At 45.7% G+C, this 139,885-nt stretch overlaps 6 protein-coding genes and 1 long non-coding RNA gene across 15 annotated transcripts; 2 read left to right on the plus strand and 5 right to left on the minus strand.

The window, feature by feature from the left end:
• Nucleotides 1–1,893: 1,893 nt before the first annotated feature.
• CORT (cortistatin) lies at nt 1,894–5,552 on the minus strand. Its single transcript, XM_068158414.1, has 2 exons — nt 5,273–5,552; nt 1,894–2,229 (listed from the first exon to the last, which is right to left on the minus strand). The coding sequence occupies exons 1-2, from the start codon at nt 5,372–5,374 to the stop codon at nt 2,014–2,016; spliced, it is 318 nt and encodes a 105-aa protein (XP_068014515.1). The 5' UTR covers nt 5,375–5,552; the 3' UTR covers nt 1,894–2,013.
• Nucleotides 5,553–7,025: 1,473 nt separating this feature from the next.
• On the minus strand, nt 7,026–8,557 carry LOC137451153 (uncharacterized). The gene is made up of 3 exons (XR_010989735.1): nt 8,478–8,557; nt 8,248–8,339; nt 7,026–7,522 (listed from the first exon to the last, which is right to left on the minus strand). It is a non-coding gene; the product is annotated as an uncharacterized lncRNA (long non-coding RNA).
• Nucleotides 8,558–12,643: 4,086 nt separating this feature from the next.
• Nucleotides 12,644–18,843, minus strand: SRM (spermidine synthase). Its single transcript, XM_068158416.1, has 8 exons — nt 18,655–18,843; nt 18,368–18,488; nt 17,965–18,057; nt 16,660–16,813; nt 15,815–15,898; nt 15,364–15,509; nt 14,348–14,470; nt 12,644–13,795 (listed from the first exon to the last, which is right to left on the minus strand). Exons 1-8 carry the CDS (start codon nt 18,798–18,800, stop codon nt 13,778–13,780), a joined length of 885 nt encoding a protein of 294 aa, XP_068014517.1. The 5' UTR covers nt 18,801–18,843; the 3' UTR covers nt 12,644–13,777.
• Nucleotides 18,844–20,954: 2,111 nt separating this feature from the next.
• EXOSC10 (exosome component 10) lies at nt 20,955–36,608 on the minus strand. 2 transcript variants are annotated; one of them, XM_068158418.1, is made up of 25 exons: nt 36,441–36,608; nt 35,551–35,687; nt 34,928–35,051; nt 33,963–34,067; nt 33,393–33,558; nt 32,541–32,652; nt 32,172–32,247; nt 31,922–32,032; nt 31,375–31,518; nt 30,864–31,054; nt 30,009–30,165; nt 29,274–29,422; nt 28,908–28,958; nt 28,058–28,169; nt 27,404–27,454; nt 26,777–26,855; nt 26,492–26,613; nt 25,814–25,909; nt 25,129–25,203; nt 24,556–24,643; nt 24,241–24,314; nt 23,534–23,699; nt 23,042–23,103; nt 21,702–21,781; nt 20,955–21,134 (listed from the first exon to the last, which is right to left on the minus strand). In XM_068158418.1, the coding sequence occupies exons 1-25, from the start codon at nt 36,591–36,593 to the stop codon at nt 21,104–21,106; spliced, it is 2,712 nt and encodes a 903-aa protein (XP_068014519.1). In that variant the 5' UTR covers nt 36,594–36,608; the 3' UTR covers nt 20,955–21,103. The 2 variants fall into 2 exon arrangements, with proteins under 2 accessions (XP_068014519.1, XP_068014518.1); XM_068158417.1 differs by having other exon boundaries at nt 23,534–23,702.
• Nucleotides 36,609–37,260: 652 nt separating this feature from the next.
• On the minus strand, nt 37,261–102,278 carry MTOR (mechanistic target of rapamycin kinase). 4 transcript variants are annotated; one of them, XM_068158422.1, is made up of 59 exons: nt 102,231–102,278; nt 100,720–100,883; nt 100,262–100,370; nt 98,736–98,968; nt 98,206–98,406; nt 97,343–97,477; nt 96,613–96,888; nt 96,204–96,312; nt 95,170–95,356; nt 94,851–94,979; nt 93,880–94,124; nt 93,493–93,708; nt 92,648–92,853; nt 91,992–92,114; nt 91,570–91,659; nt 91,394–91,486; nt 90,770–90,904; nt 90,298–90,427; nt 89,535–89,785; nt 88,628–88,669; nt 87,524–87,610; nt 86,421–86,588; nt 86,044–86,156; nt 85,261–85,423; nt 84,701–84,793; nt 83,884–84,030; nt 82,938–83,080; nt 81,698–81,860; nt 81,430–81,575; nt 66,131–66,206; nt 64,700–64,839; nt 62,111–62,211; nt 61,148–61,263; nt 59,739–59,816; nt 59,242–59,349; nt 57,307–57,432; nt 56,530–56,661; nt 54,363–54,478; nt 52,559–52,676; nt 51,599–51,805; nt 50,881–50,981; nt 50,520–50,616; nt 49,784–49,882; nt 49,075–49,197; nt 48,285–48,467; nt 47,497–47,631; nt 47,050–47,224; nt 46,678–46,813; nt 45,761–45,908; nt 44,889–45,011; nt 44,372–44,454; nt 42,807–42,879; nt 42,218–42,292; nt 41,546–41,681; nt 40,825–40,890; nt 40,399–40,479; nt 40,020–40,100; nt 39,294–39,399; nt 37,261–38,245 (listed from the first exon to the last, which is right to left on the minus strand). In XM_068158422.1, exons 2-59 carry the CDS (start codon nt 100,837–100,839, stop codon nt 38,230–38,232), a joined length of 7,608 nt encoding a protein of 2,535 aa, XP_068014523.1. In that variant the 5' UTR covers nt 100,840–100,883; nt 102,231–102,278; the 3' UTR covers nt 37,261–38,229. The 4 variants fall into 4 exon arrangements, with proteins under 4 accessions (XP_068014523.1, XP_068014522.1, XP_068014524.1 ...); XM_068158421.1 differs by lacking the exon at nt 102,231–102,278 and adding an exon at nt 102,106–102,135; XM_068158423.1 differs by lacking the exon at nt 102,231–102,278 and adding an exon at nt 101,493–101,510.
• Nucleotides 73,142–80,620, plus strand: ANGPTL7 (angiopoietin like 7). 2 transcript variants are annotated; one of them, XM_068158419.1, is made up of 5 exons: nt 73,142–73,924; nt 75,586–75,689; nt 76,008–76,202; nt 77,269–77,467; nt 79,097–80,620. In XM_068158419.1, exons 1-5 carry the CDS (start codon nt 73,546–73,548, stop codon nt 79,264–79,266), a joined length of 1,047 nt encoding a protein of 348 aa, XP_068014520.1. In that variant the 5' UTR covers nt 73,142–73,545; the 3' UTR covers nt 79,267–80,620. The 2 variants fall into 2 exon arrangements, with proteins under 2 accessions (XP_068014520.1, XP_068014521.1); XM_068158420.1 differs by having other exon boundaries at nt 73,143–73,924; nt 75,589–75,689.
• On the plus strand, nt 101,824–108,953 carry UBIAD1 (UbiA prenyltransferase domain containing 1). Of its 4 annotated transcripts, none has more exons than XM_068158430.1 (3): nt 101,824–101,840; nt 102,913–103,470; nt 104,873–108,953. In XM_068158430.1, the coding sequence occupies exons 2-3, from the start codon at nt 102,948–102,950 to the stop codon at nt 105,358–105,360; spliced, it is 1,011 nt and encodes a 336-aa protein (XP_068014531.1). In that variant the 5' UTR covers nt 101,824–101,840; nt 102,913–102,947; the 3' UTR covers nt 105,361–108,953. The 4 variants fall into 4 exon arrangements, with proteins under 4 accessions (XP_068014531.1, XP_068014530.1, XP_068014528.1 ...); XM_068158429.1 differs by lacking the exon at nt 101,824–101,840 and adding an exon at nt 102,530–102,689; XM_068158427.1 differs by lacking the exon at nt 101,824–101,840 and adding an exon at nt 102,530–102,670.
• The last annotated feature ends 30,932 nt before the right edge of the window (nt 108,954–139,885 follow it).

Genomic DNA, 139,885 nt, shown 5'->3' on the forward strand with positions numbered 1-139,885 from the left:
AGTAGCCTCTGTTAGGGGTGATCCAGGTGCATTATTAGCACAGACAAGATTTAATTGTGGATGATAAGGCAATTTTTATGAGAACACTTCTAAGGCACTAGCATCCTGGTTGGTCTCATTGTGCTAGGCAGGTCTTAATAACAATAATGGCTATAATCAGCTCTTATATAGCACTTGTCATCCACTTATCTTAAGGAAACAAGAGCTATTACCCAATTTTAAAGACAAGGAAATTGAGGTTTTTGAAAGGGAAACTGAGGTATTGAAAAAGAAGTAATGATAAAATGCAAACACCAGCAGCAAAGGGAGGCATAAAACCAGGTCTCTGGCATCCTGGCTGGGTGCTCCAGGCAACACAGTTGGAAAGCTCCATATCCCATTACCAATATACTGAGATGCTGAGTTCCCCCAGCAAAGATCTTATTTTTCATTATGGAGTGAAAAATAAAACAAGCCACAGGGCTCTACTCCTCCTGCAAGCCAGAGACACACAGCCAGAAATTTCTATGGCAAATGATGCAGTGAAAATGCAGTTTGACAAGGAGCAAAGTGGTGGTGGTAAGCCAGCCCATGGAGGTGCTGCAGTGCTTGCACCCCTTGTTGTTCAGGGGCAGCAGAGGAGACGGAAGAGTTTCTTTCACTGCAAGGAAACAGGCTGGCTGCTGATAAATCTAAAATGCTGCTGCCCAGATGAGTGACCTCATGGACACTGGCCTTAAAACAGCAAAATGTAAAGCTCCAAAAGCAAGACACAAGACACAATGACCTTCTGGCTGTCACCAGCGACCAGCCACACCTGAGAAACAAGCTCAGCACCACCGCTGCAGTCTGCTCTTGTGTGTGGTCACTCCCAGAGATGTACTACAGCTCCAACTCTCACCTTGTTAATAGGAAGAATTAAACTGAATAGAGCCAGATTATTTATTTATTCACTTTGTTTCCAGCCTGTGAGACCAGAGCCCCAGCAAACTCCTTTAGAGAGATGTGCTGAATTCAAATGTGCCTGCTTTTCATCTCCCCGTACTACTTGTCAGTGCTAAACATACGGTTCAAAAAGCTTCTCAGCAAGCCGAAAGATTGAAGCCAGCAGGCCCCTACCACCCTCCAGACAGCAAATGGCACCCAACAAGATGAGAAACTGAGTGTTTAGTTTGTTTGTGGGTTTTTTTTTCAAGCAAGATAACAAGATACCAAAAAAACCAAACCAATTTAAGCTGCTGGCCCAGGGATGACTCTCTGTTCTGATCGCTGTCGGTTTGTTCTCATCACTTTCAGAGGCAGAGCCTAACACTTCGATGAACACACAGCCCCAGAGCACCTCCAAACTGCTCTGGAGGTAACTGTGGGCAGAGTGGGGCAGGGCCAGGCTGAGTGTCTCCCCCTCCCACAGCCCCACACCCTGCCCCGGCCTGGGGGCTTCACTCGGCCACACCGCGGGCAGACTGGAGAACAGGAGCGCACGGGGACTGCTCTTGCACGTGCCCTGGACCAAACCACCCTCTGCAACTCCGGAGGCGTCTCCTCATCCCGGCGGCTGGCTAACGCGGAGAGGCCTCCCCACAGGCACAATCCCGGCTGCCCAGCACCTGGGTCTCACTTCCCCAGCCCACTGCGGCACAGAAGGGGCACACACACACACACACACCTTGACTCTCAAAGGCTGAAGGGGCAGCTGCCTCAAGGGTGCTCCCTCCCTACTCGCACTGCAGGGCTCCTCCCGGTGGGGCAGGGAGCCTCGCCGCTGCGAAGCCCCTTTCCAAAATGGCCGCACCCCCCCGCCCACCCCTCAAGATGGCCGCCGCCTCCTCCGACGGGACCTGCGAGGCCAGGCGCGCCCCGCACCGCCCCGGCCTGGCCCTGCGGGGGGAGAGACGCAGAGACGAGTCCCCGAGGCGCCATGCTTTATTCTCAGGGGTGCAGAACGACAGGAAGGGAGCTCGGGGGACAGTGCAGCTGAGGGGAGAGGAGGGTGTTTGCAGGTGTGCAGCCCAGCGGGGCCAGGCTGGGGCAGCACTAGCAGGAGGTGAAGGTTTTCCAGAAGAAGTTCTTGCAGGGAGCCTTGCGGTCCCGCTGCGATAGCTGGGCGAGCCGCCCCAGCACTGCCCGCTCCTCCTCCAGCTTGTTCTCCTCTTCCATGTCTGGGGAGGCCACCTCACGCCCTGTGTCCACAGTGTCCAGCAGGCCTGCCAGCATCTTCAGGATGGCATCTTTCCGGACTGTGTTCTGCTCCTGCGGGCAGAGAGCAGGGGAGAGTAACAGACAAAGGCCCTGGCCCCAGTGGCCATCGAGGCAGGGAGTCCCTTCTGGTTTCCCTTGCCTCTCCTACTGCTCTGTCCTCAAGAGTTGATGCCTTTCCCATTGGCAGACCTGTGTTGGAGCTGAGCAATCTGTGCCTGCAGATTCCTCCTCTCCCTTGGCCCGTCCAGCTCAGCTGGCACGTGCCATGTTCTAGCTGGAAAAGAGCTGCTAACAAATCGGCACGGGCTGGCCGTAAAGTCCCTTGCTGCCTGCACTAATTAAATTGCAGTGAATGCCAAGCTGCCTTCTCTCTTTGCAAGCCCTGCTCCCCCCACAGCTCTGACTGCCCAGTGGCTGCCGTGGGAAGGTCAGGCAAGAGGCAGAGTCCTGAGAAATGCAGCAGGGGCAGCAGCCCACTCTAAAATGCTGGGAACAGAATCTTAACAGGGGAGAGGACTGAGACATCCTAAGTATCTGCAAAATATTTAATCAGTGGCAAGTGGCTTGTATTTCAAGAACAAGACCCCATGTTTCAATAGCCTGACCTTGGGGAAAGGGAGCAAAAGTGGAGTTGCCAAGCTCCATCCCTTTGCCACAGCAGGATACAAAAGAGCAGAGCCTGTGGTTTGGGGCTTCAGGGATTTCCATCGGTAACAAAGCTGTGAGTTTATCTTCTTTCTCTTAATTTTACATCCAACAAACCTGAGGAATTACCTCTTGCCTGAGCATTCCTGGTCTCAGTGACTCATTAGCAGAGACAGCTGGTACTGGACAAGCTGGAATAGATGGTTTGACAGGAACAGATCCTGTTTCCCATGTGGATGGGAATCTTAGGAGCACATTTCTCCATCACTTTTTACAAATGCCATGTTTACTTCTGGGACTGCGGTATCTATCCTGCTGTCAGCACCAGCATTTGCCAAGGACCACTTGGTGAGCAGCTCAAAAGATGGATAAATAAAAGGCAGCAACAATTCAGTTTACATTACAGAATGTTTATGGATATTTTCAATCCCTTTCTCAGCTCTAGTAACTAACCCTGCTTCCAGGAGATACTGAGGCATAAAAAAACCCAGAAAGGTAAAAGCCACTTTGTTCCCATCCTGATTCTTGTGCTACAAGTACAGAAATGTCTTGAGTCTTTGGGAGATAGACTGGGACTGGTGAACCCACCTAAATGTGTGTCCTGGGTCATGTCTTCCTTGTAAGCTCCTTTCCTAGCTTAAATGCTACGTTTTGAACTGATCTGCTCCAAGTAGAGCCAGCAGCTCCAGCCTCAGGGCTGGGGAAGGCAAAACTCCTCCTGCTGTTAGGGGATATTCCTTCTGCATGATCGGCTGTGGCTGTTAGCAAAACTAGACAGCTCTTCCCCTGCACTGATCCATTGCTAACATCCTTTCTGCTTTTAGCTGTAAGACTGCAAGACTCTTGGCCAGCAGCTAGAGACTGGAGCAGAGGTGGGTTGCAGTACACCTTTGGGTAGCTGCTTAGTTCCCTGTACTGCATCCAGCACCACATCAGAATGTGCAGATTTGTCCTTTGCTGTTGAGCATTTTATGTGAAGCCAGATATCCTTCAGATATGTATGAGTTACAGCAGTGGTGGCTGGCTTTAGGGATTGCTTCGTCACTATCAACAGTTTTTCAGTTTGTTGAATGCTCTAAAGAGAATTATGATATCAATTATAATTAGATCATTATTTTGTAAGCAATGGTGTAGAAAAGACTGAGAGTCATTACTCTTGAATTAATTTTTACTAAAACCTTATTTACTGATTTATTCCCTGCAACTCCTTTCTTTTTTACCCCCCAGCAACTAGCATTTGCACCAGAAAGAGCACTGGATTTGTTACTGTAAGAACATACAGCTGAAAGTTCACAGTTATCCCCACAAGGGTTAATCCCAGCCAGCTGCAGAAGCCTTGATCTCTAGCAGAATGCTAGCCCTAGCACCTCACACTGTGTACGTTTCTTCCTTGCAGGCAGTTTTGTTGTTAATGGGATGTGAGCCCACTCCTGAAGCAGCAAGACACTGATGGATGAGCTGGAGCCAACACTAGGACAGAAAAAACAATGTGGATACGCACAAAAGAGAAGTTAGTGCCTCTGAAACCAACACTGGGATCCTTCCCTTCTCTAGGCAGCTCCTCTGCAGGACTGGAATAACAGCAGCAGCCTTAGGGATACAGCTGTGACCAGGACTGGCAGAGCAGCGGAAGATCAGGGATGGCAAGGAGCACGCAGGTGAGAGAACTGCGGGGTGAGGGCAAGCAGAACAGAGCACTTGCTTGTGATGATGTTATGCTACTGCTTCCTACCTCTTTGGCCTCTTGGGGAAACAGTCCAGCAAAACAAAGTTATTACAGTGCTATAGCCATTATAATATTAGAGTTTTGCCAGTTGGTAGGATAATTATATTGCTATAATAAGTTCTGCCACTGCATTGAGCTGTGCTGGTTCAGAGTGTAATTATTCTAGCAGAACTATGTCAGTATAACCCCCCTTGTGAATACTACTCTGGAAAAAGCAATTTTATTCTGATATAATTACTTCATTTATTATTCCTCTGTTACTTTCCTACTGAACCCATCTTTTAAACATTTGTCCTTCCCAGGAGTCCTATTTAAAATATCATCTCCCTTGATCATTTTACCAATTACAGATCTTTTCTCTCCCTCCCTAGTACTCTGTTTTATTCTCTTGCTGTAGTCTTTCAGCAATATCATTTTCCCCTTTTCCCTGTCCTCTCTGCTCTGCTCTTTTTGCCAGTTTTTTTTTTGCTTAGCTCAGACTTCACTTTTGCAGTCCTTTGGCATCTGCCCTGGTACCTTTCCTAAATAAAGTGGCTGTTAAGCTGTAGTAATAGCCTGTGCTTCAGCAGTGCATGAGGTGAAGTGCCTTGGAATATATAGGAGTGGAAGAGTTGTCAGCATCAGGTAAAGCCCAGTTGTCCTTTCTACCTTATGCCCTGGCTCCAGCTTGTTTCTGCATGCTCCCACCTCACCCAGCTCCTGCACAGGCTGCATGATACTCACCCTTGTGCTCTGTATTGCGAGCCTCTCTTCCCCGGGCAGCGCCGTGGCTCTCACGCTCCACACCAGCAGCAGAATGGACACCAGGCTGGCCACCAGCTGCATGATGTGCAGGCAGTGACTACTGTGCTGAATGAGGAAGACTGGGAGAGGGAGCTCTTTCTGGGCTCTCTTCTGCCTCAGACAATGGCTGCAGCCCCTTTTATAGCCCTCCCCCTAGCCCAGTGGGTGACGCAAACAATTAAGTCTATATCAAAGGCAAATTAGACTTTGGAGAGGTTGTTAACACTTGGCTGCTTGAGTGGGATACTTCAGTGCCTCTGGGCTTTCCATGTGCCAGACCTGCAGAGACTGAGGGAGCAAAGGTTTGGGACTCTCCAGTAATATGCTGTTTCTTCACCCCGACAAATTGTAGGCACTGGCTGTGCCTCTCCTGCTTGGCTGAATTCTGCTTGGGAACACAATGTTGGATAGAACAGGCCACCAGCTTGCACAAACCCATGGCCAATGCTGGATGAATCAGAGGGAAGAGGTAAAACTTCTGGCCATCAGTACTTCGATATGGGCTTGGACCCTCAGCCTGTGTGTCCAAACAGCTCCAGACTCTAGGGGTATTTGGATCTGCATCCAGTGATGCATCTCACTGTGGAATGCCAATCTGGCAATGCCACATATCCCCTTTATGGTAACATGGGGACATAGGTTACAGCTATGCAGTAACATAATCTGTCTGGCACATGAAACTAACACCACCTGGAAGCCAGTTGGAGGTTACTGGGTTTTGTTCCTAGTATTGTTTGAATACATCTTGAACCTATCCCAGAAACATGGGTCACCACAAAGAATCCTGACTTGGAGATGTTTGCTTTAAATGTGTTAAAGGGGAGGCAGAATACTGAAAGGCTGGTCAGAGCTGGGGCTGCAGGAAAAGGCTCATGGTATGCTGGCTACTGCAAGCTGCTTGGAGTTAAGTTCCTACCGTTTCTGATCTCTTGGCTGGCAACTGTAAACGCTGCTTCTCCCTCTGCCCAAAATGCTGTCCTACCAGTGAGATCGGTTTGTGGGCCAGTGGAAGGTGCTACTAAGCACTGGTATCTGCTTTGCATTGTCCTAGTCAGGCAGGAATGGCATTCAGTGCCACATGCCTGTGAGAGATGCAGAGATAAAGCTAAGATCCCATCTCACCACTAGCCCTTTCTCCAGAAGCACTGCCTCAGGGCAAGTCCTCTTCTGACCCCAAGTACAAAAGGTAAATTGTTACCCTAATGTAGCAGATACAAAAGCCCCCCAGGGAGGTGACTTAGCCAAGGGGATGCTGTGGCAGAACTCAGAACAGAAGGCAGAAACCCCCACTCCCTGCTTTTACCACTTACCAGCATTAGAGTGCCTGGAAACAGGGTGATGGAGCTGTGCCTGCAAATGATCCAGCTCCTAAGCCATCCCCTGGATGCTCTGAGGGGAAAGATCCCATCACTTCCTCGTGGGTTTGAAAAGAAAGGCTGGATTCCTCCGCTGAAAGACAACGAAAAAGCTGTCTCTGAGTGAGGCAGACTCCTGGGGACAGGTGACAACGTCACAATTTCTAGAAATGAGTGTTCCTCTGGAAACTTTGTCACCTCATTGTGCTTCTCCCCCCTTGTGAGGGCTGGGAGCCTTATCTGTTTCCTTCTGAACTATCTTGCTAGTTAATCGGAATTGCCTTAGCCCTTGTAATGGATTCTGTCAAACCCTTCCCAGCCAGGCTGAGGCTCCAGACAGAGCACCGAAGTTCCAGGATCCAGCAAGCAGACAAATCACAGGGACTTGCCAAACAACCCAAAGCAGATGTGCTCCAGGAGAGGTGAAAGTGGGAGGATAGCAAATGGAGAATGCACACTTGGTTGTTCAAGAGGAACACAGGGCAGGTACCTGTGAGTGTGAGATGTGCCTGGGCTGACAGGCGGGCAGGTGAATCCTGTGATGGTGGTTGTGAGGCAGGGCTAAACCTCACGGGCCCAGCACCCCAAAGGCTAGACAGAGAGCAGCAGCAGTGCAGCCAGGTCTCCATGCTGGGGGCCATCTGGTCCAACCAAACTGCTTGCTCTAATGAATGTGGTTTGTTTGCAGGTTCCTCTCCTGAACGTGCTGCTTTCTGTAACTCCTTGTTGAACGAAGGGGGCCACAAGTGTGACGATGCTCTTCTGCCCAACAGGGGATGATGTGCTGAGCCAGAAATGAGCTTCTAGGCAGTGACCAGACTGCTGTGGATCTGTCCTGGGATTAAGAGCAGTAATAAAACAGTTATGTCTTGAGGGGGCTGGCTTTGGTGGTTCTGCCCAAATATGCCAGCACCAAGCCAGTGGCCCTGCTGACAAGCAGAGCACAGCCACAACCTGCACTTCTGTCCTGGACAGGGCTGGGAGGAGTCTGCCCAGCTGGGAAAGAGGGCAATAGTGACACAAAGCACTTACATTCTGGTACCCACAGTATGACTGCATCTCTAAATCCAGACCAGTCCCCTCCAGGCTCTGCTACAGCATCCCTCAGTATCAGATGCCCCTCTTGCAAATTCCTTCACCTTCCCTAGTGCACTCTGTTCATATTCCCTCTGCTGCTTCCCCTACATTTGTCTGTCCTCCCCAAACCCTGGTTTTCTGTCCCCCTTGCAGAGACCCTGCTGCTTCTGCCACCAGCAGACTGCTGACCACCTCCCCATCACAGGCTGCAGCACCACCTCCTTTTCCAAAGGAAGTAAAATAACTCTGTGGTGACAAAACTTGCTCCTTTTAGTAAATGAACAACATGAAGCACCAGGATTGTTCTGCATCCCTACTGTTCCCTATTCCATGTGGCATTAGCTGTCTGACCTTTAAGAAATCCCCATTTGTTTTTTTGCTTATCACTCTGTACAGGAAAGGTTAAAGGTCTTCCCTTAGATGAATAAACATTTCTGCTAATTCTTTTCTTAATTTCCTCTTAACACTTATTATCTGACTCACCCCTTTAGAAGACTTCTTCCCTGATGTTGCACATGGCCTGGGTGGGTTTCTACCAGCTTACAGGGAGGCAGATCTGTCTGAAATCAGCATGCCTGTGAACACATTCATGGGGGCCTGGTGAGGGTCTGACTGCTCCAGCAGGTGGTTCAGCACACAGGTCTGGTTGTGCAAGGCCTTTGGCTGTAGCAGACGTGCAGAGGGGGGTCAGAAGTACAGCAGAATGTACTTACACAGGAAGACAACCTCCATCTTCTTGTGACTACAGGTGCACAAGCAGTATGTAATGGGAGAGGTTTTTATCTTTTGACAAAGAGGTCTCTGACCTCTCCTCAGTGCAGGCACTGCTGGAACACAGAAGTTAAGGAATGAGAGAATTTCTCACTTGCTTGCCTCTATGGCCTGGGTATTTGCCATCTAATGCCCATGTGTTGCCTGGTCTGGGTTCTGATCACCCATGTCTTGAAGCATATAGTAGTATATCAGGCTGCCACAACCAAGTCTGGTTCCCAAAGGTGAGGCACTCAGCTCCAGCTGAAGGAATGGTTCAAATGATTCTGCTTTCCTGTTTCTGGAACCCCTTTTCTCTGCCCTCAAGAGTCCCTAGCTGCAAAGGCCAGTGCAATAAATAAAGCAATAGTCAGCTGATGGTTATGTGCCTGCCTGGAAGGGGAAACCAATTTGTTCATGGGCCTGAAATCACAGCTCATTTATCAGGCCAAGCCTGCAGAATTCCCTGGCACTGTGCTCCCCAGGGGCTTCCAAGGAGCATGCAGGTGGTGGCTCCAGCCATGGCTTTTCATTGGCATCGATGTGACAGACCCGAGGAAGAGGCTGCAGGAGTGTGGGCTGGAGCCTGCTGCTCTCCCTCAGCTCTGGTAGGAGCTGCAGAGCAGGTGCAGGGAGGAGGAGGGAGTACCGCAGGGAGGCTGCTGTCAGAGCATGCACGACTACAAAGCTGTTACAGCTCTCTGGGGGGATGGAGGGGGGGAGCTGGGCTGCCTTCTCTGTCTGTCAGCCCCAGAGGGGCTGCAGGAGGCTGAAGGGCAGGTGAGCATAACGCTGCAGTGCTGTGTTCAAAGCCTTTTGTTACTCCCAGATGCAAAGTTAAACAGTTCAGTGATTCCACCAAAAATCATCTTCAAAAATAGCTGCTTGCTCTGGAACACTTCTACTGCATCATACCTCTGCTTTCCACCCAAAATGTTTTGTCTGGCTCCAATTAGGAGGCACTTCTGGTGGGAAGCTGGCTGAGGAGCTGGGGTTACCAGCTACTGACATCTCAGCTGACCTCTGCTCACACCACTCGCCCCCTTGGTGGCAAAGTGGGCTGGAGAAAACTTGGGACAGAATGTTTCTTTACCCTGTGGATATCCTGAGGGATTGCCCACACACTGTGCCTCGTGGGAATTCAGTCAAAGTGCTCTCCAGGGATGTTAACAGCAGGGCTGCCAGCAGCACAGGGAGAGCTCTACACAGGAACTCAGGCACTCCATAGCACAGTTCTGGATCTTCCTCTGCTGCAGATGGAGGGGGATGAAACACACACAGGGTCATCACAGACCTCAGCTTGCCCTTATCCCTGGCACACAATTCACTGTTAAGCACATTCCTTCCCAGAGAAGCCTGGCTGCAAGCAGCCTTCAGAACCAAGGAGAGGGCAGTCCCCCTCTGCAGGGTCCCCCCACCCCAGCTCTCTGTGGTTCCTTCCCACCAGCAGCAGCACTTCAAACCCCATTAGCCATGGAGTTGGTGTCCTCAAAAGGCCTTCTACTGGAATCCCTAACATTTGTAATAATCCTCCCCACCTTTATCTGCTTCACACATCGCTGTGCTGTAATAGAGATTCCCTGGCTCTAACTCACCACCTTTTGCATATTTTAAAGGCACTTATTTCAGCCTCCACATGGAGCACCAACTCAGCTTGTCAGTATTTAACTTGGCTGCATTTCCCATCTTACTTTTTTAACATTTTGTCTGACCCTTCTCCTAGAAGTGCACTTTCACACTGGCATCCACTTTCCCCTCTTCTTCCCCCACCATTTCATCACAGGAACTTTCCTCTCTCCCAGCTTCGTGGCACTTGTTACTTGTTTGGACTGCTTGCTTACTGAAGCTGCTGTTGTCTGGTGAAAGATGACTTTTCTCCTTTCAGCAGCCTCTTTCTCCAGCCAAGCTCCATCAATAATTCAGCCAGGCCTTGCTACCATCAGCTCTGGATGAGTAAGACACTCATGCCAATGAACTGGCTGAAAGGGCTCAGGAGACCCAGGCAAGTGATTTCTCTTAATCTTTTGAAGCTCTTTTCTGAACTCCTAAAAATTGAGTTAGTTCAGCGAGTAAAGCACAGAGCAGGGAGTCTGACACAGTTCAGAAGGTGCCAAGATGCTTAAGCAATTGATGTGCTAAAGCCCATCAGGCTCTGTTCCCTCGCTTGTCTCCACCTGCTCTGGTAGCACCTTGTACGTTACTGGGGACAGAGCCCATCCCTGTTCACATGCTCCTGGTTTAGCAAGATGCTGCAACATGACTGCAGCATGTTGAGACAAACATAGGCTTTATGGATCTTTGCTTATGAACAGCCTTGCTTGACTAGCCTTGGGCAAAAGCCAGCAGCTCCAAAAAGGTTACTCAAGTCTTTCACTTGCCCACCTAAAGACTGCAGATTGCTTTCCAGTGTTCACTGCTCAGTTCTTCTGTATGGGCATTACCCAAATGTCCAGCCTCTCTTCAGTCCCTGGTGTCCTTGGCCACAGCAGCCTGCAGCATAATAGCTCAGACCCCATAGTTTTGTGGGAGGGACAATCTGTAGACAGAACTGCCTGAGAAATTACTGCTATGCCAGACACCATTCTAGCAGCTTAAACAGCACATGGAGTCTGTGGCAGCTCCAGCACGGGGGTGACCAAGGCATAAAGCTGCTCAGATGGAACCAGCTATAGATGCACAAACTCTTGGTGCATTAACAAGTGCTTGATTCAGGCACTGATCTCTGCAGCTAGTGCCAGGCACCAGAGCGTTGAAGCTTCCTGTCGAGAGCAGCCATTTGGAGGGACTGGGAAGCTATAGGTAGGACCCTGTGGACAGAGGCATGTGTGACTTCCATGGCAAACAGCCTTGTCTTCCTGCTCTCCTTGCTGGCTACTCACTAAACTTACACATTTGGAGAGAGCTCAGAGAAACAGAAGGAATAATTAGCTGTGTGCAGGGTAGTAACAGGTTTGAGGAAGCTCTTTCCCTTCTGGGCATTGTTGTACTCACCGAGGGTGGGTGGAAGGCTTGAACTTGTTACTAGTTGGCAGCTGCTCTAAGGCTTTCCTGGACTACAGTCATTGTCTTGATTCCCATTCCAAGGGAGAGAAAGTGCCAGAGGTAGTTTTGTGTCAAGGATGAAGAGCTGACTAGGGTTCAGGTCCTACAGCAATTTGAACTGGAGTAGCTAGAACCAGCCTTCATTATTGGTCTGCTCTTTACAGTATAAATACAAGAGTTGAGCAATGAAAATGCCTCCATAGCCCTAACTCATCAGTAGCTGTGGGAGAAGGGAGACAGCTACTCAATTAAGAAACAAAAGGGTGCAATATTGTCAATGTGAGAACACAAAGGAGATCCAGACTCAGCTCTGCAGCTTAGCAGTGCTGAGCAAACCCTTACAACCACAAAGCTCTACTGATACTGGCAGCAGAAAGGGGCACTGGGAAAGAAGTGGCAAATCTCAGCAGAAAGAGGAGGAAGGGGGACTGGCACTGACACCAACGAAGTGCCTTTCTGTAGGCACACAGTGGCTGCACCAGCCATGCTGTTTGTAGGGTCACAATTACGATGAAAGTCCAACCCCAACATCTGCAACAGCCTGATCCTTCTAGTTTCCTCTTTTCAAGCCAAAAAGCCTCCTTCAGGAGGAACATTTTTGTCTTCTCTGGATGCCACCTAGTGACCGCTCCCAGCCTGTTCAGCTAGAGCTCAGCACTTGGGTCAGGCTGGGAGCAACCCCAACTGTAGAAGAGGGAAGGATGATGCAGCTTTGTGGGGCTAGCGATTGACAGGGATCCCATGATGCTAGCACAGAGATGGCAGCTAGGAAACAGCTTGGAAAGCTGTTCAGGGGCAGCATTTGGAGTAGAGAACAGCTTAGACTTAAGGTTCTGACATCTGCAGCACAGAGGACAAGAGAAGCTGGAGCTATTTTGCAGTCAGGTTACAACACAAACCAGGCAATGGAATCACTCTTCAGAGCTCATTTTTGATAGTAACTTGTCCTCCCTAGAGACAAGGGAGGGAGGAGGTCAGACCAGCTATGGAGCACCTCTAGCTGGCTTCTGACAAGCACAGCAAACTTTCAGGGCCTCTGTTTCCACCCCAACACTCTCCCCAAAGAAGGACACTGACCCAGCTGATGTCACCTTAACCAGAGCCGAGTGTTTAATGGATTGCAAGGGAGTGAGGCCGTGCAGGGGTTGTGCTGGGAAGATCCCCACTGCACAGTGGTGCCACGGAGCCTTTCAAACAGAAGTCAGGAGGTGGAGGCAGATCCATCTCACAACAGAGTACAACAAAAACAGCTTCAGCATCTGGGGGCAGCATTAGAAATAATGATGCCTCCTAAGGACTAACAAATACCCAGGCCTGAGGCATCTCAGCACGACTGAGATCAGAGAAATGTCAGCACAAGTGACTCCCCAGTATCAGGACTTAACAGCAGGCAATGATTGAAGGTTTGTTTTATATATATATATTTATATTTATATATATAAAGCGCCTATCACCATAAACATTCTTTGGAACCACTCTGCAGCAGAGGTAAGAGCAGGGCTCAACCTGTCCCTACCTCAGCAATTCTGCTTCCAACTGATTTAAAAAACAAACAAACAACAAAAAAAAAAGCCACAAGACTTTGCTGCCAGCCTGCCTGGCTGGTGTTTAATACTGCTACTCCATCAGGGTTGGAGAGAGACCTATTGTGAATGGCAACAGTTTGCACCGTGACTTCTCCAGCTGTGCTGCAGAAGAGCGTAGGTGTGGCAGGAGGGCAGTGGGACAGGAAGGCTCAGACCCATTACCAGCAGCAGGGAGCTCCCAGTAGGAGAGAGCAAAGCTAACTGTGCACAAAGCTCTTGCTCTCTGTGCTTAAGGCTGAGTCAGTGACCCCTCTGGACTCTTCCCAGGTGTCAGAAGATCAGCAGACAGAAATAAGTGTCAGTTATAAATACATCATGTCAGTTGGGAGAGGGCTGGAGGTGGGAGGGGAGAATTTAGAATGGGTGCAGGGAGGAGAGAAAGGAAAAAGACATCTTACGTTTCCAGCACTGGAAAGAACAGTTTTGACCTCACGCAATAAGTCACTGGACCTTTTCAATAGTCTTAGCTGGCTTATGCCCCATCATCTTTAACACATCAAAGGGAATGTTGGCTGGCAAAGGGTTAAACAATCCCACACAGTGGAGAGCAAATCTGCAGTCTGCTGGGAAGGTCCCAACCACATCACTGATGATCTCAGGGTCCAGCTTGAAGGAAGGAAGCAGCTTCTCAAGTCTCACACATCGCTCAGGGCCTGGAGACAGCCAAAGGCAAAATAAGTGTCAAGACAGACCTGCTGCAGCTCTGCCAGGCTCTGAAACACAACCATGGCATTGGCCTTCATCCCTAGGATGCTCTAAGGAGGTTTCTTCTGGAACCTGCAGTTGCAGCTCAGTTAGGAGATGATGGAATGATACAGAAATACAGACTAGCCTTCAAGGCACACTGAACCACGCCAGAGCATCCCTTCTTTACCCTCTGTTTGCACTAGAAACCACAACCATATCCTATCTAAGACCTGTAGGGCTTTCCAATGGCAAACACCAGTTCTGCAGGCTCTTAGACTTCATATTGGTAGGTAAAGTAAAAGTAATCTGCCATCAAGGCATGGGACATCAATCTAAAGAACAATTCCAAACTGAACTCCAGACTTCCCAGGCTGATTCACACTCCTTTGTCATACAGAATGCTGTCCTGCCCTGACTTGCTCACAGCAGCCGTTAGGGCTGCAGTCCTATATGCTCCTACTGCTGCTGAAAATACTCATCTCACTCTTGCTGGGGCAGCAGCACACAGCCTTGCTTACCTTCCGTGCAAACTCTGGTAGAATGAAAGCTGCCCTGTGAATGTCAGAGTTGTAGTACTTCAGATTCCTCTCCTCCACCTGCTGCTGAGAGAGTTGCTGCACAGGCTCCCGGAAATTCGTGTTCTGCAACAACAAAGGCAGGTGGCTCTGGAGCATTGGGTAAGGAGCGACAAAGGCTGTGTGACAGACATCCTGATGCGTGGCAGAGAACCAAGAGGGCTCTTATAGGGACACAGATGACCTTCTGTTCTAGTATGAGGTCAAAGGTTCTGCAGAGCTGCAGCCCCAAGAGCTGGGGTTTGCACTCCGTACCTCGTGTGCCTAGCCCTTATTCACAGATGCCAGCACATGAGGTCAGGCTTACTGTGAGCCACGTGCCAGATGAAGCTGTCAGACTGGGCCTGAACAACTGAGAAGCAAGGCTTTTGCTCTTCAGAGCAGCATCCACATCTGCATTAAGTCAGGCACAGTGCATGATGGCAGTGCCCCAGATAAATCACACAGAGCAGCAGAAGTGCTGCTGGCTCCCTAAGCCAATGTGATGGTTGCATTACAGGCTGTAGACAGCAGATTGGGGAGGGAGCAGACCCCACATCCTAACACTGACTCCCATATGGAGGCCTCTGCATGAACACAGTACCCATTGCAAGCTGATTCTTGTCATCAGATGTCCACTTTATATCTGCTGGTATCAATAAAACAACGCCTTAACAGGCTCTGGAAACTGGTAGTGGCTTCCTCCCTTTCAAGCCATTGTACCAGATAAAGAGCCATGCTCTTTCCTAAGGCAACTGGTTACATCACTGGTCAGTTTTGCACTTCATTCAGCACTGAGCAAGCTGCACTGCAGCTCTGGGGCCCTGAGCTGGCAGAACTGGAGCCCAGCATGACTCCAGGAGCCCCAGAACTGTGGGAGCTCAGTGCCACAGCTCAGGTTCTGTAAGGGACAGCCTGAGATAGGCTCTAAGGGTGCTTTCAGGGAGTGGAGAAGGGCACTTCGGGTGCCTGAAGCTCACCGGGTTCTTGCTGCAGAGCATGAAGCCAATCTGCCCGCTGGGGTACGTGGGGATGGTGCAGTAGGCGTATTCCACCACGGGGAACAGAGACTTGCAGAACTGACGCATCTCCTTAATGAGATCCAGGTGCAGCCACTGGCACTCACCTACAGGGAGAAGGAAGACAAGATGCAAGGTGAGAGCTGCCCCTCTGCTCTGTGCCAGCTCGACAGGGGTTCCAAGTCCCAACCTGCTCCCCTCCACACAGCTCGGGCGGTTTTAGAGGCAAGGTAAGACCCTTGCGCCAGGCTTAGCAAGCGCGGTGCAGCAGGTAACGAGGTGATGCACACAGATCAAAGCTGCTTCTGTGGCTGGGAGCTGGAATCATGACTCCCCAAGAAGACAGTGCCCTTTGTGCCTCATGCTTTGCATGCCAAGATCTGGCACCAGCCTCTGCCCAGAGCATCCTCACCTTGGCAGCAAAGAATCCCATCCTCTCGCAGGGCTGTCTTCATCAGCTGGTAGTACGATTCTTTGAATAAGCTTTCTGCAGGACCTGCAAGAAAAGTGAGTAGGGAAAGACTAAGACAGTGAGCTTCTGAGTTTTCTGAATACCCAAGCTGCACAGAGAGATTACAAATGGCTTTTTAGTGATCACAAATACTGGAGATAACCTGGGAGCAAAAAGTTTTGACCCTGGGAGAAGCCCAGGACCAGTGCCAAATAAAGTCCCAGCAGCTGCCTCTTGCTGCTGTGAGCACTTGTTAACCTGAACTCCAGCTCCAAAGTGCCTTTTAGGGATGACTCTCTCTGTGTTGATGACACCAAGAATGAATGTGAGTCAGGCACTCACCTGCAGGTCCCTAAAATGAGGCTGTATAACATTTGGTCACTCTCACCATCAGTTTTCCCTTTCAGAATGACAGGAACCTCACTACAGCCATCTCTAGGGTAGGCAGCTACACCAACAGCATGTGAGCTGCTGCTTCATTAGCAGGCACATGTGCTAAGCTGTCTTTGCCAGCATAGGGCTGTGTCCCTCATGGGATTACTGGACTCAAGGATCAGCTCTCTGCCAGAAGCAATAGCTGCTGGAGTTGAATTTTGAGGAGGGAAATATGACAGCTGGCTTGAAGCCTTGCTAATACAATTTTCTGGTCTTTGTTCTTCCTTTTCTCTACCAAAAGAACCAACCCAGTGATGGTCTTTTCACTTGAAAGGAGCCTGAGAAGGTTGGCATTGCTTCCAAGAGGAAGGCAGAAGAGAAAAGGACGAGGAATGTGGAAAACAACACCCTTTTACAGCCCAAGTTCTTACCCATGGGGTCAGACGAGTCTGTGATAATCACATCAAAGGCTTCTTGATTCTGTTTCATGAACTCAAAACCATCTCCCACGTGCAAGGTCAACTTAGCACTGGAATACCCCACTGCCATCCCTGGGAGGTACTTCTTAGATACCTGGATCACATCCTGCAACACAGAAAGCACAAGTAGGTCAGTAGGGGCTACAAGGAGCTGCTTCTGAGGCTACTGTACAGCTGCAGCTGCAAGAGCAGCACAATGAGCTGTTTCCTTCCACGTCTTCAGCACAAATCCAGATTGCTACCCAGATTCTCAAGAGCTGTCAGCATCTTTGGCCAAGAAGCTACACTCAGCCCTTTCCTACGGCCCCAGGGTTCAGCGACACTGTTGGTCTGCCCTTGCCAAACTCAACAAGAACAGCTTGGAGCTTCAAAAGCTCCCTGGGGAACCAAGACAATACAATTACAGGTCTAACTACTCTGTGCTCCTTTTCCCTGCAGACATCACTTGCAGAGATGATCTCAGCTAAAGCCTTTTTAAATTCTCCCTCAATCAAACCATGCCAGCAGGTTTCTGGATGCAAGGTGAGAAATATTTCCACCTCTGATCTATGCTCGTATCAATCATCCCAGAAGACACAGTATTCTCTAAGTGGTTACACAGCCACTGCCCTAGGCCCAACAATTGCACTGAACATTACCAGCTTCTCACAGCTGGTAGAAACAAAAATACACTGGTGTCAGGCTGTGCTTGTTCAAAACCAGGCACACATGCCTATTAGCGGGGCACTGAGAGGGCACAGCCTCATCAGCCTCTCACAGCAAACTTTCTAAGAGAGCAAAATATCAGAACAAAGTCAATGAGAGGAGAAGGAGCAGCTCATCTCTCACAGAAACAAATCCCCCCTGCTTATTTCCTACTTCCAGTTGCAAGAGACTGCTTAACAAAGTGACCATCCTGCTCCATGAGGAGCGGACTCTGCTCTACATGGGGGAAGAGGGGAAAGCAGCACCTTGCCAAAGCCAGAGCTCTGCTTCTCCAGACCCCGTGCTTGGCCCACACTGGCCTGGAAGGGCCTGTACCGTACGTGTGTGAAAGAAAGCACATGGAAGAGGCAGCCAGCTGCCACGTAGATCACTCGCAAGGCAAAGAGGTGGCGCTGTCAGTGTCACGCCAGCAGAACCACCACCGAAGGCGCTTGCTGCTGACAAGGGGCAGCAGGTGAAGCCGCAGCTCCCGGGGATGCTGTAAAGGAGGGCTGCCTGCCCGTCTAGACGGAGCCCCCGGGGCACCTCCGCACAGCCGGCAGCCCAACGCACCTCATCGATTTCGCACTGCACCACGGACTCCACGGTCGGGTGTTTCACCACCTCCCGCAGCACTCCCCCATCGCCGCCACCGATGATCAGCACCTGGGAGGGAACGAAGAAGGCAGAAAAACGGCCATCAGCGGGGACGGCTCACTCGCGAATGTTCACGGCACGGCCTAAAGAGGACGCCTTAAAACCCCGCGATCCCCCGGGCAGGTCCTGCCCAGGAGATGCGCTCCGGGAGCCCACGAGAGCTGCCTACCCAGCTCTGTCAAGCACCGGGCGTAGATGCGCCCGAAAAGCCTGCCCTCACCGGCCTCTTGCCGCCGTAGTCCTAAAGGGCAGGTTGGGAGGCCGGGGGCCGGTCCGCAGGCTAGGGGAGACCCCGCAGAGGAGGCCGGGGTCAACTCACCTTGCGGGGGTTGGGGTGGCTGCAGAGGGGCAGGTTGGCGATCATTTCCTGGTAGGAGAATTCGTCCCGCTCTGTGCACTGGATCACCCCGTCCAGGACCAGGACGTTGCCGTAGGTGGTGCTGGGCAGAGCGGGGAAGCGCGGTTGGAGCCGGCCCGCGCCCCGGGCCGCGCTCCCCTGCATCTTCCCAGCGCCGCCAGGCCCCACCGCATGGCGCTGGGCGCCGCTTTTCCCCCCTCCACCCCCCACCGCCGCCTCCCGTGGACGCCCTGCGGGCCTCGCCGCACCTGCGGAAGACGAGTATCTCCTGGTAGCGAGAGCGCTGGTGGTGGAGGAGTTCCTCCACCTGCAGCGACATGGCCTGCCCCGGCCACAGCCGGCACGTCTCCCGGAACCAGCCCTCCTGGATCAGCGCCGCCGCTCCGCGCTCCATCCCGGCCCGGCCGCCGCCGCCGCCTGACCCCGCCGGCGCGGGAGCCGAGCTGAGGGGCCCACGCGCCGCCCTGCCCCACCCGCCAGCGCGCGGCGCCGCGGAGCTCCCATTGGCGGTCCGGGCGCCGCAGCGCTCCCATTGGCCCGCGGCAGCGGCGACGTCGGCGCTAGCAGGGTAGGGCGGCCCGAGCCCCGGGGCCACGCGAGGCGGCGCGGCAGCAGCGGAGCCGCCCCCGCGCCGGCGGGGAAAGGGCGCGTCCGTATCCCCCGGGGCGCCGGGCCGCCACGGCACGGTACGGCCGGCTTCCCGCGCCACAAAGGCGGAGCCTGGGTGCAAGGCACGGCGCTGCCACAGCGCCCGGCTGCGCTCCGCCGGCTGCAGAAACGCGAGGGACCAAGCGCGCTCGGAAACAAAGTCTCGTCTGCGCGTCTTAAGGGCTAGAGACTGGAAAAGCAGCCTCCGGTCTAGTGTTCGTGCCCCTCTATGTGCAAGAGCTGACTTCAGCAGAAACAAACACACCGAGGTTGCCTGAAGCAGGTGGTTTCCCCACTGGGTTCTGCACAGATCTTCAACAGCCACTGCACCACAGTTAAACAGTCCCAGATGATGGGATCCTACTGCTACAACCCCATCTGACTCACAGATGTAATCAGGTGAATAAAGGACATGTGGACGTACTAGTCATCTCCATCAAACATTTTGAGACCCTGTGGCAGTAAGCCACAAGTCGTAAGGGAGAAGAGGGACTAAAATGAAGCTCATTCCTGAACCATCCCCTTGCTTGCAACCAAGTAGCAGAGTTAAAGAAACTATAGACATGACACTATCTCTGCAGCCAGCAGGACTTTTTGTAAGCACTGTTCTTTCCTCAAGTCAGAACCAGTGGCAGTGGGGAAGCTGGCAATAATGGGCTGCTCCTGAAACTGCACTTAGAGGCAACTCCTACTTAACTGCTTCTTTTCAAACCCTTCTCCAACATCCAGCCCTGCAAGCAGGTTTTACAAGCAGAAAGGAGCTCTCTTTTGCATCACAACGCTGCTCAGTTAGGACTGCTCACACCAAAACACTCAAGGAGGAAAAACCCTGTCCTATTCCCTCCAGTCCTCAGATACATAGGAAAAGACTGAAACAACCCCCCCAGATCTCCTCCGTCTGTAGAATAAAGCTCTTAGGTTAGGAAGGAGAAAGAAGTTTTGGCTGCTACCCACTCAGTCCCTGCACCTGGCCTAGTGGTCAGAGAAGTAAATCCTGTCATTGCCAAAACAAGTCAGTATGGAATGGAAAATCCTGAGTTAGAAAAGGAAAACATGGATTAAAGACAAGGCTTTTAGGAAAGGAGCAAGGTCTAGTGCTCAGAACACCAACCAGTAACCCAGGAAGCAGCTCTGCCATTGATTTAACCTGGCTTCAAGCAAAGCCTCACCAGCCCTACCTTTCAGTCCTCCTGACTGGTAACTGCAGTAGCTTTGCCAGCCTTCAGCTGTCAGCATTTAGAACAAGCTCTTTCACCCACCCATCCATCCATCCATGCAAGTACAGGCTGACACTCTTTCTACAAAGACTTCAGGATAACTCACTGTAGGTATTTAACTCTTGGATGTGTTAGTACAGCTGTGCTGAGACTCAGCTGCAGCACAGAACTTCACTGGCTTGCCCTAAACCAAACACTGCACTGTTTCTCATTTCTACCTAATGGCTTTTACTCTATGACTTTACAGTCAAACCACTGGTGTCTGATCAAGAAAGCAGCCTAAGCCTTTTTCTCCCTTAAAACCTTTGCTTAAAAATACAAACACTGCCAGGTAAACACACTCACTTTTCACATTACCTTGTCTTGTGCAAGATGAGCTGTGCAGTTCAGTCTGTAAGCAAGATCTATCACAAAAGAGTTTGACTTTATTTCCTCCTCAGGAGTGCTGGGGTTTGAGTCACATGTGCTCAATCTATTACTTTTGTGCTGGCTTTAGACACCAGGAGGTTGCTCTTATACTCCACTGACACGCTAGACTTGAAGCAGCTGCAAGCAGTGAAAAGTTTCACCTAACTGTGTTTGAGGACACAGGATAAACTTTCAACATTAGAAACAAAGCAACACTCTGAGTGTCATTAGGAACCCCCCCAATATGAACAGAATAAGTGACATGAATTTAGATGTTTCCCCTTCTGAAATAAAAGGATTTTAATGGCTTAAAAAAACATTTCTGTACAAAAACTGTTCAGTGACCAGTGTTTTGCTTTCCTGTGGTGACAATACTTCTGACTATTGTTCTGTTCAGCAACTCCCTCAGGTCCTGCAACGGGAACTATCTCTTTGGCCAGTGGTGCTTGGAACCCCTGCAAAAGACAGTGACAGAAAGATGTTAACTCATGCTCTGAGTTCATTCAAGGCTGAACACCTGTCCTAGATTACAGTGATCCTTCTGAGAAAGGCTGATGATGCAGACAGCACCTTTCTCCCTCCAGTGCTGCCCTTATGCAGAGTAGCTCTTTTAGGATAATTCACAAGGATCACACCTCATAAGCCACACTAAGTGTCTATTCAGACCAGGAATGTTAGCATTTAGCAGTACTGATATTTATCTTCCTCCCAAGCTAGGCAAATGTTTTTCCCACCTCTACTTATCTTTGTGGCCAAAGAAAGCAACTCCCACATCTATTAGCACAAACGTTTTCCTCAGCATTTCAAACCTTCCACCCAGACATGTCCTTGATTGCATTAAGCCTGACTAGGCTTTTTTTTTCTTTTTTTCTTTAAACTGACGTCAAGCCCTGATGCAACCTCTTCCCATTAAACATGTGCTTAAGCTCCCAAAGCAATTGAGGACAATAGCTGTGCTCTGCCCATGGCTGCAGGGCACAGGTGTGACAACACTTCAGCAGAGCATCAGGCCGACAACCCACCGATCAGCTTTCCCCACCAGGTACGACATGCTTCGGTTTCCAGACTGTTGAAGTTTGTTTGCTCCAGCTCCAGCAAATTTCTGCACAGAAAAAAAAAACACCAAAACCCCAATATAGGCACACTGAGGTACATGCCAAAGACAGTATATTCCATGAGAGTCAACTGCTCTCACGTCTCTCTACCTTCCAGGACCACGGAGCGCTTACACCAGAAGCTTTCTGGTTTAGGACTTCTTCGTATGCACATGGACCGAATGCTTCTCACCAAGTGCTCTACCACTGGTCTAATCTTTAGGCACCTCTCACTGATGACAGACCTTACCCATCTATTCAGAAAGATCTGTTCAGGTTGTCCCCAATTCACCCATCGGTTTCTTTTTTACCTTCTGAAACGAGTTTGAGGCGACACAGCAAAGGGATTGCACAGGAAGCTGCTTCCTGCACTATCAGGCATAAACTTGCTCAGCTTCTGAAAGCTGGCTTGAAATGAGTATCCAAGATGGTCCCTGGGACCATTTGCCCTCCAGTGAAATATACAGGAAGGCAGCACACAGGGGAGGCTGAAATGCAAGAAATGAGCTTCAGAACTTAAAATTAACGCTCAAGTTTCCAATGAGCTCCTGCATGGACACACCAAACACTCCATGCATGAGCACTCTGCATGGTATACATAGAAAGGTTTGGGTTGGAAGGGACCTTAAAGATCATCCCCTTCCAACTCTCCTGCCATGGACAGCGACACCTCCTGCTAGACCAGGCAGCCCAAAGCCCCAGCCAACCTGGCTCTGAACAGCTTCCACAACTTCTCTGGGCAACCTGTTCCAGTGCCTCACCACCCTCATGGGGAAGAATTTCATCCTCATATCTGATCTAAATCCAGTTTCTTTCAGTTTGAAGCCATCACCCCTTGTGCAGTCACTACATGCCTTTGTAAATATTTAGTCCCTCTCCAGCTCTCCTGTAGCCCACTTCAAATCCTGGAAGGATGCTCTAAGGTCTCCCTGGAGCTTTCTCTTCTTTGGGTTAAACAACCCCAACTCTCTCAGCCTGTTTTCATAGGAGAGGTCCTCCAGCCTACTGATAACCTTCACAGCCTCCTCTGGACCCACTCTAAAAGTTCCATGTAGGAGGGGAACCTGAGGGGATTTAGAATCTGAGGTAGTCCAAGAAAGCTTTTCCTGAATGAAATCCAAAGTATGAGCTTGTGATTGGAAGCTGCACTTCAGCACCAAGTGCTGTTAGGGAACATTCTGCAGAGCCCAGAAGTCATTTGCCTTCATCCCCAGCTGGATACCTGGTATCATAACACTTCTGTTCCTTCTTTCATGCCATGTCCCTACCTTGCCTGTGTGAGCTTGCTTGGCAGGATCAAATTGTGAAGACTGCTTCGGTTTGCTGCTTCCTAAGGGAGAGAGAGAAGCTGTCACTAATTTTTTCCATAAAGTACATTGCACAGTGTTTCTGTGTCTCCCACACTCTAGTAAACACAACAGGCTCTTAAGGGCAGGAGATACTTCTGAATAGAAACTTTTTACAGAAGAGTCAAATCTCCTTTGCCTCCTAGTTCCTGGGGTCCAACTAAACAGATGACTTTCTCCACAGAGAAAAGAAGCAGAATCCAAATCCACAATTCCCCTGGGGGAAAGTTGTCAGGATTTTGTTTCTGAAGCAGGAAAGAGATCCCCCAAGTTAACTTCTTTTAGTATTACCCCACTGTGAATTAAGTGCTTTGTAACAGTTTGCACTGCCTTGGCACCTCCATTCACACACAGGGCTCAGCTGGCAACATTTTCCACAGCCTGCAGCACTCCAGCAAGAGATGCAGATCTTACCTGCAAACACTTTGAAGTTGGACTTGCTGTAATCAAAGGGGGTGAACTGCTTCGGTGCTTCCAGCTCCTCTGCTTGCTGGGAGGCTTTTGGCCGTTTCTTCTCTTGTCTTGGCAACTCTGTTTCTGTTTCACTCGTGACTCTCTCCCTCTTCTTATTAGCTTGTTCCTGCTGTGAAAGCAATCCATAAGACAGGAACATGGGCAAATTCAGCAGAAGAGAATGAAACATTCTCCTGTGCAGGAAGGAACACCAGCATGCAGACCAACTGCCTGATGGACCTAGGCCCCCAGGACAGCTGTTGTCTGTGGTGGTAAGAGCACAGGGAGAAATCACTCCAGCCCAAACTGTTTGTTTCCTCCTCACAGCAGGGCCTTCTCAGATGAAAAGCCAAGCTGTCATTTCACAGGATGCTACAGGCTGAGATCTGCTGTAGCCCCACAGGTGGATTTGGGGGACCCTAAGCAAGTGAGGAACAGAAGAGCAGCAGTGGAAAACATTCTCTACTGAAGACAGGGAGGGATGTGAAGACTTGAGCAGCACAGTCGCTGGGGCCTGCCGCTACACATAGGGCAGAGCCACAGGAAAGCTGCTAGCAGAAGACTGACATTTGGGTATTTCAGAGTTACAGGGCTCATGGGCTCATTCTGAACTATGCTACAAGGGTCAAAAGGGGCAAAGGCTGGAAGTGGGGAACTCGGTGACGTACCATAGCTTGCTGACGAACAGACACAATGTTTTCTGTTGCCTCTTTATGCACCTTCTGTGCCTGGTCACGAGCAGCTATGCAAACAAACAAGCATTACTGTAAAAGCAGGAGTAAGTTGGCCAAAAGCTTAGAACAAACAAGCAAACCAGCCTGAAGCAAGTCTGAAACTAAACAAAGTACAATCAGTCTTAAGTCAAACAATCTCATCTGTCAGGAAATCCATCATCTAAGGTTTCCTTCTAACTGGGAAACAACTGGTGTGTACTGGGAGAGGCAGACTGGCCAGTGCATTGAGGAAGGGAAGAACAGATGTACCTGACTGCTGGGCTGCTTTCTTTTTGGCTTCATCCTTGGACTCCTTCTGTACCTGTGTCTGACTCATCAACTTCCATCGATTGCTGATCTGCAATGATAAAAACAATTACCTGGGATCACTTTCTTTGAAGTTTTATGGCAAAAGGGAGTTTGTAAACTTGCTACCACATGCTGGTCTTAACAGTACAAAAAGATCAAACTGGATTGTAAAAGAGATTAAGATCTGCTGCACAGGTAGAGTAAACCCATGCACTTTAGAAGTTCTGAGCTACAAACAAGCCATAAGAACAAAGGCAGATACAGACTTCAGTAGCAGTCTGTAGCTTTGACAGACAGGGAATAGGCACTGGAATGGCTCCAATCCCTGCATCTTCCAGGAATATGAATGCTACAGAAACAATGACCTACAGATCCAGAAACATGTCAGGCTTCTCGAGGCTTACATTGTTTTTCTAAGAATAATCCAAGGAGAAAAAGAAATGCATTCTACATTGCTGAGGCTCCCCAAGGACAATAATCCACTTATTTGCTTCTTTGGTACAAGCTGGCAGGAAATTTTAGCATGAGTCTTACTTCATAGATTTTTGATGATGGGTCAAACTTTGCAGACTGTGAGACGTAGGCAGGATTCTGTTCTGAGGGCAGGTACTGTGGAGAGGATAAAAACCCATGTTGCTTTAAACACAGCACATGACATTCACCTCACTGCTCAAATGCTACTTTTAAACACTCCAAATCAGAAAGTTTCTATTTAAGAAACATTCTACAGCCAGAATGAAAGGAGGAAGTTACCACAGCTATGGCCAGGAGAAATGTTTGAGGGAAAAAACCCAACTAAAAGCCCAAGAAACCAAGCCCCAGCCACACATCAGAAAAAGTGGTTCCTAGTAATTTGCCACTCCAAATCTATGACAAAGTATTCTATTGTTCTGCTGATTCATTAGGAGAGTAAAATCAGCTCACTAAACTCTAGCCATAGAGATGAAAATAGGATGCAAATTACAAAACCCTCAAAGCTGATTACAAACAAGCAATGAAAGCTCTGTTTACTATGTAGAAAAATATCCAAGAGGCATTTCAGTAAGTTTTGAAAACAAGTCCACACGTGTGTGCTTTGCGAGGACAGTCTCTGTTCCAGTAAGCAAGCAGCAGCTGGTGCTGTACCAAGCTCTTTTGGATGTGCCTGGAGAACCATCTCAGAGCACTGCACTAGGGCAGTTTCTGAGTCCCACCAGGAATGTCTTTTGGGAGCTTTTACCATTCTGAATGGATTTTCAAAGGACTCCATTATGCGCTGCGCTTTCTGCTGGGCAGTGGTTAGAGGCTTCTCACTTCCTTCATCTTCATCACATTCCTAAAAAAGATAAAAAGGAAGAAATAATAACATGAATAATTTGGGGGTTTGGCTACTGCTGTTTCATGCAGGATATTTCTCACTCTATCCAAAAGTCCACTGATGGCAGAAACCCCTCAGAGAGAAGTAATTAGCTGCTGGTTTCTTAAAGCTACTTGACTTGGTTATGCTTGGCCATCTGCTTGACAGGACGCCAGGATCATTACCATGCAAGTGGATGAGAGGAAATGGTCTCAAGTTGGACCAGGGGACGTTTAGGTCAGACATTAGAAGAAACTTCTTCACTGGAAGGGTTCTCAAACACTGGAACAGGCTTCCCCAAGAAAGGGCTTGAATCCCTATCCCTGGAGGGGTTTAAAAGCCACCGAGATGTGGTGCTAAAGGACATGGTTTAGCAGCAGGCTTGGTAAGAGTCAGAGAATGGTTGGACTTAATGATCTTGTAAGTCTTTTCCAACCAAAATGATTCTATATGTCTGTCTCCCACCTTCCTATTACTTGCACTATCACAAGTTGTTATCAGACTATTAAATCATGTTTTCTAACACGTAAATACTGACACCATCACAAACAGGTTGCTTACACTGAATATGCTCACAGTGGTGGTAGCAACAAGACATAGGGACTCTGGCTGAACATCCTGAACATCCATTGTCCTCTCACTGTCCGAAAAGAGACAACCATGTTCCAGAACTGGGGCAGGCTCTACATGAAAAGGAGACAACATTTTTATTAGACACTTGTATATTTTACTGCTCTTTTATGTAGTAAGATTTCACTGAAAGTTTCCTCAGGGCTGTTTTAGTTCTCCATGCCAATGACATGATGTGGCTTTATTAGCAGAGTTTTCAGGTCATGTCCAAATTACCCAAGGCAGAGCTGTTCTGGATGCCATCCACAGGAACGCGGGAACTGTCATGCGGTCCAAAGAAGGTATTCTCCAGCTTCTGCAGAGATGCAGATGACAAACACCATCAGCACACTACTCTGAGTCTCTGTAAGTTTTCACATACTGCAGAGACACATTAATGAAAATTCCAACAAAAAGGTGAAACTGAGACACTGAATACTCTTAACCCAGCTCACCTGCCAGAGCATGTTGCATCTAACAGCCAAAGGCTCTCTGTACAGCACCCACTGGCTAACAGAGATGCTTTACTTCATACACAAGGAGAGTAAATGAGCCAACCTTAAACACTCATCTGAAACTTCTCTTCTTACAGATCAGTCAATACAGACCAATACACACAACACTGCCCAGCAGCCAGACTGTTTGCTGATGACACCTTAAGTGCTGCTATATAGTGGTCTCTGAAGTACCAATTTACAGCTGGTAATGTTGTGAGTCTAGCACAGAAAAATAATGTTAAGCTAAAGTGGAGAGAGCTGTAAAGTGGATGAGAGGAAATAACCTACTAGAAGCTAGAATTCTGCAGCATGTGTTTCTGAGTTTAAGGCTTATGTCATTAGGCAACAAGTATTAAGCAGCCAGTACCTCAGGGCTGGTTAGAGGTGCTTTCTTCCTGACTCCTGAAGCGATCTCCGACTAGAAGGGAGAGAGAGGTTAAGTCACTCAAATTCACTTGCCCTATGCCTTCTGTCAGTGCTTGCAACACACTTATTACAAGCTAGCAGACTAATTATATTTTCTTCTCCTGGAGTGCTTGCATATGGACACACTTTAACACCACACACAGAAAGGACACATTTGTGCTCACAAAGGGGTTTGTTCCTCTATAGGAGGAAGACTGCATTAACACCAACATGCTGACAATATATTTTAACTAATGAACCTCTCACACCTAGAGGCATTTTTGCTTCACCATAGCTGTAAAAGATTTATGAATTCATTTACATGGCCAAAAAATTCCACAAGGTCCAGTTCTTCCTCACACACTGAAATATGATGTGCCTGCTCTCTCACTGTTCCCTTCTCCAGGAAACTACGACGTCTGTCAGCCAGTAGACAACAGACAGGCAATTATAGACAGTTGCAATATATCTCTCTGATCTCATATAGAACACTATATTCACAGTCTTCAAAAAGCAAACTTCAGCACACACATCACCACAGGTCACCATTTAGCTCCAGTCCCTGGCTTATGGAAAGCAAGTGATGAGTCTCTTGTGTGGTACAAGCTACTCCTACCTTGAGAAGAGGCATCTCCCGGGCCTGCTGAATGAGAAGATGCAATTCATTAATCTGCTGGCGAACTAGTGGTGGGATGGGATTACAGCAGGCAATGATGCCCTGGGGTTCTCTAAAGAGAGAGGAGAGAAATGCAGTGTGCTGTATTTATGGCCAGGTTAGGCATTTGCATTCAAAGGATGTGCAACCAGATATAACCATGGTCCTAGCTGTGACAGAGAAAGGCAAGGCAGATTCATCTGTCAGACTTCAATGAAAAATTCTGTACCAAGCCTGTGCAGAGAAGGAGAAACCATTAACTTAACTCTCCTCTCACTTACCTTCTCTGTGGTCTGTCTGTCCCCACCCTCGTTTCATTCCTTGTTCAGTATTCGTCTATGGAAACCAAGCCCAGCAGTGGACTTGTGTGTAAAAATGCATTCTGATTACTCTCAAATACAGATGTTAGATGGTGAGTGCCAAGTGTCACATAGAATTGGGTGTTCTAAGGGATCTGCCCCTTCCCCCTGCCTCCCAGTTCCTTTAGGAACTGAAAATAGTCCAAATAAAGGCTATGAGGGAACTCATCCCTCTCCTGCTCTCTAATACCATAGGAATCTCAGTGGGACATGTGATATACAGCAATGCAAAGGAATGTGTTGAGTAGTGGAATAAAATCAGAGAGATGTGTCCCAGAAGAAGCCTTCTGAAGGACTGTTGCTATTTATTTCTCTTCCAAAGTGAACAACTATAGAGAAAAGCAGTACTGACAACTGGAAGGAGGGGACCAACTGCAGAAGTAATTACACACTAGGAAACAACTCATGGGATAAAATCAAATAAGACTCCTCAAAGGGTGAACACAACTTACTTGGGCAGCTCCTCTGCTATCTTCAGTAGCATGTGATTTGGTAGCACATATCTACAACACAAAAGAGTGGGGTGAATGTAACAATGTTAAAAACTCTTACAAATACCTTCCAAGTGCTCAAGTCTGGCCCAGCAACAAGGTCTGAAAAGTTAAAAGGAAATTACGTAGGGCTGATCTAGATACTGGTAAGAATTTACTGGTAGCATAACAGGATTTCTGTGTAAAAAGTAGCCTGAGGTTGTACATGATTAGTTTGTGCACAATTTCTACAGGTAACAAAGTGGTTCCACCTCAGGGCTGGGAGGGACACAACCCAAGAGACTCACTGAAGTATTAAGCCAGTGTCTGTCAGGAAAGACTTCCTACCCTGTGCTCTCATCCTCTTGACGTGCCATCTTGTCTCTCCATGCAAACAGCAACCTAAATGCTGCTAGCTGCTGTGTGTTGAGATGCTTTTTCTGCCTCCTGTAGAGCTCAAGGTAGGATTCATCTGAAAAGAGGGGCTTGACATATTTCTGGGCAGGAAAAAACAGAAACACTCATGATTGGTATCAGATTTGTGCTTTCTAGTACACCTTGCTTCACAGAGACAAAGTCTCACCTTGACAAATTAATTCAGGTATTACTTTCTTTTACCCTAAAGTAGTAGCCTATTCCTGAAGAACACACATCTCATACATCCTTAGGGGAACAGATTTCCAGGAGCAGCTTTAGACATACAGTATCTTCAAGCTTCAGTACATTAGACAAGGCCTACTTTCAGTGACAATATGTTCCACAAACACAATAGAATTATTTCATAACACAATTGCAGCTAGGCTTTGAACTTCTAGGAACATGCAGCAGAACTGGAAAGGTAACAGCTCTCTTGGAAAAGATATACCTGAAAGCACTAGGAGGGTGAGGAGTGCTAACATTCAAAGAGCAGGAAGACAGCCTCTGAATCTGAGGAAAAAGTAACTGCACACAACTGAGTCAGAGCTGATACACCTGCTTTCAGACAACCCTGTGTCTATGCAACAGAGGCAGAACAGGCAAAGGGCTTCTTGTTCTACTAAGCCCATCCTTTGATTCAGGTAATCCAACCAGGTGAAACTTTACCTTCAGGCAGATGTCCCTGCTGCGCTGCCACACCACCTGCAACTGCGTGGGCTGCTCGTTGCCTCTCTCCCACAGGGCCTCTTTCACTTTATCATAGATGTAGAGCAAGTAGTGGGTGTCATCACGGGCATAGCGAATCATCTCTGCTGGCAAAGGGCTAGAGAAAGAGACAGAATGAGATGTTCTAGCTGTTCCACCAGACTGTCACTTGCCTCTTGCATGGCCTATTAGGGCAAACTGCACATAAACCATCCCAAGAACTAATATGACAACTTTTCTGTTTCCTCACTGAAGGCTCTTGGGTTGAGCAGCAGTAATGTGCTGTGCCCTCTGCAGCTTGGTTGGCACCATGTTCTTGTGCTGCAGAGCAGGGCAGCTGTGGAACTAAGTCAGGTGGCAGAACTGCTTGCTATGATTTTTTGTCAGAACTCTCCTCCCTGCAGAGCCTACATAAGTAGACCTGGGATCTCTGTGGTGTGCAGAGTCCATCTGCACAGCCAAGCTCACTGCTCCAAGGCCACACTGCTCTACCAGCTGCAGTGGGGGCTCCAGATGAGCAAATACTGACTTTCTCCATAATACTGCAGTGGTTAAACTCTGCTCCTAAGAAATGAGCTTCCAGGAGCTCATCACCTCTTCATTACTTAATCTTCCCTGACCTTCCTAAAGAAACACAGGAAAAATATGACACTCACAAAAGAGCTTAAAGCACAGCCAGGTAAATGCTGTGCTTGTTCACTCTGAGACTAAGCTACAACTGTGGGGCTTGCAACTAGAAGGATGCTCCTCTCTAAGAATACAGATAAGGATAAGTGCTACCTGCAGCTCCAGCCCATTAATGGGGTCAGTTTTTACCGTATCCTCCAGTCAGCCAGCTGGTACTGCTTGTCAGCATCAATATTGCAATACAGCTTTAGTAGGTGCTCCAAGGAATGCCTGCCAAGATTGAGGAGACGAGCGGCTTGGTGAGTATCAAACATGTTCACCAAGTACAGACCAAAGTCTTTTTGCAGCCACTCCACATCTGAATCAGCACCATGAAGAACCTTGAAAAGCAAAACAAATTGAGAAAGGCATGAAGAATATTTCTTCTCCAGGCTGGCAGTGCTGTGGTTTCATATTCATGTGTCTAGGACCAGATTTGTGTTATCTCTGTCCTTCACTCTTAAGTGCAGAACTACTGCATGAGTGCACTTGGAAAGTAACTCCCCACTTAGATGGAGGAAACAGGCACATGAACAAATTACAATGAAAGCAGAGCCAAGTGACCAGGACAGAGCACACAGCGTGCTTTTAACTATGATAAAGCTGTAACTAAGACAAGAGAATGGAATTCTGCTGCTGAAGTGGTGAGCTGGCAGCTGACCTTCACAATTGCAGGGTCTGTGAAGGTCTCGTTGAGAATGTTCATCTCACTGCGCAGCTCCAGTGTGTCGATGATGAAGTCTTCTGTTCGGGTAGAAATCTGCATCAGGCAGGTCAAGCCCAGGAAGCTCCTGTAGGAATGGTGCTGAAAAACAGGAAGGAGAGGTGTAAGCTAGGATCCATTACAGAAGTAATGCTATTAACCAAATAACACTCCAAATGAAGAGAGAAAAGTAAAAGAGGACTTCTTCAAGAAAAAGACAAGTGGATAAGCAGGGTTGGGTTTTACAGCCACTGACATAGCATAAAAACCCAAGGGTGAACAGAAAGAAGATCAAAATCAGTACTACCACTGGAATCCTGCAATATTGACACAGGTTAATTCAGCCTGCTAGATACTATCTGACAGGTCAGTGGCATGAACTGCCTTTACACACCAGAAAGCACAATGAGCAGGAGAAAGAAGCCTACAAACAGCCTAGAAGAATACAATAGTCTCCCAGGTACTGACAGTACACATGTGACTTTTGAACAGAAAATGTCATTACCTCCAAGTCCAGGGCAAATTCTTTACAGCTCATGAGCTTTTCATTTAGCTCTACCAGCTCATCCAGCGTGGTGACAAAATGACAGGGCGTTTCCTCCATGGGCCTGTACATCTGGAAGAGCAAATATCAGGCATGGAATGTTCTCTGTCAGTTCCCACCCCTGACTTCCACTCTCAACTCTGAGATTCAACAAGTACAGGGGTCTGTAAAGTTACTGCATCTGCAGATTTCAATTAACATGGACACCAACCTGGGGTTCTGGTTTCTTCAGAACTCCATCTGGTGGAGAAAAATGCTCCAGTTCGTACTGGTAAGGGTGAGCAAACCTGCCGAAATTAGGAAGACAGGCACAGACTAAATTTCAGTCATCTTCACGAAGCCAGGGCACGGAGACTTTTGAGAGCTATGGCAGCTCCCCTACTGAGCAAAAATGTTGTCTCTTAGCAAGCAGAGGTTTAAAACAACTGCAGATGTCTACAGCAAATCACACACAAAGTAGTGTGCAGACACAAACACATGCAGAGCTGTTACATGTGAATAGCATCAGCACAATGGGACCACACAAGTGCGTGTCTACCAACGGTACTCAAAGCACCTGGCTGTCAGTTTAATTTCTTACATGTCTTGCTCAGTTTGCTGCGTCCTCTGCTGGTGTATGAAGTCTGCCAAAGCAGCTGGCACATCCAAGTCCTCAGGGCGCTCCTTTCGTTCCCGTCCGCTTTTTGTGAGGGCTGAACAACCAATATGGAACAACCTGGCTGAGCCCCACACATAACATGTTCTCAGCCTACTCCTCTCTCCCCTCCACCCACCACAAGATCCTATTAGAATCATAAAGTATCAAAAAAGTCTCAACAATTCAGACTTGCAGCTTTTGCTGTCAGTGACAACTCGGTTACTAGGTTTTACCAGGCTGCTGTTAAGCAAGACACAAGGTGGTTTTGCTCAAGAGCTTGGAAGGACATTGAAAAACCTTCCAAAAAAAGTTTCAATCATTTCCAGTTACTGAAAGCACAACCACATCAGTGCAGACTAAAGATGAATCACCAGCAGAATGACATGTTGTTGAGACAAGATGTTATGCTGGTGGCTTTGATAAAGCCCCCAAAGCAAAGGCAGGTCTGACCAGAACGCTGCTGCTCTCAGCTGAGGAGGCAGAAGTATCTGTAAAGCCAATTAGACTAGTCCAGACCACTTCTGGTGTCAGAGTGACTCTCATCATGGATGTTCAATGTTGGTAAGGGGAATCTGTTTGGAACAGATTATCTACTGTACACCAACAGCAAGATGCTGTCTGCTGACCTACCCTTGTGTTACATGCATGTCAACAACAGTCACAGAGCTTACTACACCTCCATGGTCAACACCTCCTGCTGGTGCTCATTCTTGGTCACCCATTTTTTTCTGGACTTTGAGGAGAGATTTGAGTCAGACTCTCAAGAGGTTACCCAAGAAAACATAAACCCCTTACCTTGAGGCAAAGGTTTCAAAGCATTTGGCTTGATAAAAAGTTTAGGTACAAAGGGAGTGTTGGAATTGTCAATCTTCTCCCGAAACTTAAGCTGTGGCCGAAGGATGTTCTTGGCGTGAAGCAGTCGGAAGGTTTCAGACTGAGTTTTCTTGTGGGAATCTCCTGCCTATTTCAAATAAGGGCAAACTACAGGTAAGACTCAGCTTTCTTAACAGACATTCAGAACTTCTTTTAACTCAGCCTGACCCAACATTCAGAGAGATAAAGCAATACTCCAATCTCAAGACTAAGCCACCCTTTGCACTAAGTCCAGCACCTGAGACAGAACATTTTCTGAATCAGGATCCCCTATGAGTAAGACAAAGCAAGGCTGTTGTGTGTGAAACTGAAATGACAGCTGAAAGCACACAGACTCCAGAGGGAAGTCTGAATAAACAGGGAAAGGAATAAAAAAAGAGGGAAGAGGTTATGCTGTGTACAAAACCTGACAGAGTATTTCATTACTCCCTTGGCAAATCAGGAGTGCCATTGCTCTAAGGAAACCCAGCAAACTGAGCTCCAAGGCCTCACCTTGCGGTTCCAGCTGGAAATGATGGTCTGTGGGGGCTGTAACCCAGCAGGGAGGATTGGTTGCTGGTTTTTGTTCACTCCTGCTGCTTCATCCAATAAAATACCCTAAATTGCAGAAAAGTGAGGTGAAAACCAAGCACCTGTTAAATTACTTTGGTCACCCACTCTAGCTAGACTGAATAAAGTCACACAGGTAGATACCTCCACTGTCACTACCCCAAATTCTGTGGGAGTCCAACAATTCTCTAAGTCTACCAAGTCTGGTGCTAAATCATGTCCCTCAGCACCACACTTCTGTGTCTTGTAAACACAGAATCATAGAAAGCACTGATTGGAAGGGACCTCTAAAGGTCTTCTAGACCAACACCCCTGCAGTAAGCAGGGATGCCTCCAACTAGATTAGGTTGCTCAGAGCCCCATCAAGCCTGACATAATCAATGTCTCCAGGGACTGAATCTCCACCAACTCTGTAGGAAATCTGCTTCAGTGTTCCACCACCCTCATAGGAAAGAGCTTATTCCTAATGTCCAATCTAAATCTGCCCTTCTCTAGTTTAAAACCATTGAGCCTTGTCCTATTGATTCCAGGGATGGGGATTCAGCCACCTCTCTGGGGAGTCTGTTCCAGTGAGAATCCTTTCATTGAAGAAGTTTCTTCTAAGATCAAATCTGAGCCTCCTCTGGTAAAACTTGAGGCTACTTCCTCATGTTTGTGAGGCTTGTGTACCAAAGTGTATTTGGTTTCCTCACAAGTCATATATTACCCTCCCTCCCCTTCAGACCATAATCCATCTACCTTAGCTTCTCTACTCCCTGCCCCAGTGCATGACAGTATTTTTTAAATAAAAAGGAAAACCATCAGAGTGCAGAAACACTAAATGTAACTGTGAAAACATTACTGATTAAATTCTTGCAATAGAAAGTAATTTGTGGCAACTAAACGGCATCCAGAACTAATCTGCTTACCACTCTTTCAAGAATGACATCATTGGAGTCAACCAGCATATCAAATTTATCTTCCAGCTCTGTCACCTTGCTGCGATCTTTCAGGTGGCTGCGACAGCCATGGTATTGCATCACCTTGCTCATGCTTGCAAGAGAGCAGAAGAGCTATTAGCAGTTTAAAGCAGGCATGCTGAATACTAAGCCATCCAATTTCCTTCAACTTTCTAAGTCTTCAATGTTCCAATCAAATGCAATACCTATAGATGACAGTACAGGAGAAGCAAACAGCAGAAACACCTCTACAGCATTAAATGTTAAACCTACTTTCTTACCAGCCATGTGACTTTTACAATAGATAGCCTAATGTGTTTTTTATCAGCCTGTGCTCTGCACAGCTCTTTCTCCAAAGCCTTATACAAACCTCTCTTCTAAAATTGTTACTTAAACTGTCAAGTGCTAGGAAAGTAGCTCAAGTTAGGTATGTGAAATAAGACAGCTAATCCACAGCAATTTTAGAGGCCCTAAAGAAGTAGCTCAAATTAGGTATGTGAAATAAAACAGGTAATCCACAGCAATTTTAGAGGCCCTTCTGGTTTGGATTGGAAGCCATTGGCAAGGGCCCAGAGCTGCAAGAGGATCCTTACCAGTGAAGGAGGTGATCACCCTGCGTTTCACAGTACGCCCGGAAGCCAGGGAAGCTTCGGTAGAAGTCATACTCATCACCAGGCTGAGGGATCCCATTAGATGCCTTTGTTGCAGCTACCACCGTGCCAAGAGCATACTGTGCAAGGATACCACGTTATTACCATTTGTTCACTCTTTTGTTCCTCTGTTTACCCAGGATACCATTTGGTAGAAATGCATTTTGCCTTGTGTGTTTAACCTGCGTGGTTCTACCGTCATGGAGCTTTCAAACATGAGTAAGGATACAGTCGTTTAGTTCACACCATTTAGAAACCTTTCAAACGATGGTGAGCTAATAAGGCTTAACAATCAGTCTAGTGCTCAAGGTCCAAAAGAAAGATTGTTAAAACAGCAGTATTACTTTATTCTGTTAACAAAACCCATCCCTGCCATGCTCCCTGCTCGAGAAGCGGTGTGCGTTCCCTTTCCTGGAAGCAGCGCTGCGCACAGGTGAAACACAGCGCTGGTGCTGTTGGAACAGGGGCCATGCCCACCGCCACGCGTCCGGCAATGGCACTCGTTTTAAGGACTCGGGCCGGAGCGGCGCCAAGCCCCCACCCAGGGACGATGCCCTCACGAACCCGCGGCAGGAGGCCGGAGTGCCAGGCAACTACGGGAGCTTAGGAGCTGCTGCTCTGCCCCCCGGCCCTCGTGGCAGCGGCCCGAACTCTCCCCGCCATCCCCTTCCATGAGGGGTTCCTCTCCAGGGGTACCTTCTCACGGGGGATCCCCTCAGGCACCCCCATAGACTAGAACTACAGCTCCCGGCATGCCCCGGGCCGCCCACGGCCCGCCGGGAGCGGTAGTGCACAACGCCCGCCCCGCTCCCTCAGGCCCCGCCGCCGCGCACCTTGACGAAGGCGTCAGCATCGTCGAAGCCAGGCAGCACCGCCGCCACGCTACCGCCCTCCGCGGGTCGCCCCGCCGCTCCGCAGCCCCCATCCTGCCCCGCGGTGCTCTCCGCCGCCGTGTTGCCGCTCTCCCCACCGGCGGTGGCCGCCATCTTATCCCCGCAGCCACGCGACACTCAGACGATACCGCGAGAACGAGACAGGCGAGGGGCGGGAGAACCCCGCCAGGGCTACCATCTGGCGCCCCCAGGCGGCGTGGCGGTACAAGTCCCTGGGTGAGCAGGACCGAGGGAGGGGATGCTGAGGCACACCCCTCGAGGTTTAAACGTTCCACTTCCCACACAGCACTCACCAGCGTGGCCCAGGGATTGCCCATTGAGTACTCTCCATGACAGTCACACCAGTGCCTGGAAAGAGGCCAAAGCCCCTGACTGCCATTGCCAGTTCCCATTTTCAGGGTGCAGTACAGGGACAAATTGCTGGGGGAGCCCATAGAACCCCGGGGGGGACAGCGGCACACCCAACGCTATCCCTTGAGCTGTGGCTGTGCACCTGAGACCAACAAAATTGATGTTCTTACCGTGTGGATGACATCACATCTGCTGGAAACTAAAATGTAGGGGCTGACTTCAGTCAGTCCTGGTTAATTTTGCCTCCAGCTCCTATCAGAAGAGAAATAGAGCCAACCACCTGAACTGATGTGGAAAAAGACAAGTCAAATCCATGCCAGCTGCACACTGCAACAAATAAAATTCTTAATCTGCTTCCCTGTCTCTTCCCAGGAAATACTTAAGAATAAACAAAACCACAGGCAAAATGTTAACATTTTTGGTGTGATTTATTGGCACAAAAATATTCAAATACAACATGGCATCTAAACATGGCTACTCTGTTGTATTTTGTGCATTGTTTTTAATATGTTTTAATTCATATATCATGACTGTCTCTTCACACTCACGTTTAACAGCCATTCTTTCCCATTTCAAGTTGTGACCAGTTCTACCTCCACCTGCCTCCTATGCCAAGCACTAACTTCCCCTAGTTATTTCCCAGTACAGCTTTTTAATCCAGACACAGGAAAAGTTCCCAAGTGGTATTTCATTTGTATCCTGCATCCAGTTTGCCACCAATCAGTCTGCACAGAGGCACCTGACTTTGCTCAAGAACTTCAGTTCGGGGTCTGCTCCCATATCCTGAGCCAGTTTGGAGCACAACTCCTGCACAGCTATAATGAGCAGATATCCAGCCTCCAGTTTTGGGGCAAGAATCGAGTTTGAAAACAAGGTAACAGGATGAAACGATGGTAAAATCCTGCCTCACTTCTCTTTCTTTCCCATTATCCAGCTCACCTCCTAACTGAAGCCTCCTGCACAAGTGCACTGAGCTCACTGCAGCCACACCAACAGGACTGACCAGGGCAATAATTAATCTGCAAATGACTTAGTTACATTGCAAAGGAAGTCAAAACCCGTATATTGTTATTTTCATGGATCACCAGCTCCCCAAAGACCAAGTGGAACCGTAGACATCTGTGGTACAATCAGTCTTCACTGTCCTGGAAACCCACATCAAGTGTTGTGTTTCAGACAGCTTTGTGTTTTTTCCAACAGCAGCTATACATTGGCTTACACCAACTTTTAATATACAATAACTCTTTTCATTTACATTGCAAAATATTTGACAAGGGCTGTATTTCAGTCCAATGTTCAGTTTGTGTTTGTAGAAGAGCAAGTTTGGAGTGCAAAAGCCTCCAGAATAAAAGACTTGCGGATACTTTGGAATCTTCTGTTACCAGAAAGGACACCTAAAGAAAACAAAGACATTGTAGTAATGCTGACTTGCACAGAGTTTCACAAAAGCAACACTGAGAAGGCCTGAGCTTCCCTACTAACTAGGTACCCTTTCAGTGCAGGAGAAGTTGACAGGTGATCTCACTGAATCACAGAATATTAGGGGTTGGAAGGGACCTCAAAAGATTGAGTCCAATCCCCTGCCACAGCAGGATCACCTAGAGTAGGTCACACAGGAACGCATCCAGGTGGATTTTGAATTCTCAATTGAAGGAGACTCCACAACCTCTCTGGGCAGCCTGATCCAGGACTCTGTCACCCTCACATCACTGAGCAGAGCCTGGCTCCGTCCTTCCAACACTGCCCCACATCTTTACCAACATGAATAAGGTCACCCCTCAGGCTCCTCTGCTCCAAGCTAAAGCTCCAAGCTCCCTCAGCCTTTCCTCACAAGGAAGATTCTTCCACTCCATCATCTTTGAGGCACTTTCAAGCAGTTCCCCGAGGTCCTTCTTGAACTGAGGGGCCCAGAACTGGACACGACTCCAGATGTGCCCTCAGCAGGGCAGAGCAGAGGGGGAGGGAAACCTCTCTAGACCTACTAGTGACAGCCCTTCTAATACACCTCAGGATGCATGGGCCTTCTTGGCCACAAGGTCACATTGCTGGCTCATGAAGGACAATTTCTACCTTTTTTTTCCAGCTAACTAATGTTTAAAAGTACTAAAAAGATCCCTTTTCTTAAGCACAGTCCAAAGTTAGCTAACTCTCCATGTGACAGTAAATTGTTCAGTTTAAAACATGTGGGGCTTCACTTACTGCAAACACTCAAGATGTTGAAGCTGATTGTGGTTTAAGTGCTCTAAAGTCCCTGACACTACTTAGCACAACTTTCCTCCAGAGGACTGTCTACAGAATCTGTCACAGGCTTGCCAGGGCAGATGCAACACGTGGTAGTGCTCCTACACATCCCTAACCACACAAGTACCATTTTCCTTGGCTGTTCTCTGCTCAGATTATTCAGAGAAGAATTTTACAAGGTTATGTGAATGACAAACTCACCATCCAATGTAGCACTGGCACAGATTCTCATGAGAAGTAGCTTGCTTAATCAGCAGTTCTACTTGAGTGGGTACATCAAGAGTTTCATCATGAGAGAAGTCTCGACCTTTGAAATGAAAGGGGGGGGGGGGGGGGGGGGGGAATCCATAAATGGAAGTCAGAAATCATAGAACATAACTTGTTCTGGGTGACAAGTTAAGGACTGAGAGGACTTTAAACTACCCTTCCTTTTTCCAAACACAGGGAACCTCTAAAGGCTTCCATAGCCCAGAACTTGGTTTTGCCTATTTTTATGGCTTCTTCCTTTTACATTCTCCAAATAACAGATAAACCAACAACAGACAAATTTCTAGTGGCTGGAATCTTGGTCCTAATCCCTTCAAATATGCTATTTGGCAGGTGGAAGATAGTTCCTTATTAAAGTTTAAGAGCAGACATTTTCATAACTAAAGGCTGCAATTGTAAAGCATTAACATAGAAATTCAACTTCCACTAACAAGCTAAAAAATGCAAAAAAAAGAAGCCTGATTAGTTACACACACTTCTGTACTTCATAAACCAGGCTCCTTTGTCTCTAACTTGCAGGCACCAGCGCCTGGGTGGTAGACAAAACCTTGTCCACTTAATCAGAACGTATTAAGTTCAAGGATTAACACAAAACACAAACACTAGAAGCAGTGCTGAGCCATCTCACCAGGTCTTCATCTTACATCAAAACATACTCACCAGTGAGCTTGTCTCGAACCCTGTTGATGATTTGAATTGCCTTCTTGTTTAGAGCTTCTGGCTTCACCAGACCATCTCCTACTACAAGGCAGAAGGAAGAAAGAGAATTAGAACTTCATCTGAACAATAAAAGCATTTGTACTGCTGTTACATTTGCCCTTCCCAAATACCACAAACACCATTTTTAGAGCAAATCCAGTTACCAGTACATCTTCTGTCACTTTGTTTGGAGTTGAAAGCACAGATTAATTATACTCCTCGTTTATGCTGACAAAGAAGTGCATCTGTCCCATCTCAGGTAATTGTATCTGGGTGCCAATGAAATTGTCTGATTGAAGAATCATTTCTCCATCAGTATAGAAACAACAATGAAACTTACTGAAGGAATGGATAGATTCAGGCACTGTGGTCCCAGTTTTCTTATGGGCTGTCTCACCCAACTCCACACTGTCCAACATTTCTGTTGAAAAAAGCATGAAAATGGAAAAGCTGAAAATGTGAAGCTGAAAAGCAGATAAAGCCAACAACTGCTAAGATTCAACACAAAGCTCTCAGTGTTCAGATGAATCCTTGCAGGTTTTGCACACTAATATTTGGTAGTTAACTAAATAGTTGTAATTTACCAATTGTACCTTGGACTACCTCAGTTCTTATGTGCTCCACTTCCAGCCCTAAAGCTAATGACAATGAGCTGTTTATCAGCCTACTTTTGAGAAGGGGACTGCAAATATCTACCCAGTCTTGTGCACTGCTAGAAAAACCCCATTCCAAACAGTCCATGGCATACACCATCTTTTCTACTCACCTACTGACTGACTAGCTGAGTAGGAGTCTGTTCTCGTTCGTGAGCGCTTATTGCCCTTTGTATTTGCTGCAAGAAAACAAGGAGTTGAAAAGCATGAACTGGAGTTTCAGTGTTTCACAGCAAGTGTCCACAAACAACACAGATTTGACTGCCTTTCTCCAGATTTTATGTCACCTGAAAATAGCTTTCAATCTCCTGATGACAATGAATACAAAAGCAAGCCAAGTAATTATGCTTGTAGCTTAGTTCTGTGTCTGAAGGCAAAAGGGTTTTAACCACAGATTCACAGGTTGCATTGGGTTGGAAGAGACCCTCAAAGGTCATCTTGCCCAATGTCCCTGCAGTCAGCAGGGACACCTCTAACTGGATCAGGTTGCCCAGGACCACGTCAAGTCTGATCTTGAATTTCCCCAGTGACAGGGCCTCTACCACATCCCTGGGAAACCTGTTCCAGTATTTACCACCCTCCTGATGTCCAGCCTAAATCTACCCTGCTCCCGTTTCAAACCATTGCCCTCAGTCCTACTGCTACAAACCCTTCTAAACCACTGTTGTAAACTCAGATTACAATCCCTAAAGCAGTGTGCATGCAGAAATAGCATCTGCAAATGAATGGTTTCACCAGGTTGTCTTCCAACACACACTGGATTTCAGGCTTCTGCATTTCTGGTATGAAGTCAAAGTGATTAGTCTCTAACTGTCACTGCTCAGAATCACTTACTGTCCATCAACCTCCAGTTCAGTAAGGGATCATACACAAAGGCTTCAAGCACAGCCATGACGCTGTCCTTATGCTCACGCAGGACTTCCATCACAGTGTGACAGGTGATTCGGTAATTGCCATCGAGGCCTGTCACCTTCAGAAGAGAAAGGAGTGAATCAACCACACTGCTTTGCTCACTGTGCAACTCCAACCCTAACATTCAGGGAGCAGGATGTGGCTTGTGCTCTGAACTGGAATGCTCAATGCTTTGTTCAGTTACAGAACAAGATTGATGTCCGTTAAGAGCCAAGAAGCTTTCTTCTGATGTTAAGATGATCTTGTGAAGTCCTAGGCCATTGTCTGTGTCTGCTTGATGCAAACACCTATTTGAAATGAGGAAACTAAGGAAGGCCCTAAGAAACTAGAGGAATTTCATGATGTTTTAAATCAGAGTTGCTCTTGACTGTACCATATTGTAAAGATCACAGGAGATATTTTAAAGTACAGGAAACACAGCTACAATATTAACACCTTTGTTTCTTACAGGAGTGGTTATGTTTAGTCATTAACACCTTGGTTTCTTACAGGAGTGGTTATGTTTAGTCACAACAGAAAATACAGGAAAATCTGAGAAATTGGTGCTGTTTTCCCTAGGAACAATCCCCTTCATGTAAAAGAGGGGATGCTTACCTCCATAGCATTTGTCAGCATTCTTGTTAACCTAAAAGGAATCTTCTCAGGGAACTTTTCTCTTGTCATTGCCACCTAAACACATGAGGATGGAAAATAAGTAAATTAATAGCTGATTTATTACTTAAGAGTTAAAAAGTGTTGGCCTTTTATTTTTTGGCTACCACCTTGAAGGCTGTATTCAGAAATAATATAGGAAAACCAGGAAATAAAATCCCAACTTTATGTTCCTCAGTTACCACAAATTGGTGAGAAAACCCAGATAGTTAACATGATAACAGAGGAAAACTCCAAGTGTGTGCCCAATTGCTAGTGTCAAGTAACAGGTTGCCTGTCAGCAGTTAAATTGTCCCAAGAAATTTTAGTGGCTTGTTGCAGTGGTTAACTGATGCTCAAAAACATGCTGCTGAGATAAAACATCTATTATTTTCATCTTGCCTGTAGGTAAAAGGAAGCCCAAAACAGAGCCAAAAGGCTTGGCCAGGATCACACTCCAAGGACAGTTTGTCCTGGTTTATAGATTAATTCCTGTTCTAGTTGAAAATGTGAACTATTACAGGAAATTCAATGTCCAAATACAAAGATTTACCTCAAAACAGTCCCCAAAGTCGATATGCAGGATCTTTCCACTCAGCCTGTCTAACATCAGATTGGATGGGTGTCTTTGAGAGAGAACAGTGACAGATCATTATAAAAACCCAAAGCAAATCACAGCAGCTCCAGTCTGATATTTATCTTCATGAACAAGAAGAGCCAGCGACAGCTTGTCTGAGATCTTCAATCTCAGGGTGAACAGAATAGCTTCCTGAGGGTGCATCTATCACATTATTTTTGTAATTACCTCTCAGGAGTTAGAGATCTGCTCACCTTGGAAGACAAACAACCTTTTGGAGAAGAGCCATCAGTAATTTCTGGGATATGAACATTTACTTTTCAGTTAGGATAAATCCTTCTACTTGCTTTATGCTTTTTCTTTTTTCTTTCTTTCTTTTTTTTCCTTTCAGTATAGAAAAAGGCAATGATTCATAAATCACTACAGGTGAAGTAATGCAAAATGGATTTACCACCAGAAGGGAAGAGAATCAATCCAGACTAGCAAACCCATGATGCTGCTGTTTGTGCAGACCTGTTCCAGTTTTGGTTTAATTCAATTTTCATAAGTTTATAATTTCATTATAAAGACCTTTAAGTTCAGGAATAAAAGCTTTCCTTATGGAAAGGGTTTAGCTGTTCTTGCCTTACAAGCCTTAAATCTAAAATATGTTGTCTCCAGAAGGAGTTTGGAAGATATGATGTCCCCTTTTGACATTAAGCCATAGATTAAATCAGACATTAGCTCATTCTATTTCTTTTTTCCCCTCATTATTTACCCAATCCATTTGGATTGTACATATTTCCCTCCAGAGCATGTCTGCACTGCAGACCAGAAGCAGTAGCACATCAAGTAATAGTTAAACCAACATTAACTTTCATGTGTTTCTAGTCCAGTGCAGTCTTTGGGGAGTATTTATGGGGACTTCAAGTGTCTCTGCCAACTGCTCTGAGCATGCATAGCACTGGAGGTTCCTGCTTCACAGAATAAACATCCATCAGGTGAAAAAGTCTGCAAAATAAGTTACTGAACCCATTGGGAGGAAGAATCAGAAGATCTCTGCCACTAAGTACTTCCTAAATTTCTTTTTGCCACTTTAGGGAACAAAAGCTGATGCTTGACCATGGTGCTTCTTTCCTCCCTACCCAAAGAGCTGGATGTGTGTGTAGAGCCCTAACAGACTTTGCAAAAAAACCTGCCACCTCATATGCATGAAGCACACAAAACCACATAGATTGGTGGCCAAAGCCAACAATATTTCTGTTTTATGGAATGGATGGAGAAAGATTTCCCATTCTGCTGAGTGAAAGGAAAGGACAAAATTAGAACTCTGACATAATTCTGTGAGCATTCCTCTCAAAATGGAAGAAACTCTTATTTGTACTTGATACACAAACCCTGCAGCTCATGCTTACAGTGCACAATTATGTCCTGAAAGATGCCATCATTACAAGTCAGCAATAACAATGAAGGATGTGATCAGAAGAACAGATCCAAGGAGTTAATAGACAGACCTAGAGAGTGTGTTTTCATTGAAAAGGAACCTTTGCAATTTCATTTACCTGTCCCCAAGGCCCAAAATGTAGCCAACCATTGACATCACAGCTAGTGAACGAGTGTAGTTTGTTCTTCTGTCAAACCAGACCTACAAATGAGACAAACCAGCAGCAGTCAGGCAGGCATGCTGCACATTTCAGCTTATGTTTTAATTTATACACCAGCACTTGCAAAACTGTGATCTGCTTAGGTTTAACACACTCTATAGCCTGAGGGGGTTCAGACATCCTCTGGTCTTGAATTAGATGTTTAAGGCATTAAGAGAGCATAATGAGGCTCCTGCTTTTTTCTCTCCATGCACAGTATATGGAGCACAGTCTGCAGTCTTGGGCTTTGCATTGCACTTCAGCAGTCATTGTGACCTGAGCCCTTTAATGCCCCTTGTGAGGGGACACACTCGTTCTGCAGTGATCCATCTGGAGTCTATGATGAGTAAACACCATCTCCCTCCTCCTCTGCAGAGAAGGCAATTCCACATTTTGCTGCCTGCCAAACACAAGCCATTATATGAGCTGAATTCACCTCTGAGCTTGGGCTTTTCAACCACAGCAGTTTGGCAAGGTCATCCCCAGCTGTGTTGTTGACAGCGTGTTCAAATACTTCTACTTTCTGCATCAGAGTCAGGTGGTCATAATCTGGAGCCATCTGCAATGGAGAAGTGACAGTCAGAAATTGAACAAAGCCTCCAGGAATCCCTACTGGTACCATGAGAAACAGCAATCACAGAAAATTTCCTATCAACTTTAGAATGAAGCTATTAGTAGGCTGACCAGTATGTTCCCAAATACAGTGAGATGACCATCCAAAAGTGACAAAAGTAGTCATTTTAAATGGTTAGCAAATGATTTAGCAACCACAAAGTACTCCATAGCCATATTTAATTAGAATAGTGTGAAGTAAATATGTTTCAAACCCCATTATCCAAGCAAGTCTTCATGGTTGGCACACACTTTCCTTTTTGGTAGCCAGCTCCAATTTTTCTAGTAACGTTCAGTTTCTCCAGCCTGTCTAATTTTGGCCCTGTTGCTTAGGCACAATATTTGTAGATGCCAGCAGCATGGCACCTTGTGCAAGGCACATCATAGGCACACAAAATCCCAAACACATTTTAGTCACCAGATGGTAACAACTTGTGGCTGCTGCTAAAAGAGGAAATGAGAAACAAATAAATGTGTGGCCAATTTTGCTTCTTGGTAGCACTTTCTAACTCCTATCTGATATCTTTGCACCTATTACTGGTACCAATAACAACCAGAGAACAGGCAGTTTGTTGCTGGTACCAATAACAACCAGAGAACAGGCAGTTTGTTGCTGTGCACATTATTCTTCATTAAGACACTAGAGTTCAAATAGAATGTACCCCAAAGTGGCAGCTTTAAAGCTCTGTCCTTTACCCTCAGCATGATGCGATGCTCAATGTTGAGCAGGATCTTTTTCTTCTCCCTGTAATCTCTGATGAGTGCATGCAGGGTGTCACAGTGGGGCACCCACCCAATCAAGCCTGAATTTGTAGAGAGGGGAATGACAGCGTATCTCTGGATGCTATGGAAAAACAAACCAAGAGAAGGAGAATCAGAGCTTAAGTTGTATGTTGTGAATAATTACATCTTGAGATGCTTAAAACAGCTACTACTAAATCTAATTCTGACCCCAAATTCTCTCTTCAGTAGCTGCCCTGCTTTTCTTCTTTTCAAACAGATCTGAAGCATCCACTTGGATAGGCTACTGCCAGATAACCTACAGACACTGTCAGAGCTTACATGGCTTCCACTGCTTTCAGAAGGTACAAGTTATGTCACCCACGATGATCTATTATTTGCACACGACATTTGATATGTTCATGCTTGAAAGACTGCACAGAACTGCAGTCAGTGACTATTCACCAACCTATTTAGTGAGTACAGTAAAAAACCATGGACGTAAAAATCTGCTCTCAGACTCCTAAGACGGTGCTCAAGCTATCCTGAAAAAGGAGTTGCCTCAAAGACCATAATTACCAGGTGGAACTTCAATTAAATAAAACAAGTGATCCTCTCAAGATCCCTTTCCATCAAGTTTGAATGCTAAAAATGGGGGCTTTTGTTTCTTTTTGGTTTTGTAGGTGGTGGGGTTTTGGATTGGTTGATGCTGTGAGGGCTTTTTCTGGGGGGTGGTGGGTGGGATGTGGTGATGGTGTTTGCTTTTGTTTTTAAATGAGCCCAGTTCTATCTCCTCACAAACCAGCTGCTTGTGCCAAGAGTAACTTGGCAACTGCACCTGTGTAGGGAGTCACTGTGCACAAGGACTTTCAGTGATTACTCCCAAGAGGTACCTGAGGTTTTTCCGAAGAGAAGTTGGGTCATTTGCTAGCAGAGTGTTGACCAACCCAAAAAGCTGCATCACTCTTTCGTCTTGGCGAAGGTCTTCATGACCTTTCAGAAGGAACACAAACTCATGCCCATTGCTACCTGTGAAAGAATTAACATGCAGAAATTTACTCTTGCTGAACAAACAGATGAGAACAAACACACATGGCATCCAATACTGAAAAGTGTTGCAGTCAAACTGATAGAGACCTCTAAGAAACACCTCACTTGAAAGGAGATGTTAAAGAGGTTTTACTACTTGCTAAATATGCAGTTTGACCTAAAAGCAACAATTGTTTAAATGGTAGAATAGCTGAGTGCAAACTGCTGTCTCTTACCCATTAATGTTAACTTCCTGGGCCGCTGTTTAGAGGTGATGACCTGCAGCGAGGGAGCGATGGACTGGATGCGTATGATGGGCTGGTTGGGATCGTAGGTTCCGGGCACTGCCAGTTCCAGGTCCCGACACATTAAGAGTTTTGGAGACACATACTGTAGTTCCAAAGAAGTCAGCTACCAAAGCCAAAAGAAACACAACCCTCAGTTAAATCTCACTGAAACACTGGAAATGTTCATGTTGTTGAGGGACCTGGAACAGTTCAGTTGTCAATACTTCAGATGCGTGCACAAAGTGCTGCACCAGCAGAAAACTTGCAGCAAATCATATGCAGGTGTTTCTAGAATATCAAATTTGAATGTTTTGAATAGCCCCAAAACATGAAACAAGACTGGTGTTGACCCCTTGCACTGTAAGACCCACAACAGAACTGTCAGTGTCCCCTCACCTGAGGCAGCTGCTTTGAGATACGCCGGAACACGTGGTAATAGAGATCCCATGCCTGAGTTAGGTCTTTGACATTCCCTGATTTCATGTACTTCCTGCACCATTCCTGAGCTTCCATTAGATCTCTGCCATAGGCCTAGAGAGGAAGTGAAAACCAACAGAAGAAAAACATTTCTACAGATGGAAGTGGAACAGCTGGAGATGTCTTAACACAAAGAATATCACAATCTATCTTCAAATTGCATTACAAATTCTTGATCTTACATTCTTGTTGCATAACAGAAATGAAGACCCAGAAATTCCTGGATCCAAGAGATACACCCAGTTTATTAGACAACATTGCTCAGAGTCTTCATGATAGGAGGCAACAGAAGGAAAGGTGCCACCCTTTATGGTAGGCTCACAAGCTCAAATTAATTCCTTGTGCTGGTGTGAGAGAGGTCACCTGTACTACCTGTGCTGGTGGTTACTGTGAAGCCAAGCAGGCTAGATTTGGAAGAGTTCACTACAGAGGTGTTGTATGTTTTCCAAACCCTATCAGATACCCAGCCAGTATAAGACTCCAGGGCAATGTATACCACCACGGCCCCAGTGGTACTGTGGTCACCAACAGTGGCACAGAGATGAAGACGAATGTCAGTAATAAAGTCTGCAATTAACATAATGAGTCCCAAGAGATTCATTGTGTATTAGACTGCAAAGGTCCTCGTAACACATCTGGGGCAGGTGGCTATCCTGCCTGGTTTTGAGGGCCTGCAGGAGATGATGCTCCTGGCTGTTTGCTGATACCTGATTGAAGGATGTCTCTTTCAAAGTCTGAGGCCCACGCTCCATCATTGCATGAAGTGGTTCCAGCACCTCAAACATTCCCTTCACATTCCTTTCTCCAAAGTACAGACGAGATGCTTCTTCCAGCCCTTCATGCCACATCTCATGCCACAGGATGGCTACACGGATTAGCTCTTCACTCACCTGGTTTAGGACAGGAAGAAAAATCAAACGCCTACAGAAAATGCTCTGCCTGTATACTGACTTACAAATTAAACCTTTCTTCAGTCATTCCTTGGTTACCAAAGAGTTGTTGCTGGCAGCTAGAGGGAGCTACAAGAACTCCTTTTCTATCTGCAAGAAGCTCGCCAGGCTTTTCTCACCTCATCTGTTGCCTTTGAAAACGTCTGTGTATTTATGTAGCTTGGCCTTAAAGCATTTCATTTATCCATGAAAATCTTCAGCAAATGAATGAAACTACTCTTGCCGTGCTATGCTCAGAAAGTTTTCTTTCCGCTTTTCATTAAACCAAAAATACCTCTTTATGGAAGAAAAATGTTTCATTTCCTCTCTAAATTTATTCATAAGGAGACAAAATAACCCAGTGTTATGGTCCTTTTTAAATTAAAATATCATTCTCTTTGAATTATCTCACTACTGTGTTATCTACCAATTGCACAGAAAACCCAAACAAGCCACAGATTAATTCTATTTGAACAAAGCTAACAACTGATAGCAACTTTGTGTTATTATACTTGTGGTACATCCACCCCTGAAACACAGAACACTTGATGGCCCCCCAAGAACTCACCATCATTGCCTGCTGCACCAGGGTGTTGCTGTGCTCACACATGTTTTTCAAGATCTTATTTGCAGCGTTGTGGCGAGCAGTGGTTGTAGATTTAGAGGCCACAGTCAAAGGATAGATTAAAGCCTACAAAGGAGATCAACCCAAGAGCATTTTAGAACCACACAGAAGAGCTACATAAATGGGAGGATTAGCAAAGCATTAATAAGTGGCAGCCTTAGGGCTAGACAAGAGAAAGCACAACTACTTCTGGGAAGAGGTGACAGTAATTTGCTATTCAACGTCTTCCAATCTGAAAGCTGACAAGACTCTAATTTACTGGGGAGCAGAATGACTTTGAAAGCCTGTATCAGACTGGAAACCCTATTTTCAGCATTTCATGAGTTTCCACAATGTATGAAGCAATTCAGAGAAAACATCTGTGAGGCAGCCTCTTAACAGTCATTTAATGAGGTTTAAGAAGGTGATTTGCACTACCCAGTGTTCTGTCAGATGCAGACAGCTTCCCCTTCTGCATGGCTCATCCACCTCTTGTTTGCATTTTTATGTCAACAACACTGAGGTGGAAGCAGCAGCAGAAATAGTTCCCATCCTCACTATCCTCATTGCTGTGATTTCCAGAGCAGGCATCTAGCCTAGGCGAAACGGAACAGAAGGAATGCTCCAACTGGCTACCAGTCTGTGGAAATTCCTCCTCCAAGCCAAAGCTCACCTGGGGATGGTAGCGTCCAATGTCTGTGAGGAGCTGGTGAATGAGGCGTCCTACCAACGGCCGAGGGGTGTCAATTCTTGCAATGAGCTGAGGGATAACCTAGCAGTAAGGGTAAGAAAAAGAAACATCCCTATCATCACATGTTTAGTTCACAAGCTCTTCTGCCCTCTGCTAGAGACCTCAAAATCTCCAATGGAGACAGAGAGGCCCACCACTCATGTTTCAGATGATCAGAGGACAGACGGCCCAGAGTCCCAAATGGTGCCAGAAACACAGAAGAACTCAGTGAGCTCACAACTGCTCTGTGGAACACTGTTAGAGGATCCTCTTATGGAAAGAGGAAGATGTGTTTTGAACTGTAGTACTCAAATAAGAAATATTTACAAGTCATTCTACAGGATAACCCTGAAACAGACTGACTGTGAATTACATCAAAGCAGCACAGCAGGGGTTTATACTTGATCACTGCTGAATGCATATCATCTTCAGAGCAAAAATTTTCATTCTTTCCAATTCATATGCACTAATCTGCAGATAAATACCCAAATGCATGCAAGAGAGTTTCTCATGTCCCTGTTCAAGATGTGTGTTAAATCCTCTACAAATTGTACTGCTCACTGCTCTCACCACTCAGCTACAGAGGTTGTTTAACAAAGGACCTCATCAGGAATCTCATGTAACAAAGCCCCAACCACCTCCATCACTGAGATTTGTCTTAGTCCCTTGGGTTCCTTACCTGCAGCCAAGTGTCTATTTGGATTGCCTTGACTCCTTCTACCAAAGCTTCATTCACATCAGGCCAGTGGCCATAGTCAAACCACAGAGTAAGGACTCTGAAAGTGAGGAACACATTCCTTAGGAATGAAACACACACACAAAAAAACACCCCCAACATTCCAAACATCTTCAGACCCATTCACGAGTGACTCGTCTTCCCAGAATCTACAGCTAGTAGGATAAGGGCTAATCCACCTTGCAAATTAGCTTGGACTGAAGCATTCACTTAGTTAAACCATAATGAAAAGCAGACAGGTTCTACCTAGCCTTAAACCACGTGCCCTTCTCAGCTGGATTTCATTTACCAACTGCTTTATTACCTTAGAGTATCTTGCAGGTTGTTTCCTCGAGACAAAGATATGGAGCGGAAGAAACCCTGGACAGCAGGGACTGTGTACATCAGGAGGGTCTTGGATAAATCCTTTTGGAATGAAAATTGCTGCATTAGTGCTACACAAGCACATCAGTCCACAAGAATCCTAACTTAGCAGAGGAAAAGGAGAAATAGGTAGAAACCCAGATCTGATCCAAGTTATAGTTGACTTCTGCTCATAATCCTCACAAGACATACTGCTCCTGGAATTCATATTTTGCTGGACTAAACCTAGGTCTTTCAGCCTGGAAGAAGCACACTGTGAAGTGTTTTCATACTTCATTTTGTTGGCAAAGCTATGGACAGCAAAGCAGCCTAAAAGCTATGACCCTGCTGTAGCTGGGAAGCAACAGAGATTCCTCACAGTGTTCCATGGAAGGCTTCAGCAGCAGAATTTGTCAATGGACACAGTGCACACAATGACAGCCATCCATGCTTTTGCTTGAGCTCACAGCTAACTTGGGATCTTCTGCATTAATTCCTTTAAGCCTAAACTAACCTGAACCTCCTCACTTCTGCTATTAAAGTGTATGTGTGTGCATACTATATACATACAGAGAGCTTCCACAAGCCAGCTGCACACAGCAGCTTGCTCCCCACCATAGCATCTTCCTGCATCTAACCAGTAGGCACCAATCTCCCATTACAAACAAGGAAGAAGGCACCTCAGTGACTTTCTTCTGCACTGGAGAAGGGATGGGACTGTTCTCTGCACTCTCTGCATCACTCTCACTGTTGCTGCCCTCCGTGTTGGCACTCGTGATGCTGGCTCCACTGGCATGACGTAGTTTCTTCTTCTCATCTCTGGCCTGGTTTTGATGTTTGTAGTGAAGCACTGCTTCAAAGTTCATCACTGCCCAGGCATGCCAGGCCTGCCAACAAGTGAGAACAAAAGTCAGGAGGATGAATCCCTTCTGCAACCTGTACTTTCTAATTATTAGAGATAATAATCCATCCATTAAACCATCACATCCAACCTGAGTCTGTAATACCCTGCAGACAACACAATGCTTTGCTTTCTCTAGTTGTAGTTTCAACTGTCTTATGATTTTAACATCATGGGAAGCTCTCAGCCAGGAGCTCCCTGTTTTATATTCAGGCAAAGGAGCTGTGTAGCAAAAAAAAACAATAAAAAATCCCATTCCACATACACCTTCATTTTTCAAATCTTAATATGAAGATGAATGTGTTAGGACTAGGAGCAGCACAAGAGGCAGAAATGCAGGAGATGGAGCCTCAGAGAAGAGCTGGCACCAAATATTAATTGAAATTTTACAACCCTGGAATTAAAGGCTCTTCAGAGAATTAGCAACCAGGCTATTTTCCTAGTTCAAATACACTGAGTGAGAACAAGTTTCATTTCCCATCCTTTCTCCTTCTCTGTTAACTGACAGGAGAGCAAGAACAGAAACTGAATTGTGGCCTTGTTCTGCAAGTCAGAGAAAACTAAAGGACAATCTCACAGTTGCCTTGGGATGCTTTCTCTTGTTTTGTTTTTTTTTATTCCTACAAGGCAGGTAGTTTTAAAAGATCTTCCTATGAACATCTTCCTTTCCTGTAGCATAGGCTATGATCAGATTTACTGATCTCCCTGCAACGCTGCCTGGAACCTTTCCCTTACTGACCTTGTACCAGTTGCGATCATGCTCTGTTGCAGCACTGTAGTATTGCAGGACTTTGGGGATTGTGCTCTCATTGATGCCTTGCAGGTTCAGCTGCCACTCACCCAATTTCAGGAAACACCTGGTTAAGCAAAGGGATTATTGACTCAGAAGCTAAAATGACAATGAAGCCTGCTGGATTAAGAGGCAGACTTCTTATCTGAAGTCTGAAAACCCTTCCATGTAGTAAAGGCATTCAGCATGCCTATTCAGATTGGGAGTGTATGTGTTAAGAGGTAAGGTACAAAACACCTATATCCTGCTTCCAAGCGTGGAACCAACTAGTTAATGGTTTAATTTTTTAGGGGAAAGGAAGGTGAGGGTCACACTTTGTTCCTCAGTTGTATCAGTTATAAAATAAACATAAGTAGCTAACAGTAGCATGAAGAGAGTTCATCAGTGTTACCAAAATGCACACAGGATATGTGCTGGCTAACTGGAGTTATCAGCACACAAACCAACCTTCTGGAGAGAACAGACAAACAGTGGAAAGAGAGCAACTGCTCTTCCTCCAAGCCAGAACTCCACTAAGTCATCCCCTCCCAGTGGAAAGGAAAAACAGCATGGTTTTACTGCAGCAGGGTGGAGCTGTGAAGGCTTGTGCAAAGCTCAAGACTTTGCTTTAAATACCACAGTTACACCACTCTCCTTTCTGTAGTTTCAGTCTTCCAGAAAGCACTGTGCAAGAAAAATGTTGTGGGCAACTCCTGACTTTCCTCTTAGCCCCTCTGAAAAACACAGGATGGTGTTATCAAGTTGCCATTCTCATAAAAACAAATTAAGTGTCTGCCTCCCTTTAGTAAGCACTATGCAATTTCTTCTCTGAATTGGAAACGACAGATCTGGCACCTCCAGATCCACAGAGGAAAATGGAGATTATCAGATGTGTTTTCATTGCAACAGTATTTTAAGAGCCCATCACATGCTGGGCATCTATTGCCCAAAGCACACACACTGCCAAGCACAGATGTGTTTCTTTCCTGCTGACTGGATCTCCTGAAAACCAAAGGAATAGCCATGCTGGGAGCTCTGCCTTCTGCCAGTGAGCCACAGGGATGGAAAAACACAACCAGCCACAATCACAGGCTTGTTTACACTGATGTGTCCCAATAGCATTTACTGTGGCTGATAAGATAGGTAAGGATGTAACATAAATGGGGCTCTACCAGCTAGATGAGAAATCCCTTGTTCATTTTAACAAAGCATGGTTCATGTCTGAAACATGTCACCTGCATGTGTTCAGTTTTGGGCCTCTCACTCCAATGAAGACATTGAGGTGCTGGAATGTGTCCAGAGAAGGGCAACAAAGCTGGTGAAGGGTCTGGGGAACAGGGCTGGTGTTGAGCACCTGAGGGACCTGGGGTTGTTTAGCCTGGAGAAAAGGAGGCTGAAGAGAGACCTCATTGGTCTCTATAGCACCCTGAAAGGATTTTGGAGCCAAGTGGGAGTTGGTCTCTTCTCCCTAGAACCAGGTGACAGAAGGTGAGGAAATGGCCTGAAATTGTGCCAGGGAAGGTTTAGATTGGATATTAACAAAAATTCCTCTACTGAATGAGTGTTCAGGAATTGGAACAGGCTGCCCAGGGAGGTGGTGGAGCCATGATCCCTGGAGGCGTTCACAAAACACACAGACATGGCACTTTGCAACCGGATTTAGTGGGCATGATGGTGTTGGGCTGAAGGTTGGTCTTGATGATGACCCTGCAACCTCAGGAAAGAAACTGGTTGCCCTGTAAGCTAAAAGGTGTCCAAGGACCAGGGTGCTGACCGTGCCATGAGCTTGTGGAGCTCCTGCTTGTGCTGCTGGTCCTCAGTTGCAATGGCATGCTGTGCCTGCTGCTGCATTGTCTGCACGAAGTGCTGCATGTGCTGGAACGCATCGATCTGTAATGGGATGATAGTTACAGGAAGGAGCACAGGGGTCAAACACAACTTCACAAGAGAGGAAAACAGTGTGGAAGTAATTTTTCACTGAAAGCAAAATCCTCAGTTTTGTTTTTTTTTTTCAAACCTTTTGAGCCCTTTGTATCCTTCTAAAATATTTTTTTTTTTCTCTACATATGCAGCACCAAATAAATGAAGAGGTTAGAAATTCTTGATGGGTCAGAAACCTAGCCACTGAATTGCTACACTGAGGAACAGGTAACTGTATCCTTCTGATGCTAAGCACACCTTCAGGTCACATATACAGCCCAAAAGTCTGAGAGACCATAACACAAGCTAACACCGTGCTCTGATGTGCAAGAACTCTCCTCTGGCAAAGTGTGATGGCCACCTGTACAAAAAACTTCAGCAGCAGAGAATGTCCTGCTACTGCTCATGCAGTGACGCTCTAGTAAGGATAGAGATGTCTCATTTGCAATTAACCATGCACATGAAAGAAACCAGGTCACAACAGACAGGAGGAGCCTGTTCAGAATTTTCTGTGCCCTGAACAAAAATCTCACCAATATGAAAAACAAAGCCTGAAGGAAATATTGCAGCTTCCTGTTCTTCCAACTCCTCACCTTTGCTAGGCTCACATTACATATTATGGGATGTGAACTTTGACCTGTTTTATTAAGTGTACATTTATCCTAAGGTTGTTTAAGAAGTACAAAAGCAGAGCATGCATGGCAGCAGTGCTAAAGTAACCTGCACAAACAAATTCTGAGGGAAGACTTTGTCCAGAGAGGTTGTGGAGTCTCCTTCACTGGAGACTTTCAAAACCCACCTGGATGTGCTCCTGTGTGACCTACTCTGGGTGATCCTGCTCTGGCAGGGGGGTCAGACTTGATGATCTCTGGAGGTCCTTTCCAACCCCTAACACTCTGTGATCCTGTGCGTGTGACTTGCACGTCCTCACATACAGGCTCCCCAAACTCTTGCATCAGTTTATTTTAGGTACATTCTCTCCCCCCATTCTTTTATTCTTTGTACCTTTTACATTCTGTTTTCTACAGCTGCACTGGCTTCCTGCATCTTGTCTATTTCTTTATCCCAGCTCAAACTCAGAAAAGTCCACTTCCACTCAAAGAGGGAGGCAGAGAAGGCCCATATACTTCTTAGGTCATTTAAGAGACCATTAGACTGTTTCAGAGAGCCAGCTGAACAGAGCCTCAGCAGCAGCTCCTTCTGGATTTTAAATTCAAATAAAGCAGAGTTAGGTCATGGCAATGTTCTCATAGCAATGGCTTTACTCCAGTGCTGGCAATCCCAAAGACAGGAAAAATGAAAAAGATGTGGCAGAATGAGAGAATAAATTGAGGCTTTAATGTATATTAAAAAAAAAAAAGATAAGTTATCCAGTCTGGAGTTTATTGGCTATGATTATGTAAATTTTCCCTGTGTTGCAATGTCAAAAACATTCACCCTAGGCTCTTTGGAGCCAAATTGTCCCCATGACAAAACCCCGTGTGCTTTTCAGCTGCTTTGCAGTTAGAAATTTTCAATAATGTCCTTAATAAAAGTCAGCTCTGCTCAACAACTAAGTACAGACTGTTCAGGATATATTTTTTAAACTGGTAATAAAACCTCCTTACTCTTTCAGCATTTCACTCTGGTTGAGTGTGGGGAGCTGGCAATTACAACAGGGGATGAAAAGTCCAGTAAAATCCTTGTGAGGACAGAAGAGCTGCTATTCACCACCACTCATCTTGGCTGCATCCCTTGGACACCTGACACTGGTTTAGAAAAATAATCTTTCCACCTAGGACACAAAAGCAGGGCCAGGCCTTCCCTGTGCTCCAGAGTTGTACAGGGAAATTTCACAGGCTTATCCTCTGAATAGCAATAAGAAAAGTTGCTCTAATAAGGACTGGTTACGCTTTTGCAGGTGAGCAAAAAGAAAACCATCAGCCTTGACTTGGTTCTGGGGGGATTATGAAGAGCTAATGTGCATGTCACTGCCCAAAACCTGAGCAATGACAGGTAGAGAGCCCTCTGTTCTCCTGTACCTTGCGGGCGCTCTTCCACATGTGCTTCATGTAGGCGTAAGTCACTTGGGGATGTACTGTGGGCAGGGGGTGATCCAGCTGTCGAGATGGATCTACACCCAAGAGCAGGACAAGTGTCTTATGGGCCAAAGCCTGCAAAAAAGTTGCAAAGAGAAAAAGCAGGTTAAACCAAGCTCATTCTTACTTCATTTCATAATGACTGCAGAATTACTGGCCACTGAAAAATAGCTCTGACCCTCCAGATAAAACACAGACCTAGCAGCCTTATTACCACTCCCTTGACTTGCAAGAATACCACATGATAAATCATATGTCTTCATTGAGATTAGAGGGTTAGATTCTGTTTTCAGAAGCCAGTAGAGAGTGTGAAGTCTCTTGTTTCAATTGCTTTTGGTAATAAACCTTGGGGTGAATGTCCAAATAGGGTTGTGATGTTCAGTGATAACATCACATTCTAGATGAGACAGAGTGCTTCAGCAGACAGAGCTATCACCCCTAACTATCACTACTGCATAAGAACTTTCAGGTATAGCATGCCACAAAAAATTGTCTCTGAGGCAGAATACAAATCCCACAAAACTAGCCTTGGCTACAAGCATGAACTCTATACTGATTAGAGTTCTAGTATTTCAACAATTTCTGACCAGTCTTCTCCTCAGAGGAGAGCTCATCCCACTGGGGCAATGAAAGTATTTCGCAACGCTCAAGGTTGAAGCAGCGTGACGAAGCCAATTGTCTAAAATCCTGCTGTAGGAGGTAGAGCTTGACCATGCTCACCAGTCTCCCACTCTTGCCACACAAGCTGGCATACTTCAGCCAAGTTCTCATGTCCTCATGAGGGTTCACAACAAGAGATCGGACCATCAATATCCTTTGCCAGTCTTCCACAATTCGTTGACAGCCCTGCAAGAAAAATAAAGAGAGAACTTGTTAGTGGCCTATCTCCAATTTACTCCACAGAGCCTTAATTCAGGATCTGAAGGGACTTCTCTTAAGATGAAGAGCCTTCAGCACCTGTAACTCACAGCAGGCCAAGGCTATGAAGCAGATGGCTACTTCTTTAACACTTCAAGAAGGTTAAGTCCTTGACACTCTGCAGCCAGCTCAGTTTGCAGTCTAACAATATCCTCTAAGGAAAAGGGAGACAAGCTTCTGAAGCAGAAATGCACCCAAACCCAGAAGAGCTCTTTGTGCAATTCCAAAATGAGTCAAGAGTTTTATAATCCCTCTCAACCTAGTTTTGAAGTTATTTTGGGCTTAAACAGTGACAAATCTCAATATGGAGATGGTACAAAACCAAATGGTTGCAGAGATATTTTTATTATTGCCCTTTTTCTTCTCCTTGCATGTGTTGCTTTTAGAGGCTGGCATGACTGAACTGACAATTCTGCCAGAATCTGCAGTTCCAACTGCTGTGTTGCTTGTGCAAGCATTGTCTGGTTCTTGTCTGTCTGAAGGGAGAGGCACAACATGGTCAGTGAGAGCAGGATGTGAGGCTGTATTTCAGATGTTCAAGGAGGCTACAGAGAAGTACAAGTCTGTGAGAGTAACAAACAAATACATGGTGCTTGCTGTAGTGGCCAAGTGCTTAAAGGCAACAGTGATACTCTGAAGTGTGTATTGATCCAGAGGCAACTTAGACTTAGTTTGAGGTAAACTAAGGAATTTCCAATGGCAGCAAGCACCTTAGCACAGATTTGTCTATTTCTTTGCCCAGAATGGAAGGCTGGGAAGTTAGGCAAAGCTTGTTCCCTGGCACCCAAATACAGCTCATCCAACAGACATTTACAAATTACTAAAAAGCAGCTCTAAAATGTGCAAGAACTGTATGTGCTGCTCCCAGCACTATTAACAGCTGCATTCTCATCACTCTCAGTTTCTCCACCCCAGTGGAATGGTCCTGAGCTTTTCCAGAGAGGAATGCAGAGGAGAGACTAAAAGCTTTGTAACAGTTTCCCAAACAGCAAAAATATCTGCAGCAGCAACAGCCTTTCTAAGGAGGCAGATATAGCAGTCACAGGAACCACCCTGCAGAGGGAGAAACTCTTCCCTCAGGCACCATATCAAAATTTGTAATAATGAGGGCATTTACCAGGGGCACCTCTGATACTGCATCCAGTTTAAAAAGGTTTAAAGGTTCAAAAGGTTCAAAAAGACTTAAAGACCATGGAGTCCAACAATAAACATAATGTCAAGTTCACCTCTAAGCCATGTTCTTAAGTGCCACCAATCAACTGGAAATGTTCCTGTAAGAGGTCAGAAAGGGACTGGACAATTTTCAACAATTATGTGAATTCTCTGTCCAGCTCTGTAGCATCTTGAGAGAATTCAATTCTCCTGAAAATGCAGCTAGCCAGGTAAAAAGTTCAAACTAGTCATATCCAAACCAGTGTTTCCAGGTGGGATCCAACTCTGACATAAGCAGCTTTGGAGATGTTACTACTGTCTCCATTCTGTACACACCTATTTTAAGGTTTAAATCACCCTACTACAGCATCACATTAGTAGAGACCTCAGGAACACTAACAGAAAACTCAAACCCAAACCAACCCGGACAAAGGGAGACAGAAAGCTTGCAGCCACGCAAGCAGATGCACTGTTGGGATAGAAGGAGGTATGGCAAGACCTGCTGAGCCATCACACTGACTTGGAAGGGGAGCTGTGCATGCCAACACATCAGCATCTCCATCCTTGGTCCTTACTCAGACATACCTGCAGCCTTTCCCACCAGATCTGGCGGATGATCTCACGGCGTTCTGGTACAAGTTTGTACTGGATAACCTCTTCCAGCTCTGACAGCATCTGGCAGGATACCATAGCCTGAAGGAAACAATCACATTCCATCCCAATCACTACAGCACAAATCTATAATTAAGGAACAGTATTTTGGCATCAAAATCTGAAGTACATGTGCTGCCCAACAGGTAAAGAACTGACTGCTAGATACTGGGATCTAGACCATCTGCTGGTTCAAACTTTCTAAATGTCAATTCTTACTTCTTTTGAGGGGGAGGAGCTCACTTCACTGCTTAATTTATCCCAAAGCTGCTCCTACAAAGTTATATTTCTTACCTGACTAGAGCCATTTAGCTTGTGGGCCTACACAGGTCTTATGTTTGACACTAGAGCTGCTCAGAAAGCAAATGCAGCTTCTAGAGACAGTCTGAAGCAGCAACAAGGACAAGGAAGGCTGAGAGTTAGACACTCACCCCATAGGCTCGACTGTAGCTCTCTCCTGCCATGGCAGTCAGCTCAGCATCTAGCAGATCTCTGGCTTTGTCAATGCACTGAAATAAAACAAGATATGTGGGGTAAAGGTCGTATGTTTTACCTGGAATCAACTCCTGGAACTGCCATATGTCTGTTTCATCTCATGAAGCAAGCTGGCACTGCTCTCATTTTTCCACCAAGAACCAGGAAAGGATGTTATCAGCAGAAAGAGTTGACAGAGCAGGTATAGGGGAAGTCAAGGGGGATTCATTTATTACCTACAGCCTGAAGTTTGTCTCTCTACCAAAGTTTGCACTATTTCTAATCCTGTTTGACAGCAGAGATCATTTAGAGAGAAGAAATAGTTAGAGAGAAAAAAAGAAGTTGACATTTTAGTGCAAGAGAGTCTGTTACAAAAAGCCTCAAGAGATGTATCTTGATAACCCAGAATGACAGCAAATAGCTTGTGCTGCTTTACATAACCCAACAGGTTTTTACCTCTTTTACAGGACAGCAAATTCCATTTCTCTTACTCCAACTAAGAAATACTCTTCAGGCAAGAAACAAATCCTGCTCTGGTTCCAGTCTTTATATAATGTCTCATCTATATTTTTCTCCTGTTCCAAATGTTAAAGGTTAAGCACCAAAGCTCTACTCCTTTGAATGCCTGGCTAATTTTACTGTGCACATCACCCCAAATCCTATGTATGGGATGTGACAGAACAGACTGAATTAGTTCTTTATCTAAGCTGGCAAGGCAGCACAGAATTCTGAGAAATGGTACTTGAGCTTCCTTGGGAAGTAAACAACAGACTTTGCATCTAAGAGGGGAAAAAGTCACTCTGCAAATCTCTGCGACAAACAAGCAGACCAACACAGTTCAATAGACTCATTCCTTGTCTGAGATGAGATTTCAGCTTAAGATTTATCACTGCAACCAGAGAAATCAGAGGGAAGGCTCTGGTACATGATATATAAGCACTACACTGAAAAAGCTGCAACAGGCAGAAGCGCACAGAACACCAATGAAGAACCTTAGGTGTGTGACTTTGGCCATGAATGCCTTTTTCCACACAGTCCTCTGTAGGGTGGAACCTCTGCTGAAATAATCCTTCTGCACTGTCTGTCTAGAAAACAGACATGAAAGTAAAGCAGCCAAATAATGACTAAGGCTTTCTTGCACTCCACAGCACTGTACCACTACTCTTTGTACATAGATTCACTGCTGTGTGTCTGGAAATACAAAGAAAAGCTCAGTCACTGAGGTCTAATCTATCAATGGAAAAAAGTTATTGGGTAATTCACAGGTAACAGCCAACTGCTTTAAACCAGGACATCTTTCCATGCAGCAGTATAGCCTAGTTCATCTTAAATCAGGTATTGGGAAGGCAGCAAAGAAGATAACTACCTGCTGAGCCAGTGAGAAAAGGTCCTGATGAAGAGCCAGTACAGCCCTGTAGAAAGCACCATCATGGGTGTCCCTTGGGATCATGCAGGTATATTCTTCCATGCTATCCCACTGACCTGCAGAGAAACAGATATCCTTAGTACCACAACAGCTCTCCCTGCAAGATGAGAACAGAACCATGCTATAGTGCTTTGGCATAAGCAACTAGGCCTGAATGTTGTGTGGTGCTTCCAGTCAGCTCTCCAGCAGCTCCCTTTTGGCAGGGACAGTCTGTTATACACTGAAACTCCCTGTGTGCATGCACACAGGTAGAGAAAGGAAAACCAGAGGTTTCTTTTTTCTAGACAAACTGTTATCCCCCTGTAAAAGGTTCTTGCATTCCCTGTGATGAAAAGTTGAAATGCTGAGATTTCCAGAACACTTCAATGATTTAGTGTCCTACACAGCAAAGCATGAATTTTCCCTCAGCAAAGGCTGGCAGACAGCAGGTGATTTATAAGCTTCTATAGTAAAATTCTGACTACCAGCACAATGGATATTTACACCATTTATGGATTCATTCTACTTAAAGACTGTCTACTCAGCAGAAACAACTTACCAAAATGCTCAATAGATATGGTTCTGGCTTGTAAATAAGAGTCTGCCAACAAACCTGAGAAATCCTGTTAATTTCATCTGGAGCCTGAGCTCTGTTAAATGTAAAGCTAGGCAAAAGGGACCGGTTAAAGTAACTGATGATCTGCTCAGAGCAGTAAGGCAGTCTGTTACTTGAGATCACACTGGGAGATCTTATGTAAATGAAGATTTTTCCAAAGGGCTTCAGTGCTGAACAACTCTTACTTTGCTTCCCAAAAGAACTAATTTTGTTCCTGATTTTGCCACTTCTTGGATCTTGCAGTTCTGAAGTTAAAGTAATCTGTGCTTCCACGCTGAGGGCTGTCACACCAGACCAGGATACATTACCTAGACCCCAGGCAGCAGCAGCAGCCATCCTAGCCATCTTAGCTTGAGTTTCATCATTGACCTGGGTCCACTTTTCACAGCATTGCTGGTGAAGCTGCCCCCTAAGAAGAATCCACAAATTCTGATCAGCAAAAAGCCTCTTCTAAGAATTTTGCCTTGTTAAACAACCACTTTGTGGTCCACAGACAAGATGACAACCAGCCCCATCATTCCTTTTATAGAGTGCTTAAAAGGATTCCTCTCCTCTCAACCCTGACAGGTTAAGTCTGATGATAAGTATCCCATCATCAGAAAATCATTTAAAGTCAAATTATGCCTTGAAAACACAAATGCAGACAGGTTTGCATTTGTTCCTCAGCAGTTAGAGATGCCTGTTGACAGAACTGAAAAGGCAACTCCAGACCACAAATACAGAAAACCTCAAACCATCACCAAACAAGGGATGATGAACACTTTTTGCAAGTACCAATGCAAGAAACATATGATCTGGAGAGCTCATGCAAGGCTCCTGCTATCAAACACTTTGGATAACACATCATGACAGACACCAGACAATCAATGCTGCTCTAACCTAGGAATAAGACTTGTCAGGGCAAGATCTTATAGGGGATCTGAATCTTTCATCTCCACTGGAGAGGAAGAATCAGGGTTTTTTATATTCTTTCCTTTAAATCAACTGTGAATGCTCCATTAATCAAACCAATTACTGTGGGTGTTGCAGTTCCAGAATTTCTCAGGCTGGATACTCTGTAGCAGTGGAAGAGCTGCCTGCTGTGAGGAAGGCCAAGTGGCCTTCTCTGCTGTCATACCCTCCCAAAAAGGAAGGTGATTAGTCAAACAGAACCACAGGCAGGATAGTCATTCTGACAGCTTAATGGCCCAGGAGAAACAAAAATAAACCCAAACCAAATGAAAACCCAAGCCAAACCCAGCAACAGCAGTAAATCAGGACCTCACAGATGCTAATCAAGTAGTATGGCTCTTGCAGACAGAACTGCATCAGGAGACAGATGGCTAGGAATATTTTGGCTGTACTTTCAACACCTCACTGGACAGAGCACTGAAATCATGATGCTGCAGTGTACCAGTTCTAGATTAACTTTCATACTCTGCCAAGAAGACTACAGCAGCACAGCCAGGCAAGCTGAACCCTGCTGAAGTGTACCAACAGCCAAAGTGTGGAATTTCCAGTCTCTGGATGAGGATGCCTCTGCAGTCAGCTGCAAGGTAGCACGTATCACCTTGCAAAGGCACTTCTGAATTGTGACAAACGCCTGCTCAGGGATGGAGTGCAGTTCCACATGAGCAAGCACATGGATCTTTGTGAGGCTGTGACTGCTCTCATCACTACAGACTATCAATAGATGCATCATATCTAGCTCCCACAAAAGGGAAATATCATTTTGCAATGTATTTGTTCCTGATGTGAAGAAGCAAGAGGCTCAGAGAGGGCACTTCACACAAACAGACATCCTGCAGAGGGGAGAAATTCTATAAATCCCTGGAAAAGATGACTGAGAAATGCTCAGCAAGAGGGTCTGTTCTTCCTACTATGTGGTGGTTTGTGGGTATGCCAAATATGCCCCAATCCTCTTCTAGAAAAGGGCAGACAACTGCTGTCAGAATGAGGTTCCTCAAACAGCTCTGGTTCTCTACCAGTGACTTCAGTGAAGCAGAATCTCCTTACTCTGTGCCATCTCCTGGGTTCATGTCAGGACCCATCAGGAGAGTGCTCTGGTGACAGGAAAAGTTCAGCAGCAAGGCAGAACTTGGAGCAAATCAGAGCTGCCCCTGGGCACGACTGCATGCTGCAGCGCACAGGATGCCTTCTCCAATTAGCTTCTTCCAGTTGAACACAGAGGAAAACAGCAGCCCACAGCTAACCGGCAAGCTCTAAGTCATTACCAGCTCACCCTCTAACCAACACTGCCTCTGATCAGTTACATGTTGACAACACACATATAACACAGGGTTTGAAACACCACATGTCCAGAAAGACAGTATTTAATGAATGCTAAGAGAGAGCAATAACAACAAACTCAGCTTAGGGGGGATCTTATGAATGTCTGTATGTATCTGAGGGTGGGTGTCAAGAAGAAGGTGCCAGCTCCTTTTCAATGGTGCCCAGTAATAACACAAGGAACAACAGGTATAAAGTGGAAGCCAGGAGGTTTCACCTCAACATGAGGAGAAACTTCTTTACTGTGAGGGTGCTGGAGCCCTGGAGCAGGCTGCCCAGAGAGGTCGTGAATTCTCCTTTTTGACAAGTGCTGCCCAGTCAATGTTTCCTGAGAGGTCTCCTCTATTTCCAGTTCCTTTCTCAGTTACAAATGAGGTTGATCTGGCCATAAGACTGAAGATTCTCTTTCAGAGGGACCTGAACTCATCAGATGGCCCATCCCATAGGCTTAGAGACTACTAACTCTGACTACAACGAAAAACGTGAGAATTTGCTGAAAATACTCAAACCATTAAGTAATAGGAATTCAGGCAACAAGAAAAGTCACCTGAATGCCAGGACCCAGAGAAGAGATAAGCACTAGTTTTAAAGACACTACTTTCCTCAGTCTTTAGTCATCCTCCTCTTACCATTCGCCAAGTGCTTCCAAGCAACGCATCCGTCCCAGCATCAGCTCAGGATCATCTTTGTTTGTGTCCATCTTCTTGTCATAGGCCACCAGAGCATCTTCCCATTCATGAAGCTTTTCATACCAGGTAGCTTGAATTTCCTAAGGGAAGGGGAAAAAAAAAAAAATCAGAATTAATGGAAGGATTAGCATTAATCATTCTGTATTAACTACCACAGCTGTCCCTGCAAAGTTCTGTCTGTGGTGACCTCCTCAACCTTCTTTCATTCTAAGTATCCTCAGGGACTTCTGGGGTACAGAGAAAAGCCCTGAGCTAGATCAAAACAGGAATCCTGAGCACTGCTCAACCTGCACAGGAATGAATTAATATTACCAGAAGGATCAATCCATCACCATTCCCTTCTTCAGTACCACTGAAATACCAGCTCTGTGGCTGGTGCTTTTCTTCCCAGAGAAGGGGACTGAGTGGAACAGGACAAAGGGTAAAGCTATAAAACATTCCACTTCCTATTGCTGCATATGCTTGCATTTAAACAAGGACCACAGTGCTATGCTCAGGAATGGAGTGACTAACTGGAATAAACTCAAACCCCCAAAGCACACTGTGTGCCTGGCTACTACTAGGCCATTTCTGAACACAGCAGGTAGCTGATGTTGGGGTCTAATCACAGCCCTCACAAGGAAAGGCTGTGGTTTGTAACCAAGACTTTACAAGAAAGCCAAGCACTGATCCTTATCAGCTGCACAAACTTCTCCTCAGTCTTGGTTTCAAGATTTTGTTTCTAATTTTCAAGAAATAAAATGCTTTAATGTTTTTTCCATACTTCTCTCTGCCAATTTCTTCCTGCTCAACCCTTGGCAGCTCAAGCCTTGACATAGGCTGCAGAATATTCCTTTCCTCACCCTGTGGGCAGGGTCAGTATAAACCATGCTCTACATGCCAGCTCTTCCACTTAGGACATTTATACACCAGCACAATCACAGTATTTCAGTCAAGTTCCTGAAAGCAGAACTCACAGCTCCTCTTAATTTCTTTTCACTGCCCATTCTGGCAGATTCTGTGTTTTGAACTCCATTTACTGCTAGAGCTACATTCCTGGTAACAAGTGAGGTCAGGATTAGGTAACAGATCTTTACTCAATCCACCCAAGGAATCATAAGAAGCTGTGAGGACTTTTCCAGTCTAAGTCAAACCCACACATCATCCTGCACCAGAGGAATTCCATCATTTTGTGTTTATACATGTTCCCACTATTTAGTGGTTCCTTACTCTGCTTCCAGGGCTGCCTTCCTTTCCCAAACCACCTTAAGGCACTGCAGAATCATCTTTTTAACAGAGCAGAATTGGTAGGAGACCCAAAAAAAACCCCCACACCCTAGAAAAAGAGCAAAACATAAGACATGAAGAAGGGAGTTATCCAGCAGGACTCACCAGCTCCCCAAAGTGCTTCATGGCATATTCCAGTACTCCAGCAGCTGCTTCTGGCTGTTGCAGTTTATTGTTAATGCTGAAAAGGTAAGAAGAGAAAGACCATTGAACACAGTTGGCAATTATCAGAAGCTGGTATGAGCCTCTGCTTGCTGATAGCAGGCTCTGTCACTTAGAAATAGCTGTGGATTGTCCTCCTTTTTGTTTAAAGCCTCCAAGTGAATGGCTGGGCTACATAAGGCACAGAGTACACATTCTCTGCAGGTATTCTCAAGACCTGTGACACAAACCAGTGATTGCTTGTGATTAACAGCTCTTTTGCTAAACCCAAATTTAAGGGGGAAATGAACTTTTTATGAAGCCCCTGCTAATTTGTAATGGTTATTTATAAACAGCCTCTGGCTTATGGCTCTCCTCTTTCCCTTGGGGTGCTGGTAAACGAGAAGTGCAAGTTGCTCAAAGCAATGTCACAATACCTGAGCATGATACAACACACTCTGGTTCAATATGAATGAGAGTTAACATCTGCAGTGGAAAAAGCACAACCTAAACCAAAACACATCAGCTGAAAGCAATGCAAAGAGACTTTCAGTGCCCTTTGAATTTGCTGCTGTAGTTATGGGCAGCTTTCAGGAATGTTCCTTCCTACCAGCTAGCATCAGCATGACTGCATATTTTTCTCCCCTATAACAAGTTTGCTGATCAGTAGGAGACAAGGAAATCTATTATAGTATTAGAGGGAATAGTCTGAAAAGACAAAAAAGGAAACATTTTCAAATGAGTGCTAGATTTCTGCCTGTGGAAGTTTCCCTCCCTGACAGCTAAAGAACCAAGCTCCTAGACATTCTGGATATCTGGGAAGGTGAAGTCTCTTGGAAACAGGACCTCAGAATGGCCTGAGCTCAATTCAGATTCAGTCAGGCTAAGAATGCAGCACAATCATGGTTCAAGAAGCCAGGCACCCAAAAATGGGAAGCACTTGAAATACATCCATGCCTTTTTTTAGCAAGATAGTCAAAGAACAAACTACCTCCACACTTCCCAAGGGAAAGCTAGGCAGCAGTGCCTCATAAAAGTGATAAATGGCTGCCACATTTCATATCCTGATGATTTAAAGAGCCATTGGCAGACATCACTTCCAGCATGTCAGACAGTTAATAACTTCAACTTATCTTCCTTGTCAACGCTTCCTGACAACATTGGCTGTTAGCTTTTACTCTTCAACAATTATCAGTGCTCTTTTGCTGATGCTCCCTGCTGCACTCAATTACTCTTTCTGTTGCTGTTATTTCACACTTTCTTGGCTATCCAAAATAAAACTGAATGTTTTAAAGCTGCCTATGGTTTAAGCACAGGGAGGGGAAAGAAGAGAAGGGGAAGGAGAAGTACTTTGATTAAAAGGAATACACAGTAGTAGCAAATATGTTGTGTTGTCATTAGTAACCCTAAATTACTCTGTTGTAACATTTGAGGAAGACACACAGTGAGTAAAGATAGATAGTTCTATGGACTTTAATAAGCCACTGACTGGAAAACCTCCTCTGCTTCCCCACCCTTTCACCTTCCTACCATTAAGGCATTGCCCCTCTTGCTGCAGATCTGAGGAGCTGTGCGTTCAGGCAGAGCCTTCTCAACTTTTCTAATACTCAAAGCATTGCAGAGCTGTTTTCTAGCTGTGCTGGAGACTGGACAGAATGAGCAATGCCACAGAAAAACATCCAGGCACCCAGAAGAGGCCCTGAAGGGCTGATATTCCAGGCAGGCAGAGTTGCCAGGGGGTTTTAGTCACAGTGTTGCTACTGGAGATCAGGGCAGTTTACTGGATTACAATCAGGAGGATAGATTTCTCCTTGTATTGGGAAAAAAAATAACTATAAAATCTTTCAGGATTAAAGGAGAAGGTGGGAAAACATCTCTCAAGACAAAAACAATGCTGCTGGCTAACTCAGCAGACAGTCAAGTCTTTGTTTACAGGGTGATGTCCCTGCAGTTGTTCCTAACTCAGGATAATATGAAGTTTAATAGTAAGGAGAAGATCAATTATTCCTCATTTCACTGAGGGTACAACACATGCATGTTTATTTTGTGTAGAAACTGGAAAAGAAGCCACCACTACCACTTGTTTTACTTGAAGGCTTGGCAGCAGGCCACAAGAGATGACTTCTCTATCTCCTCCCCAGAAAGTTTTTAGGCCACAGGTTAAACACATCACCTTTCAGGAAAGGCCCAAGTACTCAGCTGTGCTGCCCAGTATAGACTGGCAGAATCTTCCAGCATTAATGCACCTAAATCTCCTCTTGTCTAATGTCAAACCATTGCCCCTTGTCCTATCACTGCAGGCCTTTGCAAACAGTCCCTCTGCAGCCTTCTTGTAGGCCCTTTCAGGTACTGGCAAGCTGCTATTAGGTCTCCCTGGAGCCGCCGCCTTCTCCAGGCTGAACAACCACAGCTCCCTCAGCCTGTCCTTGTAGGAGGTGCTTCAGCCACCTGATCATTGTCACAGCCTCCTCTAGATCCTCTCCATCAGGTCCATGTCCTCACGTTGAGGGCACTAGAGGTGGACACAGAACTCTAGTTGAGGCCTCACCAAACAGAAACCAGGTATGAACTAGGAATGAAAGACAACTTTGCTGTCTTCATCAGGAAGACAATTAAAATGATGGAGTTTTCTCTTCCACAAACCCCAGGCATAAATATCTAATGTTTACTAGAAATACTGTCTTTTATACAGTCCTGGGAGCTTTCCAGTCTTCCATTGTCTCTGAGGGTCTCTAACATCCTTCTCTGCCACTCAAAATGCATTTAGAATTTTCAAGAACTCAGAAGTAAGGGAGAGAACCCTTCCCTATCTTCCCATAAACCATGAAAAACTCTCTTTTAACAGAGTCTTTTCAGGAGGCCCCAAGCCTCTCTGTGAGGGAACACACATTCCTGTTGCTAGAAACCTTTATTTTTTGCACTAAAGCAGCTTGTGTGCAAAGTCCAGACAAGAAGCCAAGTCTTCTTAAGTTTGTTTAAAAAGCTCCTCTTGTGTGGCAGATAAATCAAGCTTGGTTTTCCTTCTGAAGCACTGAGATCTTGCTTCTGGGATTAGAAATGGAAGGCACTGCTACTTTGTAGATACTTTGGGGAACAGATAATCCTCTGGCACAAGGAATTGGTTTTGTTGGCCAGTGTGCCCAATTCTACAGTTTATTTGTGTTCAGGCATCCTTCACTCCTAGATTCAACAAAGCTCAGAGAACAATCAATTGCCCCTCAAACAGCTCCAAACCCCAAAGCACTTCCATCATGCCACTGAAAATTATTCCCATGCTGGGAACAAATATGTTTGAGAAACCAACAGTGGCAAAGGACTGCTCTCAATCAGCAGTTGCGACGGTTGACTGCTGCCTGGTCAGAGTAGCAGCCCCTGCAGCTTTGCACAGTAAGGGCACACCACATTGCCCACAGGCATTAAAACTGTCCAAATTCCCTATTTTTATATAAATGTTCACAAAGTAAATGGAAAAACTTCATGAGTTTTGAAAGGCAAAGCAGTGAAAACTACTACAATAGTGAGAGGGTGAAGGGCAATGGTTTTGAGCTGGAAAAGGGAGATTGAGACTGGAGATTAGGAAAAAATTCTTTACAGTGAGGGTGCTGAGACACTGGAACAGGTTGTCCAGGGAGGTTGTGGATGCCCCCTCCCTGGAGGTGTTCAAGGCCAGGTTGGATGAGGCCTTGAGCAACCTGGGCTAGAGGAAGGTGTCCCTGCCCATGGCAGGGGAGTTGGAATTGGATGATCTTTAAGGTCCCTTCCAACCAAGACCATTCTGCGATTCTATGAATCTCAGGCTGCAAAAGGTCTTCTGTCACCCAAGTCTGTAATAACCAGATTCACTGTCTCCCAAGTCTGTAATAACCAGATTCACTGTCTCCCAAGTCTGTAATAACCAGATTCACTGTCTCCCAAGTCTTTAATAACCAGATTCACTGAGGGCAGAGAAGGGAAAAAAGTCAGTAAAAAAAAATAGCAAAAAAAGGTAAAGCAGAGCAGCTCCAAAGCCAGAGGTGAAGTTTCACATACCGTGGGAGGGGAAAGCAGTACTTCCAGAGCTCTGACACAGTATGGACTGCTGTGACCTGCCAGCAGAGAACTGAAGAGCCTTTGCCACCTCAGCAAGCACCAGGAATGCTGAATTCTAAGCATTTGCCGGATGCCTGTTGAGGGTTTTGCAAAGACTGCCTACCAAATAAATAGCCACAGGGTACTGAGCTTTTCTTCTTGTCTCAGCTTCACATACACCTGCCAGAACAGCTTCCCAGACCTCTGATTTAATCTGGCCCTCCAGGGACATGAGATCTCTGGTTCTAATCACATAATACTAACACACTTGTATTTGTAACATCACCCAAGACTGTAAGCAGAGGGTACACACTAACTGCAGCCATGGTTAGGCTCAATTCTCCCAACCACTTCTACATCATTCACAAAATCAGAAAGGATTTGCCTCATGCTCTTCACATTAGGGTCTTATCTTTTCAGCTACCAGGTAACAGGATATTTCCATACACAAAATACAGTAGAGGAAAAATATGGTGATGGATTTCAGATAAAGTGATACTGGATTTCTCTATCAGTACTGGGGGAAAGGGAAAAAAACAGGACTAGGATGCACTCAGTAATCACAGAACTAGTTGCTCCCTAGATTCCCAAAGTGTACCAGGACCTGAATTGTCAATACACAATTACATAACAGTGGAATTGCTTCCAACAGCCTGCCAGCTTCAACAGCTGATCTGATCTGGCAGAGACCAGCATCAGTAGCTGCTGGTGCCTGAGAACCTACATTCAGTTCTTCATGAAACAGGAGGAGATTCATCTTTCAAATACTCAGAAGCCCAATTCCATAAGGGTAAGGTCTCTGCCAAGAGAGACCTGTCTGCCCAAAGCTCTCTCAATGCTTCATCAAAAATAATGATAGAAGATTTGTGCTCTTTTCTATTCCTGCATAATTTGTCTGTTGCCACCCCCAGAATGAAGAAGCATTATGCCTGCTTTAAATCAAGTAAGTATGCAAAAGAAAGATGGCTTGCATTAGGATACACACACCAGAGGCTGAACCCAAAAGAAAACCCTGGCTGCCTCATTTCCAATTAAATACTCCACTTTAAAGAGGGCATTTGGAGGCTTTTCTGCACTGTTTCATAACATCTGTGTGCAACAGTTTGGCTGAATTTTGGATCCTTCCAAAATCTGTATCAAGAGAGAATGCATGGACCTACAAGTGGCTTCACTCTTCCATATCTGCCTCTCTTGATGTGTGTGAAATTCAAACTGTACAAGACAGAAGAGTTTGAGTGAGAGCAGCAGCAGAATGAAGTCCTGTGTAACATGATGGGGGTGTTAGCAGGGTGGCTTTTTGGGGTGGAGAAGCCAAAGTCTGGCCTGTCCTGTTCTTTGTTCCAACTTTGACAAAAACATGTTTCTCATCACAGGAAGCCTGAGAAGAATTTGCCCCTGGGAATGACAGAAGCTCCAGCTGGAAGAGGGCTCAGACAGGATTAGAGGCAGAACAAAAAGGTCAGGCTTTCATCTGGGTGCAGTGACACTTTCTGGTCTGAAGTATAAAAAGCAATTTTGCTATGGAAGGTTTCTGGAATGCCCATGACAAAAATGTGGCTGAAGCCCACAGTCTGCTCTGGAGGTAACCTCAATGCTTTCATCAAATTGTACTTGCATATCTTGGGCAGCATCTCCACACAGCAGCCTCACCAGCTGATACTCCAGGCTGCAGCCATACCTGAAGTACAGCACACAGGCAGGTGCCCACAACAACTCAAAATGCTCAATGCTGCTTCTTTGATCTCCAACTCTGACCTCCTCCCAAAGATCATCTCTTCCTCCTCTAAGAAAAATCAGATTTATGAAACATTTCCATTCATATTCTGCTCCTCCAGTGCTTCCTAAATCTTTACAGCCTGGGAAGTCTTTCCTTACTGTTCTGCAAAAAACCTTCTAGCCAGCTGTAGTGCATGTCAGGTGTAAATGGAGCAAGATTTGCTTTGTTCTCTTGGACACCAAGAAGCTTTCATGGCATTTACCCCAGGAGCATTTACCTGAGCCATTTAGTTCATTTCCACCTTACCTCTGCCAGTTATCACAATCAGCAACTCTGCAGAAGATGCAAGAAGCCACATGTTGGGCAATTACAGAGCAGCTGCAACAAATTCTCTGTAAGGATCTAGAACAGAAGTTGCAAACCACCTGCAAAAGGCTGTACCATTGGTGAAATGGTTCAACTTTGGGATCAAACAGCCATAATCAGCTGTTGAACTGTTAAAAGATAGCAATTTCCAGTCTCCTCTTATATCTCAGGCAGCCAATACTTGACCTATACTCTGAATGCCTAAAGATTTAAAAGTAAATCTTAAATCTGCACTTTATGTAGCTGGACATTTTAGTTAGCCATAGATTTTCTCTTCAAAGGCTGTTGTTAAACTGGTCACCATAATCCTGCTGTGTGACAGATCATACTGCCTGTAAAAACTCTTGTCAGTTTTAAATAGACTGTCCTTCAGCATGATATAATGTCCCTTTGCTTCTCCACTCTGAACAAACAGAGGCATGGGTACTGACTCACATATTTTGCAGAGTTCTCTCCATTCCAGCCTCAGATATCCCATCTCTAAAGAGGACAGCACTGAATTCCACAAAACCAACAGTGCAGAAGCATCAGTGTGCAGAGAGAGGAGGATTAGGTGTTGAACTGATGAATTTGCTACAATATTCTCTAAATTAAGAAACACTGCAATTGCAGAGTTCCCCCTACACCTTCTGGGGAATGTATTAGTAGGACTCGTTGCACCCAGGGCTACTTGATAGGGAGTTACCTTCCTTGAACTTCTATAAACATACTCTCTTTGGAACAGTCTTTTCACATCCTGGACCTCTAATATTACTGGAGTGCCAGAACTAGTCACCAAGAGGGCTACAATCCAACAGGCAATAATTGTTGGAAATTCTCCTCACTGCCCAGTCCTCTCCCACACCCCTTTCAAGACAGAACTGAGTGAATTCTCTCCTGCTCTCCCAAACCCTTCTTGGCTGAAACCTCTTCCAGTTTCACTCTGTAAACACCTGATATGAGCAGATGAACTGGGAGGGGCTAGAAAGCTCTTCCTAGCTTCAGGGGGGTGGAGGTAAACAGAAAAACTGTATATAGGGTGCTTTGAGACAGACTTCCAAAGTGCAGAGACTGACAGGAGAGGGCCGAAAAAAAGCTACTTCTTCAGGCTCCACCTTCAGAGACTGACTTCATTGGAAGGAAGTTAGGTACCAGTCTGCTGGAGGACTTGCTGAAAGTTTCATAGCTACCCCAGCTGCATTCAGACTACTCACAGGCAGCTGGAAGTTTTCTGTTGCTGTAAGCAAAAATGCCAGCAAGATCCAGTGCCCAGCTGGCATGGCTCTGCTTTGTCACTGTGTCTGTGGCAATCTACCCTGCAATGCTGCAGAAGCCTCCTAAAAGGAGAACAATCAATGGGAATGCACAGTCCAAGATGACAGCCTGCTGCGATGAGATCAAGGAGCTGAAGCTGCAAGTAGCCAACCTCAGCAGAATGCTGCAAGAGCTGAGCAAGAAGCAGGAAGGTGACTGGGTGAACGTGGTGATGCAGGTGATGGAGCTGGAAGGGAGCACCAAGCAGATGGAGTCTCGCCTCATTGATGCTGAGAGCAAATACTCCGAAATGAACAACCAAATAGACATCATGCAGCTGCAGGCGGCTCAGACCGTCACACAGACTTCAGCTGGTAAGCAGGGAGTCACCAAGCTCCCCACACACCTCTTAATGCACAACTTGAACTAACAAATAGGTCTTGATGCTAGCATGCCCCACTAATGTGAATAGCAAGTATGCAGACTGGATGTGTATGCAGCACTGCTGTTGGCAGGCAATCCTGAGAGAACCAGGTGTGAATTCATCTGCCAAAGCCCAAAGAGGCAGCTGTATTTTAGTATCTGTGTGTCTGTTATCAAGGAGGAGAAAAACTGAACAGGTGCTGTATGTGTACAGTGAGGAACCTGGCCTAGTCTTTCATTTTCTGACAGTACAGAAAGAACAGGATCTGGCTGTGTCAGGGAATGGCTCTGGCAGTAACATCCTCCAAGTTCTCAGTGCTGACAGGAGACTTGAAATTGGCAAAACATTTAAAAGCGCTCTCCAAGCACTACTGAAGATTTCTAATTGTATCTTTATGACTTCCTCTGAACCAGAGTGAAAGAGTGACCCATTATTTGAATGGGCATTCTCAAAACCTCAAGGCTTTAGGTGAGGCATGATGCAAACTGTTGTATAAGCCCAGGCAGAACATAGTTAAATTGTTCCAAATTCTCTTCCCCGAGGGAAAATTTCACTGCGCAGTAATTGCACAGGCCTGGACTAACCGTGGAATGCAGGTGCAGTTTGTAGGTCAGCTCCTCTAAAACTGCATCTAGAAGGAACTGTCCTTTTTGTTGACTCCTCTCCTCAAATGAAACCACTGCAACAAGCTTAAAACTTGCTTAAAAAGAAACTGCTGCTGGCTGGGATAATTGGGTTTGCTTGGGTTTGCCAGAAGGCTGTTTTAGATGCCAAGGAAAAACTTCTAAGTCTATTTAACTAAATTCTTCCTACAAAATAAAAATAAAACCCAAAAAACCACTTGGCTGTAGTTTTGACACACTACTGTTTAGAGTGTGTCTTAAACAATTGGGGTTTTTTATTATAATGAATCTCTTTGGAGGTTTGGAAAAAAAAAAAACAGCACACAGAAGAAGGTGGCCCTGAAGGGTATTTAAAGCAGACACATCTCACCTCAGCAGGTAAGAGATGTTCAGGTTGTATTACAGTGAGAACTGTCAGAATGGATAAAGCCTTGCTTCAGCTGCTTTATCTTCCTCAGAAGAAGATGGTAACATGCACAGCAATTCAAGTCAGCTCCTGCATTGACAGGAAAGGAGGCTTGCAGAAGCTAACAGACTGACTGCAGCTAAAAGCCATCACCTCTGTCACAGGCTCTGGTGTAAAACGTGTTAAGCAAGCATGTCTCAACCCCAAACTCAGCTAGCCTGCTCAGGCACACAAACCAAAACATCTGGCAGCAGACAGCCATTCTAGAGATATGCCTTTGTTATCTGGGAGGGGAAGGAGACATGCACTTTTTAACCTCCTAGCAGACACGCAGCAACGATGTGAAGAGAAAACAGAGAGATACCTCTTGGGATAGGGAAGGTTAACAAGACAAGGTCCCAGTGCCCCACTCTCTTTGCCTAACACATGCATTGATCAAAACAAACACATTTCAGGGAAACACAACACTTGTGGGAATCTTCTTCACTTAATTACTCCTTGTATTACAGAAAGCTTTGCAGAAATCACTCATACAGGGCAGTTGTTGCTGTTCAGATTCTTACTTTCTGGTTCTGATTCAAGTAGATGCTGTCTATGACTGCTCATCGCTCTACCAGAGGAACTACAGAATTTCTGGTGTTTACAAGCTGCCTCCTGATGAATTTCTGGGGAGTCCAGATCTGGAGGTAAGGATGTTAAGTACAAAATGGAAGCTATAAGTACTTTTCAAATATAACCAAGAAATAATTGTCTATCACAGAAATGAAAAGAGCATATACTGAGTTATGACACTGCACTTGGAATCATCATCTTTATGCAGTCAAACTTCAAGGAAGGGAAGAGTGAACATTTAAGAGGGAAAATAGAAAAAGGGTTAAGGATTTTTTTCCCCCCCATTACTTTTAAACAGAACAGGAATTTCTTCAAGTAGTGAGAGAGTGTTAAGAGCAACAAACCTTCCTAAGTCTACTGAGAAGTGAACACTGCCTTTTGTCCTCTCCTAGGTGTTTTGTGACATGGAGACAGATGGAGGAGGCTGGACTATCATCCAGAGGCGTAAAGTTGGTTTGATATCTTTCAACAGGGACTGGAAACAATACAGGGATGGATTTGGCAACATTAGGGGAGATTTTTGGCTGGGAAATGAAAATATCTACAGACTCTCAAGACGCCCCACTGTTCTGAGAGTGGAGTTGGAGGTAATTAATAAGCTCTAAATTTCAGCAGCAAAAGGGTTTTTGTACAAAGTGATCCCCTAAAAGCAGAAGACCAAAAGAATTTGTGTGTTTTAATTACAGGAGAATGAGGTAGGAATCATCATAAAGTTCATCCAAGGATTAGACAGAATTGTGTCCTCCACTGTGCAAAGTCAGTAGGACAACATTCTGTCTGCACAGAGATTGTATCTTAGGGAACATGTGGGACTCTAGAGAATCTTGCAGAACTCACTGCAGGCAGACAGCAAACTGCTGACTACCTCAGATTTCAAGACTCACAGAGTCTTTGGCCCTGTGAAGTTTAAGGCTCTGGGTGTTTTCCTTTTGCATCACTTCCTTCCAGCCTGTGTACAAAAGAGTTTGCCTTGTATTACCCCAAAACAACTTCTACAGTCTGCTAAAGGCTTGGGTTTATCTTAGACTTGTTTATAGTTGGTCAGTACCTTTGAGGGGTGGGATATATAGAATGGAAAGAGTGAGCTGAATGGGGCTTGGGTTTATCTTAGACTCGTTTATAGTTGGTCAATACCTTTGAGGGGTGGGATATATACAATGGAAAGAGTGAGTTGAAAGGCTTTGGATGTAAAAGCCACTGTTTCAGAGAGGGAAGAAAATCACTTGTGGCAGTGCTTTGAGATAAGGATGTTGAATACCAGAGCTGCACACCAGGTTTCCATATGCATTGTTTACTACCAGTGCAGGCAAGACCTGGAAATATGATGCCTTGCTGTGGGAATTTTGGGCTGCCCAGGGAGGTGGTGGAGTCACCATCCATGAAGGTGTTCAAAAAATATGCAGACATGGCATTTTGGGACATAGTATAATGGCCATGGTGATGTTAGGTCAGTGGCTGGACTTGATCTTGGAGATCTTTGCCAACCAAAACAATTCTAAGTTTCTGCAGCCTGCGTCCGAGACAGCAAATAACTTGTGAAAAATCTACAGCTGAGCAAAGACACACAACATGCACTGTATGGAACCACGGATGGTGGGATCTTCTCCTAAGTGTTCTCACAGGGCCTGTTTCTTCTTCCCTGTTGCGTGGCAGGACTGGGAAGGTAACGTCCGCTACGCCCAGTACCAGCAGTTCACCCTGAGCAACGAACTCAACAGCTATCGGCTCTTCGTGGGCAACTACAGCGGCAACACAGGGCGCGACTCCCTGCGCTACCACAACAACACAGCCTTCAGCACGAAGGACAAGGACAACGACAAGTGTGTGGATGACTGCGCCCGGTTCCGTAAAGGTAAAGCACACACAAACACCGTCCTGGCCCCGCAGAGCTGCCTGGGTCATACAGTCATAGCATTTCTTTGGTTGGAAAAGACCTCTAAGATCACCGAGTCCAACCTTTGACCTAAGACTACTATTTAACCATGTCCCACAGTGCGGTGTCCACAGGTTTCTTGAACACCGCCAGGGATGGGGACTCCATCACCTCCCTGGGCAGCCTGTCCCAATGCCTGACCACTCTAGCAGGAAAGACATTTCTCATAATCTCCAAGCCAAACCTCCCTGGCACAATTTCAGGCCATTTCCTCTTGTCCTATCCTTGCTCCTCTTGTCCTGATACTAGGGAGAAGAGAATGCTCCAACCTCCTTTCAGGGAGTTGTAGAGAGCGATGAGGTACCCCCTCAGCCTCCTTTCCTCTAGAACAAATCATCCCAGATCCCTCAGGTGCTCAACACCAGCCCTGTTCTCCAGACCCCTCAGCAGCTTTGTTGCCCTTCTTGAGACATGCTCCAGAACCTCAACATCCTTCTTGGAGTGAGGGGCCCAAAACTGAACACAGTACTTGAAATGCAGCCTTGCCAGTGCCGAGTACAGAGACATGAGTCCTTTGTAGGGAGCCCAAGGCTCTCTCTTTCCAAGTGACAATGGCAAAGCAAGGGAGAGGTGACCAACTCTGGAATACACACTTCTGGGTTGTGTGGGAAATCTGGCAGTTAAGACTGATTTACAGAGAGCCAGGCTGCATCAGTACTTGCCAAATGATTTACTGTCTGTTCTCACCTACACACATTTATCCAGCCCACTCTGTGCACCTGACAATATGCCAGACTATCCCAGACACTGATGTAACCCAGAGATGCAGAAAACTATTTCTCTGAAAGGTCTTTCTTTTTTCTTCTATTTTTATGAAGTTTCAAGCTCTAAAGATTTGTAATTATTCTCCTATATTATCCTACATACACCTCAAGATTCAACCTGAATTCTAATCTTTTATTCCTAGTTTATATCAAGAGCTTCTAATGAGGTTACTCTCTTCACCCAATTTATCATCTTTATATGAGGTCTGTCAGAAATAACTGTCTTCATTGTGTCTTGACCTTTAGTGTTAATTTCCTCACTGTGCCCCCACATGGCATGCAAACAAAATTGCTGTCAGTCTCAATAAAACAGTGCAGCCTCCTTGCAGAGTCCAGAAACCTTTTAGACACTGTAAGATGCCCACACTAAGAACCAAAACTGTTCTCCATGCTCATTTTGAGTCAGAGACAGAAACATGTCAAGGAGCAACCTGGTCTAGTGGGAGGTGTCCCAGCCAATGCCTGGGGGATTGGAACTAGATGATCTTTAAGGTCCCTTCTAACCCAGACTATGCCATGAATCTATGAAATACCCTAAGAGGAATGAGCAACTAGATGCAAAGCTACTGGACTAATTTGACTATGGAACTGTAAAGCCTTTGTGTGTTCAGTATCTGTCTGAAGTTCTGAATTTATCTGCAATCCCAGCTAGCAGGACCATAGGGTCCAAGGATTAAATGCTGCATCCTGGTCTCTCTCCCCCAGAAAAAGCAGTCATTCTTAACACAAAGCATGCCTGTTTGAAGTAATTGGCTCACCAGGAATCTATTCATTCTCTGACAAGGTGGCTACTGGTACAACTGCTGCACGGATTCCAACCTGAATGGGGTTTACTACCGCAAGGGAGAGCACACCAAGAACATGGATGGCATCACCTGGTATGGGTGGCATGGATCAACCTACTCATTGAAGAGAGTTGAGATGAAGATCCGGCCAGAGGACTTCAAACCATAGAGGGAACCAGTATTTGTTTGTACAGCTACGTGATGCCACTGGTGAAGGGGGGCAATGGAGAGCTCCAACTCACCCAGATAAATGCTCATTTCCTCTAATATGTGCAACAGCTACACACTGGCTATGGACACAGAGGCACACTAAGCACCTGCCACAGCCACTAGTGTCATCAAGGCTCAAAATTATTTCCTCCTCTTATGACTCTTTCCAAAGGGAAAAATGCTGTATTAGAATAGGTTAGGAGAGAATGCACCTACAGCACCTTCAGAACACCCACTGCTGTGTTAACACTAGCACTGTGACTGGTGAGTTGCCTTAGCATTAACCAGCCAGGCAGGGACTGAAAAAAGAAGGCCTTTTTGTCACCTTTACTTTAGTGTCTAAAAAGAAGCATCCCTCCTTCCAAGAGGGACTCACATCACAGAAATACTCATTTCATACCAGAGGAATCAATCAGAAGTGCCCCTGATGCACCTTTCTTTAGTGTACAGTAAGTGGCTTACATTTCCACACAGGAAAAAAGCAAAGCTGAAAAGTTTTAGATCAATTAGGAATGCCCAGGTTCCCTCCTGAAGTTTTACTGCCATCTCCTACTGCTGCCTCAAGTAGGCCCCCACAGAAGTCTGCACCCAGAAGACAGTAACCCTGGAGGAAGCGTTTCTCCTGTATGCTCTGTGATGCTTATTCCTACCCACAGATCACAGTTACAAAGCAACTTACTGGGCTGTGACAAAATTGTGTTCAGGTTAGAACATAAATGTGCCACACGTCAGTAAAACTAAGAGAGAACAGCAGGTCAGCAAAAAAAATATCCAGAGCCAGCCACATAGCCAAAAAACTCCACAATTAAAACCACTGCATCCATGAGCAAAACGCTAACACACACTAGAGAATCCATTAAGTGGCAGAAGTTATTCCAACCTAAGGGTATATGTGCTAGCATACTATGCTGAGGAACATTAACATCTGTTCTGAAGATCACTCACTTACAAGCTACCTAGAGATGTTCTGTCACCTATCTGTATCCTTACATAACACAGTGTTAAAAAGAACAGTTACAAAAGAGAGAGACTCCTCCTGTAGCCATATCACTCTGAGTGTGCTGGAAAAAATAGTCACAGTTAATATATCTATTTTTATTCATCTTAAAGAGAGTATGAATCTAATTTAAATTGTTCAGTCTTGTGTGAAATGGGAGATTAAGGTGTCTTGGGAATTGCCTTAAATATGTTTGATTACTCATGCTGTAGATTTCATCTGTGTGGAACTACAGCTGGAACTATTTTAACTGTGGTCTGTCAAATGAATTTTTAAAGGTTTCTTAACTTTTTCATTTCTAATAAATTGCCTTTCATTTTTAGTCCTGCTTGACTTTGAGTCTTTGCTCTTTAGTGTGCTTTTTTTGATACACAAACAGCTGCAAAGTGATTTGGGCCAAGAAAGGGAATACACTGAATTCTAGATTTTCCTCAGAAAACCAAGAGAATGAAAACAAGGTATGAAAGAATAAAAGAGAGGGGGGAAAAAAACCCAACCAACCAAACCAAAAAAGGAAAGCACAACTCCAAGGAATTGCAAAGCCTGAAACAAAGCTAAGGTTTTGCTCAACCAAAATCAATTTGTCTAGCTTAGATAGCAGAGTTAGCATTTCTGTGATATGAAACAGATTCACCTTTTAAAACAGTTTAGCTTGGTACCTAAGGTGTTTCAGGGTAACATCTGTCTTGTTGACAAAGCTCAGGAAACAATCCACTCTTGTTCTATCTTCTATTTGATATATGAAGAATGAACTCTTCCTGAGCTAGATGAGCCAATTTTGATGAGAATTTTTCACCCAGAACTTTTCTTTCTTATTTACATGTAGGTGTAGAAATCTCTCATCTAGCTTACAGCCACTCCACAACATTCCATATTGAACTTGACAGGTGAGAGGCAGAAAGCAGAAGGCTCTGCTTTTTCCTGTACATCTTTCCATGGCTTCTATCATAATTTTAAGCACGTAACAGAAGGACAGAAGTCAGCATCTAGGGGAGTGCAAGCTATTTAGCCTACAGCAGTCTTGTGGTCGAGAGTGGAATCTTAAGAATTGTCTGGATTCATCCTAATGCTGTCCTAAATCTGGCAGTGATGTAAGAGCAGAAATCTCATCAGTTGTGGTCCTACCTGATAAGAGACTCCAGAATGGCTGGGGTGGGGCCCTTCTGAAATTCCAGCTCCTTGTAGTGAAGGGCCTTGGCATATGCTCGACACTTGGCAGCACGTTCCCCCAGGAGCACAATGCCATTGTCATCTCTCAGAGGCAGCGGGCCCTGGGCAGAAGCACATGCATCAAAATCAGGATGAGTATAAAAAAGAACAAAGTAGACATGAACCCTTCACACCCATTCCATAAACTAGGCACTGGGAAAGAGCTGCTTCATAGCACCTCTACCTTGTCACTGTGTTCCATGAATTCTGCCAAGTTCAGCAGTGTCTGAGTGACTTCTGCAATGTCCTGAGAAGTCAGGGCCAATTCAATGCTTCGGATCAGCTCATCCTGCTGGTCTTCATTCAGTTCAGACCAGCATGAAACAAAAGCAGCATTGAAGAGATCACTGAGGAGGAAAACAGAAGAGAGTGAGAGGTGGGAATTCATTATTCATGAGAAAAGTCTATTTGACAGTGTACTTGCCCTTGCATTCAGAGAAAGAGAGCTACAAAATGCATTTATATGTCTGCCTGCACTAGAGAGGGATTAGCTTGTACAGTTAGTGAAACTTGCATCTTAAAAATACCCATAATAGGATGCTACAATAGTAGAAATACTGTGCCATCATATGCCAGCAAGAACAAACTCTTCACAGCAGCAAGGATGCTCTTTTCTGCCTGGTCTGTCTTATATCACAAATTAATGCAGTAAGAAAGGTGATTGTGCATTTCTCTGGACAGAGGCTACAACACTTGTGCCTTCTCTGCTCACCACAGAAGTGCACTACCTGGAGCTTGCAATGGTGGCAAAGCTTGAGGAGAATAGGCAATGAAAACCAGAGAGCGACAGCCCTAGTCACTGCCAGTACTGTGACAAAATACCGTGAGAGGGCTTTGAGATGCACAAAGCACACATGGAGGACACCAGCATCACCTCTGCCCACCTAGGAACTGCTGACTTTCCATCATGCTGTTTGCCCTTCGACAATGGTAACATTCACATTAAGACAAAACTAAACCAGGAATGAATTGCTTCTCCAACAGCAACAGTCAATTTTGCAAGCACTGTCAAGAAGAGGAAAATGGGCAACCGCTTCCAGAAACTCAAAGTCTCTCCAGACATACTGGTTACAAAAAAACCCAAACCACTGCAGTTTATTCCACTGAGAGGCATTTTTATGCATCCACAGTAGATCCTCAAAACTATTTCATACTCTGCTGTTTTTCCAGCTTCCCTTTCATGTGCTATATGTTATTTGTAGACCAATATGCAGAATTCTACTGAAAGATTTTGTGTACATCATGGAGCAGCCAACTGGGAAGGGTGGAAACAAAATCAAGTTGCCAGCTATTTGATTTGTCCCATAACAGGAACCATCTCTATTTATGGGATCTAAGAGCTTTTAAGTAACTTACTTTCTCCTTGTAGTATCTGGCTTGCAGCTGCAATTTTAAGTGATGTGAAAAAAACAGAATCAGCCTACCGAGCCATGGGATTATAGGCCTGAGCCAGGGCCCAGCACGAGCGCAAGGATGGTGAGGAGGAATCTTTCAGCAGCTCCAAACTCAGTCTTCTTAACCATTCCAACCAGTCATCTTTGGAAACTCTTCTAGCCGCTCCCCAGGCCTGCAGTACAAAAGAAGACAATTCAAGTACCAAAGGCAGCACTACCCCAAAGCAGAAGAATCCATCAGCAGGCAGCATTATGGCTTTGCAGCTCCCAATCACATTGTTGAGATTCCCTTTTCAATTCCCTGAAATCCGTTAACTTCACCAGAAAAATTGCAGCACTTCAGTCTCATTTCTAAGAAACCTTCCCTAAATGTATTCCTGTCATGACCTGCCAAGTATTTAACATGAATAATTCTTCCTCTACAAAAATACATCAAGAGATAAAGCCACTGTTGAAACATCAGCTTAAAAATACTTTATGCATTTAGAATTACATTTTAAGTCCAGCATTTTTGAACTAATCCATCCCACCACTGAACTGAATGCCACATGCATTTACTGTTCAGATTAGTCACTGCTTAGCTGTTAAGTTCTATACTCCCTTCAGGACATTATAGCAGTAAGATAGCAGAGAAGTGGCTGACAAATAAGGCAGAAACTCTGAGGAACGTGTCTCTAGAAACTACAGATGATTCTTTGTGATCTAGGAAGTCTTGTTCACACTTCACATAACAAGAAAGTGTCAAGATGACTTCATGGCCATCAACAGCCTAATAATCCAGCTGTTCCTCTCTTAAGTTGCCTACCACCTTCTAATTTTAAAGAGTCTCAGACACTACTTTGACCTCAGTTTTGTACAGAACTTGCAACAGAAAAGAGAAGAAAATAAATGCAGTTTAGATGCACTGGACAAACTCCACAGATGTGACACAACAGCTCCTCCCTTCAGCAGCAAACTCATGCTGCTCCATTCTTACCTTCTGCAGGTTGATGGTGCTAACATGCAATTTCTTCATGGGACCTGTTTCCACGGGACCACTGGCCAAAGTTTCTCCCTGGTTGCTTCTCAACATTCGATGTTGATAAATCAGGGGATCCTCCTCTTCATCAGCAAGAGTATAGCCCTACCAAAAAATGGCTTAAAATGAAGATCACACACACACAAGAGCCAAACAGATGATAAGGTCATGCAGACAGTTTGTGAAGCAGTTGTGTCTCATTATACTAATTACAACCTTATAAAACAGACAACCCAAATGATATCCCATTTCTATTCCATGTAACTGGTAGAAAATCTTAGCTCCTAGTTACAAAAGTCAAAATAACAGCCCTTAAAACAAGTGCTCTTTCCTCTTTGACTCACTAGTAAGCTAGAACAGCAGTGTGCTACTAGTTCCAAGCTAATCAAACTGCAAAGCAGTTACTGACTTTTTGAAACGTGGAACATGCTGCAGAAAATAAGGGGACCTTGTTATCTCAGTCTTGGTACTGTGGGAAAAATAAGGTAAATCCACATTTAAGAAGTACTGAGAAAAAAAAAGGCACTGGCTACAAGTCTAAGTCCTTGCCTAAAAACTTGCAGTGATGTTTCTACAGGAAATAATTGCAACCAGTTGACAATTTCCCAATGCAATCTCAAAATCTCCTTATAAAGCTGCACTTCATACACAACACAGCAACAACTCTTCTTCATTTTATGAGTAGCTCAACATGAAGTTCACAGCTACACCTGCTTCAACAAGAAAGCATGCCCAAAGTGCCCCTCTGCATAGAGCTAGATACTTGCCAACCCACCTTTACAATCCTGCAGATGAGAACATCATAGCGTTGATGGTTGATTCTGTGTCGCACCAGAACTTTGTTCACCATCGGGATAAAAATCTGGTACTGTACAGGGGAAGGCATCAAAAGCTAGTTACTCGGTGTCACCAAGAGCAGCTAAGTACCACCTTTCTTTGTACTCAGTGTCACCAAGAGCAGCTAAGTACCACCTTTCTTTGTACTCAGTGTCACCAAGAGCAGCTAAGTACCACCTTTGTTTGTACTCAGTGTCACCAAGAATAGCTAAATTCCACCTTTGTTTCTACTCAGTGTCACCAAGAATAGCTAAATTCCACCTTTGTTTCTACTCAGTGTCCCCAAAAGCAGTTAAATTCCACCTTTGTTTTATTGACCTCACAAGAAATCAATTCTGAAATGTTGATTTCAGTAATTCCTGATTCAAGAAACAACTAAGAGAAGAACAAGAAAAATTAAGTTCTTTGAAATACAGAATGCAAATATTCAACTTCAAAACCTCAATCTCTGGTACAGTCCCTCCTTCTGTGAGCTCTCAAGCCTAAGGAGGCTATTACCTTCTTTCCTAGCTGGAATACCAGAGAGGAGAGGGTGTCCATTGCAGTTGTCCGTAGCTCAGGGCTCTGATCTAGCGTCCGCACGATGGGATGGATAATCCGTGAAGCGTAATCGGTGAAATCCAGGGACTCGGTCAGGCGGTCGACTGTTTCCAGAGCAGCTCTAAAGTCAGAGCAGAAAGAAGGGAGGACTAAGCTCTCATGAGAGAACACAGCAGAAATGAGATGTAAGAATACATGTGTGATTCGTGCTCAGGCCTCTTAGGCATTAATAGTAATAGAAGAAAAGGTGGTGAGGCACTGGAACAGATTACTCAGAGAAGTTGTGGAGTGGAAGTGTTCAAAGGCAGGTTGGACGGAGCCTATAAGCAACCTGGTCCAGTAGGAAATATCCCTGCCCATGGCAAAGAATTGGAATTAGATGACCTTTAAGGTCCCTTCCAACCCAAATCACCATTCTATGGTGATTCTATGAAAAAGGTCTCCAGAACTCTGTTAATGCAGCTAGTACCTGCAGGGCAGCTTGCAAGCTGCAGTGACTAAAATTCTGGAAGGTGAGAAGCAGAAATAGTCTGTGCCCAAGGAAATCTAGTAACAGCCTTGTGACATCCAAGCAAAGCCAGCCTTCTGCAGTGATTTCACAGAGAAAAACCACAGGAGGTATTTCATTCCAGTGGTATTCAAGTGGTATTTCATTCTATATGTGGCCAGGGCAGGTACTGCAGAACTTGGATATCAAAAGGCAAAAAAGAAAAGAGGACAGACTGCAAAGCCAACACTTACTTGCGAGCCACCACTGGGACATCTGGGGCATCAAATAGCTTCACAATAGGAGGTAGTAACAAATGAAGGTAGTCATCCAGGTTAGCTCCAAAGAGCTGGATCGCATTCAATAGCTAGAGGGAAAAGTGACCCAGTGTGACTCAGTCATTGAAGAGATGAACTTTAGGTAAGGCAGCATCTAGTGAAAAGCTGCTTCCACCTTGCATTTTCAGCAAAGCACTGTCTGCAACATTTCACACCAAGCCACTGCTGAACTGCACCTATCCCATCTGCTTGCAGCACACAAGCAAGAAGCTCTGCTGGAGCCCAGCACATTGAGCATTTACCCAACTCAACACTGAACCCAGCCCAGGAAGTGCAGCCTCCCACTCACTCACCTTGACGGAGACAACACGACTCTGACTGTTGTCATGCATGAAGACCCGTAACATGTGAGGAATGAGCTGAGGCAGATAAAGTTTGAATTCACCTCCCAGAGCTACCACAATTTGCTCAATAAGTAGGATAATGGTGCTCTGTATGGAGTTGTTCATGACCCAAAAGTCCTATAGAAGAAAAAAAAAAGGGAAAAAAAGCCTCAGTTCTTCAAGTGAGCTGTACCAGTTACAAGAAAAGCTGTAGAAGACAATCTCCAGATAAATCCCAGATCACAAGGAGGGGCTATACTAGACTAACGTAAATTGGAAGTTTTGGTCTGTTTTCAAAACACCCTGTGCCTTCAGGATATTTATAGCTGTCATAAACAACCCTTAGGCAACTGATTTTTCCTATTCCTTCTAAGTCTTTGCAAACAGTAAGTGAAAATGAAGTGAAATATCACCTACCCATGAAATCCAAACACCTCTTACTAAAACTGTTTCTGAAAGTAGTAAGTGCACAAAGTCCAAGCACTGAAAAGAACTCAAGGACTAGCAGAACCCAGGAGCTGATGATATTGCCATTACTAGTATCATAGAATGGCTTAGGTTAGAAGGGACTTAGGACATCATCTACTCCAACCTCCCCACCATGGGCAGGGACCCCTCTCAACTAGACTGGTTGCCCAAGGCCTCATCCAGCCTGGCCTTGAACACCCCCAGGGAAGAGACATCCACAACCTCCTAGGGGAACCTGTTCCAGAGTCTCACCACACTCATGATGAAGAGCTTCTAAGATCCAGTCTAACCCTGCTCTCCCTCAGCTTAAAACCATTCCCCTTAGTCCTATTGCTGCACACCCTTATGAAAAGCTCCTCTGCAGCCTTCCTTCCTGTAGGATCCTTTCAGGTATTGGAAGTTCTAAGTCCCTCCTGGAGTCTTCTCTTCTCTAGTAATAACAGATATTACTGTTTCAAATAGGTATTTCAAAATCCAATTAGTACTTCAAATGTATGGAATTCTGCACTTCACATGAATCTATGAAGTAACTAATACACTGATAATGACAGAAATTCTGTCCACCTGTGCTGGCAGCAAAATGCTGGCTTAAAGTTTACACTCACTCTCATCAGGGTGACAATTTCATCCATATAGGGCCGAATATGACTTCTCACAAAGGACACCAACATCCCCAGCTGCTGGAAGAGGAACTGGAAAGAAGAAATGAGCAGTGCTCAATGCAGCTTACTCAAACATCAAAGCCATGATGGGTAAACAACGTTTCACAGGCCAACTGCAAGCTCATTTACCATACAAACAGCATGCATAGCTCCTGTACGCTCAAAATCTGGGGCTACATTCTTGGCAGCTTCAGCTCAGTGGTTTGGGGTTTTATGGGTGAGGAGTAAGAGTAATTTGGGGTTTTTATGGTTGGCTTTCCCCTCCTCAACTTGCATCAAAAGTTTTATAAGCTCAAAGCCTTAGAGAGTAAAGCATACAATTAGGGGTTTAGAATGTGTCAATAGACTTGCAAGTACAAGCCACTACAGAGTGTGGTAATTTAGCTTTGAAGGATGCTGCCAAAAAACATTAGCCCCACATCTTTTCCCCCTGCCTGTAAACGTATGCACATTTTAAGATATTCTTTCTGTACTCTTTCTCATCCCCACCAAGATACATTGGTGAAAAGTTACTGGGGAAGAGAGTTTGGTCCTTGCCAGAAATATCCTGGTTGTTGAAAGATGGTTGATCGTAGCACAGAAGAATTGTGACTGGAACAATTTTATTTGCACCTGTGATGTCAGTTCTGCAATGCCTTTTGTCCCAATACAATCTTATGCCCTCACTCATGCTGATGAATTTGCTTTTGAGGTTGGTATGAAATAAGAAGAGTTAAATTAGCTTTGTCCACAAACTGAATGCATGTAGCTTTTTTTCCCTCTAGGAAAATGCAAGTTACCATATGTTAATTTAATTTCTTCATGCAGTATTTGAAGACTGTAGTGACAAATACAAAGTGGAGCTCAGGCAGAGAGATAATTGAGTTTTGTGAAAATTAATTGAGAAAGAAATAACATCAACTTCTTCAGTGAGAGCAGTGCACCCACATGTACCAGAAAAAAGAACCATGAGCTCCTCTCTTGTGCCTCGTTTTGGTGTTGTGAGAGGATGCTTACAGACAGGACAAGGACCAGCCTCCTTTAAGCTTTAGTGTCATGTGTACCCACCTCAGCTCTTCTCCCCAGTACACTTTCACCATCTTCTTTTACCTGAAAATTTTTAAACAGAGTGTGCACAACTGCATAGCTTTCAAGCAACTTAGATCAGTCAGGTCTAGGAGTTCGGCCAACCCAGGCGTGTGAGATGTTTTCCTTCCAATCTGAGTAGTAGTTCAGGCTGGGAGAAAACAGGGGTTCTATAGCAGGGTTGGGATTCTGCTAAGGGAGCACCCATCCCACCTACAAAACACAGCACCAATAAGAGTATAAATTGCCCTTCCCACCCCAGAGATTATTTTCAGCTGCCTGAGGAAAAGGCTTGGCAAACAGCAGCCATCTCTGGTTAGGTGAACCTTAAGCCTCTTGTTATCTTCACACAATTCTCATTTCCTTCTAAAACTGTAACTTCAGTGGGAAGGAAGAGAAAATGCTGCTGTAGAATCACCACCCACGCTGCTCTGAATGTTAGCAGACTGTGGCAAATTGAATTTTCCTTCTCTTGGATGAGCCAAAGTACATGGTTCCATCAGAAATTTAAAGAATCCCCCTCTATTATTTAATAATACTGTTTGCAACAGCACATGAATGCAGGGATCACTGAAAGCTCTGGAAGCTGCACAGCCTGTTTTCCTGAACAAGACCAGCTTGATAATAAAAACAGAATCAAATATTGGCCTTCCAGGGATTGTGCTCAGAAGCAGCTGATTTAATAAGAAGCAGAAAAATTGTTTCCACTGGATATTCTACCAAATGCTCACAAGAGAGAAATAGCAAAGCTGAACCTCACTTCTGCAGCATGCTTGGCAGCAGCACATAGCACAGCAATACCTAAAGCCAGTCACATTCTCTTTTCAGTATGGATTCTCATTTCAGGGCAGAGGTACAGGAGGGAAGAATTGGTCCCTTGCACACTCACCTCTCGGATGGCACCATCACAAACCCGGATTACATTAAGGAAAGTTGGCATGACCTGGGGCAGGAACTGCACACACTTCAGCCCAAGGGATTTGAAAATGAAAGTGATGGCCTGGACTACCATTGTGTGGTGCTGGGACAAGGACTGGTCTCGGAAAATTCTCATCAGTGCCACCATAGAGACAGCTGGGTAGAACTCATCCAGAGGGAGGTTTCCCATGTTCACCAACATCTCACTGGTGCTGTAGTCCGCTAGGAGAAAGAAAGTAGCGTCACAAGCTGCAAATTGTTTGTAGATCATGGAATCAATAAGGTTGGAAAAGACCTTTAAGATTGAGTCCAGCCACAACCTAGCTACCATGACCACTAATCCATATCCTGAAGAACCACATCTCCACACTTCTTGAACACCTCCAGAGACGGAGACTCCATCACCTCCCTGGGTAGCCGGTCCCAGCGCCTCACCACTCTCTCAGTAAAGAAATTCTTTCTAATGTTCAACCTAAAACTCCCATGGCACAACTTAAACCCATTTCCTCTCATCCTATTACTAGTTTCTTGGAAGAAGAGACCAACATCACTTCAGGTAGCTGTAGTCAGCCTCCTCCAGACTAAACTCCACCAGTTTCCTCAGCTGTTCCTCATATGACACCCTCCAAACACCTCACCAGCCTCATTGCTCTTTTCTGGACAGGCTCCAGGACCTCAATGTCTTTCTTATACATCATTAATCTAGTCACTTGAAAATAAATTCAGGTGCTTACAAGAATCCTGGCTGGATTTGGACTCTGAGAGGCTGACAGCTGAAGCATCTCGTGACTGATCAATCATGCCAATGTTCACTTTGTGTTTGTAAGGGTCCAAAGCACCCAGCAACCCCAGCACACGAATGGCCTGGTAAGACAGAAACAAAGGGAAAATTCATCAGAGCTTCATCATCACTTGGACAGAAGTCAATGCATGAACTCATGTGATTGGGAAGGTTCTGAAGATTAAAGAGAGAAGATGTGGAACTGAACAGACTGCCTGGAGAAACTATGAATGCTTTCCATTCAACTGCTGCAGGACCCAAAACTTTCATCCTTGGGAATCTGTTTACTATACACTTCTAATCGGCCACACCAGTGCTCTATCACCTCCCTTCCCACCGCCCCAGCTCTATGAAGATACATTGATTTGATAACTCTCTCTCCCCCAAATCTTTCAGTAATGGTTGTGTTAGCTTCCTGTTCATACCTCTCTACGGGTGCCCTGGTTCTGCTCAGTCTTCAGGAAGTTCAGAAGCACCTCCAGCAAAGTTGGGTACTTCCTGTATGGTTCCACCACATAACCAGTGCTGGCCACTAGCTGTCCCAGTGTCCAAAGTGCCACCTGGAAAGATCAAGTCAAGGGAATATTAGGTTTGACCAGGAAATTTATGTCACCTCATTCACCAGTCAAGTTTCTTTGAGCATTTCAGCATCACACTGTAACCCACAGTCCCTGGTTTGAAAGCCTCTATAAAGAGTGTTTTAAAATAAGTAATGGTAAAGCAACTGATAATCAACAATTGCTTAGACTGACAGCCATAACTGCTCTCACTCAGAGACATAATTCAAATAGGTTTTCAGTTCAGTGAGTCCAAGCCTGCAATAAAAACTGCTTCCTTTTTTTTTCCTCTCTACTTCTTTTCCTTTAACAACTCTGTACTGTGTCACAGCAGACAGGCACTGCAGTCCCTCACCTGTGTGCTACAAGCATGACCATATGCTCCACAAGACAGACTTGTGGAACCTTTAAATCAATGATCCACACAAGGATATCTCACTACAGCTTTGGTCACAGTGGATAGCAAGTTCAGTGCAGCGGTCAAACACTTACTTGTCTTTTAGCCAGCAGAGAGGAATCCTGTAGCATGTCCATAATTATAATGAAGAGCTCATCCACCCATTTCCTCATTTCCAGCCCACTGACCTATTGAAAGACAAAAATCTTTCATCTAGCACTGCCAAAACCAACTGACTAGCAGGGCAAAGAGGTATCTGCAGCATGCCTACCTGTGCAAGCTCTCCTATAGTAGCCAGGACATTGTTAATTACCCCTGGATTTGGATCTGGATCAGGATCTTTCAGTTTCACAATCAGCGCCTGGTTGGTGACAGAGGAACAAATTAGAATGTGCTCAGAAGACTCCTTGCTGTACAGTACTCAAAATTATCTTTTCTTTATGTCTGAAATTGATTCCACAGGGGCTCAACTTGCATCATGGTGAGCATTCCAACAGTGAATGAAACTTCAGTTTCACAAACTTCATGCAAATCCAGAATCAAGGTTGGCTACATTGTCACCTACAGCCGTCACTGTGGGTAACATCCACAGCAATCTTTTTCCTGCTATGAAGAAGTAAAAGGACTGCAGCTCCTGGGGGCCAAGTACCTACTTGCTGTACCATCTCACTCCAAAGTCACCAGGAACTGTACCTTAAGGATAGGCTCCATGTATGGACGAATGAGGCGTGGAGCATTGGAAACAAGGTGACCCAACATCCTGGCACTTTGCTCTTTAATCCTGCCAACACCACTGTGCTCCAGCTCTGTCAGAATCTGCAGAAAAGACAGTGGAAGTGTGAGAGCAGGGGAAATTAAGGTGGGCAAAAATTCTTTGGATTTCCTTCTTCCCTGTCCAATGACAACAAATCTCAGCACTCGTAAAGGATGTTCTAGATTTATACACCATCCAGCCATTCATGTCTAAATGAAGCTAAAATGAATGAGCTTAAGCTGAACAGATGGCTCCAAACCCATGTAGGTTTATAAAGTGGTGCTATTCATTCAATTAAAAAAGCACAGATCATCCTTCCTCAACACAGCACTGCAGCATGATGAACGTGGGGTGAAGTCAGGACTGCTATCCTTATCCTTTCCTTTGTAGTACATCCTTAGAGCCTCAGTTGAAACATCTATCACTGGAAAGAGCTCCTGAAACCTGCTAAGCTGGGCAATAAGTATTTTCCAAAAGGGAGATATTACCCCACTTTCCCACACATCAACTACAGCTAGACAGCCCAGCTCTTTAACACCATCTTAGTCTCAATACCAACTATTCTCTTTCCAGTGCAGGCATCCCTCTTTGCTACCTGGATTAACATCTTGCGCAGGAAGGGCATGACGAAGGCAGGGTTCATGCTGCTCAGGCGACCCACGGTGCAGATGGCCAGCTCTCGGATTTCAAACACTTGATCATTCAAGGCCACAAAAAGAGCTTGCAAATTTTCAGCCTGAGCCAGGTGAGCATCGAATCGCTCATCCAGAGAAGCCAGCACACAGAAACGTATGTCAGGGTCTGGAAGAACACATTTGTTTCTCTTTAGATGCAGTACACTCCTGGGATTTATTGCCTTTATTTACAAACTGGCCTCAAAAACTCACAACCTCAGGGAAATGCTAAGAGCTCCCCCACCATGAGATGCTACATCAGTGTTTTACAATGAGAAGCAGGGCAGGTCAGCCCAGCAGATTTAGTGCTGCTCAGAACTGCCCCTATAGCCAGATCAGCACAAAGCTGACCTCCTGCACCTAGAGGCACATTTAGAGGCAGCATGAAGAAAATTAAAGCTCATTTCAGGCTGCCATATTGCAACTGAAAGAATTAAAAAAAACTCATCAATTAGGAAGATTCAACAGAAAGGACCAATTCCTTCCCAACCTACAAAGCTTAAGGCCACAACAACAAAAGACATCTCAGCCTCCACCTAGTTCAAAGGATTACCAAGGGCACAGTTTGAGCATTTTATACTAGTGTCCTACTAATACATCAAAAATACCTGGGAAGAAAAATTAGGAGCCCTTTTTAATTTGTTAAGAATGACAGCATCAGTTGGTAGCAGATATGTGCAAATTCTACCACAGCCTTAATATCCTGACTTGCTCACACGCCAACAACTAACGTGGTAGAACTCTTTCCTCTGTACCCCACACTGACCTGGATCAGTTATTCCAACCACAAGCAGTTTGCTGAGAACATCAGCCACAACCTGCACTGCTGTCTGACTGACCACGTGGGCATGGCCACTGATCAGGTGGATGGAAGGCGTAAGCAGGCGAGAGCAGGTGCGGGCTGCCTCCATCCGGATCTCCTTGTGCTCGCTGTTCAGGAAGTGGTCTGCACAGTGCCGGACAAACTGGGTCAGAGAGTGGCCTAGAAAGAAGATGAGGAGTTTTACACCTCAATATTGGACTTACCAGAGAACAGAAGTTTGACTAAAGCTCTCAGAGTTCTTCTGCTACTTGGACTCTCCTCCAATGCACTAGTGCTTACATCCCACATACCCCACATCCCTTTGCCCCTTGCTGCTTTACTTCCTCTTACCTTCAAACTCAAAGCTACCCAGTGTACGAAGGGCTAGGGTGATGCTACCCACATCACTGGCCTCTGGGATGTTGGTGAGGCTAGGGGAAGCAAGCTGGTGGGCCAGGCCCTTTGGCATGCCTGGATGTCGTAGAGGCTTGTGCATTAACACAAGGGAGAGCATTTTCAGCAGCCCATCCTGGATATCCTTCTTCAGCTGGGGGATCTGGCGACTCAAGTCATACAGCACAGCTGTCAGAGCAGGGCTGTGGGCGAGAAGCAGACAGAGAGTCATAAAAACACAAACACAAAAGGTGCATATTTCACCCTTTTGTTTATGCTTTTGCTCATCAGACAATTGTGGGCATTCACCTATCACAGCAACACCTGCCAGCACAGCACAGGGGTCCCAGTGTGAGCTCAGGAATGTGAGGTGACCTTCTTGGATGACCTTGGTGAGCAAACTGCTGGGACTGCAGCACACATGGCTACATTAGGCAATATTGGTAGAATACTGTTACAAGTCACTGTGAATCCTTCTACTTGTGCTTTTTAGACACAAATTCATTTCCTAATGGTAACATTAATCTAAACAGCTTCCTGCCTCCTGGATACTTTCTCTGTACCCTCTCATACTAACAGCTAATGAGCCAGGGAATTCCCAATAGGAACTGATAGCTCCAAAGGTGAAAGAAAATAGGAGCAATTCTCCTTCCCTGCCAGCTGGATAGTGAAAAGTAAAAGAGATTGCTTTTGAATTCACTAGTTGTTCTACAAAATGATTTCTTCACACAGAAACCAATACACTTAAGTGCTAATGGCTGTTGAGTTACTTCTTATTCTTCTGGAAGAGCCATATTGATCTTCTGAAGGGTCATTTAAAAGTAATAATCTTCCTTCTCACTGTGAAGACTGTCAAAGGCTCATTCTGTATGGCCAACAATGCCATCCAGTGGCTAACAGTAAAATATGCTCCTACGCCTTGTGCTTACCTTAAACCCACAGCCAGCATAGGTTCCAAAAGCTCTTTGATGTCCTGCTGGATGCTGGGTCCCATGGCTCGTGCCAGCATACTAATGCAGGTGAAGACTGTGGCATCAACCTGTACAGACTTCTGCCTCCTGAAAAGGGACCATACAAAAGTTCATTAGCAGGAGTGGCTCTTTTTCAAACATCTTTTTTCACCCCACTTCTGTGTTACCAGTCCCACAGAAACACCTCTGATTTTAATACAATAACTTGCTCCCACATCACAAAAATTATACAAAGAGCAAGTTTTTCAGTGTCTTCCCCTAACTTTCACATACTTACTTGTGGGCAAAGTCCTTTGGTGGAAGAGCTGCTTTAATGATTTCAAGAACTTTTGGCAGGTAAGCTTGAAACTCAGACCTCACAGCCACGGAAAGCAAACCCAAAGCCTGGAAGGCTGCTGTTCGCTCCTTCTCCTTCTTCACACAGCTCAGAACATGATTCATGGTGTCTGGAAGATACTGATCAGCTGCCCAAAAGAAAGAACACCACAGGTGTTGGAACTCATTCAGGTTTATACAGTTGCTTCCCATTTGCAAATAAACCTTTACAAGCATAAAACTAAGGAACAGACACAACCACGTAAAATTTGCTGGCACAGGCAGTGGCAAACACATCACCATACAATGAAGCTTAGGAAGCTTTCTTTTTTGTGAAAAAAAAGGAAAGAAAAAAAATCACTAAAATAAGCTATGAAAAAACCCCCCACAAACAAACAAAACACATCACTGCATTGGATTCCACACACAGGTAAGATCGAAGCACCTTGATTGGAAATTGGGAATGATAAAGCTTGTTCCAACCTGTTTAGAGAAACTTGGTGACTTGCCTGCAGCTCTGATGCTCTACTAAGCTTGCTTGAGAAATCAACTGACCTGCTTTAAAGCTAGCAAGTATTTCCCAGCACATGGAACAGGGGGAAAAGGAAGACAACTCTGCTGATAATATTGGGATACACAGACTGGAAACAAAAGAGCAGAGTTCAACCCCAACTCTGTCATACTGTGCAAAAAAAAACCCAACAAAAACCAACATCACCAAAAAACCCAAAAAGGTTCAGGCTCTTATAGTATTGATCAGGGAATTCAGATAATGGTTTGCAATCCATTTTCTTCATCAGAGCAACATTCTGCCATCAGGTATCAAGTCACATTTACCCAGAAAAAAAACCCAAGACAGTCCTCCTACAGAGGAATTTGTTCATCTTACAAGCACCATACTTGTGCTGCTGCATTGCCTGCACAAGCTCATCTGGACCAAAGAGAGCTGGATAGCTTCCAGCCACACTTCTAACATCCAACCATCTGTCTCATCACCTGTGAACGCTGAAGGACGGAAAGCTGCCAGCCGTGGTAGCAGATTGAGAACTGTCATCTGGATCAAAGAGTTTTTGCTGGTTCTGCACTTGAGAACCCACTGGCACACCTGAAAGGAAATAGATTGGGCTTTGAAGGATGACCACTGCCAGTATTACCTGGGTGCTATAAGGCATTCTACTGACATTTGGCTTCAGAGCCCCTTAGAAAGATGGATGATAAACACTGCTTCAAAGAAAGTAAATCACTTGCTCTGAGTGACAAAGACAGGATAGTTGTAATTACTGAGTTTGATGTCTCTCTTCAATGCTAGGCAGCATTATCTGCTAAATAAGGACACAGAGGACAACTGCTCTACAAAAATCAGTGCTGTGAATGTTGATAGACAACTTGAAGACCAAACACTTACTTGATCAAATTTCTCTTCCATTAGATCCCTGCAGCATCGACTTTCTACCAAGGTAGACTTTGCTGGGACTGGGGAGGTTGCAAAACCCATGATTCCTTGGTGGGCACTGTAGCCCAGAAGACCAGCCAAAGCATTTGACTGAGAGGGCTGAAGAGACTGGAAGCTAGTGAAGGGAGTGATGTGGCGAGGCTTGGTACTGAAGCCCATCAGGTCTTTGCAGTACTTGTCATGCACAAGCTGCTGCTGAGTGATCTCTTCCATCTCCTCTCTAAGGCGCTGGACAAAGAAGAAAATCATAGACTTTAAGGAAAAGCTGAATAAGAGATTCCCAGCACAGTGCTACTCAAATCTCCTGAGCAGTAGCCTGTATAACTGATATCCAAATGGCTGTAAAACAGCAGCTAAGCAAAACCCAGCAAAAATATCTGGGTTTTTAACGTGCAATAAAGAGTCCTCATTTGGTGTAAAAATCTTTATCATTGTAATGAATCCAGATCATAGCACTTGCCATCAAAGCTCACAACCTGCTCAGCCCAGACCTGCTGCTGTTTTTATTCTGCCACGCTGCAATTTGTAATAATCAATGCTCTGACAACACTTTCAGGTGACTTCTCAAGCCAACAACTCCATTTCACACACAATGGGATATTTCCAGGTTGATGAGTGGTTACACACTGTCAATCAATGTTGCAACCAAAAGCCATAATCCCCAGTTTGTGCATTTGCTCACCTCTCCTTCCATACTGCTGATTCTCACTAGCTCATTGAGAATCAGTAAGGCACCGTGGATTCGGTCATCGCGGTTCATTCCTTTCTCTTTGGCCAAAGTCTCATCAAAACCCTTCTCAGCCTCTTCATATGTATGCTTGGAGGGAAAATAAAAAAGCAATTCAGTGATGATGCAGAAACAAAACTTCTGGAAACAAAGTAGTCCTGCCAGTCTAGAGCTACTATGTCCTGCAGCTTTCAAGGGCAGTCACAGAGTGCAAGACTACAAAATTCAGATTCACACAGAAGCTGTGGACTTTCCTGTAGAGCATTTTCAACAGCATTAATCAAACAGCTAGTCAGCCATACCATGGTAAAGATTCATCACTATTTGCATCGCATATTCGACTGTGAGGAATCAAAGTTCCCCACATCTGCCTGCACTGTCCAAGCCTTATTTGGTATTATGAAGCTTGAATTCATGTGAAAATGGCAACAAAGCTAAGGTTCAGTGCGCTTACTTTTATCACTCATGGTTTATCAACATTAACAAAACCATCTGCTAGTAAGAGGAGACAATAGAGAGATGATTGCATGGCTATAAAACTAGGTCAGGCTCAACAGCTGACAATGAGCTGCAGCTAGAGCAATGGATTCTTGGTAAAGTTAAGTCTCTTCCTTATTTTTACAGTGGAATAAAGGTACTACTCATTTTGTAAGCCATTATATTCCAACCCTTTCAAGGGAGGCAGTTTTCTACTGACTCTGAGACATACTGACAATGGTGACACAGGTTCTTGGCTTAGACAGCTCTTCTAAGAACTGGCACTTGATCATTTGCATTGCATTATGAGGAGCTGCTTCCAAGCACAGTTCTGTTCTTACTCTGTACCACTGGGGCTTCTGCATCTCTTTTGGCTCCCGCTGCGTGGTGAGGATAAGGCAGGCTCTTAAGGCAGAAACAGCTCCCTCTCGGATGGCCTGTTTGGGATCCCACACAGCCACAAAGATATTGTCAAAGAAGGGCTGCACTTGCTGGAAGAAGAAGGTAGGCACGCTGATTGCCAGCTCACGCAGGACAAGAACCTGGAGGTGGGGAGAGAAGAGGCAACAGTCTGTTAAAATGAGCACCCACAGAAAAACCCCAGAATTTCTAGACCATAGTATCAGTCATTTAGACTGCCAGTGTCTGTGAGCAGAGCTATTTCCACCTCCATACTTTTATAGTTCCTGGCACAACGGTGTTTCAATTCCTTTAGTCACTGGGCTAAGCAATGAAGAAGCATTAGAGCATCACAGCCTCACATGTGGACTGGCACATCTGATCCTGACCAGAGCTTTCTGTGCCCACTGTTAACTAATCCCAACCATCCCATTCCATGAAAGATGAAAACAAACAAGAAGAGATCACTTACAGCTGCATGTCTTCGACCTTCATTCCTGTCAGCTCCCAACCATTCCAGAGCTCTTTTCACCTCAAACTCCACGTACTCAGCTGTGAAGGTGTCGCCAGCCATCGCCAGCCGCCCGATAGCCTTGGAGGCCATCTCCATTACAACAGGGTCATTGGACGGCAAGAGGTTCCTCAGGTAGTTGGCAAACCGGCCGATACGGGTGGCGTTCCCTCCTTCAACACCGATAAGGCTCGCTGCAGAGAAAAGGGAGCAATGCTGTAGGTTCTCCTTAACAGTCAGTGAGGCAGACAGTAGGTAGTCCCTGGATGAGTTACTATTCCCTGTCCATTCCTTAAAGATTCCCATTAGCTCCTCCTAAACTGCAAATCCACAGAACAAAAAATAAAAATCAAGCAACAGGAAAGGGCCACCGTTCTTTCCAGCCTGAACCTGCTAAGTGGGCAGGAAAATACATCCAGCAGCTTCACAGCTGTTCCCCAGCTGTAGTGTAAAATGAGAGGAAAAAAAGAAAAAATCCACCCTGGGATGACAGACCCATTCCCAACAGAAAGGCATCCATCCACATGCAACTACTACAGCTGGGCCACCTCAGTAGAGAAGTCAAAGACTGAATGAACCAAGGAAATTGCTCTCCCCATCAGCTCTAGGGATGTTGTCACCAGGCCAGAGTGGAGGCACCTTGGCAGGCAGTAGCACGGCAGAAGCTTTCACTGCCAGTGCCTGGGTTGTACCTGCTCTGTAGATAAAGAGGCCATCAGTGTCCAGGGTTGACAAGCCGGCACCTTTCAACAGCACTAAATTCACAGAAACAATTTTAAAGTGATACTGTCAGCTTAAAAATCAGATGTTTGACAACAAAAATTCCTCTAGCTAGGGGACCTTCAAACATCTTGGGAGTGGAGGATTATGTCTGTGAGCCAAAACCACCTCCTATTTGATTACTAAAGAAAGGATTGCTACAACTCAGGCTATTTGCTTGGAAGGTGAAGTATTTAAGTGAGCTGATTTCACTAAGAGTCAAACTGGGGGCAGCTCTGCCACGACACAGCAAAAGCACAACCAAAGCAACTGATGGAGCAGCCGAGCAGAATCAAAGCAGATGCTATGTGAGCCCCTACAATGGATGGAAGCTGCTGTTATTGAGCCAGTTACAATTAAAACAAGGATTAACCTCCTTGGACAGAAGAGAGTTAAGCAAGTCAGCCTACCCTGGTACATACAAATGAACAGCACAAACTTCACAGCTGAGCTCAAGATCAGAATTTTCACGTGCTCAGCACTCACATTTGATGCTTAGCTCCCAGAAGAGCTCAGGGCCCATTAAGCACCAGGTTTTCAGCCACTCTCAGCAGCTCCCATGCTGACACTCACAGATTTTTAGAGCCCAGCAGCTAGCAGGCACCCAGCATATTGAGCAGTCAGAAAGAAGGCTGCAATGACAAAAGCTCATTCCTTTTAAAGATCCGCCCCTGAAGATGGATGCATGAAGAGAAAACTCATCAGAGGCACAAAGCACTTTCACTCACCTATAGCCAGAATGCCACCCTTCCTTTCATTTGCATCAGAGCTAGAGACCAGCTCAAATATGTGATGGTTCAGCTGATCGTAAAACCTGGTAGACTCTTCCTGACTCATCTGTAACAGCAAAAAGTTGGAATCAGGTCTCAGCATTCCTTCCCTCCTTCCTGCCCACAAAACCTCCATAAAGAAAACTCTTCCTAGGTCACTTAAACAGAAAGGCACTACATGAACCACACATTACAAACACAAAAATGCATGTCTGGTTTGTGCCCCAGACAGGTCAAGTTTATTTCATCTGGTGCTTGACCACCCAATCTATGTCATCAATGCATTCTAAGCTCCTTGCTGTGTCCCACCCCCTCTCTAAGACCACCTTCCACATTCCTGAAATCTCCATCCCCAAAGCATGCAGCCCATGCCCCACATGCATACGGGGATAAATCATCTCCCTTGCGGCACTCACCTCACGGAGCTCCATGGTGACATAGTGCTGCAAGTCCTTGGCAGCTTTGGCCCTCGTCTCCTCACTGCGGCTCTTCAAGCCATTGGCAAATTGCTGGAGAATGGACACGGTGCCCGACATGATGGTGGTGTGCTGGGGCTTGGGGGCATCAAGGCCTGTAAGTTCTTCAAAGAAGACACTTTTTTTTACTGCTTTCAGCTATTGAAACCTCTGAGCTTCTTTCTTAATGTGCTCCTGTCGCCTGTTCCCTATTGCATGCAAGGATGCTTGTAGAGCGTAAAATTACAATGACTACGTTCCTTAGGTCTTACAGTCCCCTAACAGAACTGTACTTGACCCCCAAATTATTTGCTCTGTAGTTCCTCAAATATCAGAACATGTTCCAATAGGTCAGGTTCCCAAACCCACGGTAAGCCAGCTCTAAATCCAGGGTTGGACTGGGGTTTCCAATTGCCCTATAATAAGAGGCACCAGCAGTGCCATGATTACATCGCTATTGTATCTGACTCCTCCTTGAACACTTTCATCCAAGATTCTCCACAGACATTCTAGTGTTATGCCAACAGAAGAAGACTCAGCACTCAGGGCCTGGCAAGTGTTACATTCTCCAGTAGATATTTAGAGATGGGAAGCCTACTTATAGCAACACCAATCATTGCAGCAGGATATTTACTATCATAACACGTAGACCAACTGTCTCAGGAGTCTGTCCTTATGAGGAAAATAATTTGGAGGTTTGAACCCCTTGATTTCCAGATTACATAAGCACACACCAAGCACTTGACAGAGGGGCGCACAGCGACACAGGCGCCAAAGCCTCAGCTCCTTCTTCCCCAGATATCCCCAACGTGGTCACAAAGATCCATCGACATTACACCGTGCTGGGGCTTAGGGGCTTCCACACTGCTGGGAGCCAGAAGCTCTCCCGGGCGACAACAGCAGCCTGTAGCTGCAGCCCCATCACCGCCGGCCGGGCTGCCCCTGCGCAGGGGTTCCCTTACAGCCGCACCCGCGGAGGGACGCGACAGCCGGTGGGTAAGAGCCGGCGGGCAGGAACCGACAGGCCCGAGCCAGCGGGGGATCCCGCTGCTGTCGCTTCACAGGCCAGGAGTGACGGAGAGGTGAGGCAGGGCAAGGCGGGCACCACCGCCGGGGTGTGTGCGGGGCCTTTAGCGGCAACGCCGCGGGGGCGGGGGACTCGGGCAGGCTGCTCCGGGCGGGGAACTGCGGCGCGGGGCCGAGCCGTCCGCGGGAGCGCCGGTGCTGCTGACAGGGCGCAGGGCGCCAGCCCGGCGGGGGCTGAGGCGGGAGCGCGAGGAGGACCGTGGCAGGAAGTGAGGATGAGGGGAAGGCGATGCCGAAGAGAGGCTCCGGAGCCGCACTCACCGCCTCCGCCCCGACCGCCGCCGGCTCCCCTACTCCGGGCCCCGCGCCCTCCCCTCCCCCGCGCTTGCCGGACCCGCGAGCCGCCTGTGGCCAATGGATTCTGGGAAGTACTTTGATAGACACACCTCTGACCAGTAGAAAAAGAGCAAAAGAGAAGGAGCGCTCGCAGCTCCGCCTTTTCTCCTCAGGAACCGCAAGTAGAGACCGTCTCTTTCCAGCCAATCATCAAGCCAGTTGGGCATGAGTGGCAGGACAACTATCCAATAAAAAAAAAAATCCGAGCTAGGACCCCCCCCCCCCCCCGGCTCCGGCTAACTTCCGCCCTCCCGGAAAGCCTGTCCCCGTGTGCGCACGCGTGGAGAAAGTATTGCGGCGCCCTGCTGCGTGCACTGTGTGTCGCTGAAATGTGTCCGGCTGCCCACGACAGAACCAAAGGCAGTTGACTCGGTGCCCGGCTGTGGGCGCTCCGTTGCCGTAATACCACATATAGCAGTGCGTGCTTCATAGTGACCGCAGACGTGCACAACGACGTGGAGAGTTTAATGTTTACACTGGGAGTCAGAAGGTGCTGCCGAGTCGTTCCGGTACACGACCTTCGGCGGAACCTCTTGCGCGGGGCCGCAGGGTGGGAGGGCGGAGAGAAGGGGCGGGAACGACAGTCTTGGCGCGGGGCGGTGGCGGTCGAGGCCTGTCAGGCCGGTAAGGGCGGTACTCGCCTCCCTTCAGGAGTGGCCATGGTAACGGCGACCCATCCGTGCCGGGACCCGCGGCAACGGCCGGGCTAACGCGGGGCCCTTCCCCTTCCAGGTGTTGCCGCTGTAAGACGGGGCCGCGGGGACATCATGGGGCCGGGAGAGCCGCTGCAGAAGATCAGCATTAGCTCCGAGAGCCAGCGGGGAAGCGAGAGGAACGGTTCTGGCGCCGCCCTGGCAGGCCCTGAGAGAGACCCACCCGGCAGCTGGAGGCAGAAGTGTGCGGCCTATGTGCTGGCGCTCAGGCCGTGGAGTTTCAGTGCTTCTCTCACCCCCGTGGCCCTCGGCAGCGCCTTGGCGTACCGGGCCGAGGGGTCACTAGATCCAGGGCTCTTGGTGGGAAGCGCTGTGGCCGTCCTGGCTGTGCACGGAGCTGGCAACTTGGTGAATACCTACTACGACTTCTCCAAAGGCATCGATCATAAGAAGAGTGATGACAGGACTTTGGTGGACCAGATTTTGCAGCCTCAGGATGTAGTCCGGTTTGGAGTCTTCCTTTATACCGTGGGCTGTATTTGTGCTGCTGGGCTCTATGCTGTCTCGACGCTCAAACTGGAGCACCTGGCCCTGATTTACTTTGGAGGACTTTCCAGCTCTTTCCTTTATACTGGAGGTTATTATTTTGTTTTATATATTTTGTTGTTATTCTATAGATGGAATTTCATTGTGAACATAGAACAGTTTGTGGTTGCTTTTAATAAGAGGATATTTTTTTACTGTCTTACTGTGTTGAGTAGATAAAAATGTGATTATTAGGAAAAGAAAACCAAGCTCAGTTTCAAACTGTCAAACTTTGAAACGTTTAGAATCATAGAATGGCTTAGGTTGGAAGGGACCTTACTGATGAGCTCTCAGTGTGCACTTGCAGCCCGCAAAGCCAATCAGATCCTGGGCTGCAGCAGGAGAAGTGTGGCCAGCAGGGCAAGGGAGGTGATCCTCCCCCTCTGCTCAGCTCTGGGGAGATCCCACCTGGAGTACTGTGTCCAGTTCTGGAGCCCCTATTACAAGAGGGATGTGGAGGTGCTGGAAGGTGTCCAGAGAAGGGCCACAAGGATGATCAGAGGGCTGGAGCACCTCTCCTATGAGGACAGACTGAAGGAGTTGGGGCTGTTCAGTCTGCAGAAGAGAAGGCTCCAAGGTGACCTAATTGTGGCCTTCCAGTATCTGAAGGGGGCCTTCAGGAAGGCTGGAGAAGGACTTCTCAGGATCTCAGGGAGTGATAGGAGTAGGGGGAATGGAATGAAGCTGGAGGTGGGGAGATTCAGGCTGGAGGTGAGGAGGAAGTTCTTCCCCATGAGAGTGGTGAAGCCCTGGAATGGGTTGTCCAGGGAGGTGGTTGAGGCCCTGTCCCTGGAGGTGTTTAAGACCAGGCTGGATGAGGCTCTGGCCAGGCTGATCTAGTGTGGGGTGTCCCTGCCCATGGCAGGGGGGTTGGAACTAGGTGATCCTTGTGGTCCCTTCCAACCCTGAATGATGATATGATACTATGATAATCTACACCAACCTCCTTGCCATGGGCTGGGACACCTCTCAACTAGGCTTGGTTACTCAAGGCCTCATCCACCCTGGCCTTGAACACCTCCAGGGAGAGGGTATCCACAGCTGTTTTGAGAAACCTATCCCAGAGTCTCATCACCCTTAGGCTTCTTCCTGTGATCCAGTCTAAATCTGCTCTTGAGAGAACCTTACGTAGTGTGCCATTTGTTCTGTGCATTTACTATATTTCTTCAGGATCAGGTTCTGGTATGCCTGATCATACTGCACAGGGCTTTATTTCTGTAGATTTCTGCAGAAATGGGTACTTGCAGATGTGAAGATGGGGATTAGAGCTTGGCCCTTATTTTCCGTTGCGTTGTTTGACTGGAGCAAGAAGCTGCATTTCCTGTATTATCTTTGGCAGGAAAAGATAATGGTTCTTGGCCATAGCTCTGTGTTAGTCACTTCACAGTATTTCTCTTGTCCATTTTATTCTGTTGTTTGACAGTGCTTCGTTTTATTCTTGTGTCTCGCCACAGGAATTGGATTTAAGTATGTTGCACTTGGAGACGTGGTGATCCTCATCACCTTCGGGCCCCTGGCTGTCATGTTTGCCCATGCTGTGCAGGTTGGGTATCTGTCTGTCTCGCCGCTGCTCTACGCCATCCCTCTAGCGCTCAGCACTGAGGCCATCCTGCACAGCAACAACACGCGGGACATGGAGTCTGACCGGCAGGCAGGCATTGTCACCTTGGCCATCCTCATCGGCCCTGCGCTCTCCTATGTCCTCTACACCCTGCTGCTCTTCTTGCCCTACCTGATTTTCTGTGTGCTGGCCACACGCTACACCATCAGCATGGCGTTGCCACTGCTCACCATCCCGATGGCATTTTCACTGGAGAGGCAGTTTCGGAGTCAGAGCTTCAACAAAATTCCCCAGAGGACAGCCAAACTCAATCTCCTCTTGGGCCTTTTCTATGTTTTTGGCATCACACTAGCACCAGATGGTGCTCTGCCCAAGCTGTAACAAGAGCTGTAGGGTCAGGCCTCACAGTTCAGTATTATCAGTGGATTATGTGGGTAGATGATCCATTACGGTCAGTGGGAAGAATAAAGAAGATACCATCCTGAGCTGTGGAAGCTGCAGTTCTGGGCTTGGTTAGCTTGTGCAGCAGACTTTGCAAAAGTGATTGGTGTGTATGAAGTCTTCTTGAGAAGGGGTGAGCTGCAGCTTTTTTTCAGGGGAGCAAGGTCATTTGAGGAAAAGGAAATGTTTAAAGAACCTCATCCTTCTGTCACTGAATTCTTTCACTGTCAACTCAATGGAAGTAAGATTAAGCCCCCAGTCCAAACTGTTCCCTTCACAAGCACAGTGTTTGCTCTTGTGACTCCTTTATGGTGAGAGAGTCCAGGGGCTCCTGTGTGCTCAACAGAAAACACTGCCAAATGCTTAGCCTCACAACAATGTAGGTGCTATTACTTCACTCCCTTGTGAGCATAGTTCACCTTCATCTACTAGATGTTTGACTTTTTGTTTTGTGTTTATTTTCTTGGCCAAATGTTTAACTTTTCTTTCCAAGCTCCCTAAAATGCACTAGAAACTAGTTCATTAACTGTTGCTTCTGCTTGGTTCTTATAGTCTGGAACTGTCCCAAGTTATGTATCTCTGTGGGATGGTGGTGTACACGGAGCACAAACTTCAAGCCAAAACCAGTACATTGGTATTCTGCTATGAAAGCTGGGTCTGCAAACACAAAGCATGCCTTGAAAGGCCCTCAATGCATAGATAAACAAGGGGGTTCCACTTTTATATTTGCTTAGAATTTACTCTCTGAAAGAATGGTCTTGGAATTAAGGGGGAGCTGACAGAGTGGCAGGTTTCTCTGGCTGGGTATGGATTAAGGGATACATCAGGGGAAAACCCAAGTCTCGGTTCAAAAACTAGTGGGGTTTTTTGTTTGTTCATTTAGAGGCTAGATGTCAATTTCTTATTATCAGAAGCCAAAAAAAAAAGAGAAGCCCAGTTGAGCAAGGGAGAAAGATACAGGGTTAGAAAAAAGAAATCAAGATTTTTGCATTCTGGGGAAAAAAAAAAGAGAGGACTGGAAACAGGGATAAACTTTTTTTGTTGACAAGATTTTTTCCTATAGAGTCCAGAGTTTGTGAGACTGAATCACATTTAGCTGCTGAGATAGCTCTGAAGTCCCCAGCCTCTTTTTTTCCCCCCTCTACACCTTATGGTGGTGTTTTCTTCTGCAGCTCTTGCCACTTTTAATTGATGTGGCCATTTGGAGAACCAGTTGTTTCAGCAGTTATGTAGCAGTGTGAAAACCATGCCAAACACAGCTGGGGAAAAGTGTGACTTGCAGGGCAAAGATGAATTTGCTCCATACTGTGTTGCTGAATTCTTTTCTGGGTTGAAGAAAAAGTGTTTGTGTCCTGTAAGCAGGGAGTTGGTGAAAAATTTGTTTACAGGAGTTGTGGAAAGCTTCAGAGGAATTGATGCTGGTATTGAACTAGAGCTGCTGGTGCCTGGAGCACAACCTTGCTTTGGAAGGAAGTGGGAGTGTGCTGACTACTGTATGAAGTGCTTTAAACATGAGCAATAAACTAGCAATAAACCAGGGTGGTGTGACCCTGCAGCTGTCATGAGTGTGTTATGCCCTTGTGGTGTCCATCTGAAAGTGCCAAGCACTGTGTTAGTGAATTGTACTGGCAGTTGTAAAGCTGAGTTGATGGTACAGGATTATATGGCATAGCTGTTTAAGTGACTGGTTTTATGGCTTCCTTTTATCCAATGTTACCCAGTTGTTGGTTTCCTGCTCATCAGCTGAGCTGTCCTTAAGGGGAGGGATTCTTTGCAGGTGTATTTTATGAGCCACAGTTTCATCTTTGATTAAAACTGGGCAAATAATCTCTTTAAACTGACCAGGCACAAGACAAGAGGAGATGTGTACTGCTTTCTTTTCTGGATTAGAAGCGATGAGAGAATGCAAAAGTTTAGCTCAGCTAAAGGAGATACCCAGAAGGTCTTGGAACCTTTTCAATACAGACACACACAAGACAGTATCTGCTGTGACTTCTCTGGGGACCTACAGAATAAAGAGCCTTGCTCTGACACCCACTTAATTTTTTTGCAGAACAAAAGCTTTTCATGGGGATATGGACTGAGCTGGTCAATCTGTTAACCTTGCAGTTGCTGGTTAACCCCAGCATAGCTTTGTTGCTACCTTTTGTAGCATCTCTGTGCTTTATTTTACACCAGCTTGGTTTTGTATAGCTGTCAGCTTAAAGGAATGGGTAGTTAGCTTTTTTTACTCCTTTTACATAAACTACAACACTCAGCTAAATTCCTTGAAGTAACTGATTCTTGGCTCATGTCTTTGATAACTGTAATTGTAACAGTGGAAAGGTCCAGGAATGATCCTTGCTGGAGTAATGTATGTAACTTTAGTTGCATCTAGGCTACTCTTTACTGCCAGAGAAAGCCCCTTGTATAGGATGGCTGCTTACTGCTGGAAAGGAGCAGTGCTTTTTATTACAGAGATGAAGGAAGAACTACTACATGTAAATGCTTGTGAAACATTTTTCAAGCTGTGTGCATTGGGATTCAAGCATTTTAATACCAAGAATGTGGTCAAAATTCAGTAATTCCTTACTAGCAGATGCTGGTTGCCTCCGATTCCCTGTCTGTGATCTACAACATCATTCCGGGTTCTTAAGGATATTAATAAATCACACATTCTACACCATGGCTTTGAGGAAGTCATTTAACTTCTCTGTGTCTCAGAAAACAGCTATTTTTGCCTACCTCACAGGGATGCTGAGCTGGCATCATTGTCACAGACAGCTTTGAAAGGAAGAAGTGCTTTATCTCTGTGTGCTTTCCAAAAACCATGTTAGTACTAGGAAACATTTTAGGTGTGAACTAACCTAACAGGTGACCTAACCAATCTAGGTAGACCAAAATAATCTCCACAGCAACACTGAGGGCTAAGAGAGGTTCCCTTGTGGATTGTTTCATTATGCAGATGTTGGGTCTCTTTCCCTACCATCTCCTCTCTGTCCCATGCTACTTTCCCTGAATATAAACTTAAACTTCTTTCAGGTCTCTCTTGGTGAGCTGTGTTGTCTCTTGAGGAGTCTACATTGGTAGATGAACAGATCTGTAGCCCATCTGTTAATGTGTCCTAGGGCACCTCCTGGCCTTTCTTCATATCAAATAAAGTGTCAGAATGTTACTCTGTGAATTCTGTTGTGTTTGATTGTTGTATATCGCTCCAGTCATGGTTTTGCACATGTAATGAATTATCTTCCTGGAAGGAGGAGGATCTCTGTGTGCCTTGTTTATAGTAGAAAGTGCATGAAAGAGCATACCTTTTTTTTGGTGTAAGCTGCCTTTTATGATTCACATAGTCCTGTCCCTCTGTATCATCAAATTTCAGCAGCAGGGATCATCTCATACTAATGGCAGACTTCAGAGTGCTTTCAGTGTTGTCATCAATGAGCAGAGTTTTCTTTGATGAATTTTCTGTGCCATGTACTTACTGTTCAGCATTTGTAAGGAGCTTTCAGCTGAACTTTTAGTATTTTAAATAAAGGTGGACTTTTTCATTCTCACCTGTGTGGTCTGCCATTCTTCTTGTGCCATGGTCTCTGCTCCTGACTTGGAATGGTTTTATTTGCTCCATAGGACAACAGCAGCATTGTGTGTCACAAATGAGCCTAAGTGTATCACAGAATGTTAGGTGCTGGAAGGGACTTCTTGAGATCAAGTCCACCCCCTCTGCCAGAGCAGGACGACCTAGAGCAGGTCACACAGGAACATACCCAGGTGGCTTTTGAATGTCTTCAGTGAAGGGGACTCCACAACCTCTCCAGACAGCCTGTTCCAGTGTTCTGTTACCCTCACAGTGAAAAAGCTTTTTCTTATATTCACATGGAACCTCCTCTGCTCCAGCTTGCACTCATTGCCCCTTGTCCTGTCATTGCACATCACTGAGCAGAGCCTGGCTCTGTCCTTCTGACACTGCCCTGCACATCTTTATAAACATGAATGAGGTCAGCCCTCAGGCTCCTCTGCTCCAAGCTGAAGAGCCCCAGCTCCCTCAGCCTTTTCTCAGAAGGGAGATGTTCCATTCTATCATCTTTGTGACTCTGCACTGTCATCTTCTAAGCAGCTCGCTGAGGTCCTTGAACTGAAGGGCTCAGAACTGAACACAATATTCCAGAAGTGGCCTCAGCAGGGCTGAGTAGAGGGGAAGGAGAACCTCTCTTGACCTACTCACCACACCCCTTCCAATCCACCCCAGATGCCATTGACCTTCTTGGCCACAAGGGCACATTGCTGGCTCATGGCCATTCTTCTGTCCACCAGGACTCTCAGCTCTCCAACAGGTCAGTCCTCAACCTATCCTTGTACATGGTGTTGAAAATTTCCCATCTTGCCCACTGGTGCAGCCTGCTGTGTAAATGCATGTGCAGTTAGCTTAAGGAGACTGAGAAGCCTTCCTTATCTTATGTACTATCTGGCTATGTACTTTCTTCCCCCCCATCTTTATCTGTGGTGAAAATGGTTTCAACAGTCTGGAGAGACCCCTTGGCTGTGCCACATCTTTTCTGTGATGCAGAGCTGAAAACAGATGCAAAGAAGGCTTGTGAGGCATGCATGTGAGGCAGGCTTGTGAGGCATGCATGTGAGGCATGCTTGTGAGGCATGCATGTGAGGCAGGCTTGTGAGGCATGCATGTGAGGCCTGCATGTGAGGCATGCATGTGAGGCATGCTTGTGAGGCATTTGTCAAACGTTATTTCAGTTTTTTGCTCTAGTTTAAAATCTGTCCAAGCAGGAGAGAATCAAAGTTCCTGTAGTCTAGTTTAGTGGCTAGAAACCATTGCAGAGCTGATGCTTTTACCTGCAATACTCTCCTGCTATCATCTGCTTTGGAATGAATTCTGTGTGGGTTTGCAGGACATGTTTCTAAGACTGCTAGGCCTGGGAAATGTTTTTCAGCCTTTCTGAGGCACAGAGTGGGCTCCAAGTTCATAATATTTGGGGATGGTTTTAGAAAATACAACACAGAACAGCATGGCATCTAGGTACACAAGGGCTGTACTCAAGGACCCTTCCACAGAAATCTGATAAAGCTTTTTCTGAACTGCAGAAACCAGTCTGCTGAGTGTCCTTTAGCAAGAGAGCTGATGGGTGGTTTGTTCCCACTGTGATTGCCCTGCATCTGCTCTTAAAACGCTCCAATGCTTTGTCCTGGTAGCAGGCAGGGTCAGCTTAAACTCATTTTAATGAAACTGGGCCACTAACAGGAAATGCTTCAAGATGTGAAGTTCATGCACCATTGAACACCTGTCCAGCACCTCTCTGGGTGGAGGCTGTAATTCTGCTGGTCCACAGGTGGCAGCCTTGCTCTTCCAGCGTTCCTGCAGCACCCTGTGGTACCCCTGCCCTTGGCTGAGACCAAGGCACTGCATGGCCTGGGATTGCCTCGATTCCTTGTTCCACAGTCTGAAAAACTGGTTCCCTGTGGAAGAAGTGGTGGACCAGATCTTGGTATTGCTGCTCCTCTGCTGTTCTACCAGGTTGATTCAGAATCCTACAGTTCCACTTTTTATTGAGAGGCAAAACATTTTGTGCAGCAGACTGTGTTGTGATTGGAGGAGGAAGAGGAGATGTCCCTGCTGTGTTTATGGTTTTAGAGGCTGTGCATGGGCCAGCACATCTTTCTTATTTGGGAGGATATTTTTTTTACATCCATGACAGATAGATTTTTTTATGGTTTTACCTCTACAGATCAAAAATCTTCAGAGTAAAAGGAGACATTCCAAATACTGGCCTAAAAGTACCTGATTTCTCTGATTGTCTCTGCAGGAATTCATGTTAGTTGTGTTTGCAAGACTGTTTAGTATTTGTCTGGTTGCACTTCACTGGCTCTTCTCTGGTGTAAACCCACAGAGATGTGGTACTAAGGGGCATGGTTTAGCACCAAACTTGGTAGAGTTAGATACTGGTTGGACTTGATGATCTTAAAGATCTTTTCCAACTCAGATGATTCTATCACTGCAGATGAATTTCTGACGTGCAGATTATGTCTGGACAGATGTTTGTGGCCCAGGCAGAAACAGGCATCTGAAGAAAGCTGGTCAGCCCTGGCTCACATTTCTAAAGCCTTTGCTGATGCCTTAATAAGCTTATTCTGGTCAGATGCTGAGGGCTGAGCTTTCAAAGGAGTGTGGGCAAGCTCTGCATCACGGGTAGTACGCTCGTGGGGGGAAAAAATGCAGTGTCTGCACACTCTGTGAGATGAACTTCTGCTCAGTCAAGTGCTTGTAACACACCTCGAGTCACTGTTGGAAAATCATAATGCTTTTATAGTGGTATTAGGAGCTTGGAATATATTCTCCCCATTTCTTGGGTGAGTAGCCCGAGTCACTGCTGCTTAATCAAGGTCATGCTTCTTGGAGGAGAGTACATAAGGGTTCTCCTTTCCTGTCTGGTACCTTGTTAACAAGCAGACCTTTCCCCTCACATATTGGTTTGTCTTTTAGCTCACTGGTAAATTATTTTTATTAAAATCACCTTTAGTTGCTTTATACTTGGAGTTTTGTGCCTGCTGAATGACATATTTAAGAAATTAAATGCTGCTCTGGCTTTTTAAAGCTATTTGTCATGTGAAGGTGGAGCTCAGTATCTAGTCAAGTTAAAATCTATAGCTCCCAGAACTGCTCAAAAATCCCTAAGTTTTATTAAAACTCAGCAGAGTGGCTTATCACAGCTGTGTCTAGAGGAAACATGCCCAGCACTGGACAGAATAATGCCCATGCTCTACTGTCTGATATAAGGTTTTTGCTCTTCTGTGTAACTCAGAGTAAGACCCAAAATAAAAACTTGTCACATTTTCTTTCACACCTTCTCCTGGGGACAACTCAATAGTGTCAGTGCTTATCCTTTCTATAGTTAGAGCACAGGAGAGCCCAAGCTCTAGTCCAGCTGTTTCAGTGGCCTCATGGATTTGTCTGAATGGGAAGAAACTTGAAGCACATAGTTCAGCATGCCTTTGGGGTCAGCTGAGAGAGTGCAGCTTGCTTCAGCAGTCAAGTGCCACTGATCTGCAGGGACAATGGTCACCAGCCAAGTGTATCTGTTCCCTTGGGAAGGAAACCTCTGCTTGGGCCTCTGTCACAGGCACTATCTTGAGAGAGAAGTTCACAACCTCTGCATAAGAATATCCAAATACTTTCTAAAAACAACACCCAAAAGCCACTGTCTGCCCTCAGCTGACTTCTCCTCAGGCTGCCAAGGCCAGATTGAAGAATTAAAAATCTATACCATGATTGTGCTGCTTTCTCATGAAAACAGCAGAGGAGAAGCTGCTCATTAATCAGTTGACTCTGTCAATAATGAATGCAGAGGAATGTGCTGGCTGAGAGATGTCACCTAGGCAGCTTGTCAGGGAGCAAGGGAAGCTGTGAGAACCTCACTAAAACACAGGGTCTGGCATCCTGCTCCAGGTGCTTGGCAGTGATGAGAGCTTAGCAACGGGAGAAGAGATGAGAATCTGCCTCCTGCAGGCTGACTCTTGGCTGGCACCTTTCCCATGCCTTGTCCTAGGCTGATGCTGGGCAGCTCTGCTGGTCTGGCAGTGATTTTAGGTGCTGACTGAGGTAGGTGGTAGCTGCAGTTTCTCAGTTTAACTGGGAAATGCTGAATAGCCCAACAGTTTTCATAAAAGCTAGAGTCACCTTTCCTCCTCTCCTTTTAGGGTAAAATGAACATTTCTTTTAGGCAGTGGTTCCGTTTGCCTGGGAATGGTTTAGCACAAAGAATAAAGACAATGTATGTTCTTATGTGTCCTAGTAAGCCAAAGGCCTGCTTCCCAAATTGTCTGACTTCCTGTGGTAAATAAACTGAATGCTTGTGCCGTCTGAGGAGCAAATCCAGGCAATTTACATCTCATGCAGTGTTTGCAAATAAGGCTGTGAAATGTCACCACGCTGTGGGGAAGAAGTCAGCAGTTTCTCAGGCTTGGACCTAATGGAAAGAGAGTCTAATAAACCATCCTCCCAGTCTCATTAGCTGTTGTCCCAAAGGTTGGTGGAATGATTTCAGATGGATTACAAACTGCTCTGTATGGCACAAGGCAACTGCATGCCACAGCTGAGTCATATTTTAACCCGAGGGGGATAGCTCCGCTGCTAGATAAACCAGAGCTCCAGTCAGATAAAGGACAAGTTGGGAATAACATTTTAGAGGTTCATGTGCTTTTTGTGTGTATTCTAGAACTCATTAAAGCCTTAAGAGTATACTTGGTGCTGTGCCAGACCATTTGTCATCTGGTCTTTCTTATTCCTTAAATTAGTTCTAAAGCAGAAGTTAATTAGCTCCCCTGAAACACAAAGTGATGGGCTGTAGGCTTCCTACAAAGTCCCTTTCTGCATGAATCCCTTGCAGCATCCCTGTTTGTTTGCACCTTTGGAGGTGAGGTTTTCAGGAAAACTTGGAACAACATTTGCACATGGATGGGGAGAGGAGAATTAAGGGGAAAGACCAACAAGGGAGTTGGAGGGGCAAGGCATCTGTTAAGGAACTTCAGAAGGTGAAATCCTGTCTCACTGTGTGCCCAATGTGAGCAATAGCAGGCCAGCATGGCACACAGTGCTTCCCTGCCTCTGTCTTCCTTTCAGTAGTGAGCCTGAATTATAATTACCTTGTTTTCAATGTCACTGGATCCCAGGATTTAAACTTGTTCCAGTGCAAGAGAAAGGATGAGCTGGGGAAGCCAAACCTGAACTATCCCAGGTTTTTAGTGGCTCTGTCAGTACCTCTGCATAAGAAGTGGATACACAGAAATTCAGCTGGTTTAGAGAGAGAAAAAAAATCTCCTATATGACATGCAGGGAATTTAGCATTTTAATATAGGACTGCTTAATCCAGAGACATTCAGCACTGTCACAAAGATGATAGTGTGGCTAATGCCTGAAGGGTCTGGGATTTGGAGAAGGGAGGAGACATGACCCAGTGTGTGAGCTTGGCATGTGCCTTCTAAGATTACAAGTCCTATGTATTTGTCCACTGGCCTACTCTTTGTCTCCTGCAGAACTGTGTCCTGGGATACTACTAAGCAGGAAACTAGTCTGTTCCCAGTGTATTTGTGTCTATGGGGGTCTCCAGTTTTGAACAGTGTTCATGGTCAGAAGCAGCCAACTTCTAAATTCCTTTGTCCCTTTCTGCAGCACACATGAGGTACACCCAACACCAGAAGAGTGCTGAGCTGAAGGCAGCAGCACCAAGGTGTTTGTGTTTTCCATGAACAGGAAGGGTTGAATACATGTTCATTTATGAAAGTGATGCACGCTGCCATTGAGGCTAAACTCATCTCCAGATGGTGAAGAAGCGCAGCTAAGTCATTTAGGGGCCCTGAATGTCTCCTGAGAACTGAGACACAAAAAGAAGAGTATCAATCTCTCCAGCAAGCTAGCCCACAGGAGAGAAAAAGAATTGTTTTCCAGAGATCTGTGTGCTTTTTTTTGTGGGGGAAAGAATGTGTGTGGCATTCCAACTTGTGTGAAAAGCATCTCATGGAAGAAAAGTTCAAGGGAAAAAAGTTTTCAGCATTTACCTCAGCAAGGCTTTGCACTTTCTAGGGAAGACTGAATTTGATGTAGATTCTTTCTCTTAGACTCAAAACCTGACCATACTACTCACTACTCTCCTGCTAACAGTTTGGGGGGCAGAACTGAAATTCCATGAGGCCCTGTCTGTGTATGGGGAAGGGCCAGGGAATAGTTGGAGTCCTGGAGAGGTAGTGCAGTAGAAATGTCTATCCTGTGACAGGCAGGGAACAGACTCTGCCATTTTCATCTACCAAACAAGCTGTAGCAATAAAACTGACCCAGGCTGTCAGGCTGTAGTGGTGCATATAGAAGTGTTGCATTGGAATGTATGTAGCTTTGAACACTCGGGCTGCAATAGCGTAAAGCACCTCGGGGATGGAGCTGACAGTGATGGAAAGGGCCACCAGCAAATGGTGCCAATCCAGGTGTGAATGTCAGGAACAGACTCTTGTGACAGGAGAGCTGTTCACAGTACTAGCACAGGCATTTGTAAAATGTCAGTGCCCCATTTTTTGTCCTTGGTGTGGAACAGTGGTCAAAGAGAATATGGTGTTCCAGCAAGTACTGCTTCCTGTTACTAGGGTGACAGCCTATGTGGACAGGAAAGGACATTTGAGTGTTGGGAGCTTTGAACTCTGCACATGATACCTGCCTATAAAAGATTCAGAGAGCTGCATTATCCTCTGTCCTTGTGCTAATAAACCAGTCTGGGGTCCTTGATCACTTTAGGGACTAGCTAGAGAAGGAATCATTTACAATACCAAAGCTGATGTGGGTGGGCACAGAAGTAAAAACAGAAAGATGAAGGCAGTGCCTAGTGGAAGCCTAATGGTCTTACAGTGCATTTCCAGAGCTTGTTCCTGGCTGCAGTTTTACAGGTGGCAGCTGAATTGGAGATCAAAATGAAATAGTTTCATTATCTAGCCCTTTCACTTCAATTTGCTCTAAATTGTTCCAGTTACTGCCAAGTGAGTGACAACAAAGACAGTCCCCTGGCTTGTTGCCTTGCCCATGAATATAATTTCAGTCACTGTTCACATCCTGGACAGGCATGTGTCTGTGGTTGCAAGTCAGGACTGAAGTGAGTTGGAAGAACTGTATATGGGAAACCAAGACTGGAGATAGCATAGGGCTGAAGGGATCTGGAGAGCTTTGTGTAGTTTCAGACCTGGAAGAGCTGTCTAAAACTTGCTGGGATGTGTCACGTGGGAGCTGACTAGCAGCAATCCACTGTGCTTAGCCCCTGTCTGATGCCTGCCAGCTCCCTGTATCTCCTAATGTTAGCTCCTCTGCTTTGTCCTGGAGTGGGGCTCTGCAGCCACTGCTCAGCTCATCTGATTGCCTCTCCAATTGGGATTCTGTGCTTGCTGGAGTTCAAGGTTGAGCTATAAAAATCTGTTCCGGTCTGAAATCTGCCATAAAACTAGTTACACACAAATGGATGTAGTTATGAGGCTGCAGGGGCCATGAGCTCAGCCACTGATAAAGGAGAAAGTCTTGGTTTCTGACAGATTTTTTGGTTTGTTTTACTTTCTGAATAACCTTTGAAAGTCTCCATATTTTTCTCATGCAAGTTGTTAGCACACTTCTTAGAAATTCTTTTTACCTAGCGTAGTGCTCACCTTTGTGTCTGCAGTTGATTGGGAAAAAACAGCAAAATGTCATCATGAGACAGCAGTGGCGTGTGGGAAGATTCAGACAATCTTCCTTCTGACTGCTCAAAAGCTGTAGCTAACAACTGGCAGAGTCCTCTGTGTACAGTAAACCTTACCCACACTAGCAAAACAACAGCTTTGATTTATCTGCAGGAGCCACGAGCATTCCATTTTCTTTTTGCAATGCTCCTTGTGCTGCCTCAACCCCTTGAGGTACCTGGAAGGTGACATCACTTTTTTTGATTGCCCATGATCTTTATTCCTGCTTGGCACTAATCTTTGCCCAGCATCTCTTTCAGAAATGAGCAGCTCCTTGAAGATGTTTTCTTATCCAGAGGCACAATCCTTCCCCTTATTCATTGGCAGAGTCCTTGCATAAAACATTCGGTGGTTGTTGTTTAGCAGTAATGCTACCAAGAAGACACCAGACGTAATCTAGACTGTGACCTCATTAGCTTCTGTGAAGTAATCCTTACTCATCATTGCTGGTTTTGGCTCCTAATGTTTAGGGTTCTTTTTGTTTAGGACCAGATTTAAGCTCATTGATGTTTTCTGTTTATTTCCTGATGAGATGGAATAGTGTTCGACTTGCTCTCTCTGTTTTGTTCTGCATTTGTGAAGATGTTTTACAAGAGCTAGCTTGGTTCCACTGTATTTGCAAGCTCCTCTGTGCTGCAGCCAAACACTTCACAATCCTTGAGAGATAATTTTGTGATTTCATATGGGTTCTTTATAAAGAATAGAACAGAACACTTCCTCAACACCCATACTTTTCTGCTAATACTGTGCCTTGGGACATAACCTTGGGACAAGCTGGCAACACAGCAGCAGTAGTAACCAGACACCTTCCCTTGTGAGTGCATCACAGTGGGCTGCCAGACCTGGCCTGGAGAGGTCTTTATCCAGCTGTGTTTGGACAGGAGCTGGCTCTTGCATACAAGTTAGCCAGCCAGCACCCCTCAGTGCTCTGTTCCAGTGAGAAACACAAGACAAAAGCTGATGTATCCAAGCCTGACTTCCCTGTATCTGCAGCATCTTTATTTTCTCCCTGCCATGATGATTTGCAAATTGTTACCTGTCTCTTGCAGGCCATGCTGAAGCCTGCTCTGGATCATCTGATAAAAGACTAATTGAGCACCTTCTATCCCAGCAGAGTAAACTGAGATCATAACCTTACAGGGATTAGGAATCCAATTATCTGGAGAAACAGCCACCAGATTGAAATATCCCTTCTAACCTCTTCTTGCTTAGTATTCCAAACCTGTACCATCTCCCTGCACTGGAAGTTTCAGAAGTCACCTAATAAAAAAGATTAGAATTACCCTTAAATAGCTTCCATAAAGCTTATTATTATCTAGTGATAATTCCATTTCTGAGTCTGTCTTGAGTACTTTCTGGATCTAGATGAACCAAAGAGAGCTACTAGCTTTAAAAGACTACACTGATTTACAGACCCTCTAGGGAGAGGCTGAGAGCTTGTGGGACTAATCCTGCACTTCAAATGCCTGGGAGAAGGTTTTCTTCTTTCCTCCCCACTGCTTCCTTTTTGATTGATTTATGAAGCTCACCACTGCAAGCCAGGACTGAGATCTACAAGAACAAAGCTGAAGATGGAGTTGCAGGTACAGAAGAAAGACAGCTGCTTCATTAATAATGAATATTGAATAATGATCTTAGCAAGCATCTGAATAAATGTTTGCCTTGTGAGCTTTAAAATGGTTTTTGGATCAAGAAGAAGTTTGGCTTCATGGCATCCAGCACCCACCATTACCAACCTGTAACAGCCAGAGTGAACACCTCTTTCTGCAGTGAATGAGAGAGATGATTCTGGTATATGAATCCCTTTCTGACTGCATATGCCAGAAGAACAGATGCTCTCAGTAAGGGGGATTCACAACTGTTTACTATCTACAGCAATCTACTTGTTTGTGTTCACAGTGTGTGGCTCTCTGGGTTTCCTGTTCCTTGGGTGAGCTACAAGTAGATGAATGAGTGGGACCATAGAGTATGGAACAAGCAAGAGAACACTTGAAAGACTGAGCATAGGGTAGGGGTAAGATGGGTCACATGTGATCCCAGACTGTTTTTTGCAGAGGCCCAGTGAAGATTGTGTGTGCTGGGAGCACATCACCTTCCTAACAGAGGGCTTGCGCTTGCTTGACTGCTGTTCAAGTATCTACCTTATCTGTGGTTTCTGCAGAAAACTCTGTACAAACCAGGCTTCCACTCCTAGTCCAAGAGATGGTAGTGAAGGGGATCAGGAAACCTCAAAAGTGTGAAATTACAGCATACCATGGAAATGTTGCCTTCTACTTGTTTGATCTGACAGTGAGACAGACACGGTGTGAACCACAGGAACAGAAGACCTGTGAGGCACTGAGATTATTCCCTCCATCACCACTGCTTGTGAGTCCTCTCCATTTGCAGCCTTACAGAGCCTCTCCTAGAGTCAAAATGAGTTTTATGCTGCTGTTCCTGCTTTTTCATTTTGGCCTTACACATTTTCCCCCCAGGTTTTCACTTTCTTCTCTTAAGCTGTCAAATCAGATTATCTATGTCCTTCCCCTTGCTGAGGGACTGAAGGGCAGCATTCCCACTGCAGTCGGTGGAGACAAGTGGTGAAGTCAGAAGTATTTCAGGGAGAATAATGGGGAGAAATTGGGTTGAATTGTGGAGAACCCTTGCAAACACTGTGCAGCTTCTACTAATTTCAAGGTGGAGCACCTGCAGGAGACAAACACTTTCTGAACTGTTGTTTTCTTCTAGTTGTTAGGGAGCAACACAGACATGTGCATTTAATTTGTTTGCAAGAAGGAAAATGTTTGAGCAAGAGCCAGTGTGCAACAGGCTGTTCCTTCACCTGCCCAGCCTTTGTTCTCTGGGGATTAGTGGTACATTGTGGGATGCTTCCCACCAAAGAAGTTAGGAACCTACCTATTTGTTCTTGTCTGGGGTTTGAGCACAGAGGTCACTATGGCCATTTTTCAAAAAATTAGTTTAATATCTATTGAAGTCTACAAATAAATGCTGAGACCCAGGTGGAAGAGATGAGATGTGACTAAGTTCTGGGATGATTGATAATGAGCAGGGACTGGAAAATCAATTGTGTTAATTCCTGGCTTGTCACTGGGATGGAGAATTAATGAGAAAATCCGTCTAACTTAATGGTATTTACACATTATACAGACTGTGATAAAATTGTCTTCAGGCCCTGCCTGGCATCACAATTATGGGTTTATTGTAGATTCGGAGACAGGAACAGAAATCCACAAGCACAAAAACTCCCTTCACAAACAGCAAACAAGTGATGACACAGACCAGCTGGGAGAGCTGAAGAAAAAAACAAGCAGGCATCAGTTTTTGCTTCTTGTATGGTAGGCTTAAGAACTTACCGCAGAGGCACTGGTGTTTGGTGGTTCATACTGTGTGTGGCAAATACCATGGCCCCTGGGAATCCTTCCCTCCAGGGGTCCACTTTGTGGACAGCAGGGAGGCTTCTCTTCTTCACAGTATCACAGTATCACCAAGGTTGGAAGAGACCGCAAAGATCATTGAGTCCAACCTGTCACCACAGACCTCATGACTAGATCATGGCACCAAGTGCCACGTCCAATCCCCTCTTGAACAGCTCCAGGGATGGTGACTTCTTGAAGTGCAGTGGATTCTAGGTGGCTGTTTAAAACATTTGAATGGCTTGAGCCTTCATTTTCCTGTGTCCAGTTCTGATGCCCCAGCATAAGAAGGACATCACAGTATCACAGTACATAGAACTGTTGGAGCGAATCCAGAGAGGGGCCACAAAATGATCCAAGGGCTGGAGGACCTATGCTATGAGGATAGGCTGTGGGAGTTGGGGTTGTTCAGCCCAGAGAACAGAAGATGCTGCAGGGACCTTAGAGCTGCATTCTAGTACCTGAAGGGATCCTACAGGAGGGCTGCAGGGGGACTTTTCATGAGGGTGCCTAGAGACAGGACAAGGGGGAATGGTCTGAAGCTGATGGAGAGTAGCTTTGGACTGGATTTTAGGAAGAAGCTCTTCAGTACGAGGGTGGAGAGACTCTTGGAACAGGTTGTCCAGGGAGGTCGGGGATGCACCCTCCCTGGAGTTGTTAAAGGCCAAGTTGGATGAGGCCTTGAGCAGCCAAGTCCAGTTGAGAGGCATCCCTGCCCATGGTGGGAATGTTGGAGAGGATGATCTTTAGGGTCTCTTCCAATCTAAGTTATTCTGTGATTCCTCTGTCTTTGGGAGTGGCCTGCAGTTTTGGTCACTGAGCATGAAGCATTTGTGCCAGAGCAGCATCAGTATTATGGCACTGAGGGTGAGCTAGTGGGGCTAGCTTCCCTCCAGTGACCTGCCAGGTAAGTCAGCTAGGAAAGCAGCAGATGGCTGTGGAACTCTCAAAGAAATTTGTCAGGCTGTCAGTAACTCCTCTGCAGAACAGAGCACATGTGGACGTGCATGATGAGAGGGGAATGCTGGTTTTGATCATGACTGACAGAGCAGCGAGTCCACCCCTCAGCTGCCTCCTGTCCACCAGGAGTCAATCCAGCTGAGGCAGCATCAGTGTAATTGATGGTGTATCACTGGGGAAGTCATCCAGAAACCCGCTGGTCTCACAACACCTGCATCCCTCCTGCTTTTCTTGTCAAGCCTCTCTCTCCTTGCTCTGTGCTTCACATGCCCTCCCATCCTCCAGGCTGCATTTAGTATGCTGAATGCTTATAATCCCAGCAGCTCCAGGCAAAGGGAGCTGCTATACAGAGAGTGACACTAAATTGGGTTTGTGTTTTCTCTCTAAAGATTTGATGCAGGTTCTTTTCTTTCTGTCTCAATGTGTCAAGGTCTTAGTTGTGTTGGAAAGTTTTGGAAGAGAGTGATTAAAAGTTCTCAGTTCTGACAGGCAGGTAACTATAGGAATGAGTCAGAGGAACAGTCTGGACCTCAAGAGCTCCTAGAGCTGAACTCTGCTGGCTCCTGAGCTGCCTTGAGAGCCTGTGTGTCTGGTCTCTGTCTTGTGTAGGTATAAATCTCCGTGCATGTTGCCTAGCTGGGAGGAATCATCACTGTGTAAATGGTATTTCTGGGGAGGGTCTGTGTTACATCTGGCAAGAGATGTAAAATTCAGTTCTTCCAGCTCTTAAAACATCCAGCAGAATCTCTCTTAAAGTGTGTAAATACACTTGTAACACTGGGATTGACAGGTTCTGATTGTCTCCAGTGGATCCAGTGGATCATCTCCTGTGGAGGGTAAAGGTTTCTCTGCAGCCTTGGCACACATCTCCACACAGCCAGTGGGGGAAGCTGAGGAGCAGCAGCCTGCAGCAGCCTGCTCCAGGCCACACAGGGGGTTGCTGACACTGCAGGTATAAAAACCAGCAAGTGGAAGTCATCTGTAGTCTTTTTCAGTTTGTTGTTCACTTCCTGGAGGAGGGAAGATGGACTTAAAGGTAAGAAGAGCAATAAAGGATCATTCTTTGACAAAATTGTTTAGAGTGAGGGTGGTGAGAGCCTGGCACAGGTTGCCCAGGGAGGTGGTGGAAGCCTCATCCCTGGAGGTTTTTGAGGCCTAGCTGGATGTTGCTCAGGGCAGCCTGATCTAGTGTGAGGTGTCCCTGCCAATGGCTGATCCTTGAGGTCCCTTCCAACCTAAACCATTCTATGAATCTGTGAAAATGCACTGAGAAATCTGTAAGCCCAAAGGAGTTTGCCACTACACTGCTCCTATTCCTTGGAGCTCCTCACAAAGGAAGCAGCTGTCCAGAGTTGCTTTGGATGTGTGTCTGAGGCGATTTGGACTTAAGGAATGCATGTTTCCCTTTCTGAATGTAATTGAATTCAACCCTGACAAAGCCAAATGAGGTGGCCACTGTGGCTGCCAATTGTAATTAAGAACAGAATGCTCTCTGAGTAAAAAGAAAGGGAAATCCCAAGCGTTCTTAATTCTCATGATGTCTGACAAGTTTGTAGAAAGCTGGCTTCTTAATCCCAGGCTCTGTTCTGCTTGGAGTCCCTCTGCTTTCATGGCCTCCTGCTATGGCTGTGTCACACACACATAAGGCAGGAAGATCAATGAGCAGCTTGTGCTGTGCCTACATGTTCTGACACAGCTCTGCTGTCTCATGGTGTGTAAACACATGTTTTGAGTGGCCCCAGACAGGATCATTTGGGTGCAGGAAGACAGAAATGATGAGGCTGTGGGCACAGCCTGTAATGATGTATGATTTGCTTGGCTGATGCTCTGAATCTTTCTATCACTAGTAAAAACCACACTGCTATGTTTGTGGTAGAGGATTCCCAGCACTGAGACCCTCAAACAGTAAAACTGAGTGGAATTCTGTGCTGATCATAGTGATCTGTCCTGGGAAGAGGGGCAAAATGGTACTGAGAGGAGGTCTTGCTTCATGCTGAGTTCTATGGTTAGGAGGTAAATTGTAACAGCAGCTCATGGTTAAGGCATTAGTCTGCAGCTTGCAGGCTCATGTTAAATTCCTTGCTCAGTAACAGTGTGTCTTATAGTGGATCAGATGCTTCCCTTTCCTGGACTCAGTTCCTCATCTGTAAATAGGGATAATCGTTCTCATCTTGCCAGAGCGTTGTCAGGACACATCTGTTACCACTCTGGGGTATACAGAAGCTGTTCTGGTGAAAGCTTTGTCAGTAATTAAGATGGAAGTTGAGATATTTTTCTAGGTGATCTCCCTAGGCCTGGTTCTGGGGAAGAGCTTGCTGACAAGAGGCTGAATCAGGACTTCCTTTCTTTTGTTTTGCTCTTGCCTACAGGGGAAATGTACCTCCTTCTGTTGTGGGCTTAATCACTGGAAACTCTGCAGTGCATGATAAGACTGTAAAAAAAAAAATCATGCAAAAAGCAAAAGGATTAAAATCTGAAGAGCTCATTCACACTGTGTGCTCTGGAGAACCTCCTCAAACTGAAGCCTCTTAGAGAAGCTGCATATATCTCTATATTAGTTCTGCCAAGGAGGATGTGTTCGTCTCTGTTACTAAGGCTGAGCAACTGTGCTTCTGACCTTGAACAGCACGTAGCCATTGGTGTCTTCAGACCATAGCCTGGAGTGGACCCTGAAGATATGGCATGGAAAGCTGGCAGTTTAAGCTGGAAAATCTATGTCCTGGGTAGCAGAGTGCTTTTCATAGGGTTTACTTTCTTTTCTTGCCTGGGAAAACCAAGGCAAGAGTTTCTCTGATTTGTTGTTTGCTTTCTTTTTAAAATATCTTAAACATTGTGGACTGATCAGGAGCATATCTTCTGGATGAATGCTGGCAGATGCATCCCTCTAATGCCAGCTCACCTTTGGGAAGTGAGTAGGACTTAGACCAAGCACTTCATCTCAGCTCTGAGAGTCTGCAGATGAGGAGATCCCACCTGTGGTCTGCCAAGGACAGAGTTTGTGGCTTATCCACACTCACTGAGAGATTTCCTTGAAATTAAGGGTATGATTTGCTTGGGAATTGAGAATAAGTGGTGTCAGGGTAAAAGGAGAGCATGGAAATAGGCCCAGGAAGAGAACTGGCTCTTGGGGAAGAGTCAACTGAATAAAAATCTCAGCATTCTTTTTGCTGCACAGGACCTACACTTGGATGGGTCCTCAAAGGCCTTTGAAGACTTTTATTTGGCGGAGATGAATGCTGGCAGTGTATCACTGAGTCCTTTGCAGTGATAATAGCCCTGAATTTACTTTCAGGAAAAGCTACTTCTGCCTAATTCTTTAAGGGCTGGGGCAATTGTGAAGATTCATTATCTAGTTTCAGGGGTTCCTCTCATCTAACTCCACTCCTGTCTTAACAAGGGATTAATGTGTCATCTGCCTGGCTTCCAAGTTATGATGGAAGAGTGGAAAATGATGGATTTGACAGAGCAGCAAAATCTGATGTTCATCTCAGGGAAGCAGATATTAAAATACTTAAAAAAAAATGAAAAAGAAAAGAAAAGAAAAAAAATCTCTTCTATGCTTCAAAAGCCTGAAATGGCTGAGGGACTGATGAGATGTAACAATAGGAATAAGGGGAAGGTTTATTAGCAATATCCCAGGAACTCAGAGTAGCTGAATAACTCATAAATCTTTCATGAATTTTACAAAAATGAGGGATGAAATTCTAAACACTGCAGATAAGATACATAGAGACATAGAGATAGATTTCCATTACCTGAGAGTATCTTGGTAAATTATCATCTCTTGAAATTAAGGAAATATCTGGGTTGGGTTTATATTATTTTTGTGCACCCTGAGAATCTACTGAACGCTTTGTCTCAGAGCATTGCATCCCCCCGGATGGAGGACTAAGGAGGGAGAGCATTTTAAATATTAAACAACAGATTTGACTCTGAAATTGTTACTCCAAAGCAGGAATGGGATAAAGCAGGTAAACGAGATTGCAGTCCAATTTCTTGTGGAACCTCTGTGATTTCAGCTTGCTGGAAATAATATCATCTGTGCCCCTTGTTCCCTGCTAATGGTGCAGTAAAATGGCTCCAGGAAACCAAGTCTGCCAGGCTCCCAAAGAGGGAGAGACCTGGGGAGAGCAGCTGAAGGATGTGTAATGTGCATTTCTCTTTGCATCTGCATTCTTGTATGACAGTTGTCATTGCAGAGGGGTAGGAGCCAGATCTCACTGAAGTCTGTGCTCAAAACTGAGTCCTTCTGATGTTTTGGAACCTGGCCAACACACTTAGGGAGCCACATGTGCCCAGGAATGCTGAGGAATGGCACATATATACATACAAAATGCAACCTATTTTATGTTGCATCACCTATACTCTACAGTGATAACAGGGCATTAGACAAGAGGGATAGCACACTCTGTCCTAGAAGTCCACTTAGAAGGTTCAAACAGGGAGAAGAGGCAACTAGGCAGCACAGGATAACCTAATGGAAACTGCAGGCTGAGGCTTTAGTTGAGAAGAGCCACTGAGGAAAGGAGGCAGTTTGGAGATTTGCAGTCTTACACAAATTTCTGTCCTATTCCTAGTAGCTATATTTCATCCTCTGCTGGGAATCTAATCCTTCTTGATCTTCTGAGCTTTGCCTGTGATTCCAAAAGTGTATCAGCTTCAATGGCAGCTTGTTAGTATTGTGTGGGGGCAAGAGGTCAAAAATCAGAATGAAATATGATATAGTAGCAAATACTTTCAGAGCAGGCAAGGAGAGAGAAATATGCTAGGGATGACTTCCTTGGCCTTGTGTCCAGAGATACTGTGCTGAAATTAGAAAGATCTGAGGATCCATATAAACCATATAAAGTGTGGGTATTTGAAAGCCCAAGTAGTAAGATCTTGTGTCCACTCCTTCTGTAGGCAATGGTTTCCTCTCTGCTTGGAGCCTCAGGTTCTCCAGTTACTCTACAGAGTGCTATGAGCAGACTGCACTGAGAGAGCTCTGCAGGCTGAGAAAACACTTAGCATCTTTCTACTGTGGAACTTCATTGGTTCATCTGGTTAGAAGAATGAAGATGCTTTGCAGTAAATTTGATAGAATCTCTGGGAAGAGACAACTCACAGATGAAGAAAATTCTCTTTGAGTGAGAAAATTGGGGCTTTCTCTGCTTCTGTGCAGGCCCACAGCTAGAGACTGCATTGACCTTGCAGAGGAATGGTGTGGCACCCACACAGTTTGGGAGCTTCTATCAAATCCTACTCTCATGGGAATTGTTCTGTCAGCCACGATGCTCTGCTTTGCACATCTGTGTTACATGCAGTTATGAGGGCAGTCAGATAGGCAGTAGGAAAAAATAACCTCTTTATTCTTCTCAGAGTTGAGACTCCTGCTCAACACTAACAAGTGCTGATGGAAAGCTTTGTGCTGGCAGCATAGGAAGTCCAAGTGCTTTGCTGCTTGAGCAGATGTTAGAAGTAACCCTGTTTCCCTCAGGCTGAGCAGTCAGAGTGATTCAACCCAACACACAAGCAGCACTCTGAAGCACCAGAGTCCAGCCCATTCTCTGTGTGACCACTGAAAAGGCACTGCTCCCACAGGAGCAGCTACTGACATCTGTAGGAGGAAGCTGGGGTGGTCTGATTGCAGATCTGTCTGCTAGAACCTGTCTCTGATGACATAAAGGCAATCTTCTTTGAAGCTGATGGGCCATGTTTCACCCTGTTTTCTGCTGGCTTCCTACTTAGCTCAGCAGCTGACTGCGCTGCCTATGCCACACAGCAGCTCTTAGATATTGATATGCTGTAGTCACTGATGTCTTCAGAGAAATTCCAACAGGCAGAAAGGATTTATCTCAGTGTTGCTCAATCCCAGATCCCTTGTGTCCAGCACAAAATACCTTGCATGCAACAAGAATGGCTGGAGATAAGGATTCAGCGACATCACTAGATGGAGCTCACAACATAAGAAACTCTTGACTTAGTAGAGCCAAGCGCTGTGTTACTGACTGGGTGGTGTAGAAGCAGCTGGGGTGGCTGGGATGGCCAACTAACATGTGGGGAAAGATGCAATGCAAAGAGAATGGACTGAAGCTTGTGTTGAAGGAAGAGGGGTCCTAGAGAAAGGGGGTTTGGGAAAGTATGTCTTTGAGAGCTGTGGCTGTGGGGTGAAGATTTGAGCTGAATTCAGTGAGACACACTGTTCCTGGAGGATCTGCTGCATCCTACAGTTGTGGGTAGTTTGGGCACCTGTTCTAAGAGCATGTTGCAGAAGTATGACTGGTAAGGACATTTTACTGGGGGACAGTGGCATCTTATCAAGCACAGGTGTATGTGGGCACATTGTCTCTACAGATACAGTCACATCACAGAGTTAAAGGACAAACAGTTGTCTATTTGCACCAGTTTCAGCCTTTCTCACATGCCAGGCAGGTTGTCTCACTGACACCACTGGAACATACTTTCTGTGCAGGGGTCCAGATTGATTCCTTTGTGCTGACTTTCTGTAACACTCATGCCATCCAATCACACTAGGCAGGAGGGAAGGAAAATTTGAATTCCATTTCCGTCAGCATCAACATCAGAATCAATCAAGGAACTCATCATTTGGCGAGTCATGGAGCAAAAATAATTCCAAATGACAATTGTAACTAAGCAACCCAGCCTGACTAGTGAGCAGTATAGAAAAGGAAATCAATGAAACATCTTGGTAACTGATTTCAACTAACAAATCTGTTAGGTAAAAAATAATTAATAATAATAATAATAATAATAATAATAAAAATCTCCCTCCCTCCAGAGGAAGGCAGCAAAGCTTGTTGAGGAAGCTATTTGCAATTTCTAGTAGGTTCTTAGGGAGCAGGGACCATCAAGGGTCTGGTTTTTGGGGTTACATTGCACCTAGCACGTGAGCTACCCTCTGCCACTTGTATCCTTTGCGTACAACTAAGTTCAAACAAACAAAAGGGGGCTCCTGCCAGGTTAATTACTTCATAAATAGGTTGTAAAGGCTCAACACAAGTCTAGTGTCTGAGTATTTCACCTTAAGGTGTTGGTATAAGGCACCTGCATCAGGTTAGATGTTTATCAAAATCTGACATTCATTTCTTAATGGCTATGTCTTGAATGCTTGGTGACCACATCATTAATGCAGTCCCAATATATGTGGTGATGAAGTGTTGATGAGAGCAGCACCAGGGTAATTGTGCCAAAGCTCAGCATCCTGATGGATTCCACATGCAGCCCAGCCCAGCCCAGCCCTGAGGTTACATGGCTGGAGCTGTCTTCATGTAAATGATAATGGCTTTTCCGGGGGTATAAATCAAGAGGGAAAACCCAGGGGCCAAAGTGATTTCTGCCACGCTTGAAATGGCTCAAGCAGAATGATGCTAAGGATGAGTTTGTTCTCTTCTGCCATCTCTCAGGGCTTTAAAGCCAGCATGGAAGAGATGATATCTCTTGCTGCCCTCATATCTCTCTGAAACTGAAGTCCTTCTTAAGCCCTGGGCGTTAGCATATTCCTCTGCAGCCAGCCAGCAACGGCAGCAGCTTGCAGTGGCTGTAGTATCATTCTTTAATAGCACAGTGTAATGACTAGCTCTGTTACCGTATCACTGACACAGAGCATTACTAATTATGATGATTAATGACTTTAATTTACTTAGAAAGAATAATGTGCAATAATTCCATTGTCGAAGCTGAAAATCTGGAGTTCCCAGCTTCAGATCCTGACAGCTCTGTTGTTACAAACCCTTTTGTGTCAGAGAGAAGTCATTGAGAGACGTTGTTTCCCACATGTTTTAGAATACAAGCTGCTTTGAGACTTTTCCTATCCACTGATAAGGCTGCTTTGCCACCAGAAAGGCTATTAGAAGAAATTCTGCCTTTCTTTTTCTTCCCTGTGCTTAACATTTTCTTTAATGGTGCTTTTATATACCATAAGAAATATTTATTACCTGCTGTGTGGAGCTAAAGGACTCTGCTACTTTTTTGTAGTGGTAGATGAGATGTAGCTCTGGGTAGGAAAGAATATGAGCAGTATTATTCCCTGCTGGCTGGACAGGCCCTGTGTTTTCTGGCTCCCATGCTAACTACTGCTGCCCAGCGTGTCTCTGAAGCTCAAAGGAGCAATATTGGAAGAGATTGCTTACTTCAGGGCAGCTTCATGCTCTTCCTGTCCATGGGCAGTTTTTTAAAATCATTACTATTTTTTGTAGTGCCAGAGCCACCAAAGGTTGTTGAATCATAGAATCATCTCAGAATGATATAATTGCTTAAATTGGAAAGTATCCTAGAGATCACCTACTCCAACCTCCCTGCCATGGGCAGGGACGCTCCTCTACTAGGCTTGGCTGCTCAATGCCTCATCCAACCTGGTCTTGGACACCTCTAGGAAGGGGATATCCTCATCCTCTCTGGGCAACCTATTCCAGTGCTTTACCACCCTCCCACTTAAGAACTTCCTCTTAAGATCCAGTCTAAACCTACTCTCCCTCACCTTCAAACCATTCCCCCTTGTCCTGTCTCTAGACACCCTTATGAAAAGTCCCTCTGCAGCCTTCATGTAGGATCCCTTCAGCTACTGAAAGCAGCTCTAAGGTCTCTCCAGAATTTTCTCTTCTCCAGGCTGAACAACCCCAGCTCCCTCAGCCTATCCTCACAGTAGAGGTGCTCCAGTCCTTGGATCATCTTTGTGGCCCTCCTCTCGACTCACTTCAACTCTTTGATGGGGACGTCAGAACTGGATGCAGTATTCAGGGTGGGATCTCACCAAAGCAGAGCCCTAGCTGGGCTGATTCATAAGTGGTAAAGTCCCTGCACACCCTATATCTCTCTGGAACAGCCTGGGTGCTTGTCTGATTTGTTCCCGCTACCCAGATTTGTCTGGCTGTATGCACCAGGCAGTTAGGGTTCTTAGATCAGCACTCTGCTCGGTGCTTAGATCTTTCTTAGATCTGTGCTCTGTAAGCAAGGCAGAAAAGGTCAGATCCAATGCACCATTGTCTGTGATTCAGGAATCTTTATGGCTTTAATTGTTGATTTAATTATCTTTTGCTGTAGGCAAGAAACATTCCCCAGAGACAGAATAATCAAAAAATCCACATTTCCTCTCCCAGCTGTCACTGTGAGATCTAGCAGCTCGGTGCTCACAGCAGCTATAAATACACTGTGCTTAAACCCCAGTGACTGTTATGATTCCAGTGAGTCACCCAGTTGACACAGCTTTAATCTGTGTTTCTCTGCCTCTTCCCATTACTTATCCAGTATCACATTTTGTTGTGATCTGTGCTCATGTCACTACCTTGCAGCAGAGTCTGTGTCTGGCAGAGAAATAGCTCACAAGCCCCTAACACTGTTAAACCTTCATGCTGCAGGAGCATGAGCAAATGAACTGCTCTATAATTGAGGGGAAACTGAGGCAGGGAAAGGTCATCCAAGGCCTCCCAACTGCTTCTTGACAGACAAGAATGGCAGGATGTAGCAGTACCCCCTTAGCTACTGAGTGCAGCTTTCTAACGTAAGTCTTGTCTAAGCTGTGCTGCACGTGGCAAAGGTGTTCGACCTTTCTTCCAAAATCTCCTCTAAAGCTTCTGGCCAGAGCAGTTGCCCTTTAATATTGATGCACATGAAGGTCACAGCTACCTGCTCGTGATCCTTGCTAGGAAGATGATATTTTCCAGGTACACTAGAGTAAGGAAATGTGAGTTATTTATGATATTTAGCAAGGAGTTGTCAGAAATCTGTGGTTTTCCCAGCCAAACCAAGTCTCTCTGAAGCCTGTACCTAGTTTTTTCTGGCTTCAACAACAGTTGTATGAAGCTACTACGCTGCCAGCCACTGGTGCGGTGAGGTGTTAGTGCGTTTAAATAGGATAGGCTGTTCCCTGCCTCCTGCCCTTGTCAGTGGATTGGTATCAGAAGCTTGTTGAGGTGAAGGCTGAGTATTAGTCATGAGCAAAAAGTTGTCTGATGTACTCTGCAGGGCATCTGGAGAGTCAGGACTCTTGGAAAAAAGCCCTTGGAGAAAGAAAGGCTCTTGCTCCAGTTGTGGATATCCTAAGAATCCTGAGCTTTCTCAGTGGTGCCCAGTGACAAGAGGTAATAGGCACAAACCTGAACATAGATAGTTCCATCTAAACATGAGGTGGAACTTCTTTACTTTGAGGGTGGCAATGCACTGGAGCAGGCTGTCCAGGGAGGAGGTGGAGTCTTCGTTTCTGGAGTCATTCAAAACTGTCCTGGACACCACCCAGAACCCTGTCAAGCTGAGTCTTAAAACTGTTGAGTGTAGGGGAATCCACTCTTCGCCTTGGGAGATTATTCTACTGTCTCAGTGTTCATGGTGAAAGATTTTCTTCTGGAACTCAGTCAGAATCTCCCCAGGAGTACTTTTCATTTCTCATTCACAAAATAGGATAAGCCACCTTTCCTCCCCATTTTTCCTGGTTTTAAGTAGTTTGTGATATAGAACAAGGACACAGTGCAGAGGTGTCTTTATTTCACTTCAGATCTTTAAGACTGCTGTAATATCCAAGGGGATATTTTGTGGCAGGATGTGAATCTTTACTAGCTCAGCTCTAATTCAAGTATCCATTAAATCTGTCTCCCCTCAAATGAAGCAGCACCTTCAGTGCCCATTCCCTCTTGCTCCACTGAAACAGTTAATAGATAATGTTCTTGTTTGTAGTGCTGCCAGGAGTTTTTGTCGGTACCTGTATGGTTTTATTACATAATGGCAATGTTTGCTCCGTTAGGCTATTGGCATCTTTGCAGGATGCAAACAAACCTACTGGCATCCATCAAGTTGAGTAATTACAGAGAATTTGTTTACTTTTTCAGTTTCCCTGATCAATACTGGCACTAGCTCTGCAGCTTGGGCTCCGAGCCTGGCTGCTCATGCAGCCAGTGTTTATTCTGCTGCCCCAGCAGTCAGATAGCTGGGAGGGCATGAGGGCTCCATAGTCCTGTAAGAACAGGAAAGGGACAGGCCAATGCTGTAGTGCCATCCCCACTAACCAAGGCACAGGCAATGGCCAGATTGTGCCCTGGTCTCTTCCTGTGGTGTTTTACAGCTCATGGAATCTAGGCTTCTGCAGCATAGGTGTATTTCACAAGGAGGTGGGCAGTGCCTGTGGCTGGATGCCTGTTCTCTGGAGCCTTCTGCACTGAACATCTGTTCCATGTGCATCCTCTCTTGTAGGGGGCTGGCTCCACTGACCTAGCTCCTTCCTGCCAGGCCTAGGTTTAGACTAAAAAAATTCAAAATGAGAGCCCAGATGTATTCCTTTTTATATCCTCCCCCTTTTCTGCTCAATTATACTTGTCCAAATAAGGTGTGAAATGCTGCCTAGCAGGCAATCTGTTTGCGTTGTAGCTAGCAGCAAGGTAAGATACAAAATGGGAACAGCCTAACCCAAGGCACAGATCCACTGTCACTGTCTCTGTATTGCTGAGGAATTGTGCCAGCCAGCCCTCTCCAGCATTTAAATACTTCAGTGATAGACCAAACACATCCTTAGTAAAGAAAGAGATAAATATCACCTCGGCAGAATTGGCATCTCATGGGTAGGCTCTCCTTTAATGGCTTCTTTACATAACTGCTCTGGAGTGTGTTGCAGCTAGCTTGTGGAGACCAGGAAAGGCAGAAGACTCTAATCTTGCAGAAGATCCTATTCATCAGAAGGGCATGAAGTTAAGGGAGGAGGTTCTACCTCCATGTCTGGCGAGAGCAGAAGGGGAAAGAGAGGAGCAGACATTGAACTAAATGGTTTCCCCCTGAAGAGAAAGAACTTCCATGTGCAGAGACAACCTCTTCTATTTGTGTTAGAATTTAACAGACATGGCTCAGCAATGAGTAAGAATTGTGTGGTTTGACCCTTATTGAGTAGAATGAGTTAGCACTGGGGGGAGAGTGCAATGTTGTCATTATTTGAGCAGTGAGATGTGGTATAACCTAGTGCAGTGATTTCCTGAAGAGAACAGAAGATGCAGGGAGCCCTGAGAGGAGGTGGGGAGATTAAGCAAGGATGGCAAAGGAGCAGGGTAATGCACAGAAATGGCAGTGCTGTAACTCTCCTGTTTAAGGAGTCCCAATGCCCTGATACAAGGACATGTCTGTGGAGATAACTAGGGACAGAACAGCCATAGGAGAGTAGAGGAAAAGCCACATATTGTCCCACTCAGAGCTTGTCTCCTTTCCATCCCCCAATGAGAGCCTATGGGAACAGGGCCTTACGTGCTGACGTGCTGTTGGTGTGAGAACTGCTGTGTCTCGGAAAGTGGGAGCAAAGGTTTATAACTGAATCCAGCAGGCACAAGAACCCAGCCTGGGGGCTGATTGGTATTCAGCTCTGGTGGAAAGTGCTTAAGAAAAAACTTATTAATTTCCCCTTCCACAAAGAGCAGGAGTGTGACAGTAATCACGGTATCAAGTCATAATAATAAAAAAACCTCCATTGAAAATAGCTGTTAAGACTCTGGAGGGTTCAGCAGGGGAAGATTGTATTAAGATAAAGCAGATTATAACACCAGTGGACATTAAAGGTTGTCATTGTGTGGTAAATCACATCAGGAAGTCACAAAAGCTGCTCTTTACACAGTCAGGGATAGAATACTCTGATACAGCACCTGATTTATTCTCTGCCCCTGTTATGCCATGCCTGGCAAACGTGGAGGTAGAAAGAGGGGAGGAGGAAGGGAGAGACTTGCCAACCAGACTGGATTTCTGAGCTTTGGGGAACATGGGTGGGATATGTACATTCATCTGAGCTTCTGCATGGTGCTAGTGCTCTGCATACTTACTGCAATGCAGAGGCATGGACTGAAGCTTTCCTCCAAACCCCTCTCTCCCATGGAGTAGTAGCAGTGATCTGAGCAGGATACACATGATTCTAGTGCTGTATGTCCCACAGGGAGTATCCTGTGCTCCCCTTGATAGTGGAGGCTGCCAGCTGGGCTCCTCCACACTTCAGGCTGTCTCACAGCCACCACGAGGGCAACAGCCCACCACCAATCCCCAGTATGTGCATATCCAGCCTGGAACATACCCCCACACCAATTCCTAGCATCTCAAAAGCATCCCAAGCACACCTACCTACCTTTCAGTTGTCCAAACCCTTTTGAAACCTGCCCTCTCCTTTGTCTGTCCAAACAAAATGGCCAAAATCACTTTACCCCTTGCTTAAGAGCTACAGTTCAGGAACAAGACAAGAGCACATTTCAACCTGCCAGATGTTTCCTGGTAGGACTTCACACATTACATAGCCTGAGCAATGCCCTTTCACTGTTTAGGTGTTGGTAAGGGGGCAAGACAAGGGCTGGCAGTTCCCTCCTCCTTGGCCAGTGCTGTGTATGCAACTTCCTAGGAGTCTGACCCAGTTCTGTCTTAGATATGTATTAAACCAGCGATAAAAATCACCCCCATTCCCATGTTGCAGCTGAGTGCTTTCAAACTCCTGCCTATCATAGTCTGTGTCCTTGACAGATACACGGTGGAAGTCACTTTGTGTTCTGCCCCAGATCTAAAGTGATGTTTTACCAGATAGGTTACACCAGCAATGGTTTGAGCCACAAGAAGAGCCTGGGCATAGAGGTCTTGCGAAACTTGCAGAAGTGCCTCTTACACAAGTGCTTCTACAAACAAAGTGCATGTCTGTTTCCTGTCTTTGACACCCTGATCTCTCTAATTCTGGGTAAAGACTGTGCTGCTTTCAGTAGTGCTTCTGAGTTTTACAATCCTGAGGAGTGAGGGAAAAGGCATATAAAATATAATGGGCTTTGCTGAGATGAATGTTAGCCTGCCTAGATTAATTTAGGAAGTTGTTTCACTACCTAATCTGCACATTTGGAAACAATTTCAGAGTGTGAAAGCGTTTAAAAGGGATGCTGATTTTGAGCTGAGGGAAATGTACTTGTGTAGAGAATGAGAAAGCCAGGGCTGCCCAGGCAAGCACCAAACTGAGTTAATTCTGATTCTTCTGCTTCAGCTGCATCACTGTGTTTATTCACATACTTCAGATCTTTTACCCCTTCTGCTGCTTTATCAGCACTTATGAAGTGGAGGGAGAAGAGAAATAAGTCACCACGTTCCTAAAGGTTGTCAAGGAGAAAAAGCGACAAATAAAATGAATGCTGTGGCAACAGCCGAAGAGCTGGAATGAGAATGGGAGAGCAGGCTGCATATTGCAAGCAGGCTCTAGGATTGAATTGTATGATTTCAGCTATTGCAGGGGGTTCCAGAGAGCAGCCTGGGTTCATCCTGGGGCTGAGCTTTGTTGAAAACATGAAGCTGTTGTGAGAACTAAGTCTGTTTGCATGTTTTGCCAAAGCCAGATTGCCCCTCCTATTAGAAGAAGAATATTAGGGGAAACCTGACTCTCAGTTTGCCCCTGATGCTTCTTTCCCCAGCTATTTCAGCCGGTGCTTTTTGCTGGTACAGTAGGTTTTAGAAGTAATTTGAAGCTGCATGCACAAGCACACAGAAGAATCAACAGGAACATCAACACACTTCTGTGCTCTTCAGCTGAGGCTGTTCTAGCTGAGTTACCTGGCCAACAGCAAAGCAAATTTGATGAAAATTTTATGTCTAGTGCAGATAAACTCAGTGATCAGCTCTGAATAATGGCAATGCTTTGGGAAATTCTCTTTCCTGTCATGGTAGAATCACAACTTGTGCATACTTATCCTTGTACAACTCTGGGAAATGTGTCAGTGCCAAGAAGTTGCATCTGGTTTATACAAAGGAAGCTGGAGAGGTGATTTGACTGCAGTCCTTAAGTACAAGAAAAAGATTTCTGATAATGGAAGCCTCATTAATCTAGCAGAGAGTGGCACAGTAAGATCCAGAACCTGCAAGCTGAATAGGTGGCAGTGTCTGGTCTGGCTCACTTAGGCTGGAAATGCAATTTAAACACTGCAGTAATTGGGAGCTGGAACAGCCTGCCTAGCATTGTGGTGGAATGTCTGTGGGTAGAAGCCTGTGAATCAGGTTGGTGCCTTTCCAAAAAGGTGGGTGGGTCTGTTGCAGAATAAGGTGGTTTGCTAGGTAAGGTTAATGATCAAAATGCTTGCTTTTGGCTGTAACAGTTAGGAGCCTTGGTCTTGCTTCCACATCACATCTGCCTTCTTATAGCTTTATAAAGTGTTTAGAGAGAGGCTGTGGAAAAGCCCCACAGCTCATTCAGTTCAGCGGTGAGGTGGTCACTGACTCCAAAGGGATGAGGATTTTCCTCCTTCTTTTATTGGTGGCTTTGGTTCCTCCAGCCTTTGTCTATGCACTCTGTCCATTATGGCTCTGTTTCTCACTGAACACTTTTATGAGATTATCTTGCTCCCTCGGGAGGATTCGTACATGAATCTCCCAAGGAGTTTTCCTCTGAGTCTTATGCATTCCTCACTTACTGGGAAGTATAACATACCCAGCCTGGAAGTGCACACATACACAGACTCACAAGGCTGTATGTTTGAGACCTTAGTTCCATCAGCTCCTGTTGTCAGAAGCCTAATGAGCTGTGTCATTAAACAGCTCTACATTGTTACCTTGTGCTGGTGACAAACATGGCCAGTGGGCAAAGAGGAGCTAAGCTTCCCAGCTGCATTGATTTCTCCAGTGCTCACAAATTCTGGATTGCATTGCTGACAAGGAATTGGTTTAGCACTTTAGTGACTGCCCACAGCCTCATCCCACCCAGGGAAGGCAAATGTGATCTACAGAAGCTTCTACCAGTTAGGCAAAGAAGAAAATTCAGCACATCAGTATTAGGAATGTGCCTTGTGCATTTTGAATCCAGCCTAAGAGCTCCCTAAGGTGGGGAAGTTTCTCTGAAGATGCTTCCCTTGCTCTCGTTTTGCCAGGATTTGAGGCTGGATTATCACTGTGTTTTCTACTGTGCCAGTACATGGAATCCCCAAGGGCAGGCTCCTGCTCTGTTAGGTACTGAGACACATTGTCACTTCCCCAGAGAGCTTGTGGTTGAGGTGGGTGAGCTAGACAGTGATCAGGTGGAGAAACAGAGGCATACACTGACTTGCTCGCTCATTTTATCTCATCTTGGGTGGCCAGAGGGTGGTTATTCCTGCTCAGCTGTTGCACTTTATATTGTTAAGCCCCAGTTCATTACTTGCTCAGGTGTCTGAACGCCAGGACTTGCTGTGAATGAGTGATTTGGAACCTGAGGCTGATAATGTGGTCAGGGTAACACTCAAGTGTGTACCTGTTTATTGCAGCTCTCCTAAGGATTAGCCATTGTGCCATGAAAGGGGCATGTCCGCTCCTGTTCAGAGGGCAGAAGGTTTGAGTCAGCACTTGAGAACAGAAAAACAAACCAGGAGAAAGTTTTCCTCATTACTGAGTAGCAAGGTGCTGATAAGTCCTATTTCTCCTGGCTCAGAGGGAAGGAGGCTGTGTCCAAATATTTCTCTCTCCTAAGGGCACTTTTGATTTAGACAAATGGAACAGGAAATAACTGTGACATGAGACACAGGTAACACAATTAGGATGATCTCAAACTAACAGCAGGCACATCCTGAGTGACAGAACGAGGCTAAGCTCTGTCTGGAGCGTGGCAGAGTAGTGCCTAACTTTCCATCTGCCTCCCTTGCCTCTTAGAGGGGTGTGCTGTAGGGAGCTGGAGCAGCAGTTGGGGGGTGACAGGGCTGCGAGGGAAATGAATGTACCTGTACAGAAAGCTGCCCCTGGGGATGGCTTGCTATTAATAACAGTAATAGCATGTGCCAGGCTGGGGAAGAAGCATCTTTTGTAAAGTGCTGATCACTGCCACTATCCAGGATAGAAACAAATTGAAAACCCACTTTCATTATTTAATAATGCACAGTAATGCCATTTTGGTATTTTTCATCATTTCCTCCTGTTTGAGTTTTGTCTGCAGGAGAGCTGTTTGGATTTTTTTTGCCCCCTGCAGACTGGCAGGAAAATCAGGGTGCTCTGTGTGAGAGAGTGCTCAGCAGCTTTAGACAGCTGAAACTAGAGTAGCCAGAAGAGAAAAGTCCCAGAAGCAAGCTGCTGTGGAGCCTTCTCCTCTGAGACGTGGCACGGTCAGCTTGTCCTCCCTCTGCCCCACATCCACTGCAAATGAAACGATTTGGAATGCAGCCTAAATCCCAGTGGAGCAATTGGGATGCAGATGGTGAGGAAAGCTGAAGGTGATTTCCTCCTCCCCTTCTTCCATACTAATAGTGAAGGTGCAGAGAGAAACCCTTCCCTTTACAAAGGGAGAAGGGGTAAGGGAGGAGAAATTCACAGGATTCAGAGAGGTCTGGCATTAAAGTTTATGCTGGAAGTGAGCTGCCTACAAGATCAAGGGACGTCCACTCGTGGGATTAAAACAGTGCAGAGAATGTGAGTCTGTGCAGCACTCAGGCAAAGAGGAGATCACCCTGAGCAGAGATCAAAGGCTGTCCTGAAAGAGTTAACCTGGGCACTCTCTAAGTTCTATAGCTTCAACAAGTGTTTTATTACAGAAAACATTTTTGTTGATCTCATAAACTGTACTCAGCAAAGCCTCTTTACACTGAATCAGTCATTTTGCCACGGGCAAAGATGGCTGTGAGTGTAGGCTCATCAGAGAGAGAGTTGCAAGGTGCTTGTTTGCATTGATCAAATACGAGTGTTTCCTGCTGTCCCCTGATCAGTGGGTTTCTCTAAAGGTGAGCAGTCTCCAGTCCCTGAGGATGTTCCTTTTGGGCAGACAGTGCAGGATTCAGGGCAGCTTCCCAGCCCCCAGCCCCAGTGCACACTGGACCAGAACTTGGGGAGGCCGGTCAGAGCTGCAGGAGTGCTTGAAACACTCTGCTAGTGCCAGAGCTTACAAGCAGTGTCGGTGTCTGGCTTTGGAGATCTCACAGGATTGGTGGGGTTCAGCCCCCACTGTCCTGAGGGGTTCAGAAAATCATTGGCACTCGATTTTCTGTGAAGGGGGAGTTTCTGCTCAGCAATGAAACAGTCCACAGGCAGAGAGCAGGCAGGGACAGCAGCTGCCACACCAGCGCGGCTAGCTGGTGAATTGCCTAAGCATGTCACAGTGCCCTTTGCTGTGGCACCTTGGCCATGCCATGTGTCAGTAGTGCTCCTGACAGTGTATTACCTGTATGAAAAGTTGAAAAAAATGCCTAGCAGCTTCTTAAGGTTTCAGCTCTCTGTTCTTTTCCCAGGCAGCAACTGAAATGGCTCTGCTCTTCCCTGCTGTGCTGGACATGGAGCTGAAAGGGTCTCTTTACCTGTGGTACCTAAGTCATCATGAGACAAACAAGAGGAATTTATTCCTTTTGGCTGGGGCTGAGACACAGGGCTCTGTGTGTGATTTTTTTTTTTCCTTTTAATGAGATGCACAATAAAAGGAGGAAAAGCAAATTTAATTATAAAGCCTGTCTTCCTCCCCTCTCTGTCTTTCCGGCCTGGGAAGTGCAATCATCTCCCTTTTGATGCAAGAATGAATTCAGCAGCATACATTGTTAAATTATTATTTATTTAAAATGAAAGGAAATTACTTTGAGTTCAGTGCCAGGTTCTAGCCCAGTGAGAAGAGAAAGGGGAGAAAATAAAGCAGCAGCACTTTAGGCAGCAACACCACACCCGGGTATATGTGTGCATGGGAAAGGAGTTGGGGCAATTGCACCAAAGGGTTGCAGGCTTCCCTGGAGAGGTATTCCCTCCTGCTAGCACCCAGCTGTTGGAAAAGCAGACAAAGCAGTGTCTTGTTTAACCCTCTACAGCCTCCTTGACCTGTTAAGTGCTGACACCCAAACCCTTCCAAATAATCTGCTGTACTGAATTCTAAGACTCCAAATCTGCAGATGAGGAAAGAGAGGCAAAGACAAGTTCAGAAATATGCTCAAAGCCAGGCTGTGGGTCAGTGAAAGAGCAAG

This window comes from Melanerpes formicivorus, unplaced genomic scaffold (genome assembly GCF_026170545.1).
Source record: "Melanerpes formicivorus ecotype bairdi unplaced genomic scaffold, bMelFor1.0.p_v2 SCAF_39, whole genome shotgun sequence".
NCBI lineage: Eukaryota > Metazoa > Chordata > Aves > Piciformes > Picidae > Melanerpes > Melanerpes formicivorus.

Coding starts and splice junctions, on each gene's coding strand:
- CORT (XM_068158414.1), bottom strand. CDS start 5,374: ATGCAGCTGGTGGCCAGCCTGGTGTCCATTCTGCTGCTGGTGTGGAGC. Junction 2,230..5,272: donor TCGCAATACAGAGCACAAGG/GTGAGTATCATG, acceptor CTCTGCCCGCAG/GAGCAGAACACAGTCCGGAA.
- SRM (XM_068158416.1), bottom strand. CDS start 18,800: ATGGAGCGCGGAGCGGCGGCGCTGATCCAGGAGGGCTGGTTCCGGGAG. Junction 16,814..17,964: donor TGCAGTGCGAAATCGATGAG/GTGCGTTGGGCT, acceptor TCTGTGTTGCAG/GATGTGATCCAGGTATCTAA. Junction 15,510..15,814: donor TGGGATTCTTTGCTGCCAAG/GTGAGGATGCTC, acceptor TTCTCCCTGTAG/GTGAGTGCCAGTGGCTGCAC.
- EXOSC10 (XM_068158417.1), bottom strand. CDS start 36,593: ATGGCGGCCACCGCCGGTGGGGAGAGCGGCAACACGGCGGCGGAGAGC. Junction 28,170..28,907: donor ATAGCAGAGGAGCTGCCCAA/GTAAGTTGTGTT, acceptor CTCTCTCTTTAG/AGAACCCCAGGGCATCATTG. Junction 24,315..24,555: donor GAAAGCAGCCCAGCAGTCAG/GTACATCTGTTC, acceptor TTGTTTGCATAG/CTGCTCGTGACCAGGCACAG.
- ANGPTL7 (XM_068158419.1), top strand. CDS start 73,546: ATGCCAGCAAGATCCAGTGCCCAGCTGGCATGGCTCTGCTTTGTCACT. Junction 76,203..77,268: donor TTCTGAGAGTGGAGTTGGAG/GTAATTAATAAG, acceptor GTTGCGTGGCAG/GACTGGGAAGGTAACGTCCG. Junction 77,468..79,096: donor CTGCGCCCGGTTCCGTAAAG/GTAAAGCACACA, acceptor TTCTCTGACAAG/GTGGCTACTGGTACAACTGC.
- MTOR (XM_068158422.1), bottom strand. CDS start 100,839: ATGTCGGGCACCGTGTCCATTCTCCAGCAATTTGCCAATGGCTTGAAG. Junction 46,814..47,049: donor CAGGAAGTTAACATTAATGG/GTAAGAGACAGC, acceptor ATTCTTTCACAG/GTAGCAATGGGCATGAGTTT. Junction 41,682..42,217: donor TGCTGACAAATGCTATGGAG/GTAAGCATCCCC, acceptor TCTCTTCTGAAG/GTGACAGGCCTCGATGGCAA.
- UBIAD1 (XM_068158430.1), top strand. CDS start 102,948: ATGGGGCCGGGAGAGCCGCTGCAGAAGATCAGCATTAGCTCCGAGAGC. Junction 103,471..104,872: donor CTCTTTCCTTTATACTGGAG/GTTATTATTTTG, acceptor GTCTCGCCACAG/GAATTGGATTTAAGTATGTT.